Genomic DNA, 108,933 nt, shown 5'->3' on the forward strand with positions numbered 1-108,933 from the left:
CGAGGAGTCTGTGGTGTCTGAGGCAGGGTCAAATCCTTGATGCGATCCTTAGGGTTGAAGAAATTGCTGCCAATGGGAATCCGCCCATACGAGGTTTGCTTGCGAAGCTGGCAGCTATCATATATGAGTGTCACAGTAGACAATGATGATGTACATACAATGGAATTCGCCCAAACTTTCATTCTATTGGAGTTCAAGTCAAAATGCCAGCCTTGTGGTTCTTGAACATAGCAGCAGATTGAAGGGTGAGTTGCACAAGTACCAATCTCGTGCTCGTCGTTAAGTCTCTCCAGGATTGGTGTGATTTGATCATCAAATGAAAGCTGCGCATCATTTCAATGTCAGCAATTTCACTTGCTGTCACCATGAGCACTCACTTTTCTCCCATACAAGCTACCATCATCTTGACGTTTTTCAGGAATATCCAGAATCGGAACGGGTGTAGCTTGACATCCGTGTTTGGTAGGTCTTGGAGTTGCGAGTGCAACAATGATGATTGCGGAGTCTGGATCTCTCATTCCTCAAATCTGCTTCTTCATGGTTTCATAGCCAACAGCATCCTTCAAAGGAAGAGGATTTTTCTTCTGGAAGCTCTACTTTGTACTAGACATATCAATATTCTCCCTCTCGACATTGGCAAACACCACTATTTCATCAACAAACTGGTGCCAACTCATCTTCGGAGTGATGTTGAAAGGACCATCTGAAACAGGTGGCTGCTTCACGAATTTGTCACCCTTGGGAGTCTTGCCTCTCTCCAATACCAGTGGCTGGGCAACCTCAACATACACAGGTACGGAGAAGTCCTTTGGGCCTTCTTTGTGAGGTCGTCCACGTGAGCGAGGCTTGATAACATTCTTCGTACCAAGGTTATGAGCCTTTTTTGCACGCTTCGAAGCTTTAGAAGGCTTTGATTTCTTCCTTGCATTGGCTGAAGGATCTTCTGCCTCAGAGGTATCTGCGGCACAGTTGGAATCATATTTCCGCTTCGATAGCTTACTACCAGGGATCCGAATCTTCAGTGCAGGCTGCTTGGCATAAATTGCATCTGCCTAGGTGTCAGTTTATTCCCATCGAGTAACAAGGAGGTAGTCACAGTAACCTTTGATCGCTTGTAGCTCAGGAGCAAGCTCTAACTCCGAGTCATCGTCCCCATAGGTTTCATCACCATACTCGCCCGAGGAGTCTTCCATACCACCAAGATTACCATGTTCTTCGTCTAAAATGTTGCCAGATTCCATATGGATACCATCAACAGATTCATCATCAGAGTGTTGTGAATGAGAGGCATCCTCCTTGTCGGAGCATTCAGTTACTGTATTAGACATAATCTAATGTTCAAAAGAGTGACACTTATGCTTTTCTGCTCGACTTTGAAGGAGAGTGGTGCAAGTTTGCTGAATTTTCGATTTATTTGAATTTTCAACATTTCTACTATTTTTGAACCATTTCAAACACGTGAGTCAAGACTTTCCGGAAGGACTGTAGTGAGCCGTTCTTTGTGCAGTGGGAGTGGCTGGGCCCGGGTTATACAAAAGTGATCGTTGACAGTGTAAGTGACGAGCGGTGGGACATGAATGGAAAGAGATCCAAGAGCGTTGACAGCCGGTGCAAAGGCCTTATTTTAATGCTGGCCCTGGTGTGGTCATTTCTTCTTCATTATAACATCTGGTTTATGTTTCGTATCATCCCTAGACTAGGGTAGATATGTGTAGATCATGAAGCAATGAACGCTTCCGCTCCGAGTCGAACACGAATATCATGATTATGTAATATTAATGGTCGGGTACTACATGATCATGTTCACCCTCGTAACTGCGATGCGACGGCTCGCCGATATGAAAAACAGCACTCAAATTCGTACACGAAGTATCTGATGATTTTTGGGCTATGATATTACTAGGACGGCCCGATCTCGATGTGCCATATGGCGCTTAGTCACATCATCGTTGTGAATATTGGAGTGTCAGGGATGACAGTGCATGAGAATCTTCAACGCAGCGCCAAAATCAAATGCGTGTCCTTTCCGGCACGTAAAATCGCTACCTGTCCATCAATCAAGTGACTCCTCTCGAGTTTGAAATGCACATCTGGCTGAGGTACACCATTCAGATATAACCCATTTCCGAAGGCAAGTTGTCGTGCTGCCGCTGAAAAAGTGTTGGTCAACTTCAATAGAACCAGAGAAAGGCAGACGAACACTTTGATGAGGTAAGCCCAAATTTAGCAGCGATGTTTGGGAGCGTTATTCCGAGTAACTCGTCCTCCGTACAGAGAACGAACCGTGGGTCATTGGCAAGAGATTTCACAATATCTTTCGCGTGCAGGGTTGAGTAGTCTGTTCCAAAAAGGACGTCGGTTGCTACCCGTGCAGCCTCTAGGCCTTCCTCTGCAGGACGTGTCAGAGAGCGCAAGCGGACATCAGGCTGACCCTCACTTCCGTGTATCATCCGTGTTACTTCTTTGGCAAGAAGTTTCTGCGCCAATCGGCGTTCAGGGTGAATTTCATGGTCTCGCACAACAGCATCTATTTCTTCGGCAGGAAGCAGAGTAAACATATTGAGGTACTTCTCAACATCAGCGTCCGTTGTACGAAGGAAGAACTGTCGGCAGAATTGAGCTGATGACTAGTAATAATTAGCCTGCATACCTGATAGAAGTCTAAGTAGCTTGTGAGTTTTTCGTCAAGCCATACAGCATTCCCCGCGCTCTTTCCAAACTTCTCGCCTTGCGAGGTTGTTAGCAATGGTGTGGTCAGTGCAAAGCACCCCTCATTGTATCCAGCAGAATCTCCTTCAACTTTGTTTATGAGGTCGATGCCGGAAAGGATATTCCCCCACTGATCTGATCCACCCACTTGAATAGTACACCCCCTTGTGCGAAAGAGTTCGTAGAAGTCGTAACCCTGGAGAAGCTGGTACGTGAACTCGGTGAACGTGATGCCATTGTGTGCATTCATTCGCAATTTTACACTGTATCGTTGTCATGGACAAAGGAAATGTAGGAAGATGAAATGACGGACCTATCCCTTGCCAGCATATGATTTACGCGGAAATGAATCCCGGTACTCCGCAAGAAATCAAGAAGATTCAATTTCTTTAGCCAATCTATGTTATTGACAACTTGTACCTGAGAAAAAGCGGGCAGGGAGGAAGCCTTATCGAGGGCATACTCGGTCGCGCGAGAGAAAAATCGCTGAATAGAATCGGTAAGTTTGACAGTGTTGGATTCAATTTGAGCCTTTTCCGACAGTGAGCGTTCTATCAAACGGCCAGAGGGATCTCCAACAAGCCCCGTCGCTCCACCTATCTGAGTACATTCAGTGAACTTTCAACATAGAAACGCGCAGAATTACAAGTGCTAGCGTGTTATGCCCTCTGATGCGGAAATGCAACAGACAGAGAAGCGGGATGAGGTGGCCCGCATGTAAAGACTTTGCCGTTGGGTCAACCCCAACATAGATGGTTCGTGTTTTCTGCAAATGCTTAGTAAAATCATCTAGGCTGGAACGCGTCAATACATCCTCCCACTTTACAATATGGTAGTTCTCACCGCGTCACATCAGCAATGAGTTGGCGAGCACTCAACTCTGACAAAATGTCTCGTCCTGAATGTAAATTTCTAGTCCGGGAGATAACCCTCCAGCTGAGAGGCATTCGATGGGCTGTGTGAGGCCATCTACGAACAGGTGTAAGCATTATTTCGTGTGTTCACCGTTGAAGGAAACAGCATTCCGAAGGAAAAATAAAATCACGTGATTATAACTGTCTATCATTTTTCATTTAAAGTACTACAGCCTGAGACGTCTTAATACGAGCAACTTCTAGAATCTGTAGTACTTTCGGAATTTGCAGACATCGGCCTCTCTGGGTTTCTCCAGTCAGTGAAATATGCAATTCGAAGTTATTGCAGAATGCCACACAACTCGAGCGCGAGTTTGCAGGATGAAGCTTGCCCGTGAGTCCTGATGCAGTTTTTACCAGATACTACGGTCATTACAGCGGGATCGATTCAAGTTGCTATTCACAGATGGCGTTACAATGCTCCCTACATTCATGCCTGTAGCAACACAGGCAGCGATCAAAGGCTTGACCCCACAACAGGTTGAATCGCTCGGAATCACACTCATTCTGAACAACACATACCATTTGAATTTGCGACCTGGGATTAAAGTCCTTGATGAAGCGGGAGGGGCTCACAAATTTCAAGGTTGGAACCGTAACCTCCTCACTGTAAGTGCAACTTTCAGAAGCTTGTCGCGCTCAAGCTTAACTTTTCGAAGGACAGTGGAGGCTTCCAGCTGGTCTCCCTGAGCAAGTTCACCAAAATCACCGAGGATGGTGCTTTATTTGCTAGTCCATTCAATGGAGAGCCAACAATGCTGACGGTTCGTCTCTGATGGCTACTACTGCTTCTTCTGTTGATGTACGGTGCAGCCTGAAGAAAGTATCTCTATACAGCATTCAATCGGAGCAGATATTATCATGCAATTAGATGACGTGGGTAAGGCTGCTCATATCATATATATTTTAGGATTTAATTTTTGCTCAGTCAGTAGTTTGACTGTCGGACCTCGAGTCAGTGAGGCGATGCACCGTTCTGTTCGATGGCTCGATCGTTGCATCGAGCAGCATGAGAAATCCGGCCGAAAAGACAAACAGAACCTTTTTGCTATTGTTCAAGGAGGTTTGGATCCAGCCTTGCGAGATTTATGTCTTGATGCAATGATCGAGCGGAAGGATCGAGTCGCTGGATATGCTATCGGGGGTCTTAGCGGAGGAGAAGAAAAGGGTGGGTGCCTTAACTAATCTGGAGGCTTTGGCAACTGATGTACCTTCTTGAGACGTGTTCTGGAAGATGTAAGTCTCGTTTCGGGATGTCTTTGTGCACCTGATCTCGTATAGTATCAAGCAGTGTGCAGACCGGCTACCTTCAGATCGTGAGTATATCGATTTATTCTGCGAAGCCCCCTGCGAGCTTCTGCGCACTTAGGGCCCCGCTATTCCATGGGCGTAGGTTTTGCAGAAGGTGCCTAAACCGCTTGCTTCTCGCAGTTAATCTTGATCGCCACTCCAGATCTGCTGGTCTGCGTTGCATTAGGTGTTGACATGGTAAGCTCGAGATCCCTTGACGCAAAGTTCACTGACAGTTGCTCAGGCAGATTGCGTGTTCCCTACTCGGACTGCAAGATTTGGCGTGGCCTTAACTTTCAAAGGGCCCCTCAACCTCAGTGCGCTTATTTTTGCCAACGTCATGCGATGCGGACTCATTGTTTGATGAAATAGAGCTTGGAAAGCACGCGAAAAGCATGGAGCCAATAGACAAGAGCTGCCCTTGTCCGACATGTGCAAGCGGCGTGTCCCGAGCTGTGTTGCACCATATCGTGACAATAGAGACAGCTGGTGCCCACGGTAATTCGAATGCCGTTTCTTGCGGTATACTTGGTTGATCTTTGCTCCCAACAGCCCTCACAATTCACAACCTTGCTTTCCAGGCCCGGGTTATGGGCTGTGCAAGAGATGCTATTCTCGAAGGTCGATTCCCTGAGTACCTGAGGTCATTCTTCTTCGATTACTTCGGTGACATTGGATACCCCGAATGGTGTGTAAACGCCCTGCGCAGCGTTGGGGTAGACCTAATGCAGGACGTCGACGTGCCGTTAGTTCAAGGCTCGGGGGTGAAGTGGGAATACTCGGATGCGGCTTGACAATGACATGTCATATGCAAACGTAGGGGAACAGCAGATATTGGAAAATAGTGTAAAAATCAATTCCTTCCTTTGCGACTCGGCCGAGCATTCTTAGCCTTCTTCCGCTCTGCCACCATCCTGTTTTTGCGTATCTGATCGACTGTCTTGATCTCGGTCTTGACTCTGCCCACTGATTTCCCTCCGAAACGCCCGCCACTTCTGATCTTTTTCGCCTTACCAGGACTTTTTGGTCTTGCCTCCCCGACTTCCGCTGCAAAACCTTCTTCTTTCTTCTTGAGCTGTCTCGACTTGCGCTCGTAATCTTTGCTGAGCTTGTCCAATGGCTTAGCCTCTGTGACCTTGTTGTGTTTCCATCTCTTCCCTCCCGGCCTGACCGCACCAGTACCCCTCCTCTCCATCTCCCTTTCTCCGATCTTTGGCAACGACACCCTTGCTTTCTTCTTCCAGTCGTCAAACCGGCCACTTTTATATGTAGCAGGCAATTGAGTGCCATTCTCCGTTCGCAGAAGTTTCATGTTGTCGGAGCCAATTCCGCCCCCTTTGACAAATTTCTTCTTTTTCTTGTCCCATGACAGCTTGTTCTGGTGTCGTTGACGTGCACCGATAGTGTCCTCATCTCCTGCAAGGTCGAGGATAGCACCCTGAGCTTGAGCGGCAAAGGAAGAAGCTCCATCTGTGAGCGAGTAGCTAGGAAAATAACATATGTATTTCAGTGTGGACGATCAGGGGCAGATGGAAAATACAAACCCTTTTTCAGTTATGGCGTCCTTTTGATAGTGGGACATGTAATAATCCTCATCGCGGAAGTTATTGCTCTTCTTGTTAGAGACATGGAAAACAGCCTGCAAAGAATCAGTTTCGAACAACTCGAGTATTGAGGAGACGAACCGCAATGTCTTCCTCGTCCGCCATTTCCACGTCACCATCCTCACCTTCCCCAAGACCGTCGTCACCGCCCTGGTCTGTGTCGATAACAGCAGAAGAACTGGGCCCTGGATTTCCTGCCCGCTCCACGGCCTTTGCAAGCGCCTTCCTCCGTTCTTTCATAAGTGCAGCATTAGCAGTCGCCGCTTTTCCACGAGTACCAACCTCGAACACCGTCTCAGCAGGCTTAAACGAGTTAACCGCACGGACGATCGCGGCGCGCTTCTCCTCCATTTCCCTCGTGTCCTCTTTCCCGTCATCGCCGTCCTGCGTTAACGTGAGAACGGGGTGTATGACACCTTCCTGTCCGTTACGTCCAAGTTCTTTTGCACGTCGATAACTCGCTGGGCTGGCCTTTCCACGACTTCGTTCATACATTGCGTGTCCACGTCCCATGACTGCACGTAGGGTGGGCAGTGTATTCTGCGACTCATCTAGTGTGCGAACGTACTCGACTTCTGAATCCATTAGGTCTCGTGGAAATGGAGCAAATATTAGTGATTGAGTATAAGGCTCTTCTGACGTTGTAGCTGATGCAGGGATGGCCGAAGTAATTAACGGCCGACCAAGAAAGAGTTGCAGGTCGCAGAGATATGGTAACTCGCCATGAGCAACGAGATTCCATGCCCAACCTTTTCTTCCAGCTCTGGCCGTGCGACCCACGCGGTGAACGAATATCCTTGCACCGACAGGGAAATCGTAGTTTATCACGTTTTCGAGAACTGGTATATCAAGGCCACGGGCCGCAACGTCCGTGACCACCAATATGCTAGTCTTTTGCGCCAAGAACTGATTCATTTGGTATGTCCGAGCAGATTGAGTCAGCGAGCCATAAAGAGCAGAGACAGCGTAGCCAGCTGCGGTAAGGAGCGCAGAAAGGTATTCGACGTGGTGTTTCGTGGCTGCGAACACGAGTGTCTGGTGAGGCGCACTATGAGTTGGGTGTTTGGCCTTGAACTTCCCCTTTTTGTGTTTACCCGAGGATTCGGTATCATCTTCCTTGGATGACTCGGCACTTCCGTATGGAACTTTGATAACATCACGGAGGAGTACCAGTAGAGATGCATCTTTCTCCGCTTGTTTAACAGAGAAAAATGCCATTCGTAGATCAGAACTTATTTTGGACTCTGCGTCTAGTCGCACAAGTTTGGGGTCGGACAAACCTGCTTTGGCAAACTCGACGAGGGATTTCGGGAGGGTCGCCGAAAAAAGAAGGGTCTGACGAGACGTGGGAAGGCGAGCAAGGATCTCAGTAAGTGCAGTAGCAAAACCAAGTTCAAAAAGACGGTCTGCCTCATCGAAAACAACATATTGCACGGATGACAAAGAAAGTGACATCTCAACGATTAGGTGGAGGAGACGGCCAGGAGTTGCGATGATACTACGCCGCGAACGATATCAGACGATACGCGAATGAATGAAATGCACGTACATATCTGGATTATTGCTGATCATTTCAAACTGTTCATCCAGACCCTCGCCGCCCACGATCAGACTCCAGCGCAAGCTTTCGCCTTTTTTATTTGAAGAATCTTCCGCATCATCGCCTGCATGCTGTGCAGCATCGTTGGTCCAACCTCGCACAAGCGCCTTGCCAACTTTGACCACTTGAGTGGCGAGCTCTCGTGCTGGGACTAGGATAATTGCCCGAGCTCCAAAGGTATGTGCATGTCTGCCTCCAAGACGTTGTACTAAAGGTACCATGTACGCAAGAGTCTTTCCAGAACCAGTCCGGGCCATTCCGACTAGATCCCGTGGTGGAGATGCAAGAAGGGCAGGAATGGATGCACGTTGTATAGGTGTGGGTGTGCGATACCCCTGGAGCGTCAATGAACGCAGGAGTGATGGGTGCAGACCTAAAGTGGGCCATCAGCGCACGAAATTCATTGAATAGGAGCACATACCCATGCTTTGGAAGCTTCCCCCTCCGGTGTCACCCTTGCTTTTCCCTTTACTCTTGATCTTTTTCAGCATCTCAGTACCGCCTTTGATATTTCGCTTCGAAATAGAATCGTGAATGAACTCTTCGATGTCATCGTCATTATCCGGGTGACTTTCGATTAGACCGTCTTTTCTCGGTCTCTTGCCTGTGAGAGCACTAGATATGTCGACATCGAATTCGTCGTCTGAAGCAGGTTGAACTATTGAAAAGTCTGATTTTGTTTCTTCTTCTTCTTCCTCCTCTTCAATATCTCTGTTCCTTTTTCGAGATACCATGGTGTTTTTGTAACAAGTCAAGGTTCATGAATGTACACAGCCACCGACCACATGATTAGTCATAGTGTGAAATATTTCTTCTGATATTCCGTACACTTGAACCTGAGCTTCTAAGTGGGCCGTACATATAAAGATTCAGGGTTCTTATCACTTCTTCTTTATGATAACACTTGCAAGATATTGTTCCCATCATGTGCACATCACGCGTTTTACTGCATAATTCAATCGGCGAGCGCCGAGCTTCAACGGGCCCCCCTTGGGGCTGCTCATTATCGCCGCGATAGCCTGCCCCTTGTTGCTGGCGCCGGGTCCGACCCCCAGGACCACAGAAGCTCACCCGAAACATTTGAGGAATGATGCATGCCAGCGATACTGTAAGTCTATATGACATTAACCGGACCGTCGGCAGGCTATTCAAAAAGCCCGCCCTGTGCTTTCATTCTACCGGCCAAGTCGCGATCGAACGCAGTCCAGGCTACGCGGTCATGAAAGTAAGTAGTTCATTGACCGAGACGAGGCCCCAACCATGATCCGATATGATATCATGACGAGGCTGTACTCATCATGCACATTACCAACGTCACCGTCGGATCCAGCATAACCGACGCGTAGATGACAGTCGTGGATTTGCAAGTCTCATCAGAGTCAGTTTTTTCTACGATGTGTCTTCAGTTCTTGCTAATTAGGTTTGATCATTTTATAATCTGTTATGCAGATACAGATCAGTGAGGTTCGGGGGTCCTTGCGCGGCTATGGTCGCCTCAGGGCTTGGCCATTCGTTGCGAAGCCAGTACTTGCCAGCACTGGTATGTGGAGATTCGGCGGTCAATTTAGAAACAAGTGAACTTTTCAGCAAAGTCTCAAATAAACTAAATGGTGCTCACAGAAATTATCATGCATATATGCAGTCAGCTCTACGCTGGCAGTAGTATAAGTAAAGCCTGCAGAACTCAACAACTCAGGACAACTCAGGACATCCTCTGTTTTTTTTACGAATTCCTCGCGATTAATCATGCCTATCAATACCTCGCCCCGTGCTATTCTCACTTCATTCTTCGTGCTTCTCACGCTTCTCTCCTGCGCATTATGTGCTCCTGTTCCTGCCGTGATGCGCCGTGATGCATCGGATATCTGGATACCCAGAATCACCTCCCCTACAAGTCACACTAAATGGACTGTTGGAGGGACATTCCTTGTCACCTGGGATGGGTCCTCAGCACCTCCCCATGTGACCAACACTATTGGCGAGGTATACCTTCGCCATGGCGGTGGAACCCAAGATAATCCCATTGCATCTGGATTTTCACTTCATGATGGTAAAGTCTACGTCACGGTCCCTCATGATACTACACCTGGGAAGTACCAGGTCGTATGTGAGTATCTTGTGTTGCGCTATCTTGACCCAGAAAGTTAACAGTAAATTCAGTATTCGGTGACTCTGGGAATTGGAGTCCAGAGTTCTGGATTAAAGCAGCCAAATAAGCTGCTTGCAGAAATCTCAGACGAGAATGAAAGATTGGGAGGAAAGAGCGATACTATGATTTGATGCTCGGTGAACTTGACGATGAACTTAGGCCGTCGTGATGAACTGAACATGAAATGAACAATCGGTATCTCATTTAACTTTTTTGGTTTGAAAACTATTGTACTCTACATTCGCATTTTCTTGGCTGTACTTGCAACTTACAGTAGTTGATGTACAGGTTTCGGCGGCCAATTTAGGATTCGGAACAAAGTTTCGATCTTTTCGGCAAAGTCTCACGTAAACTAAATGACCCTAACAAAAACCATCACACATACATGCGGTCAGCTGCGCTGGCAGTATATAAGTCAAGCCCGCAGGACGGAACAACCCAGCTCATCCCTTGTTTTTTTACGAATTCCTCACGATTAATCATGTCTATCAACACCTCACCCCGTGCTCTTCTCACTTCATTCTTCGTGCTTCTTACACTTCTCTCATGCGCATTATGTGCTCCTGTTCCTGCCGTGATGCGTCGTGATGTCTGGGTACCCACAATCATCTGCCCTACATCTGACTCTACATGGACTGTTGGAGGGACATTCCTTGTCACCTGGGATACGTCCTCAGAACCTGCTGAGGTGACCAACCCTACTGGCAAGATATACCTTCGCCAGGGCGATGCAACCCAATCCAATCCCATTGCATCTGGATTCCCACTCACTGATGGTCAAGTCGACGTCACGATCCCTGACGATACCACACCTGGGACGTACATGATCGTATGTGAGTATCCTGTGTCGCTCTATCTTGATCCAGAAAGTTGACGATTAATCCAGTATTCGGTGACTCTGGGAACTGGAGTCAAGAGTTCTCGATTGACGCAGCCACATAAGCTGCTTGCAGAAGTTTTTGTCGATGTAACAAAATCTCAGACGAGATTGGCGTATGATTTGATGATTGGTGGACTCAACGATGGACTTAGGCGGTCATGATAAACTGGACTTGGACAATTGGCATTTCATTGAACTTTTTTTTTGATTTGAAAACACTACTGTACTCTACATTCGCATTTTCTTTCGTAAACGTCGTGCTTCTGATATCACTTACTAGTGTACTAGTACGTTAGCTGTACTTACAACTTACCGTAGTTGATGTAAAGGCTAAAACTTTTCTTTGTCCTCCCCATTTACTCTCTCATTTGAGGTTTCAGGCTTTCAGTTGAGTGTAAAAAGTGTAAGTGCGTTGCAAATGTCGATCGTGGGGATTTTGTGGGGTCGATGATAACTTCCACCAAAGCTTTTTGATCAGCCTGTCGACTGAACTCTTTCCAATGCAAGATGTCTTGGTCGCCTTCCACCCCATCAATGACGTCGCTTCCGAACGCTAGCGGTCCACAACTATTGTCAGGGACCCTGCCATCACCTGAACCATTTGACTCACTATCTTATACGGGCCCCGGGGGTGCCGATCTTTCCCTCTCAGAACTCTCGCTTTCAGACAAAGACACAGAACATTTTCGTTTTCATGATAGACCACGTTTTAGTCTGCTGGCACCGACTGCTCCGACATCACAGTCATTCTCGCCTGATCACAGCAGAATATTAGAGGACGACGAATATGAAGAAGGGAACGATGAGGGCTTCGAAAATGATGTTAATACTACTGTGATCGGAAGGGTCGCTGCTGCAAAGGCACGGGAAGTCAAACTTCAGAGCGATCTCTACGTTCTCAAGAAGCTGAACGCGTCTTTTGCGTTATTTAATGACGCGTTGCGGTCTACTCAGACTGCAACTGAGGTGTGTGTTACTGCTGAGCATGGAATCGGCTAATGATTATGGTGCCTTGTGTCTCTTTTACAGCAAGTGACAACTCAACTCGCACAGACGGATGCGCTTCTAGACAAATATGTCAATATGCTTGGGAAGTCAGAAGCTGTGGCTAAGCTAATCTTTGATGAACAATGGGAAGGCGCAGAAGCTGTAAGCTATTATTTCCTGATATCTCCCCATGCCATAACCTGGCTTGCGACGCGTTTTTCCTACATCTCTCTGTGAATTTTGGACTTCTTTGTGGCTGATAACGCTCAATTCAAGGATGAGGAGTTGCTTCAGCAAGAACGACAGCAGGCTCTTGAACAAGCTCGACTAGAAAAGGAACGCCTTGAGCGGGAAGAAGCAGAACGGAGGGAATCAGAACAGCGTGCGCGCGCAGCTGCGGAGGAAGCTGCTCGCCACGAGGCAGAAGAACGTACCCAACGCGAAGCTGCAGCCATGAAGGCGCCCCGTGGCCGCGGTACCGGCGTGTCGAGTGGGGTTCGGGGTATTCGTGGGACAAGAGCAACATCGGCAGCTGCAGCTGCAAGAGGCGCTAAGGGCATTCCCCGTGCAGGTATGGGAATATGAATATGTCAACCGAGCCACGACCACATTCTGATTTTTGCACCAGCCTCGACGAGTACTTTATCAGCGATCTCTCGCAGTCGCTCTACTAGCGCCACTGGAAACATCGGAAGCTCAGGCGGTGGAACGAGACCTGGATCATCTGCGAGTCGAGGAACAGGCTTGCCGCGAGGCGTACCTAGGAGAGGTTGAGCCATGTTCCTGTGCATAGGCAGGCTCTTCACGAAAACTCGCGGCTACTGCACAGTGCCAGGATTAATGACCGGCAAGAAGCACTGAACTCGCTATCACGATACTCTTCCGGCTGCCTTCCGCAAGGCTTCTTCATTAAAGAGTAGAAGGTCACAGCCATCTTGGCGCCCAGAAGTCGTGCATCCTAGCAGATCTGCAGAGCGATCATAACTCACGTCACATTGAAGAATCATACCCTTCGAGCTCCACTTACGTTTAGATATGATGCCTGGACATAGGAAGTTTCAATTTCATGAATACGAATTTGCAGAGTTAGGGGTCCGGTTCCTCTCGAGATTAATTATGTCTCACTGGTGTAATCGGTACCCCACACATTCACAAAATTCCTGCTACCGCACGTTAATTAGGGCCCGAGTACTAGTGGATTTGTTTTCACATGGTCGATCGTCAGGCCCTCGAGCTCGGGCCTATCCGAAGTCACCAGGATTTCCGTTGTAATAATTTAAGATTCTTCATTAGTACAAATCGCGAATTCGGCTGCAGGTTGCTAGCTCGGTCTTATGTAAAACGTCACCGATTCTCGAACATGCAGATAACATTGGCACAGCATCGCATATCTAATACGCGAGGGCCGTGCAGCGTGTTGAGCCGACGCCAGATAGGGTCGGGATCTGCCAACTCCAAGACTCGCCTATGTCGCCCCACAAAGACGCGTCTGTGGCGTGAGAAATCCCATGATCACTTCAACCATCATGTTGTAACAAGTAAACCTTGCACCCTTCTGCCTTTGACCGAGTACATATAGAGTGAAGCCGGGTGCTGTGAAGAAGCCTACTACTATGCCAGTCAAGCCGGCATCAGAAATCGAAATCCTCTAAGCCAGGTATCTCGAACAGAACAAGACCAATGTAAACAACAATCTACATCAACAAAACAACCATCACCTTCTGATGGACACGTAGCCTTGAACTGTTAGTCTGGTCCTCTTATCATGCTCGACTGATCACCACACTGTGGTGCCTGTCCCTCACTGGCAGTCCCTGCATCACAGGGGATGGTCGTCCGAATATTGACAGCCTAGACGAAGAATTGGTGAGCAATGAGCCCATTGATTAGAACAATGTTCCAAATGGGTGACAAGAAGAAGAAACAATCCATCGCAATAGCCGCGGGCACATGGTCGCGCCACGGCGAAAAGGTGATACCAGAGCGGCCACTTACTCGGACAGGCCTGACGGGATTCTTGTCCCTCGTGCAAATGGAGAACGGACATCCGATTCGATAGCGTAATTGTTATGCGAAACATGAGGCGTGGAGGAAAATCTTGGAAAAGAATGAAGTCCCTGCCCACTTGAGGCATCAGAGGCCCGCGCTCCGGGACCCTGTACATTGGATTTTGTGCGAGCCAAGCTCACACTTGATATTATAGGAGAGACTCCGACATCGGCGTAGCACGATTGAGTCCGCTTGTTCATGACTGTGCTACAAGCAGACACGCTTTCACAGTGTCTATGGCAGCATCCGTTGCCTGGTGGACAGTGCACGACAACAACACTGCGCTGTTCAGGCCTGTCAAGCGAGTAGACTTCTTGAACATGGTAAGGGTAAGGTGAGAACGAATGCTGATTGTCGGAGCAAACATAACCGGATGCGCGTGCTTCAGTTGCAGCATCTGCGGGTGCTCGACTCTTCTCTTTGTTGGCAACTCGGTGTCGTGGAAGAGAAGAAATGGATTGTCCGTCGTCTTCTGAATAATTGACGGCTGGCAGACGATTTCGCACAAGATGTGTTGTAGGATGATGAGGGCTCGTCGATTCTGCATCCGTCTGGCCATTCTTTCTGCGAGCGGAAACAGCCCCTGGACGAGGTTTGACATTTGCAGGATCAAATGTCCTTGAAGGCGGAATCATGACGCGAGGATCCAAGTTCTGACCTTTACATATCTCTTCGATAGTGGGGTACCGCGCTCCCATTTCGAATGACGCAGGAGCAGTTACTTGTCGACGTAGATCTCGAGGGCATGTTGTCTCCTCTATGGACATCACGGAAGAGGTGGGCGAAGCTTCGGCCTTTCTGATATGACCGGGGCGGGATCTTGTCAGTAAATGTGATGATTCATTTATGCAAGAACTTGAAGATGTGTAGGATGTATCCTCCAAGGTGACCTGGGGTGACAATCCTCTTTCTGGCTGAAGCCAAGGAACTTCCTGTAGGTCCACGTACTGGGCCACACCAGTTGGCGGTTCTGGTGACAACGCTTGACGTGGAAAATGAAGTAGGGACATATCATCCCATAGCGACTGGGGTGGCTGCATATTGACAGTACAAGCATCGGCAGCGCGATCCATTCTGCTCGGAGCCACTAGCTGGTACATGTCACCATCCATCTCATTCTTGATTCTAGTCGCGGAAGCTGACGCAGCGCCTGCATTTGGTCGGACTGCCTCCACTTCACCCCTTTGTAAGGCTCCCTGCCATACTGCAAAAGCTTCCTCGTATGTATCAAATCTTTGGTAAACAGCGCCTGGAACGTGTTTGATTTGTCCGTTGCATTCTATCCTGAAGAGCGCGTGAGCTTCACAAATCCATAAGGAATTAGCGCGACATATTGCGTCGACGCGTTGAATTTGCGAGGATAGGAACCTACCAATTCGGATATATACCTGGCTTCAAACCCACAACCACCACATACGATTTCCCCATCAAATGGGTTAGAAATGAACGCTGAAAAATGAGGACTCAAAGGCTTCAGGAGCTTTGAACACGCGACTAGCTAGTGAGGTCAGTCAATGACTTGGTAAAACGATTCGAACCTCGCGACAAGATGACGTACATATATTATGTAATAAATGCGTTTTTAAAAATTCTGAGGTACTAATGCATTTCTCGTACAATATTTGCCTGGGGAGCATAGGTTACGATTCTAGCGATGGAAATAGCCTATATAGCTATCGATAAGCAGACAGTCTGCGTAAAGACTCGGGTAAAGAAATTGGGAGAGCAGATCCTTACTAGGTTCAGGGGGGATTGCTTAATAAGGAGATGATACATTGATGACATAACTAAGTGAAAAATCCAGATCCGAGTCAGCACACAAGTTATCTACTTACTTTTGGCACACGCCATCTTGTGAAGATGGAATTTGTTCCAGGACCCGCTGTTCATCGTGTGCTCTGTGCTGATTGTGGCAAGTCTTTGATCTCGAAATACTTGCTCTGCTGACCCCCATCATCATCATCAGGAACATCGATTGTCCCAAATTCCGCCAATTTATGCGTGGCATGTCTTCGAAATACGTGAGTATCATTAGACGACGTAAGATCATGATCTGAGACTACTCACATGTGTATAGCGTAGACATAACCGAAGGCATCCCAAAGCAGTGTGTGTTGCTGTGAACTTTTTGAGCATCATGATACACGGTACTGATCACGATGATCAGCCTCGGTCTCATTTTGTAGAAATTGCGAGCGTTTTCTGTCGCCCCCTCAAACTTGGACCCTCGCTCGACCAGAATCACAAGAATTACTGGCGATCTGTCTGAAAAGGCTCAAGGGCTTGAATAAAGTCCGGTTGACGGAAGCTCACTTCATATGGACGGAGCCTCACTCGAAGCGATTACGAGTCTCATTGACGATTCAGAAGGAGGTATGCACGCCTTTTGAAGAATGTCATTGCATTGTCGCTCACATCCATCAGGTTCTAACTTCGACAATACTGGAGCAGGTCTTTGAGATCGAATATCTTGTCCAGCACGGACAATGCCCTGACTGCACTAAGCTTGCGGCGAAAAATACGTGGAAAGCACTTGTACAAGTCCGACAGAAAGTCTCCCACAAACGGACATTTTTATACCTCGAGCAGCTGATTTTGAAGCACGGGACACAAAAAGATACGATATCCGTCAAAGAGGTCAGAGATGGTCTCGACTTCTTCTACAGTCAACGAAGTCATGCGATCAAGATGGTCGAATTCTTAGCAGGGGTTGTTCCAGTGCGGTAAGCTGCGTCATGACGGCTCGTATTTTAATTCTCATCACACGTAGATCGAAAGGTTCCGAGCAGTTGCTCTCCACAGACACTCATTCGGGCACTGCAAACTATAAATTTACCTACTCTGTCGAGATTGTTCCAATTTGCAAGGATGACCTGGTCTGCATTCCTCCAAAACAGGCACGGCAGCTGAGCAACATAAGCCCGCTTACCATTTGTACTCGAGTCGGCAACTCCTTCCAGCTTTTAGACCCCGCAACACTGCAAACTTGTGAGATATCAGCACCAGTTTACTGGAGGGCGCCCTTCGTACCTCTCGCGACGGTGACAGATCTAGTTGAGTTTACGATTTTGGACATCGAACCCTCAGGCGCCGTCCGTGGCAAATGGGTCTCCGCCGACGCGCAGGTAGCAATGTCGGGTGCATTCAAGTCACATGGATCCTACGGTGACCAAGACGCGATCATGGATCACGAGAACTCTAGTGTGTCAACCCAGATCTTCCACACACGGACACATCTAGGAGCTATCCTGCAGCCCGGCGACACTGCGCTCGGATATCATCTCAGCAACGCCAACTTCAACTCAGACGACTTCTCATCCCTTCCTTCATCTCGCATCCCGGATATCATACTCGTGAAGAAGACGTACCCGAACCGCAGGAAGAAAAATAAGACGAGAAATTGGAAGCTGCGGAGTATTGCGAAGGAAGCCGGAGAGGAGGGCGAAACTGGGGCCGGACGAGGTGTTGTTGGACGTATGGGCGGACGAGATCAGAAGAAGGTGGAAGAGGATTATGAGCGGTTTTTGCAGGACCTTGAAGAAGATCCTGAGCTACGTGGCACGGTTAATCTCTATGCGGCCAAGGATACCAAGATGCGTGATGCCACTGATGGAGCACGGAAGAAGGGGGGCCAATATGGAATGGATGTTGATGAAGTGGACACGAGTGACACTACTGTGGTGAATGGAGACGAAGAGGATGCAGAGGAGGAACCCGACTTCCCCGCAGTGAAACTGGAGGAATTATTAGAGGAATTCGACGAGATGACGCTTGAAGATTCAGAGGGCTCGTGATTTCTGCGATTTAGGTATGATCTTGTCGAGCGCTCAAATATTAAAATATATGGATTTTCGGCTGCTCTTTTCTTCCCCGGGTTCTCTGATGTCCTTCTTTTTTTTTTTGAAAAAAAAGGCATACATATACCAGGGACTGGTGAGATGGTGTTAACTCCGTTAAGCATATGGACATAAATCATTGGAACAACATACACTCCCATGGTCGCTTTTAATTTGTGGGGAAGAAGTACAAGAACTCGATGCGGCGGCATCTCAAGGGAGACAAATTCAATTCAACCTCCTCGTTGACAGCTCCTGATTAAGTTGGTAAGAAAGCCCACAAGTTGCGATGAAATCGATCTCACTGTCGAACCATGTATTGAGGATAAAATAGTCAAGGCCTGCCAAAAACAGAGGGTATGATGCTGCGAGATTTATCACATTTACAGCGTCAACGGAGAAGAGCTGTACCATATGGATGGACCTCGTGATGATATAGTAACCTAGTCAGTTGCAAATAGGCACGCACATACGCCCTGATACCAGTGCGACAGAGAAAATGCGCAGATGAATGCAGCGACGGCAACCAGAGCAGAAGCTGATTTATCCCAGCCTAGCAGCGAGTATGAGTCCAACATACGAGATGTAGATGCTCCTGGCCACTCCGCCTTGTTAATCACCAGTGGGAGTCATGACCAAACTCGAAACGTGATGCAATGTTCCCCCATGGAGAACGCTTTCCTGCATACAAAAATAATACAGCCACATTCTTTGGCATGACAAGTGAGGGGGATGATGTCGTCGGTGTCGAATTTCTCATGTCTCAGAGTCGTGAGTTCGATAAATTCAACTGACTCGGTTGTGAACTTCAGCGACGTACCTTCAAGAAACTGGTCGTCATTACTAATGAATGACGCCCACGCTCGTTGAACCTTTGCGACTTTAAGTGCCTCCGTTCTGTCCCACCCATGAATTTTGCGCGTAGAATATTGGGGGCGCGCCCAACTTGGGTGTAATGCGGGTAAATGGGGCGAACTGCATTTACTATATTTGGTTCGGCCAACATTACACTCGACGCCCACGTACGCCACAACTAGCAGCTCACATGGTCGTCCGGTGCTGATCATTCTAGCATCTAGTGACACTCCAACTTGCATTTGATTGTTCGCGGCGGTACCTGAACTGAAGAAACCGCGGGAATTGAGAGCCACCGAGTATGGACGACTAGCGGAGTACGGTGGCGGGATGCGACGAGCTGAGGTGCGTCACATATGACCCACCTCCAAAACTGACACCTTGCTCGAATGCGAGGAAGATTACAACAGAGCACGTCTTCTAGGAAAGTAATCTTCGTTATCTTGAATGAATAGGATTTGAACATTACTGTGACACCTACTCTAGGTCCTGGAAATTCAGCTGGGATAGGGCCCGAGTTCCAACACACGCTTCATAGTACGCGCAATGATGAAGAATGGACGCTTGGGCTACACGCGAATCTCCTTCAATCTGTCCTAATCCAGAGGTATGAACTTTGTCTCTTTTGGCTACCCTTACTGCATCTATCTATGATGCTAGCGAGCAAGCAATTCCCAGATGCAGCAAACTCACTTTCACAACATTTGAAGATGTGCTAAGAATCATTTCCTAATCGCTCTTTTGAATTGGCCTATAAGCAAGCTGTCTAGGTCATTTCAAACACGTACATGCGCTCGCTGGCTCGGCACAAGCTAGAAGACGGCTAGAACTGGGTTTGTGTGAACTCATGGTGTTTCCATGGTGAACATATCATTCTCCTCCGACAGCCCTCGATGATTAATACTAGGTATCCGTCGGGTGAGGAACTCAAATACCCTCAGATGGAATACAAGGAACAAGGTACAAGGACTCTCGTGTTCCTGTCCCGCGGGACCTAATGGGATTTGTCTTCTTCAGAGACCTTGAAATTCCGAATACTGTCAAAGTTTGAAGCAGACTTCGTGAAACTTAATCTTGAAGCACATGTGTCATATGCAGCGCGCTACACATGAACTTCCGATCTGCCATGTCTGCGATAACTGATCTTACGAAATGCCATGTAATAGTGGCGGTCGCGATGCATCGTTTTTCGGCAACGCTCATGTCTTCGAATGCGTCGTGAGCACTGATCAGCTGCTTCTTGAAATTTCTTATCGCCGAAGGTTTTCCTCTGGACTGCACATCGCTCAGTGATCCTCACCTGTCGCACCGTATAGTCTACTCAGGGCTCAGTTGATATATATCTGAGCGGTGATCGCGCCCAATATAAGCCCCAAGCTGGCCCGAGTAGGACCGAGTTCGGTATTAGCGCGAGGAAATAAACCGGTGCTACCCTCTTTCTGCCTTTTCCCATCCTCGTCGGGGACTCGTGACCTCAAAAGAGTTTAAACACACGTGCCCTATCTTCCATTCCATAATTGCCTGATGCGTTTGGGAACCTTACGATTTTTTACGATTTACGAAAACATGTACAACCGATATGAAGGTCAGGTGTTGAATGCCGTCATTTCACCACAAGGTCCTCATGCGTCATAATCATTCAAATATTCAAGCTAGACTTGCAATTGCAGCAATCTATGAAAATTCTCTGTTGCGCTGGCGAAGAGAAGTGTGTTCTAAGTACATGTAGATAGGTATAACTATACACAAAGCCAAGGGTATGACGGAAGTATGTATCGCAAAATGAGATGAGAAGGGTTGATGAGTTGTTACAAGTTGTTACACTGAAAAGTTCCGTGTTTGTGAGTAAAAATACACCCGTTAGTTACTTTATGGGAACCAAGGAAAAATAGAGCACTTGTGATCAGAAGGCGGATAATGACGACATGAAAGCGGAAAATTCCATATCCACGCTGGCAAGCTCCAGTTTCCCCGGCTCGAACAAGGAAATTTGGTTTTTCGAGAAGAAATCCTCATTCGAGAATGACGATGGGTCCAGACTTTGGGAGTGACCAAATGCGTCGAAAGTGTCTGGGAAACCCCCATTGCAAGGAAGGGGATAGGAGTTATTGAAGGAAAATGAACCGGACATAAACGGATCTTCGTTTGCCGCGCACAATGTATCGAATGATGAAGAATTGAGGGGGAAATGAGGAGATACAGGAGAGTTACAATAGGGCGATGAAGCTTGCGACCAGTCAGAGCTGCCCTGTGTGGTGTCGATAACTAATGAAGGCGACTGAACCCGCGTCTCGCACGGTGAAGGAGAAAAGTCAGGGAAAGTTTGACTGGCGGAAGCTATCGAATTGCCGAACGCTACGTCGAACATGAAAGGATCAAATTCCTGCAAAAAAAATTGTTAGCGGTGTGGAGCCGAACAGTCCGGCACGGCTCACCAATGAAGGTTGTGGTTTCACAGGGAAAGAATAATCTGATGGAATAAATGGTGACGATGCTGAGATATCGAGACAGTGCTCTGATGCTAGACCATCGGATCTCCGCGGAAGATCATCATATTGAGACTTCCAAGTTGATGAGAGGGACGGATGGCTGCTTGTAGAACGTACGCGACGTGGCGCGGATGATGATGAAAGGAATGGCTTCTTCGTTTCCGGGTTGTCAATTGGAGCGGATGAAGATCGGCGATATGCCCTAGCAGTAATGGGAGCCTCGAAGCGTGTAACAACTTCTGGGACATGCGTACGGTCGAATTCTTGAATTGCATGTTCCAGCTCCTGGCCCTTTTTTCCCTCTACAAGGAGCTCAGCAATTTTCGCGCAGCGCTTCATATCCTTCGGCTCGACTTCCCGAACTTTGCGCTTCTCGGACCCACCCTTTGCTTTTGTATGGGAAGGACGGAAAGCATACTGCGGCCACTTCCGCCTATGATCCTCCAATGCCTTCTTTGCCTTTGCGTGCCAAATCTGACGCTCGTCATGGGGCATATTCTGCCACGTAAGACCAATTATCTTTGAAAGCGTGCTGTGGTTAGTTTCTACGCCTGTGGATACGTGCTGGCTTTTGATGAAGGATGAGCGGAAGAGGATGAAGGCGTTAGGGGGACGAGGGATATGATCATCTGGCCGCTTTTTGCTATGCGTAGGTCGACGAGACGAGCATTCGCCAGTAGGAGTGGGAAAGAGTACAGGTTCGAAGGTAGTGTCGACGGTGGTAGGTGGGTCATTGAAAGTTATGGGTGTTACGTTGGGTGCAAAGGCAATGCTCTGAGGAGACGCAGGCTCAAGGGGAAGGGTCCAAGTTAATTGGGCGCTTGCTAATTTAGAGTAAGCTAACATCAGCATCTACAAATATGTTTATGCGTTGAAGGGTATACATACCATCTGAAGACTCGCGCTTCAGTGAGCCACGGGATCTCTCAGCAGGCATTGTTTAAGGGCTCGGAGGGAGGTATCGCTGAAGGAAAAAAGATATTGTGGGAGTAAAGAGCGGGTGTACCGATAAAGAGGGCACGAGGCTGATACCTCGGATGGGAACTTTATATGTGAAAGATATACGTACACGGCAATTTTAGGGTAAAGCCCACGGGCGTTTCATGAAAGTCGGGATAACAGAGGCCATAGAAGGTTGAGTCTCCTTCTAACCAAGCGCGGGCACGGGAATCAATGTTTTAGGTAGCTGTAACCCGAACCAAGAGATCGTTTCATCAAAGGATCCCATCTTTGGACTGTCGGACATCCAATCATACTCTCACATTTTTTATTCACTTTGCCTGTCAGCCTAACGCTTCCTCTTCTCTATGCCCAACAGGAATAATTCGTTTTTTTCGAGGTGTGTCTTGACGCCGCCGACTTATTTTACTTAGTGGGTCCATATGCTGTCCTGGCTGAATCATCGCGTTTGATAATCGCAGAATGATCAGCGCAATCAGCCACATAGCGCTCGTTGTCACTGATCATCATATGTCGGTCCGATCTCATATCCACGTCCTTTTTCGTGCGAAGCAGCCTACTGTATCCGAAACTTTCATCCTCCTACAATTGCAAGGGCCAGGGGGCCCGGGACCAAAAAAAACCACACAATATCATTGTTTTGATCAAGTTCTGTCCGTGGACTCGCATTCTCAAGTTCGACATCGTTTACACACTAGCCTGAGTACGAACCTTTCCAATGACTTGAACCTAAATCACCTCGGTAACTTGCTTTCACTCACTGGTCCATGTGATTTATTGGCGGCATGGAACCCGTCGCCAAAACTTATTATATTGTTTCCACAGCTCTCTTATCTTTGTGTTGCAACCAACTTGAACAAGGATCCAAGGTTGATCTGATGAGTCCATCTCAACCATGTGTTGCATCGATGATCTTTGTACTGAGCCTACCGTCCGTCTAATCGCAAGTTTACCTAAAATTGACAACGAGCGCTAGTACTTACAAAGTTCTTACACTTTACAAAGACTGATAAGACAAAGTGGCGCGATGACTGGCACCCACACCCGCACACGTCGGTGTTTCCTGGACCTACATACTATCATCAGTTTGTGTCTGGTCAGTACGAATACAGTATAATACAAGGCGTGGCGGGCGCATCACGGTGAACTCACTTAAGATTTGAAACAGAGAAGCCTGCTAAGAAAAAGCTGTGTGGATTGAATTCTTGCACCGCGTGGCTTAGCCGTCCTCTAGAGATAGGTAGAAGCTGATCTGAAGACCCATCACTCCATCACATTACGATGAAAGTGGCAGTGGTCGAGATTTTCGCACTGCTTTCACGTAACTTCTGAGCTCGGATATGAAAGGGGGCGCTCCATACTACATCGCAGCTCAGATGAATATTATCATTACAATTGAATACGAATGCCTGGACTCTGCCATAGACCTCCGCTAAGACATCTCCTGGTAATAGGAGCTATTAATTATACGTGGAAGCGGACGATAGTAACTTCCCAAGAGTGAGGGAGGAGTAATATAACCATCATTCAATAATTTCTCGCTGTCGCTCTGTGAAGACTCATCTTCAGTTTGCAATTCATCGGCTGTGCTTGAACTTGCAGCGGATTCCTGGGACGATCCAGAGTCAGAAAGTTGATGAGGAGATTCTTGTTCATCAAGATGCGAAGTTGAAGCAACAGGCTCTGCTCCAGAGTGGATATCAGTCTGGGTAGGCTTATCATGACCTGCCATCTTAGCACTGATAATGTGTAAACCAGCATCTTTGCGGCGTTGTCGTGGCGGCTGAGCAACGATGTCATCATCACTGTCCTCGCCTTCATATTGATGACTTCTTTGGGGGCTGGGCGACGACACGACCTCCGCCTTTCTTTTCCCAGAAACCCGCTTCGCCCTGATCTTGTTGAACAATTCATCCAGAGGTGTATCGTCATCCGAATCTGAGTTCGGCTCCGAAGCTTGAGAGACACCCGCACTCGTGAGAGAAGGCCGCTCTGGACCTGATCCGTCTACTATGTCACCGGCTGTATTGACTTCAGAGTCATTATACACCTCTTCACCCTGAAAATCATCATCAAATCCGTGGTCCCCGCTGCTATTGTCGGATTTGGAACCACTACCCTCCTGGGAATCTTCGCCTTCATCTTCCCCCTCACTATCGTCGACTACAAAATCATCTCGCACATATTTATCACCTGGCTCCACAGACCCATGGTCGTCCCATGATCCCAGAAGTTCCCCTACGGGATTTTCCACATTCGCTGGTTTTCTTCTGCGATGTGGCCGTCTGTGGGTCGCGAGATGCGCTTTGTACCTCCGGACTAGGTCTTCGAACCTGTGATACTGAGAATAGGAGCGATTATCGAGTGTCAAGCGCCACTGGGGAAACCGCGACTCACCCACTTAAATTCGCTATGCTCTGGTTTCAGGCAAAATTTAATGAAATCAGGCCGCTTGTAGACCAAGCTGAGTGGGTAATCCAGGTACAACTTCCCAAACCAGATGTTAACTGAGCCTGGTGATTTGTTTCGGTATACATTGTCCAGGTAACGACGATGAGCTTTCACCAGGCTCTGGTACTGCGGCAACGATATATATAAGCGTAAGCCTGACAGGCAAGAGAATGGGACTTACCCAGGTATTATTACAAAATGAAGGGCGAATGACCGACCAAATGTAATCTTCTGGCACTTCATCAAGTCTTTTGTTTTTATGTTTCCCGAAGGACAAAGTGTAGGCTTCAGGAGTTTGAAGAAGTCGTTCTTCATATCGATCATTGGCCTCTTTGAAATCCGCATACTGCAATTATTCTCAGTGACAGCCATATCACTATACTGAGTTCTCACCCAGTGGAAACGTTGACAGTCGGCTCCTGTTGCCCACAACCTGTAGTCGGTGGGAATGGAATCGAGTCGTTTACCAGCGTGAACACCAAGCCTAATTACATATGCTCCTGGATCATCGTCACGTTCTTCGTCGTCTTCTGAACCTGCATTGAACCTATGCGCCATGGTGGTAGTTTGAATGAAGATGCGACATATTCGCGATGACCAGCACGTGATAAAGTACTCGTGAGTCCTGCAACCTTGCCAAGTCCCAGTCCAAACTGCCCGGATAAAACTTGGAACTAGAGTGTCCATCTTTCTAGAACCACAGGGTGATTGTCATGAGAGTTGTGGTGCGCTACACTGTGGAGCAGACACGGCTCGCAATGAGCAATCGAAGACAAACCGACATTACCTTCGAGTCCAAAGTGATCGTGCGCGCGCTGATACACTACAGCTCGAATTACGCTCTTAGATTCAGTAAAGTTTGAACCTTGATCACCCCTTAAAGCCTGAAGAGTTTGAAGGCACCAAAGCCTCGGGAAGGGATCTCCATTCGAAAACGGTAAACATGCATTCTCATAGACAGGTGATAGGTGCTATTCCTGGATACAGGACGCTGAAACGTACTACGCAGTCCTCTTTCTGTGGCAGTCGAATGTGGTACGCAGACCCAAAAGCTCGCAGAAGACTTTTATGGGTCGACTAAGGGCAAGAACACGAATAGAGTTTGGTGTGGACCATTGACAGGAGGGAACAAGATTATTGTGCAGTCCTTCGGTGCCGACTGCACTTGCGTGATCTGAATCATCTGATTCTGACTGGTCGACAGACGCTGGCGTCATAAAAATTCTCGGTGTAAAATAAGCTACATTACCGTATTGGCTAACGGTCCCGCTGCGCTTGCGCTATAGTGCCGTGAGTGGACCCGAGACTTCCAGAGGTCGAGAATTGGGTTGGGTTGCAACATGATAGCGGTACTAGAAAAAACCATCAGATAAGTCTGATAGTTTATGTAATTTACATGATTTAGTCAAGTCAGTCCAGGGTCGGCACCGAATCGCCATCTGAATCATCCCGACGCCTTCCTTATATGGTATAGTTCCTTGGCTAAGATCCCGCCCCTATCCATATTTGGAAACCCCGCCCAGCGTCAATCAAATGATTTAGCATGTAACCTTGTTTTCTGTCCATATATGATGGTGTTCGCTGTCCACTCCCGCCCATACCTTCCTTATCCATCGCCCTCCTACTCACGATGACAACCATAAGCGCTCAAGTAACTTCCCGACGACACTCCCTAGTACGTTATAAAAGACAGTACAACATGGTGGTCGAGTCACTGTGTTCCCCGCCCCTCTCCCTTTCTAACTTCCTCAATCTCCCTGGATAAACTCTACACCGATGCACTACCGCGTGGGTTCCTCAGGCTCTTCAAACAGCCACAAGTCTTGGGGGTCAGCATCCCCGGCATCCCCCCCGCCAATTCCAACCACGCCCTACCTACATCCAGTATCGCTCCCGGTACCAATTACAAATGCACCCCACCTCCATACAGTGTCCCTCCCGCACCCTAATGCACACCCACACCAACCCCCTATGTCATGTATGTGTTTCTTTTCATTCACATGGTGCCCAGATCTCAGATTTGTTGCTTTTTAGATCAACACTCTTCTACGACCCACTCTTCCATGATAGTCTTGCACCCCCTCTTGAGTCGTGGTCCAAATATGATGTTTAACATCACGCTAGACCTAGCACGTGTGCAACTGCGACCAGACTGTCCACCTACCAGGATTTGGGAGTTTGCAGTACAACCAACAGTCTCTCGTATGACCATTACTATTCCTGAGTTTCCCACTTGGATAATAGAGGTCGTGAACCCTCACGGGATCACCGTGAATGACGTCCTGCTCAACATTCGGGAAACCCTCAACCGAAGTGTTACATCACACGAGATGCAAATGCACGGACCCTCCCATGCAGCTAGTGTCGCTATCGATTCTTTTAGGGCTAGGTCCCGTGCAGACCCGCGCGAACATGCGCTGGGCGTAAAACGTTTTGACTTTTTGGGTCCGAAAATCTTCTTCGTTGGCCTCACTAGAGCTCGAGATGGCTCGGATAGCTGGAATATCCACTTCTCCCAGAATGTTTGATTCTCGCACTGCGAACTTGTCCCATTGGCTTGTCACACGCCATCTTTCAACGCATCGAACCTCAGTGTATCGGACTCGTCTCCAACGGACTACAATTGGACTTCATCACTTTTCGTTCACTTTGTATCATCGTTGCCACCGTGACTCAAACCTCCCCCACTGACGTGCTCATCATGGACTTCAATTTGTATCATCATCACAACTCACTAACCCCCTACTCACATTTTTATCTCTATCTTGCTATATTTCACACTGCAGTGTTTTTCATCTGCGGAACGGACTAGTCACGTATACCAGGATACCTTTACAACTTACACAATCCCTGACAATGCAATGTATTTTTATCATGTATGTAGTTAGTTTTTCAATCCGTACTTTTCGAAGCGCCCTCGTCATTCTTGAGTTGTTAGACCCAAATGCTTATCAGTCACAATCATGGCTGCACTAGAAAACGGTCCCATCAAGTGGTGAGCCTGAGCATGTTGCAAGGTTCAGAAGTGAGGCATAATAGCGGTCGCCAGCAGACATATTAACTGATGGCTTCCAGTGCCTGGTCAATAGCTCAAATCACAACAAATGCCTGCGGACTACGGGTACATGTCCGAGGGGCGGCTGTTGATGGGCCTCTAGCCCCCAAATTCAAATAGGCGCTCGAGCTATAACAGGCCTTAAAGTCAGTGGTGTTACAGCGAGGGGTAAATAAAAACCGATGGGCCATAGGAGCTACTCAGTGAGACAGCCGCTGCGTTGTTCCCAGCAACATTACTAAAATTTAACCGGACCTCGTGAATTCCATCTGAATCGATTTCAGAACGACATTACATCTCTAATCACCTCGCACCTCCATTCTGTTTCCAGCGTAGTTTCGCAGTAGTAAGGCGTTAGGGTAATTAAATCAAAATGCATGTACCATGTCTAAATCTGAAACACTCGAATAGAAAGATGTCCCAGAAAACAGAACGTGATCATCATACGGCAATATACCCTCCACGAGTCGACCGTTGTGGTCGAACCGTTGAACACAGATGAGATACAACGTCTTGCAACATGTATGGCACTTCGCGCCAGAAATCTCGATGTCTATGCAGGTATTAGGCCGTGATCCAAAAAAAGAATCATGATGTACTCACGGTATAAGATCCACGCCGCGAGCACCATATGTGGAATAGTTGTAGTATGCACCTAGTATGAAGTATGTTGCAAATGCTAGTAGGAGGCTGGAAGATAAGGACTCAGTCATGCTCCCTATGCATCAACATTATACCACTCACACAAGGAAGAAGAACCCAAGTCCACTGCCTCTCTTCGCTGGTTTCGCGTCGCTCTCTCCACCGCCTTCATCCGCAGGCGTGTCTTCGTCATCCTCATCTTCTGGTGGGGCTTGTGGAGGGGTTTGTGGAGGAGGTTGATCATCCGGTAAAGCACACGCTGCGGGTGAACTCCAATCGACACGTACTACTCCATTCTCATATGAGACGAATGTGGGGTCTGCTTTGGGGTCTGCATCGTCGGCACAAAAGAGAGAGAAATTGATGAATTGTAAAGCATCAGAGGAGGAGGGGTATCGGGATCCGCTAAATGTCAAAGAGAGACCTTTCGGCGCTGTTGCATTTGTTAAGCATGCATAAACAAAACATCAGATAGAAGCTCTACATACAATCAAGCTGTGAGAGTACTGGCTCAATGTCGGATGTCGACGCGACAGGTATGACAGCAATCACCCGGTCTGTAGACTCGGATTTCTTGTTTATCTTCCTCAAACATGCCCTTGTTCCAGTCGGGCACTGCGGTTCATGTTAACATCGCCAAGGTTGGGCATGACGAATTGGACTTGCCTGTTCATCATCTGACACACCATGCATTGGTTTCAAGTTCTTGCACAAATTGAATCTGAGTTCATCGACCATAGTTGTAGGCGGCGAGTCTCGTGTCCTGGACACTGTGTGCGAGCCCTTCAGCGGCGTCAGGTCCCATTTCGACCCTCCAGTCGACACATAATGACAATCAAAGTCTTCCGCTGTTACAAGAACTGTGGAAGATAATAAAACAAGTAAGGACAACAGGTTGGAAGGTAATGACTGAGGTATGAAGTGCTGGAAGATCATGGTGATATGTGCGGAACCAGAAGAGATGATGAACTAGGGTAAACGTTGAGCAAGTCGCAAGTAGTGCTGGAATTACGTAAGACACGCGTGCGCGTCCTTAAATGTCATTTCCAGTGTTCCACCTTGGGCAGCTACATCGGCCACCATCCACTGAACTAGCAAGTTTGTAGGACATCGAAATCGAATCAAGAATGGCAGGGCTTGAACCACTTGTGCATATGATATACCATGAGAGGCAGCAGGAGGGATCAAATCTTTGTGCGCAGCATGCGCTTAATTCACTACTCCGTATGTGCCCTATCACTTATTGCTCGATGCTAGTGTTCATCGACTTTTATTCGCCACTTCCAGAGGGAAACTATGTTAGTATCCTTCTTTCGATCGCAATTCGTATACCCATCTCTGTGATCGCCATAGTTTACAGCGCCCGATCTCTCTCAATTCGCTCGGAAGTTGGACATACTGGAGGAGTCATCGCGTTATGACGACGCCAATCGAGCACGCACTAGTACCAATATGGATGATACAGGCATCTTCTTTCAGATTCTTAGCTGTATGACGCGCTAATGATTACTCAGGATTTTTCTCGGTGCAAGTGTTGGAAGAGGCACTCAATGTCTGGAATCTCAGGTTTGTCAATTGTCATTTCATATCTGGTGCATTACCTTATAATATCTATTTTAGCCTCGTTCGATGGCGCTCTGAAGCTATGAAGCCTTATCAGAATGAGCCGCAGTACGTCCGTCCATCATGAGTTATCATCACTTGTTCCTCATCACATCGTCTTTCCACAAGTAACCAAGTCGCATTTGTGCTCAACCAGAATCAACACTGGTACACGTTGCGACGATTTGGAGATCTTACTGTTCCAGGTGACGGCCACTGGTTCAACCTCGATTCCACTAAGCGTCAGCCGCGATGGATCAGCAAACTCTACCTTGGCATGTTCTTGCAACAAGCTGAGAGCGACGGATACTCTATCTTTACAGTCACACAGATTGATCCAGATGTACCCTCTCAACTTCCCCACACAGATGCAGATGAAATCGCATCAACTTTCCCAGATCCTACCTCGGCTTCATCGTCACCTCGGGATGACGCGGAGCCTGGTCTCGAGAACGAAGATGTGGAGCTGCAAGCAGCCTTGCAAGCATCACTAGCTGGGGCTGGAGAATTCGGTGGTTCATTGGCTATGCGGGGTTCCTACCCTCCCGCGCAGAGTAGTCTATTCGCCTCTGATATTCGCGGATCGGGTTCAACTAGAGGAGTTGTGCCAAGCATTCCTCCCAACCAAGATCCGTACGGAAACGCTGATGTTGACCCAATTACTGCTTCCATGGAGCGTGATCGTATACTCATGGAGCGCATGCGACATGAGCAAGAATTGGGGTTTAGACAGCAGTACGAGGAGGAGGCTGCACGTTTTGGAAGTCGCCAGCCGCCCTACAGGTCACGAGCAGAAGATGAACATGAAGATGAGCATTTCCGTCGTGCAATTGCGGATTCTCTAGCCGAACGACACACCAGAGAACTTGATGATGATGATTCTGAAGACTCGGACTATGTACCTCCCCAAGAAAGGATACCATATGGCATGGACCGAGTTTATGATGACGATGATGCCGACTTCCAGGCTGCTCTAAGAGCATCATTGGAGAATGCATCATCTCAATTCACCCCTCTTCCAGTACAACCACTTCGGACACGACAAGCACCTTTACCTCCCGTCTCAGCAGCTGTTGAGGATAACGAGATTGAGGATCAATCTGAAACGGACACTAGTACGATTGTATCCGAAGCGGAAGCACCAAGGGAGTCTGTCAATGTGGAAGAGATGCGTAGAAGAAGGCTAGCAAGATTCGGTAGTTGACCGGGGACAAGTGAGTCGTGCTAAAAATTACAATTTCCCCAACATATGATACAGTATATGAGACACTCGCATGAAATGAATAAATTACTCCTTCTCCGCACCGCCCATGCCCATGGCATGCTTAGCCTTTCCCATCAAAGACTCCTACGACATTTTGTCGGTCACGAATTAATCAGATAACTGTTCGACCTCAACTCACCTGGTCTTCGTTGGAATTGCCGCTCACGGTGTCCCCTGCCTTCTGAGTGGTGGATTTCTCGCTCTAAAATCAGACCGTCAGCGTCAATCAGAACCTTAGGGGACGTGTTAGGGGCTAACCTGCGGTTGCAGAGTAGAAGCGACCGAGTCGGACATTCCTTTGGCCTTGTCAGCAGCCTGCTCGGTCATCGACTTCTGAGACTCGGGCTAAGACAAATGTTAGGTGCGAGAATAAATAAATTCAGAGGGGGAAAATGTTCGGACCTTCATAGAAGCAGCAGCCTTGTCGGTCATAGATTGACGTCCAGTGTCAGCCATTGTGATGATGATATTGAATATGAGTGTAAAGTTGTACGAGTGTTTGTCTTGTGTGTGTAGAGAGAGGGAATTGGGAAAAATAATCGAATATCCTCGACCTTATATACCCCTTGGAAGTGACCGGAAAGCTGTGCAAGCTTGACGCCAGTATGACGCTCGTCATGTGTTGGAATGAGACTTGGCCTCATTTGGCGAGTGTCAAGAATGACGCGGACGCGGGGTTGGAATTTCAATAGTGCAGCTCCTGATCAACATATAGTATCTTGGCATTCGGCCATGTATACAGCACATAAAACCAGGCAGTGAATTGCCAAACCTCAAGCTGACTGCGGTAGGACACGCATTGCTTGCCTGTGAAGGCAGAGTAACCGATTCAGTGACTGAGGGGTACATTGAAATCCCGCACTAGCTTTAGATTGCACGTAGGGTGTTAGATTCGTGACCAGTTAATTCTAAGGCATTCTTTGCCCAGTGTCGGCCAAGAGACATCCACCTCTGGATGTGCCGGTTGGAAGGTTGTGGCCAATCGCGAAGACGTACTGCAGCTGGCAATATAAATTCGGGAATGTAGTACAGGTTCGCCCACCTTACAAAGGCTCGTACGATACAGGGATCTATGCTATGTATACAACTTGATCTCGGTGAAAAATAAATACGGGTAAATATCTAAAGGGGTCATAGCGGATGGTCAACAGTTGTGGACATAGGCGGGTCTGTAGCATCATTTTCTCCACGTTCACGGTGTCGCCGTGCGGATCGTAAATAGCGTGAAAAGCGATTTTGTTGGGTCGAGGGCGCTTGGCTGGCACGCCGGTTGGAAGGAAACACAGAAGAAGCGTCACGATCACCCGTGTGCCCTGACAACATCGCTTCAAGAGCGTAAAAGTCTGTCATCCGTTAGTAAGAGGTATCTCAAGCTGGCAAGGCAAGGTTCACCTTGTCGACACAGTGGACAAGAACCAGAAAGCTCCAAAAGCCATGGGTCAACGCACGTCTGATGGAAACGATGTTTTCCCTCGCAAGGTAATACTCTTAGCTCATCACCCTCCTCAAAGTCAACGATGCAGATGGGACATGTCTCACGTCCGATTGCCTCTGGCATTAACGGATCGACATCCCGTGCTGAAGATGATGGCGCTTCGGAATTAGCGCGTAGTTGTAGAGGCGTCAACCGAGGTATAGCTCGTGCATCGGACTGCGCGTCCTCCCGACCATGTTCGCTTGTTGTGGCAACAGTAGTAGAAATGTCTCTCTCATAAGTCCTTCTCACTGATTGTGATGGTTGCTGGACTGCCTGACCAGAGATGGTGCCCATCTCCACTGCATCACTCGACTGTTGCGGTGTTGTATCAGCATCCACTGGAGGCGATTCAGCGTCTTTGAGAGGTGGATAAGTAGGATCCGGCACAGTGCCGAATGTCACGATAGGGAACGTGTCCAAAATGGCGCGTCCAAGGCCTCTGGCTCGACTCTGGCTCCCGCCGCGTGTAACCCCAAGGTCACCATTCGCAATCCGGGGACCGTATCTCTCGGGATGACGTATAGCCCTAATTGCCTGAACAATATTTGAATTAAGAATAATGAATAGTGCAAGGCAACATACCCCTGAGATGATGACGATGCAAAATAGAGTTGAAACGCAGCCTGTGATAGCATACAGGATGATCCTGTAACGTAATCAGAATTCGCCTATAAATCAAAATACGATTCTTACATTGTAAAACCTGTCCCTTTTTTACTGTCTTGATTCGTAGTCGAGCCAGTGGACCCATTGTTATTGCCACTTGTCCCCGTAGAGTTAGTTCCTGTCGCATTCCAAGCTTGCAAGGTTGCAAGCAGATAGCCGGGAACGGTAGCATAGCCCGAGTTTATAGACTGGTTGATACTTGCTTCGGACGCATTCAACGTAGCTGCATCGAAATTCCCATAAATAGATAGATTCGTGCCTCCGCCTTGTCCGAACTCGTATTGAATATTTCTAGGGACTCGTAAACCAGACACACAAAAGCATGCGCAATCAAACTCACCTCGAAACCGATGTCGACTGGGTTGAAAATATATCGAAGACTTGGTCAAAATTAGCGGGATCAGCGTACTCTGGATTGATGATGCAGGTGTTGGAATAAACAGAATACAGAAGCTGCGATGAAGGAATTGAAATTGCAATTATCAACATACAAGCAATCGAACGTTCTTACAGCAGATTGAGCGCCTGCGTTATTTGCCATTGTAAATATGTCGACCTCTTCAGAGAAGTTTGTCGAATTAGCATCACATGATACCAGGGCTATCCAAGGGGTAGTTGCTGTCTGTATGAGCATCTCATCGAGTGGATACAGAGTGCACGCTTACTGGTCTCGTTCATCGCTAAACTCTCAGTGAAGTGTACGAGGGCCCCCTGCTAAAAGAATGAGATTGCAGTCAGCTCATATGAATGCCTATGTACCTTAGTGGTACCATTGCTACCTGCGCCCACGAGCTGATAGGATACGTACTCCCAATCCGAGCTAAGAATGCAACCCAAGAAACCAAACGGAGCAGCTCAGAATGTAAAAATAAAGCGCGCTGGCGAATCTCACCCGTTCGGGTACCACTGAAGAATCAATCTCGATGCATTCATGCCATCTACCTGGCTCGTGACGTTGGAAGGCTGCGCTGGGATATACCCGTAGGCTGAACCCATCAGGTTCGAGAACACAAAGAGGAGGGCATGAAGTAACACAGCATGGAATAGCATGACGTCTAGTAAACAGAGACTGCGGAGAACGTCGACCTCGATTTTGAGCCACGGTTTGATGATGAGCTTGTCATTCACGCTCTTACTCGGAATAAATAGCGTTTGCCTCGGCGAGGGCGCGAGGCTTCTGTGATGCTTATGTCAGCGACCACTAGCACTAATTAGGGATAGAGCTGGCGCCCCTTCCAAATACAAACGCATTGCGTTCGACGAATGGCATTACAAAATTTGGTACAAAAGGACAACTATTTAACCTTCTCGGACAACCTCCTTGACTGATTCCGCAAATATATGACAACCTTTTTGCAAATCGTCCTGTGCGATATTAAGAGGCGGTATGAACCTGATCACTTCATATAATGAAGTTGTGAGAATCAAAAGCCCCTTCTCCATGCAGCGTTTCGCCACACGACTTGCGAGATTCTTCGGTGCAGATGAAACCAGCGCGGGATCTGTTGGAGAGTACGATGGGGATGCAAACTCGACAGCAATCATCAAACCCTGGCCCCGGACGTCGACGATCATGCTTCCTACTTCTGGGTCATCACGGAGGGACTTTAACGATGCCAAAAGTTCGCTCGAGCTAGAAACTGTGAGACTACAGAAGTGTGGACCGCTTATGTAGTGATCTTACCGAGCAGAGACATTGTCGAGCACCTTCTCTTCACGGAAGGCGTTAGCGACGGCCACCGCAGCGGCACATGATACAGCGTTGCCTGCATATGTACCTCCCTTGAAATGCGTTATCAACGGGACGAGAAAACGCGGGCTAGTAGAGATGAACTAACCATGGAACCCGGCACTAGCTTATCTGTAAGCTCCTTCCTGCTGACTACACCACTCAATGGGAATCCATTTGCAAGGCCCTACGTTCAATCAATGATTCAATGAACCATAACTCATCCAACAATCTACCGTACCTTTGCGATTATCAGAATATCGGGTCGGACACCACTATATTCAACGTTGAAGTACTTGCCCGTCCTACCGAATCCACTCTGCACTTCATCTACAATAAGGAGGATGCCATGTTTGTCGCAGACGGCACGTAATCCTTTGAGGAAGGATGCAGGTGCTGGTACATAACCACCCTCTCCAAGTACAGGCTCAATGAGGATTGCAGCTGTGTCCCTGGGAGCTGTTTGTTGTTTGAGAACAAGTTCTAGTTGATATAACGAGAGTCGGACTAGCTCTTCTTCACTCGTATTGATTGATAATCCCAGTTGGTGCCAGTACGGGAACGGTACGGCGAATGCCCCAGGCTACGATGATGTTAGTGCAGTCGCAGATGTCCTGAACATTAAAGTTACCATCAATGGAAAGAATCCTTCACTATAGACCGTCTTGCTCCTTGTAACGGCCATGGCGCCAAACGTTCGACCATGATAACCGCCTGTGATGGCAGAAGTTATTCATAAGCTCCTCGTTGCGCGAGTACTCGCCATCAACTTACCCTGCATGGAGATGATGTTCTGCCGACCAGTAATTTGCCGTGACATCTTGAGGGAGGCTTCAATGGCTTCAGAACCTGAGTTCCAAAAGAAGAACGAGTCAAGAGAGGGATCAGGCATGATCGGAAGGAGTTTCTCGATGAGACGCAAGTAAGGGCCATGGAATGAGATGCTGCACTAGAAAAGCACCAAGGATGAGTTTATCTCAAACAGCATTGGGAAGTTAGAACATACTTGAGTATGAACGATGTTCATACATTGATCTGCTGCAGCTTTGGAAACCTTGGGGTGACAATGACCTGGTGTTATTACGTATCATCACGGAAGTTCCAGCGAGTGATTTACTGTGGAGCGCGTGGCTACTTACCAAGGTTTGTCACACCGATACCACAGCTGAAATCTAACATCCTACGCCCATCCTCAAAGGTCACGTACGAACCCTCACCCTTCGTCATGACAGCTTCTGTGAGGCGGCCAAGGCCTCTGGTGACGTGTCGTTGTCCAAAGGCGACGAGGGAATCAGCAGAGGTAGTCATCGCTCGCGACTGTGGTATGCAACCTGCAGAGGCGATGCGCACACAAGATTGGGCATGGTCGTTTCTGTGGTGGTCGTGGCGTGGATTAGTAACGTAATAAAGCAAGCACAGAGGCGTGAAATGTCTACCGAATCACTGGAGGTACGGTGACAGAACATTTGGTGACGCCAGATTTGCCTATGGCCCTTGTGTGTGTAAACACTCTGTTAAGAACAGGCATGTTTGCTGTCCGTAGTAAAATCGTGGTGGCCCAAATTTAAGAGACGAAGTCGAGGACGCGACCCTGGGGTACTTACATATTACAATAACATGCTTAGGGGTTATAATTATACGCTCGGAGCTATATGATCAAAGAAAAGACGGCGCTCCGATATCGTATTTGGCATAACAAATTAATCATGGCTGTATCACAAGAGCTTGCCAATAGGAACAAGGCCATCAAAGCCGTTCTCCGTCCTATCATAGATCACCCGGCCACGTAAAATCGTCTGCTGCACAACTCCATTTAGCACCATCCCTTCGTACGCAGAGAATTTGTTCTTGAAGTGGAAATGTTCCTTTGACACCTGACGATAAGTTGACGTTAAAGAACGACTCGGCAAAATCGAAAGTGTCTAGAATATACCTTGAACTCGGCTGCAGAATCCCAGATCACGAGGTCGCCATCATGCCCCACTGATAACCGCCCTTTCGATGACGAAAGCCCGGCGTGTTTCGCAGTTTCTTCGCTTGTCCAGCGAATAATCTGACCGAGACTAACGCCTCTCTTTTGACCTTCGGTCCATAGAAGGCTAAGGCCGAAGCCGAGACTGTTTATGCCTCCCCAGGCGGTCATGATATTTCCCTCCTCGAACTTCTTCAACTCTGCTACACATGGACTGTGATCAGATACCACACAGTCGATGGTACCGTCTATCAATGCCTCCCACAGTGCATCTCTGTTCGATTCGGAACGAATAGGCGGGCAACACTTAAATTCAGGTCGGCCGTGTGGTATGTCATCCGCTGAGAGGCACAAATAATGGAAACATGTTTCCACCGTCAGATTCAACCCACGAGAACGCGCAGCACGAATAATAGGAAGAGCGGAAGACGCGGATAGGTGGACGATGTGGCAACGAAGGGAGCTGTATTTCTCTTGCAAGATGGTAATCAAAGAGATGGCGTTGACCTCAAGTTCTTGAGGGCGAGAGGAGAGGAAGGTTTGATATGCTGTTGGATCATGCTCTTCGTGATTTTGTACTGAGCAGGAGTCACTCTCAAGTTCTGCATGGAACAACAGCACAGTCGATTGATCCTATCAGACACAAAAGTTAGCTAGTAGCTCACTGGATCCTCATATGCAATTTGACCTGGAGCTCTTGCATGTGTGCATGGAGATCATGCTCTGAGACGCAAGGGAATTCCTGGAAAAACGTCATGGGTCATTGAATGATAGGACCCAATATCTCACCAACCTCGACACCGCTTTCAATCAAAAAGCACTTGAATCCTTTTACTCCAGCAGCCACCAATGGTTTCAGGTCCGCCTTTATTCCAGTATGAGCTGTTCTCCTCAGTCAGTCTCAAACGCGCAGCTTGCCTGGTTCCCTGGAATGACACCACCCCAAAATCCAACGTCGGCCCAGCACTGGCCTTGTGCACTTTGTCGCTTGATCTCAAGGTTCTCTAAAGTGGTCGTGGGCGGTATAGAGTTTAACGGCATGTCCACGACCGTGGTGATTCCTCCTGCTACAGCTGCTCGCGTGCCGGTCCAAAAGCCTTCCCAGTCCGTTCGACCAGGCTCGTTTAGATGAACGTGGGCACTAAAAATGCATTCAAATGACAGGCTCTCATGTGGATGGGGGACAAGACACTCACTCGACTAGTCCTGGAAGAACAAACTTTTCTCCTGCATCAATGAATGTTATCTCTCCACCCGGACTGTGTTCTGTGTACACTGTTTGGATGCCTGTGATCTTACCAGTGTCGATGTTTACCGTGATCGTTGCTGGCTGCAGCTCATCTGAACCGGGCAGCAGGACATTTCGGCTAGTCACAACTAGGGACTGGTTGCTCATGGTCTTATCGAAAGGTTCAACTGATAGCGACATGTGACCGACTGAAGATATGAATGTGCTTTGAAATATGTCAAATAAATGGTGAATGGACACTCACATCGTATGTACTGCAATGTGCATAGTAGTCAATGTTACTTCGTACTACTAGATGCCCAGCCCAGCTGGTTGGCAAATGTTCGATATGCTGGGCTCTAGTCTAATCAGTTATCGTCTTTCTTCTATTGGTCTGCTCGACCGGAAGTTCACCGTCATATATAGCCTGCACTCAGATAGTGTAATTCCAAGGACTTTCGACAATCACCAAACTAACACAAGTTGTCGCAAATTCGAGACTGCAAAGTTCTGCCCAGTCTACAACACATTGCACACAAGTAGGAGTTGTGGCGCAAGTACCTATAGCAGCTCTCCGGAAGGTTGAAGACCTGTACAACCATCTTGAAGTGCCGAATCGTAAGCCAATCTACCACGGACAAATGTTTTGTGCACGAGGCCTCTCAAAGTCATGCCTTCATATGGGGTGAGCTTGTTCTTGAAATACAAATGTTCTTTTGAGACCTATCACTCGATCAGCTATCGCCACGGGAACAGCAGCAGGACTAGAATTCACCTTGAATTCCGATTCCGGATCCAATATCACTAAATCGCCATCATGTCCCACTTTCAACTGGCCCTTTGTATCTGACAGTCCCGCTAACTCAGCAGTTTTGATGCTCATCCAACGGACGATCTGCCCAAGTGAGATGCCTCGCTTCCTTCCTTCCGTCCATAGAAGGCTTAGTCCAAGGCCTAGAGAACTGACACCACCCCAGGCTTCCATGAAATTGCCATGTTCAAGCCCCTTCATCTCAACGAGACAAGGACTGTGATCGGAGATTACACAATCAATGGTACCATCCACAAGAGCGTCCCAAAGGAGATTTCTGTTAGAGTCCTCGCGAATCGGAGGGGTACATTTGTACTCGGTTGCACCATCCGGGATGTCCTCTGCTGATAAACATAGATAGTGAAAACAAGTTTCAACGGAAAGCTTTGATCCGCGGTCCTTGGCAGCACGGATGATGGGTAAGGCGGCTGCGGCCGATAGATGGGCTACGTGACAGGAAACTGAGGGGTACGTTGCTTGAAGGCGAGCAATGAGAGTGATAGCATCTACCTCAAGCTCCTTAGGGCGCGAGGAGAGAAATTCCTGGTATGACCTTGGATTAAGCTGGCGTCGGGCTGGTGAAGAAGCGGTCTGCATTTCCGCGTGGAAAATCATGACAGAGTTCTTTGAAAAATGCTGTCAATTAGAGGATAGTCACTGTTTTTGTGCTCGACAACGCCCTACCTGGAGATGGGACATGTGCTTATGAAGGTCGCTCTCAGAAACGCAAGGGAATTCCTGTGTGAAGTGAGCATAAACATATTTATGCACAAAATCTTGGCTTTAAATTACCTCAATGCCCGTATCAATTAAAAAGCACTTGAAGCCTTTGACGCCAGCGGATAAGAGGGGCCCTAATTCGGTCTGTAGACGATGAACATCTGGCGCGCTGAGATCTGCTGGTGCACTTACTTCATTCTGAGGAATTGCTCCTCCCCAAAATCCAACATCTACCCAACACTGTCCACGAGCAGAACGACGTTTGATATGAAGATTCCTAGATGTGGTGGTGGGCGGACTTGAATCGACAGGCATATCAATTAGAGTGGTGACGCCTCCAGCAGCTGCGGCTTGTGTGCCGGTCCAAAAGCCTTCCCAGTCTTGGTTTCCGGGTTCCTCTAGATGAACATGAGCGCTGTCATTATGACAATCAGCAATCGTGCTTTGCAACGAGCAACGACACCCACTCGACCAGCCCAGGAAGAACAACTTTATCTCCAGCATCAACGAAGTGAAGATCCCCGTTTTTCCTGCACGCCCCATTGCCAATGTACTGCAGGCGGACCTCTATTATTTTGCCAGTCCTGATGTCAACATTGATCGTCGCAGGTCGTGGCAGATCAGAATCAGGAAGCAATACGTTACGACTGGTCACAGTGAGAAGCATGATAACCTGCCTAGCTGATGGGCTACAGATGCTGTCGTGTTTTTAGACGATTACATTAATAGACCGTTTCAGCTTGGGAAGTAACTGCGCGATGAAGTATGGGTTCATGACGGGAATTGAGGATGCTCGCGACTAAAGCATTGCGAGTGTCTTGAATTTATGGGGGTTGTAAGGCCTCGTCACATTGAATTTTGAAAGACGCACATGGCAGTACTAGTAGTTCTGATTGACTTTCGAACTTGTTTTGTCGCGAGAGTCACGTGACAACGCATATCAGAGAAGGCCGAAGACAATCTGGAACCGGATTTTGACCGGATTATTGGTTTACAAGCCTTGTACGTTCACTAAGTTTGATACCCATGTACCATCTGCTAGCATAATCTGTTCAAATGTCAGACGGAAGTACCGGACACGATGTTTCTGTTGCGGCAGCCTCAAAACCGGATCCACCTTCACCTCTCGATACCTTACTTTCCCCCAAGGGCCCAACACACGAGGAGCTTTCCCCAAGAGGATCTATCGCGGAGTCCGACTATAACGATGTAATCCTTGATGACGATCCAAGCTTCTCGACTGTTCCTCTCTCAGGAGATACAAGCCTTGTCACCGAGGCAACCACGGACGATACGCTTCCGACTCAGAAGCTAAATCGCAGGACGACTATTTCATCGACGTCCTCAAAAACCTTCTCTTCCTTACGTCATTTCTCACATAGAAAGTCTGCTTCGACAATAACAATACCATCTGCCCCCGGAAATAATATTCTTGCGCGTATCGGATCACAGGGTACCCGCGATGAAGGCAGTATAGAAGCATTGCGGAGTACTGGAGAAGGGCAGCAGAAACTCCACGAAGAGTTCTTGCGCCTTCATAACGAGCGACGTGCTGAGGCAACAGAATCTGAACAGGGAGGCATAGACTGGGGTAAGAGTGACTATGCACAAATTTTCAATTCTGACACCGGCACAAGCTTTCTGGGGAGCCGTCGTCTCAGGTGATGTGCCAAATTTTTAAGCGATCTTGTATTCGTTATTTATCCCGTCGCAGATTATCAGGGTTTCGCAGCCTCGAATCCTCAAAAGCTAGCCAAAGCGATCGAGAAAGGGATTCCAGATGCACTTCGTGGAATGATGTGGCAATTAATGTACGGTGCTTCATGATACTCAGCTCCACCACTGATAAGGCGCTTGAGGCAGGGCAGCGTCAAAGGACGCTGAGCTAGAGAATACATACCTTTCGCTCCTCAAGGAGTCCAGTCCTCATGAAAAAGCAATCACGCGAGATCTCGGAAGGCTCGATTTTTTTTGGATCTCCATCTTCTTGTCTTGACCTCCACTCTACAGAACCTTTCCTCACCACAATTTCTTTACCGATGGACAGGGCATCGGCCAAGAACATCTTTTCAACGTTCTGAAAGCATACTCATTGTACGACCCTCAGGTTGGCTATTGTCAAGGTCTTCCTTTCGTTGTAGCAGTACTTCTTCTCAATGTGAGGTTCTTGTTGCTCCAGTTCAATTTGATTTTACTTTTGACGACCTAGATGCCAGACGAAGAGGCTTTCTCACTCCTCGTGAGGTTGATGCACTCTTATGATCTCCGGGGTCATTTCCTCCCAGAGATGCCTAAACTGCAACTCCGGCTTGTATGTAGATATCCAATACAGCACCTGTTTTCACTCACATTCATTCTCTGATGTTAGTACCAGGTATGCTGCTCAGTTGATCTGCAGTCACTTGTCTCAAGCAACAACAGTTCGATCGACTGATAGAAGAACTACTACCTGTGCTCCACGTTCATTTCCTTAGACAAGGCATTAAATCTAGCATGTTCTGCTCGCAGTGGTTTCTAACGCTCTTCAGCTATCGGTAAGCTTGCAACTTTCATGACGTACGGCTTAACTCAGTATTGGGACTTCAGGTTTCCACTAGAAATTGTAGTCCGGATATACGACAATTGTTTGGCCAGTGGTATAGAAGCCATCTTTGCATTCAGCATCGTGCTGCTCCAGAAGAATGAAGACGAGCTACTTACCCTCAAATTTGATGACATCCTCGCGTTTCTGAAGAACAACATTTTTGATCGGTACAAGGTGGGTCGAGTCGTTTTATCATTCCACTCTACTTCACAGTGAAATTGATAGATCGAGTCTTTGGAGTCATCTGAAGACCATATCACGGGTCCCGATAAGAGCGTTAAGTATGATGTAGACGCGTTCGTGCTGGACGCTATCTCTGTGAAAATCACGCCATTCATGTTGGACACTTACTCACACGAGTATGAGAACCTTGTTCGGACCCGAGATGCACATGCCATCGAGATAGATAGGTTGCGAAATAACAATCGCACCCTGTCTGCGCAATTGTGAGTACTCGTTGACAAGTACAACTGACCATCTTTGAATGTGTGGACTGCAATCACAGGAAAGAACTTGATGCGAATATGGCGCAATTAAATGCAGACCATGTTGAAATCCTTGTAAGCCGTAAACCAAACTTTATCAGTTCATACATTGACCACGCGGTCGTTCAGAACCAGCTTGTAATGTCTCGGCTACGAAACGAAGAGCTTGAAGAAGAACTGGTTAAATACAAACTTCTGTATAGTACTTTCCTATTCCGTTGTGCTATGATTCTGAAATCCGCGACAGTTACGCCGAGGCCATGCACGAGAATCAAGACTCCTTGTCATCTCATCGATTGTCGTCTCCTCTGGCTAGAAGGGGAAGTCGCCCCTTATGATTCAGAAATTGGAATTCACAGGACATGCACACGAATTAAATTCCTCGGTACAAGTGTTGAAACAAAAATTCTGATACCACTACAGGGCAGACTCTGACAGGGTAGTAGTACAATTATGACGGCCGAAAAACATACTTCGATTTTTTTTTAAAGTCCTTGCGCAAGTTGAACCTGCAGACGAACATTAATCTAGGATCGACTCTTCACTCATGTGAAAACTGACCTCTTCTTTGCTGATGAAACCCGACTCTCCGGGAGCCGTTGCCTTGCCTGTGGCAGCGGCATAAGCCACTTCTGCTGAACGCACCGGAGAGGAGTGCTTCGTAATCCAGTACTTGATCTCATCCGGAACGACCTCGATCACGGCGACGCGTGGGTCAGTCTTGTCGCCCTTGTGGACACCATCTTTCAGGTCGCCGAAGTAGGCGGTGAGGCTGTACTCGGTTAAAATATGCCAATGCATAATACAATTAAACGCACATTGGGGACCAAAGCTTATTGATCAGATCCTGATCCTCGGTCACTCTGGCTCTACCGGAGTAGGATGCCCAGTCTGTGGAGGATGAATCACAGAAGCTAACATTGACATGCGCATCGTTTTCGATGTCATCGAACTTGTGAGTCACGTTGTTCGCGAGGAACACGAGGTTCAGCTGCGTGTCGCTGAATGCTAACAGGGGTATCATAATGAAGAATGGTATGCGGCGAGGATTGGATTCGTACGTTTAGCAGGGGTCATTGCTCGGGAATGCAGGTTTCCGTTTACGTCACGGGTGACGAGCATTCCAATCTTTGCTGTCTTTATGACAGTGTGCAAATCTAACGAGTCGTCAGTGGGATGAACCAGGTATTCGTGAAACGGGATGCGTACCTGCGATCTTCTGCTGAAGAGTGACATTCTTGCTCTCTGCAATGGTGGAGTAAGGGTCGAGACGGGCTTGTTCTTGGTTCGAATCAGACATGTTTGAGGTGAAGCGAAGGGGGACGGAAAGGATTGGGGTTTATGTAGGCAACAGTTGAGTCGGATGACGTCAGACTTCTGAACCACAGGGGTTAAACTAGACCCGAACTTTGCCCGAACTATCTGTAAGTTATTCGTCTTCGGATCCTACATACGTCACTTACGAGCATTGAAGACCCCGTGGAGCCGTCTTACTTTCTAACACTGCGCCCGTTGCTCACTCCTCCTATGTACAGTTCAATTTGAATGCCTCGTCCTAACTTACCCAAGCGTCCACATCACTCGGGCAATGTATCATTCATGCTACGCTACTCGACGGCTCCATGCAAGCTTGCTGAAGAGATATGCCAAATGGTCCGACAGCAACTTGGTCTTTATTACACCTCATTTTCTACTTCTGACACGAGGAACTTCTAACACTTGGTGTCTTTTTTCTTAGATGCACCTTTTTCCCCATCTGCCTGACATTGCACCCTACTTCAATGATTATCTCGGATCCCAGGTCTCGCTCTAGCTGATGTTTCGTCGGTACGTAACATCGTGACCTCACTGAATATTCGATTTATCGATTGACGTTGCACTTGTGAGTTGGGATACGCAATTGATCAATTAAAAGTATTTGCTCAGGGCACTGCTAATACAGAAAGATCAGCAAGTCATGGTGGACACCGACATGTGTCCATCCGTCCCTCCCTCGGACGATACAGGATGATGTCGATAAAATTTTGATCGTGCGTTGTCCGGCTGTCGTGATTCTCGTGAACTGTACACGCAGTTTAAACGTGCTCGTATCTTCGAGGAAGTGATTCATTTCCAGAGAACCGACAATCTTCGAACATGTAATGGAAGACACAGTACCTTCCATATCGGGTGTAAAAAAGGCCTGCTGTGGACTGTAGTAATCCTGCGCTTTAGCTAACAGCATCAGTATTCATATGCAGAAGCAATCAAAGATCACCGGCACAATGCGATTGGATTTTCTGATGGACTTGAACTCTGGTAATTAATGTTGTAGCAAATGCAGTTCCCGTTAGATTGTATAAGTACGGGTAATTCAAAACACACATCACAAGACACATACAGCTCTACAGACCCATCAATAACAATACAGAACGTTCTTGTGTGTAGCAAATTGCAAGTCCAAAAAGCATCATGATTGAACAACAAAATTCGTGCTAGTACTTCGACCAAGCGGGGGTCTGGGGTTCCGCCTGCAACGCTGGAAAGTCGGTCGCCTCCCACGTTCCCGGTATGAGGGCGATTGGAAGGAGCCAAGTGGCAGTGAGAACCACTCCGTACCCTAGATTTGATGGAACGTTGTGACAATGATCAGTTAGAATTCAGTGACGTCGATTAATAGCACGTACCTTTATCAAAAACTTTAACTGCTGACCAGCTCCAAGCAATGAAACCTCCGATGTAGCCGAGGTATGGTACAAGTCGGCGGAGAATACTCATCGAGGTGCGCAGCTGCGGCGGCATGAGCGAGATGGGTAAATGATCCAGTAGCCATTTCAGCGCGGTTGTGATCATGGCAGCGCGTTTCGCAGCTTCAAGTTGTTTATCGTTGAGAGCATCGAGCACAGGAGGCGGAAGGTAACTGAGATCACCCACATTAGCTTTGAAGGTATACGAGTATATCAGCAAAAAATGCCTACATTCGGAATCCCCACCACATCGCTTGAACAGATATTTTTGTAGGAGATGGGAGCCAGACACGATATTCAACTGGTTCGCTTACGGCAACAGTAGTCATGTCCTTTGGTTCGACACTGCTGCTGGATGGAACCTGCTCATGGCCCGCCCTTTGTTTCCCTGTGCCCGAACTCTCGCTCTGGGCGAGAACTTGTTCGATTGACTCTGATGGAAGGGGAACGAAAGTCAGCTGGGGTGTGCGGATCTCTTCTCCATCTCCATTGAGTGAGACAATTTCTGAGCGCGCGATCTCTATCTCCGAGTCCTCGGTGGGTTCTAAAGGCCCGTACATCATGACCGATCCATTGTCATCTTCATACTCCGCGCCAGTGCGCGGTTCCACTGCGTTCGACTCAGCGGAGCCATCCCTCTTTGTTATAGGGGATCGCAATCGGTCTAACACAGACCAGACCGACTCTCTCCCACGATCGATTGACCCATTCATGACGGAGAATGAAGTGAGGAATGTCGTCAACTTTGAGTCAGAAAATCCTGGGGAAGAGATGGGAGGGCTGTCATTGGGATCTATGACTGGGGTTCCAGAGGGTGTAGTATAGAACTGGGGGAAAGAAGTGGGTAGGCCAGATGGCACGGAGGGCAGCGATGCGATCATAGCTTGAATTCTTCGAGCGAGAGTGTCAGGCTCTGGTGGTTCGCTTTCAACTCCGACTTCTCCACCGCCATCAAATTGAATCGCATCAACAGTCGCACTGCTGCCTGCCTCCTGAATCTCATCATCAATAATGGGGGAAGCATGAAGGGATGCAGCAGTGGGAGTGATCGGTTGTTGAGCTTGATTGCCTTCCTCCACGAGCCAGGAGGATGGAGGAAAACCTGGCCTCTTCGCCTTGCGTGCATATTTCAATAACTTGTCTATGGTGTTTGACTTTGCTTGTAAAATTTGTGATGCGGAGGATGGTAAACTTGAAGCTCGAGGCTCGGCGCCTACATGAACGGTTGAGGGTGATTGCTCTGTTGTAGCGCTGGCCTTGCTTAAACTCCTGACAAAGCGAGGAACGATGCCAGGGGGCGGCTCTGATTTTGGAGACGACACATGTTCTTGCTCCATGGAGGCCAGATGGAAGCAGCTTTGGCCTGTGACCAGTGCGTGTCGCGTGCAGCATGAGTTATGTGCGGCTGTGCCCGATAGTCTCGTTTTGGTAATCGGGTTCTTGGCGGCCTGTCAGTTTCCTCGAGGTTTAAGTTGGTTGGGTTCGAGGATGGGCAGGGCTGCCGCAAACCTATCGATGTCCTTTTTGTACGAAGATGGTTGACGATAAGTACTATAAGGTAACCAGGTGCACAAAAGTCAGTTCAGTTTGTGAATTTTTGCAAGGTAACGTACGCGCTGACGTTACGGCCGAGTAAATTGCCCTTTGACCTAGAGATCTGAGACCCTTGGATTTAATATTGATGAGGCCTCTTAACACCAATCGCAGCATGTTGAGTTGATCAATATTATGATTCTTCCGATCTATGGATGGATGATTGAAAGTTTTGGTCCGATGGAGCTGATCATGATGAGGATTTGATAAGATTAGCGGTGAAACCCAAATAGTAGGTAGTCCTATGTCGCATAGGCATGGCAGTACTTTGAGAGGTCGTGGTGTGATTATCTTTTTGTGGGAATTAGCCGCCGCGTGTTTCTTGAGATGTAACTGAAATGGGAAAGATGTGCGAGGCGTGGAGTGCAGCCGGCGCGGTGAGCCAAGTAATAGCCCTGCATTCACTTTTACTTTCACTCTGACGTTAAATTGGCTTTGTAGCCTTTTGACTCTTGACACCATCCTTTCATCGCGTGTACTCAGCCCTCTTCAACATTTAAATCTAGTCTACCATCAGCTCTCACCGCTCCTGGTAATACCCATCAGTATGACAATGCCAGCTATAGTAGATTCTTCATGTCCTCACATTCAATCATTGTCCACTCGCCCTCAAACTTATCCTCGCCATCGCGAGGTCCTCGCTATAACAATGAACAATCTAGCAAATCCCATACATCTCGACTACTCAATCCATCCCTCTCGTTTCCCAATCTCCTCAATCCGTCCAGATGGCCCACAAAATACTCCATCCATACCACCTCGCACTCCTCCAAAGCCTGTATTTCCTCGGTATGACCCTCTCCATGTCCTCTCCAGAGATTCCACCCCACCTCCACCCACAAAGCAGTCATCTCTACATCCCCTACATGTGGCACCCGGCGTCCTCGCAAACGGCATCATTACTGTCATGCTGCCCGCCGTCCGCGAATTCCTCACCGCTACCACCATTGCACCTCCTGCCGCACCTGAGCTTCCAAGCGACAGTAGAGTATTAGCGCTTGCTGCTCTAGCCGTCTTCTATCGTCCGATGCACCCTGCACATTGGGTCTTCTGGAATAAGGAACAGAAGAAGAACACCGCAGCCATTGTACAGAGCGTACTAGGTGAGTCCACTTGACATGTTACCTTTCATCCGGTCCCGCTTTGATACCCATCGATTCTACTTTTCATTGCACTCAGTGTGACCCATACTAACATCTGCTTCAGATACCACCCCCACTCCCATTATCTCGCCCATCGGATGGATAGCCATCCAGGACAATCTATGGATTCTTGGTTCACTTCAACACGCCTATGCTAGTGCCCTATCTTCACAACCCTGGTACGCCGCATACGTCCCATCTGAAAGCGAAACCCGCATGAGTCTGCGCAAGCGCAAGCCCACCATGATCCAAGAACAAGTCATCGAAGATGATGACGATGATCTCCTCATCCCTCCTCCACCCAGGAAGCGTGCAAGGACGCGCAGAACTGTCACAACTACCAGGACTCCGAGGAAACTAGAAGAATTCTCCCATCCTGATAATCCGGAGACAGAGGACGTGCCTGATGAGGTCGAAACAGCCACTGAACTACCGGAACCGGAAATGGTACTTATGTTGACGCGCGCGGCCAAGCGCGAGCTCGTCGAGATGCCTGTGTCGGCACAGGATGCTGAGAAATCTGTCTCACCAGAGCCGCGTAGAAGTCAGCGGAAGAAAGGTGATTCACCGGCGTCTTCGGCGACTACTCTCACGCGCATTCACTCGCGGGAGTTGTCGGCAGAATCCGTGGAAGGCGCTCAAAGCGCTGGAAGTAGCACTGTTTGCGAGGAGGAGCCAGACAAGGAAAAAACAAAGAAGGGCCGTACAGAAAAGGCCGTGAAGCGTCTTGACAATACCGGCGAGGAGGAGGGAGACGAGGAAGAAGCTGAGGAGGAGAAACCTGCTCCCGCCAAGAGATCTCGCACTTCAGCTTCTCGTACAAAGCCGAGGTCCAGGGCCCCACCAAAGAGGACCAACTCGACCAATACCAATTCTGAGGAAGGCGGCGAGCACGTAGATGCTACTCCCCCACCTCCTGCGCCTAAACCAAAGTCACGTTCGCGCCCGAGGACGCGCAGGCGTTAGATTGGCGCAGATTCTTTTTTTCAACACATCAATGAACTTGTAACGCACTGGAGGACCGAATCATCATATCACGAATTGCATCGAGTTCCGGAGCACACCGCACAATCACATCATATCACATCACATTATATCGCACAAGTATCGCGCCTCGTCACAGGTCAAGATAATCTGGCCCATCGGATCAAGATTAACGAAAGGAAGGAAGGAAGGAAGGAAGGATCTGAATGAATGAATGTGTAGAATGTACTATCATCGATTTTCAGGACTGAGAAGTTGTTGCATCATCAGTTCTTTTCCTATTATCGTCATTTTCATTTTTCCTGTCTTCTCACCATCATCTCCCCGTTTTCTTTTCTTTTCATCTCCCTCTTTCTCTCTTTATTTCTGATCAATTTTCTTTTCTCTCGTTCAGTTACTGGATTTGTCAAGGGCAAGACCCCATCACTTGTTGTCGTACTGCTATCGTTTCTACTTTTTACCATTGTCACCTCCATCACTATCATCACTTTTTTTTTCATTCCTTTTTTCTCGCCTTGTTCTTTGTGTATCATCACATCACCAGCAGGTGTGTACTTGACGAGCTCGATCGCCCTTATGGTGACAGGGGGGATACTGGTGTATATGTACTATTACTACGACTGTTAGCTATAGATAGCCGGAGCTCAGGCTGCACACCTGCTGAACTGAGAGGGGTGTATATCATATTTTCTTGATTTTCATGTTGTGCCAAGATATAAACGAATCTGCTCATGAATCGTGCCTACGCGTCAATGTGACATACGCGGTGTGACGAGTCACGTGCGTGGAAGTTTGTTGTCACGTTTCACATGCCAAGCTCTCTCCTCCACCAATGTGCCTTCGTTGTCATGGACTGCGATCATCTGCAAGGATCTACACTGGACATGAATGTGCTAATGGCTCATTCACGTATGATTTATACTGCGACTTGACTGCCACCCGACGTGCTGCACTGCAACAGATAGCCACGATGACGATGATCCCGATCACAGCAGACACTCCCAGGTGTAAGCACGCCAGCTTACCTGATTTCCCATAATCAGTACCTATACCGTTGCTGATACTGAAATCTAGGCTTCCAGTATCTCACCTTTTGGTGTAACGGTTATGTGCGGGCGGCAGTCTGACCAAGTTACACCGAGCCCGGATGCACTACATCGATGCTCTCCCCTGACGATCATCAAATTCAATTGGCAATTGCAATAGTATCTTTTTATTGCTTCGTTCCAGGCCGCATTGAAATTAGCTTCCTCGGCGTTTGGACATCGATACTACCTTAGACTTGAATGTAAGTATGTGTCTGTCGTTTTGATCGGGGTCTGACATTTCATCACAGCAGGTTTGGAACGTAATCCATCTTTTTAACTCTGGGGTTGTTACGTTCTTTCAGCCAAGGAGTTTATTTTGGGCGGCTGTCCTGGACTATCCTTATGCTGCTAGCGATATCCGCCGGGATGGTCGATCGTCGATATTAATGCGGCGGTCCATGCCGCGCACGAAATATTACCAGCGGATTCTGTGCCCGACATATCCCCGGATCCCACACTGGGACTCTAAGTCTGATGGGTTTAAAGAGCTACCGTGGATTCCAGCTTTGCTGAGGTATATGCGCCTCGAGGTCGTGGTGTGCGGGTACAATACTGCATGCTCAATTCTTCCTCCTTGAGCCTGTCACGCTGCGGCGTTCCATTTCCCTGCTACCCCGAAGGAGAGCTCCATTTCAACGATACAGGATGTCTCTACATTCTGGACCTACGCGAATTTTGGTTATTTCCGAGTCCGTTTTAGCATTGCCTTGAAGGATATAGTCGTAGCCGGTGCTATCGCTACCTCATCAAGTCCCTGTGTTAGCCAAGATGCCTCGAACAAGAAATCACGTTCTCGGCACGCCATACAGCATGCGTATACTCAGGTTATCAGTATCGCGTTCCCTATCGTCACGATGAGGTCATGGTATTTGTTTTACCCTCAGATGGCCTAGTGGCATATTCTAACTACATGCAGGGCCACTCTCATTAGACCGTGAAGACAATGAGCTCGATCGTCAGATGGGCTCGTACAGAAACTTCTGGCCACCGCTATCTGGTTCTACGAGCGAGATCCTCTCCATTTTGATATACTCGATCGCTTACGGCATTTGTATTTTTTCAGGATAAGAGTATGGATTGGGAGTTATTAATTCATTATTACTCATCCCAACCACCGCCCGTCACAGTATCGTGCCGGGCATGAAATGCCATGGTGTCTCGAAGCCGTTCCACGAGTTCCTATTGCTGGGCTCGTCCTCATTATCACCTCCCGCTGACACAACCTTCCCTGGAACGTCGGCTACTCCGCAAACCCAGATACCCTTATGAACGTTCGTCCTTTCCTGCGCTAAAACATCGACTCTCACGATGTAATACTATCGCAACACCGGACTTTATAAGAAACGTTTCGCCAGGCCTTCCTATGGTTCGACAGAGTAGCGTTCAGACGGTCTATCATGCGACATATTGATTTACGGCAAAACTCCTAGTAATCAAGGTTAACATTCTTAGCGAGCTTGTCCCTATTCCAAGCTGGATTCACGATGACATCTGATTCTGACATATGTCTGCCCTGACATCCATATGTTGTTTCGCCCCTCATAAGCCGGCGGTGACATGCCGCTGTCGCGCCCCGGAGAAGAGCGAGTTACGTTTACTTCGAATTCCTGTCCTGGATCACGAGGCATGCGATTCTCTTTCTCGATTGGGTTGGTTTCAAATTCTCAAGTCTGTCTCTTTCAATACCTGCGTTACTACTGGCATGCGACTCTTCGCCTCGGTTTAGCACGCTTCGTAGAATGGAAGTCTGAGTGCTACGTATTCTCACTAGTCCGGAGTGGCGAAGGAACCAAATACCTTTTTATGTCGACGCTGATAAAGCCAGAAGATAAGAATATACGCCGTCAGCTTTGTGTTCGAACCGGGGAAACGAGGACCGAATCGTGGGTGATAATAATGATAAGTCCCCATTCCATTCACGCCACAGCTCCATTGGACTCATATCACGCAAACGTATACAGATATGACAATCCTCGTTGACTTCGTCAAGTTACATGCACAGATGTATGTAACCTCAACGTATGACGCTCGAGAATTTGATCGCCCGCGAAGCTCAGGGAGACATGTACATTGCTCGGCTTAGCGCGAGCGAATTGGCTAGGCGTTATGAACGGCAATGTCATCCGATGGGGCCAAACGCCGGGGTCCAAAATAACCTGACGCGATGGCCATTTTTATCCGCGGACCCCCTGAGAGTATTAAAATTCACCGACTCGATCTGATATATCAAACCATTTATTGGTCACAATTTCTGCACCCTGCATATGGCCATAGTATCAGTGCTCAAAGACGCAAGGGATGTTGTACGCAGACATTCATGCTCATCGATGGATGGTTGAGATTAACGACTGCATCGCCGACAAACCACGCGTGGTTTCCGGCACCGCGGATAAAACATCCCACGACTCTGCATAAATACGCCATGATCGCATTTACCAACTCTAGCGACCCAGTTCACCGTGGTTCTAACAGCTGTGCTTGGCGATCAAAGTCCATCAGGACTTCATTGGGGTTCAGGTATGGGAGGTATTTGAATACGCCGTTTTGCAGCAACTGAAAGAACTAGTATACCCCTAGGACGAAACCATGTGCTGCACTCTGGAGGATCGGTGCACCTGCCAATCCCCGGTCCGGAGAATGAACGTTGAGAAATACAAGAGCTCCTGGTACGACTGGTGGGCCAGCGGCGATAGTCCGGTTATTCATTGTGGCCCGCACTTGGTGCTAACTTACAGATTGTTCAAGGATTACCCGACGATGGTTTCAAGTATTTTCCCGAAAGCATTCTAAGGTGCATTTTGAAATGTGTTTGCAAGGTTAGACTCTCGGGAGCATTCATAATATGAAGTCACGAGTGAACTTCGATCAACCTACCGCCGCGGGAGAATAGCGAGGTTTGGATAGCCAATTGCCACTCCTTGGCGGCGTTAACACACACACCGTCGAGTGCAGGGACGAAGATGAGGCAGCTGCTAACCCCCTCTAGTTCGGAATTGGGGAAATTTATGTAACTTGAATGTTGTGGTGAAACTTGGGGAATTAAACTGTAATATAAATATCAGAGACCTTGTTCCTGAGCATAGTTTCAGTGAGGGGCGCGAAAGGCGTGGCATTCTGGCCAAGCATGGAACCTTAGTCCTCGCAAATTTGGCAAACTGGTCTCAGCCTTTCCTAAGCCGAAACTTGGGGTGAAGACTCGTCACATATGGAAGCCGGCTGAATCTGAATCAACGTGTGTTGGCTGTGGATATATAAACGTGCCGTCGATTTTGTTCTCTCGCTGACCCTATCGCCGTACAGAGCGGTATCACTAGTTGGATACGCCCTACGCTGTCCTCGGGAGAGTCGGTCAATGTCCATCCCGAATGGTGGTGTAGGCACATGGTTGATGGGACCGAGTGGCATATTAGACAATCCAACGGAGGCTATGCATGCCAGGCCCCATGCCAATGAGCACCACGGACGACAACCGTTCAACACGTCCACTGAATACTGAGTAGAAAAGTACTAGTAAACCTCCATTTACAACTACAAAACAGTAACGAAGAATGAATCAAAAAAAAAATCAAAAAAAAAGGCCAGGTTGGTTTGGATTTCGAATGAAGAATGAAAGCTATAAGCGCTGTGACCTGGCAAGGCATTACCAAATTCTGCTTCCGTCTTAGCGGGTCACCCAAACTTACCAGCCATTGTTGCGCTGGCCACTGCTTTCTCTCTTCCCACTAACACCATCACTCCCAATGCTCTCCCAATCGTCTTCCTCATCGTCTTCGTCCTCTACTTCCCTCCAAAAGATGAAGAAACGGTAATTCAACTTCTTTGCCTCATGCTCCTCAGTTCTCACCCTTCGTCATCCTATCTCTCCAGCAGATGGTCGAGAGAGCAACTCTTGAAGAATCTTGAGGTCATTCAACTTCTCAATTCACTAATTTATTCGAGATAATTAAACTCTTTCTTCGTACCATCGTAGATCTTGGGTCCTCTTGCAGCACCGCTGCCGCCAGACCTTCCTCCCTCACCCCCAGCATCCCGGTCAAACTCCCCTACCGCACCGGCTATCAAGAGAAAGCACGAATCCTCACAAGAACATGACGTCGTCAAACGTTCCAGAACTAACGGGCTGCCAGAGAAGCCCTCATCACATCACCATCATCACTACCACCCACCTCCTGCTCCTCCTTCGCAACCGCTCAGGTCCTCGAATGCAGTTCCCTCATTCAACTTGCGTTCAGAGCCATCTGAGGATGGAGAAGTACGAGAAGATACCACTGCCGTGACGCCCCGGGGTCCGGCGCCTGCGGTTCTATCAACCACTGTGCCTGTGCGGCGTCCGCGGCGCGGACGTCCAGCACTCACCTCCTTCGATGAAATGCACGATATATATCACAAGTATGGTAGAATGCTCAAGTATTCAGGCGATGCTCGCTTCTGGTCGACATATCCTGCTACGCACAAGGAGTACCGTCCACTGGCTAACCCCCCGCCTCCAAATTCTCCTTATCATAAGCATGGAGGGCTCATAGCCCGGCTCGAGCTCGTAGACGCACTTGTATGCTTCACCTACTCATTGTGGAGCAAGGATTTCAGCAGGAAATCGTGCTTCCGTGAGACTTGGGCTACCATCGAGGCATTCCTTGGGTGGTGTAAAAACAAATGGATCGCTGAGCTCGATACAATTGGCGATCGTGAAAAAGCCCTCTTGGGCTTGATGTAAGCACCCCCTTACTATGGTTTTCTGTTCTGCTTACGCATTTAACGCACACAGCTGGATGATTGAAGGATTCATCCACGGGCGAAAGTTCTTTTTTTCAGCAAAGACGGTCATAGAACCTGACATGGAACGCATATGGGCCAAAATGAAGGCTGAGATGATGATCCTCAGCAGTAATGCGGAGAAAGCGGATGGACAACCCACACCACCAATGCTTCCTTCCCCCGCAAGCATAGCTCCTATCAATAGTGCAAATTCTACGCCCATAAACAACAGTGCAAGCGGCACTCCGAGTGTGAACACATCCAGCGGTATCAATCTGGTCAATTCGCCTCTTCCCTCGCGCTCAGCACCTCCGATTTCTACCGCACTCCCACAGTATATGCATGGTCTTTTGCCTCAGACAGCCAAAGGACAAAGCGCGAGCTACAACATGGTCGAAGCAGCCTCCAAGGCAACAGCGACCATTAATCCCGCGCTCGCGTTTAACGTCAAGGAGCTATCCGGTGGCGTCATGGCCGCAGGGTACTGTATGGAGTTTGCTCAACGCACTCTGACCCTGCCCATACTGGCACGGCATTATCCCACGACATTTGCCCGGATGATGAGTTCGAGTCTGACTGCGCACGAAGAACACGAACCTGATATCGAGGATGAGGAAGGGGAACTGTTCTGGCCTGGCCAGTGTGTAACTGGAGAGGGCCTCGGCTGGGTTTGCCTGATGGGTAAAGCCATGATCAAGGAATTCGGCCGGGACATTGGCTATCTCGGACTTGCCGGTGTCGTTCCCAAACCCGCTCCTGGACCGATAACAGGCGACTCATCCCGACATGCGTCCGTGCACCGGTAGCAGGCCATAAGAGGCCATACCATTCCACGCGATTCTCATTTTTTGTCGGCATTATCATCTGGAGTCATGATTTTACTTGCAATCCACGGAAAATTTTGGATTGATTCTCTCGAATTTCATTGCGGAGAAGGTTTTCAAGCCTTCCGGATCTCTCGCCCTATCACGCCAGCTTTCCTCGAACTGACGTTGCCTACGCTCTAGCGACCTCATCCAACCTCTCGTAGCATCCTGCTGCAGCCCAGTGCATTTAGCGCTCCCAACTTAGATCAAACTTGTATTATTACTCATATCACTTGTCATGGATATCCTGGCCCAGTGGCCTGCCGAGATCCGTTCATTTCCGTACCGTCACTGCCTCGCTGGTCTGTCGACTCTTGTTCATCGGCATGAGAGGATGTGCTAATTGCATCGTCACCGCCATCATCCTACCGCATCTAGCACCTGGCCTCTCATTCCTTGTATTTATCCCGATCTATACGGCTCTCGTCCTCTCAACGCGGTTCTGTTTTCCTGTTTGTTGAAGGAGATAAAACGTACATATGTACTTCTACTTATTATACGAGTGCTGTCAAGGACAGGAGGACACTCGAGGCTGAGACGGTCTGGACCCCGCGCCCCATCAGATTGCATGGGGTGTATATCTCATTGGATCCTGGGGTTGAGAATTACTTTGTTTTTGTACACCTAATTCAATTTCCTGGATTTTGGTTGGAGCGCGCACAGAATAGTTCCGTGATCAGGCCCAAGGTCCGATCCATGTGAGATACCAGTTGTGACGGGTTCAAATGGAATTAGGCAGTGTTCAAACGCTGTTGCTGTGGGAACGTTCCTATAACATAACAGCCACCATTCTATGTGACATATGGTTGACTCATCAGGGATGCGGAATCATGTGCATGCATAATGTCATCGAGGTTAACATACACATACAGAAGCATGAGTGCAGCATGAGCGCAGCGTTGATAATGAAGCGGAAAAAGTGAATATCCAGAAAGCCCACAGCAGTCGCACTCGGATTGCACGAGTCCTCCCAGACCCAAGTACGCGAGCAGCAGTTTTCACCGGTTAGACTTGGCAACACGCTCGAGCTCATCCTTTTTCTGTTAATGGGCGGTAATGAGGTCGTGATCAATTGTCAAAGACATTTAATTTACCTTAATGGCGTACGAGTTGGAGGAACCCTTGGCAGCGTTGATGAGTTCATCAGCGAGACACTCGGCAATGGATTTTACGTTGCGGAAGGCAGACTCCCGCGTCTGATACCGAGGAAATTGAGTGAGGATAATTATAAAGGTCGTGGTATGCTTACGCCGATAGTTAGGAGGGAGATGGCCTGGTTGACTCTCCGCAGGGGTGAGACATCAACGGCTTGACGGCGGACAGTACCCTGAGAACCAATACGGGTGGAGTCTTCCCGAGGGCCGGTGTTGACAATGGCGTCAACGAGAACCTATGTATTGATTAACACCTTGAGTCGTGCAACAACAACTTTCGGCCGACAGACCTGTATGGGGTTCTGGTCGGTGAGGAGGTGGATGATCTCGAATGCATGTGCAACAATGCGGACAGCCATAAGCTTCTTGCCGTTGTTGCGGCCCTTCATCATCAAACTATAGCCATACTTTCAGCGTTCACATTTTCGTGGAAGGATCTATTTGGCGCACCTGTCAACCAATCGCTCGACGATGGGCATTTGTGCCTTCTTGAACTGCTTCTTGGCATAACGGCCAGCAGTGTGGGGCAAGTAGACAGCATGGCGGACTTGGATGTAGTCCGTGAGGGAAATGTCCTTTACTTCGACACTGGACCGAAATCACGTCAATATAAAGATTATGCACCGATAAATCCAAACATACTCCTGGGTGTCCCACTTTCCAAACAATTTAATTTCCTGACCGATTTTTGAGACGTCCTTGGGAAGGGTAGTGGCCATTTTGAGGTGCTTGAGGGATCTTGATGTAAGGTGGCCTTGGACCTTTTGCGACGATGAGCGGCTGTTTGCTCCTGTTGTGCCACTATAGAAGAATAAGGTTCACCAGCCCTCCGGCAAAGGCCGAGAACTGTACAGTTCCAACACCCCGTGTCATGTCGGGGATTATGATCATTGCGGGGATTCCAACCGAACCGTTCTGCCGATGCGTCTCATCTCCGAGTGGATCGTGGATTCATGTTATGACATCCTATGGTCATGCCATACTATTATGTCTACTTTCTGAACAAGGTGTTTATCGTATCCTGGCGCCGCAAGATATGATGACAAGGGTTGAAGGTTCAAGTCCAGCGCGAGGAATACCCATCTAATGTTGGAGCGTCGTAGCAGGACTTTGCTCCACTCAACATCATGTTCTCTTGTTGTACGTATATATACAACCTCGTGACGGTGCAGGCTGGGTGATTGCCTTTAAGTCTGATCTTGGCGCTTGTTGCAGGCTATGCCATATGGGCATTCGGTGTTCTATCTCTGACCGGGTTCGGTTGAGTCAAGTTGCATGCACTCAGCCAGTACTCTCGGGGATATGTTCTTGGAAGACTGATTCAGATATCAGGTCGGAAAAATGTTCTAAGGCCTTGGTCCATTATGAAATTTTGACCTGAGACAGCTGAGAGATTCGCTGGCATGCATACGGTCGCGAAGAACAAGCAAGGGTGGCCGTTGACCCTAATGATGGATTACGTCTTACTCGTGTGAAATTTCCATTTTGACGCAGGAGCTGCCTTTGCTTTCTATTAATTACTGACTTCGAGAAACATGATGTGACCTGATAAAAGTTGACCTGGCGTTCATGTGTCCAATCGAGCTCGTTTCTGACCTTTCCCCAGGACTACCAAAGTCTTCACTAGTTAGCAGACTTGGGTCCTTGACCTCATGGAGGTCCCCGCATATAACGAAGAGCAAGTTTATGCGAATGTCGCTTACACTGTCTGGGTTACTCGTATATGCCAGCGTGAGTATCGAACGTGCTTTAGTCGACATTCTGACTTACTTTTTGATATATTATAGTATGTCCTTGTATCATTTTCTGTTATGATTACTGTACGTCTTAGCGTGCTTATCAAGACCAGTCTGCGCTAACTTTTGGTTAGTGCTCACGCTCGATCGAGAGGTACAGTGATTTTCCTTATCCTGTGGATTCGACCGTCTCATTACTCATTAGGTTGAGTTCATATGGGTCTGTCCTCATCATACTTGTGCAGGATCTGGCTTGCTGAAGTCTATTATCATAGAGACGCCCAATGAGATCGTCCAACATATTATATATCATCGTAAGATTGCTCTCATGCCTGTAGAACGCCTTTGAATGTCATTTAGGTGAGATTCGGTGGCGGCGCACTCATATTGTGAGCCCTTACTCGCTAAAAACGAACAATACAGTCGCTGACTTTCTGTGCAGTGTCACTGCTTCAGGTAGTCGTCGTTTGTCTTGGCCTCGAATCATCGCTGATTGGTGTCCTTATCAGCATTTTTGAGCGAACACACTTCTAAAAAGGTATGCTTCTTATTACTTCATTTCTGAGAGCTGAACACCTTCTAGTTGTAAGTTGTATATTGTGATCATTATTGCATTAGCCGTTCACCCTACTTTAATACTGAAACAAAATTATTAGCTGTGAGCGGGAATTCTCAGCTATGATGCCAAGTCTGATAAGCCTATTTAGGTTCATTGTTCTTAAACATTCAAGGGTGGCCCAGTTTTTGCGTTCTTTGGGCAGTTCAGCGTGAGACATGTTTTATTTCTTCAGATGACACCGCTGACCTTCGCTCAGTCATACTGCAGCTCCGAGTGTACGCTCTATACCGTCGATCTCTAGCAGTCTTAATTGCGATGGCTGTCGGATTTACGATAGAGGTCATAACCATGTCTATCGTTTTAGGAATAGGCATGGCAGAAAATACCAGCGAGTATCCACTTATCCGCACAATTGCTCCGAATTTGACATTACTTTCTAGATACAAATACGCCATTGCCAGGTATCGGAATGTGTGCTGTCACGCACGCACCGCCTATCCTTGCTTACGTGTGGTTGCCCGATATTGTTTTTGGAACATTTCTGTTCGTGCTTGCTTGCAGGATCGGTTTCAAACGCGGTAGATTTGGCTTCAACATCTTCCGCATGGAGCGAAAAGACCTTGTTGATGCTCTCGTGTATGGCAACGTCCATTACTATTTCTGGTGGGTGAAGTCTTATGCCTGCAATCCATTGTCGTGACCTCGCCCGATAGCATACTCGTTGCCAACGTTGTAAATACGGGAATCTGGCAAGGGTTAGGGGTAGGCCTGATTCTGCTTCAAATTGATGTTCCTCTTGACTTATGACTCCAACAACAACAGTATAGCTGGTTCGAAGCTCCAGAGGGGTTCGCGGCTGTCATTGAAATCATCCTTGGATGTCGGATGGTGCTGGACCTTAATTCAGCAGTGTCTGATTCTGAGGGCTTGCGTCTATTAGACTCATTCCCACTTAAAGACTCTTTCGGTGTCAGAGAGGGTCCGACAACACTGTATTCTGCGGTTAGCACTTATGACCTCGAGGCTGTACAAGGTCAGCATCGGCTTACTCAAGAGATTGAGTTAGCTTCTCCAACTAGTCCTGAGTTTGGGGAATGTAGCAATCCGTTTCCTACTATTGTACACTAGTATACAACACTGTTTTTTTACAGAAGTTCATCACTCTCCATGAATACATAAAAAACCACATTGATTGTTCGGTTTATTGCAACTGCTAGCGAATTAACCATGCATGCATGAATGGCGCCTTAAAGAAGCAACTACGAAGGTTGCGTAATGTATGAGAAATTGATCTCTCGATAGTACCTTTCTTCTATTTATATATACCTTCCATCTAATAGGTGATAAGTATTCGTGATAACGTTTGAGGGGCGGAATATCAACAATGGTGAAATAACTTGAACCCGTCAAACTTGATGTCCAGGCTGCTGGCGGATGCCACCCATCAATTCGAGGATGTCTATAGAGACAGACTCAAAAGCCTGTCGTATTGTCGGTGACCAGACACGTACCTTGCAATCTAGCTTCTTTCTTTTGTCTCGGAGTTTCGGTACGCTTGGTTCCAGCAAATGCCTAAGCGTGCGATCAGTGAAGCATGCCATAACCAAGAAGCAGTCATCAACACTTGCCTGCTGAATCAGAAGCTTCTTTCTCTCTTGTATCTCGATGACCTGATAAAATTTTCAGCAAGATAGAACACCCAATTCGGCGAACGTACTTTGGACTCGACAGTGTTCTCAGCGATCAGCTGGTAAACGTGAACTGGTCGTTTTTGTCCAATACTTCTTCGAGTCAGTTCGGTTGACGGTGGAAGACACGTGCTGCAGCTCACCGATTACATCTGTCGATTGCTTGACTTTCAATACCCTCCTGTTATGTGTGTCAAGTTGTTGTCATGCAAGGGGAGACTAAAGAACTTGCCTGCCACCAGCTAATACGGGTGGGTCAAGGTCAGTTCGTTGGAAGTAACTATCATAGAGAAACGCACGGGTCCATCCTACGATACTAAGTAAATGTCACGTTGCAGCGACAAGAACACATCACTTACAAAATGACATTATTGGCGACAGTTAGGTTCAGACCTAATGATCCAGCCTTCAAAGAAATCAACATCACTCGGGGAATCTTGCTTCCAAAACAGGAGCCATCGTTCTTGCTAGTTGATGGGCCATATGTTGCCTTCGCTTTACCCTTATTTTTAGGCTTCGACTTTCCCTTGCCTTTCTTTGCCATGGTAGAGATGTCCTCTTCAAAGTCGTCGTCACCATCATCAGTATCATCTACGACGAAGCTGGAATCATCTTCCTCCAGAAGGACATCTTCTTCCACTAAAGTTTGTGTCGACGCACGTCTTCTGCGTAGCGGAACGGAAGTCTCGATGTCAACCGCCAGATCCTCTTCAGCTTCAAGTGGAATAGAGAACTGCTCGAGGACTTCTTTCCGTCGCTTTGCTGACAGCTGACCATCGAACCGCACATATGGAATACTACGACGCAATTAGCATTGTCTTGAAAAGTGATTAACAATAAGATCATACCCATGCTCCTCGAAGGCCTCGCTGATCTGAAAACAGTGACATGAGCATGATTGCAAAGCCTTGAGGCTTCAGGCACACCTTATCCAGGAATGAAGTAAACTGAGAAAAAACAAGGCTCTTCTGGTCGCCAGGGATGAGTTGGAGGAGGTGGATCAACTGATCAATCTTTGCAGACGATCCGGTTCGGAGTGTGCTATCACGAGTTTCGTTCTCGTCACGACAAACAGGCAGTTGAGTAAGTTCAGTGGGAGGTGGTGCTTCTATTAAATCACCCATTCCAATGGTACGGCGATCCTGGAGATATGTCAGCGAACTGAAGACAGCTATAGACATAGCCATACCATGGGACATTTCGGGTCTCTGGCTATCACTTCGGAAATGCTTTGGAAATCGAATCAGATTACTGTTGCAATCAAGCACTATAACAAACCCTGACCATGCGAGACAGAAATAATGAGAACAGGCTGTGATCCTCGGATCATTAAGGACGTCGAAGCAAATAGGACACTCTTCACTGTCTTCAATAGCTTTGGCGAGAAGACTCTGCAGAAGGCGCCTCTGATCTTGAGTAATCGGGAGAGCGACACGGGCAGTTTCTTCGTCATCCTCCGTAGCACGAAGTTGTTCCAAGTAGTTCGGAGGAAGAAGGCCTGGATGCAGGGCTACCTGCCGTAGTCGTGTTAGCATACTAAGAACGTTTGTCGTGAACTATAAGGAGAACACAGGTTAATACAGTTGTCTTTGCGATCTGAGATTACTTACCGCAGTAGTAATTCCTCCTTGTTGGTTCATGTACTTCTCCACTCGTTGCTGAGAGACTGACCCAATAGCATCATAGAGAGCCTATATGACATTGAGTGTGGCCGATATTACAGCAGTGAACAAACCTTACTCGTGCTTCATCTCCCAATGGAACTGGAATGACAGTCATGTCGACCTAACAGAGAAATTAGAGGAACTGTACATTTGGAGTAAACGACAGTCAGCATTACCGGAGGTAAAGGTACAAGTGGCTTCCCAGATTTGTCTTGCATCTACAAAACCCAGGTTCAATCAGAACTGTCCGTCTGTAATCTACAGTACCTTACCTCCTTTGTGCGACGAATACAGGCATGACTCATCAGAGCCTACAGTCGTAGTAAACAGTATGATTCGACTTAGGGTGGTAAACTACTCACTCTCAGTAACTCTGCACCGGAGGGATCTCCATCCTTCAAAGGACGTAGGAGCAGGCGCTTATAAAAGTCCTCCTTGTCGAGTGGACGACAAATCTGAAGGAAGGTCAAGAGAGACCCAAGATCCTGCAGGTATTTGTGGTTTAGTCGTGTTTCTTCTACTATGTCTTCGGAAAACACACCCTTGGAGAATTGATCTGAAAACACGGAATTGTAGATGAAACATTTGACATCAAAAATTTGTACACTCACGATGGGGGTGCCAGACAACACCCATCTGCGTTGGGCCGCGAGTCTGCAGACCGCTTTGGCCATCTTTGTCTTCGGATTACGAATCGTGTGTCCTTCGTCAAGAATGACTCGCTGATTGAACGACAGAGTTAGATAGGCTATAGCTCATGTTCATACCATGATTCACTCACCTTCCACTTCACGTCGAACAGCGCCTTCTCAACCTTCTTTTTCTTCTTAGATGGTCCATTACCAACCGTGGCTGCAGAAATGTCGGATTCTCCAGTGACTGTCTGATATGTAGTGATGACGACATCATGCTGCGAGAGTTGTTGAGGTGTCATATCGCGTGTTGCACCATAATAGGTGCAACACGAAATTGCACCCCTGACACAATGTTCTTCAATCTGTTTCTCCCAGTTGGATATGACCGAAAGTGGAGCAACTGGTATCCTTAATCAGCAGAAAGACCCTCGAATAAATAAATAAAAAAGACGTCACCAATAAGTGTGCTCTTCGAATGATCAGTGGGAACGTCCTTCTTAGTTGCAAGAATGAGAGCTAGCATGGAAAGCGTTTTTCCCTGCATACAAGGTTAATATCACCTCCAAGTGTTTAAGTTGTACTGACCAGCCCCATGCTATCCGCAAGGATGGCGCCGCGGCCGAGCAGAGGAGGTGATGATATCTCTTGAGGAGTTTTCGTTGCAACTACCCGCACCGATGAACAAAGTACAGCAAGCGATGTCACATACTCAACTGTTGAAGTAATGGGGCTGATATGAATGAATGAATGAATGAATGAATGACTGAAAGTTTAGAAGAAGCATAAATAACTCACCTTCGAGCCAATCTTTCTGTACTGCCAAAATTGAACCGGCTTGTCAGACTCCTTAGTCGGTAAAGACGGGTATTCATGATCGATACACCACTGCAACGCTTGGCTCTGCATACAATAATGAAGTACATGAAAACTACACAAGCGACTTCACCTACCTGGTGCTTGAGTAAATCAACAACCAAATCACCACTGGCGATGCCAGGGGGGGCGGGATGGACAGGAAGATTGAGAATGTCGTCAACAGAACATAACGCATCTAGGAGAGAAGCACGTCTTCCCTCATTGTCTACTTTCTCTAGACCGCTCAACATCTGTTTGAGCTCAGTTGCATTCTGCAGAGCTTCTTGCTCCTTTCTAAAGGACTCTTGCTGCTTTTTAATAGCTTGCTGCTGGGACTTTGATTTCGTTGCTGTAGCTTCATACCTTTGGCTTGACGAGGGCTGAGATGTGGATGAACTTGCTACTGGAGGCCCAGCTGCAGCTGCATATGCAGTAGATGATACTTGTCCAGTCGCGCCTCTCACTCCACGAGGTGGAAACCCGCGTTGACGAGGAGTAGCCCAAATTAACTGGGGCTCTAGCTGGTCCCTCTTGTCAGACGGTCCATAGATCTTCAGTGCCCTGTGAATAGTGAGCATTCTTCCGATACATGCAATGTAATAAACAACTCTTACATTGAGAGTGAGTAGCTAAATCCAGACACTAGGTATCTCATTGTTTCAGGGAATCTTGCCTGTATTGTATGTGCATTAGACTTACAGTTTCCTTCGTGCATCACACCTTCAACAGTAATCGCGCCGCGATCCAATAGAGGGGCAAGCTTCGCAGCCGCCGCCTTGGGTACATGCCCGACCTTGGTACCTCCGATATTCCTGACCTCAATCGCATTCCTGGAGCAGTATTAGTTTTTAGTTCAATATCGATTATTTTTACAGATACCTGTCGTATTGGTTTTGCGGCTCTCTAACCAGCCTGACTTCCTCCCCAGGACCAACGAGACCTTGGAACGCCACATCAACGAATGCAAATGTGAAGAAAGTCTGCGGAAAAACTCACCTTTGTAATATTGAACACCGACAATACTGGAATTCAAGGTGCAATACAAAACATCTACAGGGTCAGCTTCGATAATAGTGACTTCATCGTCCTCATCATATATGATGGGACGCATGGTGGTTCGTATAGTCGGCTTTACAGAGCTCGGCTGAGAGTTTGTCGATACTGCCTGCTCAGATGGAGCTTTGCGCTTTTTCTGACTTGGAGCAGGGGCTTGGGAGGTGGAAGGTGTAACACGAGCAGCAGCAGCAGCAGCAGAGGTAGCTACTTTTGCAGTTAGGGGAACGTCCGCTGAATCCACACGTTGGTTCGCGATTGCTCGCCGGATTTTGGCCTGATCCTCCGGACTGAAGGAGTTAATGCAAACTCAACGTGCCCATCGTAGAGAACTTCTCACCGAATGTTTCCAAAACCAATTATTGTGCTTTGATCCACTATTGCAAGGCTTCTCAAGATATCCGGAGTGACACATCCCCTGTGAATTTTTATAGTTAACATAAACATTCGATAATATCAATAATATACAGTAAATAGAAGCATTACTTACCAGTGACGCCAGGCGACTGTTTCACCATATTCTCCTGGAACAAGTTGACCGTATCTCAAGCTTCCGACCGGAATTGGGGAGCCATTGCAAGGAGCGGGGCCCTTGCAGACCGACCGGGTGCTTCTACTATACTAAGCTCCTATAAGCCCCACGTTGGCAGCACAATGAACAACGTTAATGCTCACATCGATAGAATGTTTTGGTGATACCATCGACAAAAACCCACGTAGGTGCCTTGCGAATGTGTTGTGTTAGTTTCTAACTTCTCAGTGGCGTTCCAGTGGCAGAACACGAATAGAGTCTATTTGCAGGGCTTTGGCGGAATATTCGCCGCGACGCGACGCGCCATTGATTACGTGATACGCGCCTCTTGTCTTCTACCACGAGTAAATACTAATCGGCAGAAACTCCACAGAAATGGTTCATTTCGATCCGAACGTGCGCATGGGCAGTCCAAGCAGTCTCCCATATGATCCAGACCAGGATGCCGCTGAAAAACGCGACATCCGGAAAAAATATCGCGCTCTTGAAAAGAGGACAGGAGGTCCGTGGTCGGCGCTACTCCACATGAGCTAGAAGCTTATTGTCATGGTCTTTCCGTAAAAGAACAACTTCGCCCACAAGATATAAGGGCTGCTGAACTCGTTGAACATGTCGAAGAAGCTGATGAATTGTTTCAAAAAGGTGTGTTTTCTTTTTGTTTCCCTGGTTCGTATAACGAAAGACATTTTCAGTGAAAAATCCGACCGAAGCCACCCTCGACTCTACTGTACTTCGGAATGTGTCAAGTATTAGTGCGCAGAAAGCCCGTGCAATGAAGCTTGGCTCTGCTGCCTTCGACGTCGATGACTTTGTCTCCAAACTTGCTATATTTATGGGCAGCAGGCACGAGCTTGCAGACGATGCTTCGGAACTAGATGACATCGGTGACTCTGTGATGGACTGGGAGAAAATTGGTCGAAGGGCACTAGCAAAGAGTAGAAGGGTCCCGGTAATGGGATTCATGTCGGTTGTTTCCCAAAAATTCAGACTTCGTACTCAGCCCACTACAGGCTTGGACCTCTTTCAGTAGAACAAAAGAAACGCGCTCCGGTCAAACGTGCCAAACTTGAGAAGAGCAAAGAACAAGAACGCAGACCTCAGGAGATCAGAGAAGAAGACATTCAACGATCAGAGAACGAAACCACGAAGAACGTAATCAAGGTAGGTTTTTAGGAGCCCCCTTAGTTCATCGGACAAAACCTCCACATAGATCAGAGAAATCCTTGAAGATTCTGGTGCTGTGAACCTGTTCCGCTTTGTAGTCAACCCCAACGACTTTGCACAATCGGTAGAAAACATATTTTACCTCTCTTTCCTCATCCGAGACGGTCTTTGCGCCCTCGAAATCGACGATCACGGAGAACCGATCATATGTGAGCGTTGACTCTTTGAGTTTATCAGCCGTATACTCAACATTTGTAGTCTTATGCGAAGCACCTAGTGCACAAGACCGCGCGGACGGGGTAACATGCCACCAAATAGTTATGGAGTTTGACATGGCCACATGGAGGGTAAGAAACCTCCATTTGTATCGATTCAAATTCAATTTATCTGGCAAACAGCGTGCCATAGAAGTTTTCGAGATCACGGAGTCTATGATACCTCAGAGACCGGCAGCTAAGACGAGATTGGGAGGCAAGTGGTATGGCTGATATATGATCTAGGTTCTGCTGGAGATATTGTTACATCGAATAATCTTCCATCGTACTGTAAAGTTGTATTTCTGACGAGTTCCATTGCAATGGGTATAATTATGATAATGCTACAGGATATATATCTATGAGAATTTAGGTAGAGTGTATTGAGTAGATCTGCTGTTCCCTTTCAATCATGTAACTGAATAAACGATGCCTTGTGCCATATAATGAACGAATGAATGAGTAAATGAATGTCCAGATATATATAAGTCGAGACGATATCATGTCTAACAAGACGTGCGAGGCTTGAAGGGAAATTTCTTGTTTCCCTTATCGTCGTAGATGCCATAGCCAGGCTCTTGTTCGTCGCTATAAATATGAGCAAACCAACCGATACCGCCCTGAGGACCAAGTTTGAGATCTTCGCAATGGCTATCGAGCATAGAAAAGTAGGCCTGCGTCAAGTTCATTAGACTACCAAAGATGTTAAATTTCATAAAGCGACTGACCTCCTCGTTGGCTACCGAGCACTGGGCAAGAATGCTGTTAGCCTGAACGCCAGGGGATGTGACAGAGGGCCAGCCATTCTGGGGCACCTTAGCTAAAGAAAAAAGTTCCACTTGACCATGACAGACACACCTCATCAAAGTACATCTTCTTGCCATTGCCATGTTCGATAAACCAGTTCATGTCAATCTCAAGGAGGGGCCATGCAGCAGCACCAAACGTTGCAAGGGCCGAGAAAAAAGGGAGCATATGGATATTGATAAAGTCAATAGCATCGAGGACATCTTGAGCCCCGCCACGCTCCTGGTATCCGTATGCGAGTTCGCTGACAGTAACAGGGATGCCGACGTCACGGAGCTTGGATTTCAAAGATATGACCTGCGCTGCAAGCTGCTCATGCGGTAGTACGTTATCGAACAGAGGCTCAGAACCAAATTGGACGCCTCGAGTGACGAACTTGGCCTTGGGGTTGCTAGTGAGCGAAGAAACCAGCGAATCACGGCGAGCCATCCACTGATCGCCTCCATCGAACCCAAACTATGTAGAACAAAAATTGTCACAACCACAGCCGCCATTTTCACATAAAAAGTCTCACCCAAATCAGAGCGTGAACGCCTAGACCTGAGGCCCATGCAGCGTCAACGATATCATCGCTAAAATAAAAACTAATCAGCTCTGGAACAATTGGAACTGAAAATGCATTACTAGAAACCGGCTCTATCACAAGCACCGTAAAGGCGGACGTATCTCGATCCAAAGGTGTGCTTGATGTCAGCAAAATCGCTGTTAAGTTTGCTTGCAGACTGGCCTAAAGTTACATCAGCTCATGAATGTTAGGAGAAACGATGGTCGCACAAGCAGATACTTCATAACTGAATCCAAGGAAGGCATATTCGGTATTTGGAGAACACCACCAACCATTGGTCGAGCTGGGAACACTAGACGGCATAACAAAACCCGCAGACGGGAAACACGAAGAGCCGCCGTTGGTGCTTGTTGCGGGTGCAGGAGGAGGTGCACTACCCACAGAAATGACCCCAGACAACGGATGGGCACTGGAGTTACCACTAGACCTGCTACTGTGAGGATGGCAGCTTCGAGTGACGTGGCGGGCAGAAATGAGATCCAGAGACAGAAGGAGTAGAAACCCGAGGACGCAGAGAGTATGTGTCATGTTGTAAAGAGCGTGTTGTTAGAATGTGTGGTTGAACGTTCAACGCTGAACCTTGGACCTGGAGAGCTGAGCTCAAGGGTATAAAGAACTGCACGCTGGAAGTGCAAGTAAATCATTGTTGCAGTTATATACTGATGGAGACAAAAGAATTTGAAGCAAAAACAAAGCTTACCACGGTCTACAAAGGTTCCACGAGAAATGTAATGGTTCTTAAGCATTGTTCCTAATTAGCGGGCGCTTAAATGCTTCAGCGCTAAGATTACGAAATATGCCGCGGAACCAGTTTGAAATTCGGAGTCCGACGTAACTTGCCGGCTGGACGCAACAGATGTTCCACTGTTAAAAACACTCCCGACACTTGGTATGGTCATCGACAAGATCACGATGTTTGACTGGGAAGGTGATTTCAGAGCGCGAATGCAGCCATGTGTAAAAACTACTTTACAATATAGATCATTCTGTTGGTTTATATCTAGCGTCAGAAAAATACTAAGATGATAGTATAGATTCTGCGTCAAGACCCAAAGGAAGCATATTCTGATCTCGCAGTGCTGCTTTCTCCCATGACGAAGTGCGCAGCTGTTCCATAAAGTAGTCAGTGGGCAACGTTGAAGAACTAGCCACATTCATAAAAGGACACTGACATGCTCAATCGCCTCAGTAGTTGAAAGGATATTCATGTGATCAGGGACGAAGCCCCCATTCTAGTACAAAAGATCAGCGCGGGCCAGATGCTCGAAGGGAGAAAAAAGTACCACTTGAGACTCATCAAGATCGCGGAAGGCATGCCGCATGTCCAGAGGGAGTCGCGTAGGTATTACAAGTACATGGATGGTCGGAGAAAACGGTTTAGATATTGCCACTCTTTTTGCCATGGCCTAACATACGAAATAATATTAGAGATTTTTTCATAGGAGGGACATGATGCTTACCATAACGGTTTGAATTGCTAGAGAGATATCAGAACGTTTAGAACGTGCGTGTTTTCCAACCAAGACAAAGAATTCTAAAGAGCAGTCGATAATGTACACTGATTGCTGGTGTATAGTCTCCGCCGATATCAATGCAACAGCACGAATCTAAATCCATGTCAGGTACAAGCCAGCCGCATGTCATCAAACAGCATACCGGGTCGTTTTCAACCATGACATCCACGATCCAGCATCGGGGGTCACTGGAAGCAGAGGTGTTTCTGAATCTCCAATAGTCTGCCTTGGCGTAATCCCCAGAGTCGCCGAGGACCATCCAGAACATCTCATCATGTACATCATTGTCACCCTCTCGAAGTTCCGTGATAGAAGTCCCTCTTACGGCGGAGACCTGTGCGTAATCTCGGGCAGCATTGCGTTCATTCGGAGTTGACCCACAACCATGCCAAACAAAGATCTGGTCAAGGATAGAGACACAATAGCTATAGCCTGAACATAGGTTTCGGATGTTCTGTAATCAGAAGTTCAACGTTGTTCCAGGTCTGTTCATGCGAGCAGCATACCAAATTCACTTGGTCAATCAAGATGTGTTCCCCGCTCGAGCGCACCACGTGCATTGCTGTATTTTCCGAAGTCCAGTGTGCGCGAGTGCCCTAAGGTGGGTATTAACGTAAAAGCATAGCAACAACATCATGATGTACCGACCTGCCGGATCGCAAGCTTTCCTCCCAGAACATGAACAAGTTCAGGAGGTTCGTGTCGTTGGAACACTGATTCCTGAAAGCCATTCCTGTGTTCGATATCTAATTCCTCCCTTAAAAACATATCCTTACCAGAGTTGATCCATACCGTCTTGCAAGCTCATCTGCCTTTTTCTTCTCTCTTTCACCAAACCGGCATTGTTTCCCATGCCAGCACCAAACCTTCGTAGTGACAAGCCCACTGTCACGGACCTTTCCGCGGTGTACAATCACCAAAGCCTCCGTATCGTAGAATATATGGATATCGCGCAGGATAGGGATCGCGGTGCCGTTATTGATGGATAAAGTTTCAACAGAGATGGTGTGAATATTTGGGTCGGCGCTAAACGCTGGAGGAACAAATTTCAAAAGAGCATCCACATCGACGTTTGGCAGGGACTCGTTCGCGTGATCTGTCAAAAGAATTAATTACTTGATGCTCAACAATGTGGCTTGACTCACCCATGTGCGATGAACTCGAGGTAGTGCGCTGAATGGTCTGCTTGACTCCTAGACTACTTTTGGGGCTTTCACCGAGTTTGAAATCCAGTAACGCCTCTCCAGACGATTTTGCCAATGTTCCTGCTGGAGACGACACAGGTGTCTTCTCCTCTTTCAGCGGAGGCATCATGAAAGAGACGTATTTCTCGCCGCTCGACTTTCCCTTCTCAGCCTGAGAACTCAGAGGTAAAATGCTATGAGCAGGTGGACTCAGCGCGCGATCGTTTCCTTCCTGGGCCTCACTCAAAGTTTGCGCAATGTCCATGACGGTGGCACGATTTCCTGTGTTAGGAATGCGGCCAGGTGAAGGCGAGACCGCGCGCTCCTTTCCAAGAGGGGGTTTTACTTTCACTTTCTCCACAGTTTCTGGTGTAGCCGCTAGGCCTGGTAGCGCCAGTCTGCCCACCATATCCTGCGGTTTCTGACTCGGGGGAGGCTGGCCTGCAGCAGAATTTGAGGATCTAATAGGCTTTACACCAATCAGTGTCGGCTCTGTCCAGCGGTCTGTGACGCGACCAGTGGTGTCGGACGGTGCGATCGTTAGTGGAAGCTGTGGCTGAGGTTCCAATTGAGATCGCATCATTAGCTGAGGGGGAGAAATCGATAATTGAGTGTTCGTTGCTGAAGGGATCGATTCTGGCGCGATTGGCTGGAGTGAGGTGGCTTTTGCATCAGGAAGCTGTCCTTCAGGAGAGGCAACATGTGTAGAACCACCGGTTTTGCGAGGTTTCTTCGCTCTGTCCTTGGTTGGCTGGTAATTCAGAAGCCGGGAAACAGAGACAAATCGAATCACGGCAAAAGAGCGCGCATTCCGATTAAAAGCCATCATATACCATACATGAAACCAAGATATTAAGAAATGTGGATGTAAAGGAAAAAATTCCGTCAATCATCAATGCAATGAGCATTGTCGGAGAGCACGCACATGACTCAATGATTTGTTAGGAGACGAAGATACACGCGTCCTCGCCTCACTCCCATCCGCTGTCACACCGAGTTCGCCAACATTACGAACGACTGGATCGTCAACAGTCTTGGTTGGCTCGATATATGTAATGATTGTGGTGGAGGACCCCAACTTATGGTCCGCACTCTCAGAAAGAGCACTTGTCTTCCCAGATGGTCTTTTCAAAAGGGTGGGAGTGGATACAGCGCTCTTCAAAGGAAATTCCGTGTCGTGCGTTTTCACGTCTGGTTGCCTGGCTTCTGGTGTCTTCCCGCGGTTTGCCGGGAATGGGGATTGTGGGGCCGACGATGATGTCCCAGCATTACTCATCGCCGGCTGCCAACGGTCTAAGACTGCTCTTCTAGCATTCTTCTCTCGCATTTCACTGGCGGCTTGATTTGGTGACCCAAACGTGCTCTCTTTCTTCACGGTTCCTGCTACTGATTCGAGGCGTCCACTGGCTTGAACAACACTCTGCACGAAGCCACGACCCTGCAGCCGGCTGATACTTGGCGTTGGATCCTTGGTAGATGAAGTGACAGTCGGATGCAGAAAGGCAGGGGAAACCCCACGCGATGGCTGTGGAGAGTAAGTCTGCCGCACAGGGGACGTCGGAGTAATAGTTGGGATTTGAGCAGACTGTTGTCCAGGTGTCAAAGAAGAAGAGTTTGAACGTGTATAAATTGGGCCCTTCGTGTGACCAGAATCTGCATCAGGTGTTTTTGCACAATTGGGCTCAGGGTTGGGGGTCTTCGCCCGAGTATGATCAGGATTAGACGTCTTGGAGTATGGAGATTCTGTCGCAGTCTTAGCACGGACAGACTCAGGATTGGGAGTCTTCACACGAGTTTCAGTAACAGGTGTCTTGGGGCGCTTCTCTGCAGTGATGATGGGTTTCGGCCGAGATTCAACGAGGGAACTTGGTGGAACTACAGCAGATTTGACGCCATAGTTCTGAGACAGACGGTAAGAAGGCGAGTGTGGCGTATCTGCTTTCAGCTGTGCTGAAATGCTGCCCGCAGGAGTACTTATCCTGCGCTCCCGAATGCTTGGCCCTACAAGTCCCGGGTTCAGAGACTGCGGCTGGCTTTCAAGTTGCTCTACATATCGACGGGCGACTGAGGAAGTACTCGTAGTACGAGATCTCACGATATCTGGCGTAGAAGGGGGAAATGGAAGAACGGGTGTGGCAGCTGCAGGAGGTTGTGTACCCCCTTTGACCATCCCTGGCATAGCGATTCCATTTTTTCCGAATATTGGATGTATGGGACCGTGGTCCTTACGCCCATCATGTACAATAGTGGGGTCCTGTTGTGGCTCGTGGCGTTTTAATCGAGGTCCAGCAGCAGTTGATCCACCCATAAAAGCAGCCAATGACATGGGGGCTCTCTTAGCCGTGGCATTAGATGATACTGCTGGTTTATGTGAAGGCATAGCTCGGGGTGGCTTCTCTGAGGCAGATGCAATAGTGTTGCCGGCAAGCGGATCATTTGGCGGAATGGCACTAGATGATGACTCCTGTAACTTGCCTATGCAATCATCTACAAGTTAGAGGTTACGGGAGTGTCTGTGCTAAGAGATACCGACCCAGATCAATCCCATGCATGCCAATGCCAAAATCACCGCTTATGCCTGATGTATTTCGTCTCATCCTCGCAAGTCGCGCCCGCACAATTTCTTCCTCTAGACGACGTTGCTCTGCCTCATCATCCGCATCAACCTGTCGTTGCATTGCCTTGATCTTGCTCGTCCACTCCGCAAGGCCGTTGTCAGTTGTATTGGAAGTGGTATAGACAGGTGCTGGCGGAAGGTCAAATCGCGGCGAGCGAGGTGTGCTTGCCTGCATCGCGGACATCGACTGACTATGTGCCAGTCAGAGAGACTGCTCGTTGGCTCAGTGAGCAAGGCCTTGGATTGCAGCGTATGGGAACAACTCTCTAAACCCTTGCCGAGTCACGGCATTAACGAACTTCTCTCTGTGTGGTCGCTGACGTAATTCCTCTGTTTTCTATTTTCTCTCATGCGCATTGCGAACCACCAAACTGGATCACCGTGAGTCCGTGACTACACATTCAAGCGTGTACCATCAAGTATGTACTGCCTCTTCATCATATCTTTTGTTCCTGTTACATCCAATCCTGTCCATGCCACTTCCTTGTCGATCATTCTTCCTTTGGAAATGACGCACATATGTACTTTTGGTCGCATAACATTTGCACCAATTAGCGTGTACATGAATCGGAAGAACGGTTTTGCTCGTATGTAGAGCGGATTTCTCTCAAGGTCAAAAAACACTTGACTGATCTTGAGAGAAATGTCTGTTACGAGGGCAATTCACCATTTGGGTACTGTTTATAGCTGTGTCAGAGCAAGGAAATGGTATCATTGACAGCCTGGGTCTGCCTCGAAGATCACACTGGCAGTTAGAACTTCTGCGGCATTCAGACATTCCGCGTGAGTCACTGCTGTAGAATTTCATAACATCTACTTTGAACTCATCGATATGTTCCTGGATGTCCGTACTTCGAGCAACCAGATGTTGCCCCTCAAATCCCACTTCGGTTAAATGTTGGATAGTGGCATGTCAAGCACGAATGTGATTGTTATATTTGCTAAGTTCCCTTGCTCGCTCACTCCCGTCCTCTAATAGTATTGTGACCATCAATGCGAATTTTATTGGCAGCTATTTTTTCTGGGTTTGTTCAGAGACAGCCGCATGATGACCGTGATGAACCATTAATATTCACTACGGTTTCGCAGTTACCGCCTGTGCCGCGGTAATATACGATTGGGTGAACAATATTAAGTATGAAAGACCACTGACATCATGGGGTTTCTAGAACTAGCGTTCGGACAAGAGGTAGGTCAACACCATTATAAGAGCAGCCATCTCGCTGACAACAGTTTTATACATCAGGTTGTAGGCAGTGCCCTTTGATATTGACTTCACTGATGCATCATGCAAGTTGTTATAATCACTCGGTTACATGTATCAGCGGTCCAGAAAGGTGCTGATATTTCTCGTCGTCACATTTCTGGCCATCACAACCGTAGTAATGGTCGCAATAACGATGATGCAGATTTCAGGGTGTAAGCTTTAATTATGTATGGAAGATCCAATTGCATCGCGCTCATTGACAAATACTAGAGGGATTCGTTCCCTCTGTGCAACATTGGCTATGCAGAAGATGTTCTACTTTTGACTTTTATGGCTTGGATACTTCGCTCTGTATGGAAGGTCCTTGCTGTGTGTCTCGTGGTCTGGGTTGCTGTGAAGCACTTCCGTGAACTACGAAGACACTAAACAAGGAGTGTTATCGGGCTGTTTCACGATGTTCATGCAAACTCACATTGGTCTTGTCGCAAGGCGAGCTCATAATGTGAACGCGGCTCTTTTGTTCCGCTGCAGTTTTGCATGCGCTAGTTTTGTGGCTATCTCTTGATTCCAGCTTTGTCTTTTTATTTCCGACGTTCTCAGCGGTAAGACGGACGGAAGGACCGGACTTTCGAAAAACTAGGTGCTCCTGACCATTTACCGTTTCGCTGCTGCAACTGCGAAAGATTGGTGCATTGACAGTGTACTCTACGAGCACAAAAAGTCATATAGCGTCCATATTCGTAACTAATCGAGTCGCTGAACAGTCCAAATAAGTCCATAAATTCATTATGAATCCTAAGCAAAGATTGCGAAGGCGGCTGAAACGGCTGCAACAGCAGCAACACCCACGTTGAGACTACTAACGGAAAGCGAAATAGCACCACTACTGCTCGTCGTTGACGAGCTTGCTGCCTCCTGAATACCAGAAGGCATCTGACCATCTGCCGGAGGATGTGAGCACCTCGACGAAATAAAATGACACAAAAATTACTTGTGTAGTTAGCACCACATTGCGATGAAAACGAACTTTGAACAGTGCTAGCAATTCCAGGAAGACCTTGACTAAGGACGGTATATGCAGCCTTGGTGCAGTTGGTGCAGATGGTACTCGAGGGGATTCCAGTGCTCTGACCGGACAGCGATTTTGTGACAAGTGCGACTATGCTATTCAGCGAAAGAGTCGACGTGGAAGACTCAATATTCGTCAGCAGCTCAGGAACACAAAGAGTGCTCGTCGAGGTGCTACAAAATTGATTAGACAAGGGGGAAAAGCAAACGATAGTTGCCAAACTGACTCCTTCAAACACAAAAGCTGTCGAAAAGTAGAGTAGGAGGCCTGAATGGATGTGACAATAGTAGTTGTGTCGGTAGTAGTCACTCCAATACTCGAAAGATCAGAAGAACATCCTGAAATGACGTCTGTTACGACAGTTTGGAGGGTCGAGTTACTGCAGGCGGCTTGAGAGCACATGCCAGAAATCCAGGTGTTGACACCAGGAATGATCGAACTTGAGTTTGAGTTCGTGATAGCGAGCGAGATAAGTCCTGATGGGTTCAAACATGCGGTGGTAGATGAGGCTGAAATGTTAAGTAGTGCGCTCTGGCACTGCGAAGAGAGTCCCCTGAACACAAAATGTCAGCTCAGTCTCCAAAAAAAAAACTTTGGTCTAACGTACGATTGAGCAACGGCGAAACCAGCGCCAGCTAAAAGAAGAATTGTAAAGTTGAAGAACATTGTAGATTTACAAGTTTTCAAGGAATAAGTTAACAGACGAAGGGCAAAATTTGGAGAAGAATAAGTAAAAGATTAAGGGGAGAATTTAAAAAGTGTAAGTGCCTACTGCGCAGTTCACTGAAGCCCATCTGTGCTTTATATTGTCCACGGTGGAATGACGACCGGGATATCACTTTTTTTTCGGATGCAATAGATCCTGTGCAAGCATAGGCGCATGTTGGGAAGACTGTGCGATCTTTGTTTCCAACGCTATTGTCAATGTCTTGTCCGTGAGCAGGTCAAAATTCTTTCCCCTTGTATGCACTAGCTATGGAACAGTGACCACTGTTTTGTCATGGAGAAACAATTCCAACTGTCTCGACTCTCCATTCTGTAAGGTCTGCCCAGAGGTGATTATTTTTTTTGATTCGCTCCTATATAAATAGGCGGAACACTCACAGCAGTGTTACCACATCTGTTGGCATGGATGTATTCTTATTGTATGTTTTGGAAATACACTCATCCGTTTTGCCTAGTGCCAGATAGTGCAAGTTGACCTGAGTGCCCAAAGGTGGAGGAACAGGCGCTCATCATAGTACGGCTAGGTGTCGATCTACGGCATGAAAATAATTATGTAATTTCAAAACCTATACTTATCTTATGTATATAAATAGTATGGATGTCCTGACTAGGTCGTCATCGTTGAGAATAAGGTCGAGCCATAAAGCGAAGAGATATGCGCAAATGCACGCTGAATCTGATCTTCTGGTTGCAACATTGCGGACTGAATAAGGTCGAGGAATGGTTTGCTCTCTGGCAACAGAGATGAGCCTCGAATGTCTGGCTGAGGACAGCCGCATGCAATCTCACCAAGCGAAAGTCGATTTACATAAAAAACCCCGATGTGTGAGTAATACTCATATGAAGTTCGAAGCTGTGCTGCGCCTTTGTGACTAATTACTCCAAAGGTCGAATCTGGCCTATCACTAGGTTTTTCCTCTTCTTACCGTTCTCCTAAAACTACCATTTTCACTAATAATCGACAAGATCGGCCCCATGGTACAGCAGGCAGGACAATCTGCAGGGTCACAGAATCTCCGTGTGATACCCCTACCGTTCACACAAACACAACGTGATGAGCTTGATCAAACTATACACAATGCGCTGGCAAATTCTTCTATCGTGGAGTCAATTCGAGACTCGGACGAGAACTTGAGTTATTCAAATTATTCCATGGTCCTCGCTATGGCTTTTTATTCGACCTGCGCCGCACTCCGCAAGTTAGGCCTGGATAATGTGCTTGACATGAAGAATTTTGTCGAGATAATGCTACAACTTGAATCTCATCAACAACTACAACTACAGAAAATGATCAAGGAGGCCTGCATGACAGGTATTTTTTCCCGCATTTGTGACGCAGGTAAGTGTTTGAGCCAGCTATATAGATGTACCTCCGCTGACGGTTACTGGCGACCCAGAGATATTGCATTTACGGAATGCCGACTCCCCCATGTTGACCGACTCGGAGTCGGCTGGAGGTCAGCAGAGGCATTTATCCACATGTTTATCTAATGTCAATGGTATTCTAGACGAGAGAAATGTCGACGAATCCCTTTACAAGACATTCGTCAGCCCTTCAAATCAGTGAATTGATGAGTCCTCGATATTGTAGCCATGGGAAGTGTAATACGATTTAATTCTGCTACCGCCAAATATTAGGTTTTATAGTGCGAGCAATTTGAGATGACAACGCTACATTCCGCCACTGCAGCCAATGAGTAGAGGTAGTAAATTGTAGCGGCGCGTGCGCCAATCCCCTACTCGGCCGACAGACACCATTACTCAGCACTCAGTGAGTGTTGGTTTCCCTTTCTTTGTTGACACCGTAATATTGGAGGACCAGCGCCTGGTGAACGTTCAAACCATAAGGTGTTGATCCGTGCTATTATGTAATTTCGAAACTTATCTTAATAGTATGGATGTAGTCCCGATTTTGGGTCAGACCTCAAAAGTTTCGTGCATCGAAAGACCTCCAATTGTGATGCTTGAATCGTTCTGTTCGTTGTATTCGATGCTAGCGTGGTCCGAATCTTCAAATGTCTCGAGGTTGCAGTTAGCGTGCCTTAAAGCTTAAAGCCGCGGAAGATTCCATGAAAGAAGGTTGCGCTTCTCTTCAAATACATCGAATGCAATTGCGATTCCTTATCCTTTCACAATCCAATTCTCTCAGTGGCCATAAAGATCGACAGAATCATTCATTCTCTTTGCTCTCTCTCTCTCCCTCTCATTTTTATAGAACTGCTTGTATCATAGTACTGGAACCTTCCTCAAGTCCCGCGTAGTAGGCCACCCTTGTCCCAAGATCTGCAAGGATTGTACGTGTCTATCTTATCATTGCCACAATAATCCTAATGTTCTTGACGCGTCAAAAGACGCGTCGAAAATTTAAATATCTCCAGTGTCCGAAACTGTGATGGCTAAAAATCGCGTCGCCAGCCCCACATCGCCTTCCCCTTTAGAGCGTTCATCATCGCGACTCGCCGCGGACCACCTTCCACAAAGGCCCTCTAGAAGCCTGGTAAAAAAGCTGACATCCCGAGCGGAAGGAGCGGTCTGTAAAAAGCGCAAGCGGTCCACAGAAGTACTGTGAACGCAAGGATTCCAATGATGGAGACAGGATGTGTCTTGCTCAGAGACTGCGTCATGATGACAATGCATTCATCGCTGACCGCCATGCACGGTCTGGCCTTTGGAGCTCGCCTTCCTATCGTAAGGAGCAACGCCGTAGTAGCTCCCCTCCACCCAACAACCACAAGGACAGCAAAGGGCCCTCGCTCCATATTGTCAAATCTTCTGATCGCCGCAGTTCTAGCGACAAAGGCAAAGAAACAACGTCTTTACCCTCCCTGAATAATAGATGTTCTGGAACTGTAAATTCCCGTCATGATGCACGGCACTCTGTATCGCAAGGCGTGCCCTCTTTACACTCTGTGGATAGATTTTTGGACAGCATCGATTTGAGCATCACTCCTCCATGCAATCCGGTCCTTGCCAAGAGCAAGGTTCTCGCGACACCGATTCAACAAGTACTTCCCCCAACTCCTGTATCCATCGCACCAGTTTCCCTGCCTTTGCCAGAATCTTCTATAGTTGAGCTTCAACCAATCCCCTTCACTTTCGGACCAGAGAGACTCTCTCTCTTGCACCACGGGCACCCCTTCAGTTACGACTTGAATCTACTTCCTGATGACCCTGCTGGTCCTATCACATTGCTTGGAGCAACTCAGAGCGGACCCGGCGCATATCTCGTTGCCGCAGCACACTATAGGCGAACTGGCCGTTCTCGTGCAGCATGCAAAGTAGTTAGGGCTTTGCTTGGCAAGCATGCTCCTACTACTAGTGCGGGCGGTATTTCGACTGGGAAAAACAAAGAAAACGGTAAATTTATATGTCATTGTCACTAATCATGTTGGGCACTGACGGATCTCAAAGGTCCCTTCTATCAGGCTTCGTCATCACCAGTGAAATCTTCCGCACCTTTCGTGTTTGCACCCATAGACGTCAACACCCCAGCTCACGATGCCTCTCTCTTGCGATCTGCCATTCTCATTCTTGCAGCCTGTCAGCTGGATATAAGCCGCGATTCTCCATCCCCCGAAGAGAAGATCGCACATGCAACCGCTGCTCAAGAACTTTTCCGCACAATATACGGAACGAAAAATAACTTTGTTTCTTCTGAGTCAGGAAATACTAGTACAAATGCAAACGCCCTGGGATTGGCTTTTGCAAACAACGCCCGAGTTCCTTCCACTACCAACAACCTACCGACTTCTACTATGTCCAAGCAAACATCAGGCATCCCCACTGCGCCTGCTTCTACTCGTATTCTAGCTCTGGAGGATGAGCTCCGTCTCACGCGCACAGCCAAGTCCATTATTGAAGCTGACCTTGCTGCTGCAAAGAAGCGCCAGGAACGCACCGACCTATCTGTCAGAGAAGCTGAGACTCGTTCTCGCGATGCCCTCCGATTACTTGAGACCGAGAGGGATGAAGTCCACTCCTTGAAGCGTCGACTCGTGGAGACGGAACAGAAGGTGTCGGAAATGGAGCAGTCAGCTGCTGGTGTCGAGTCACGGGTGTGGGTGAGGCTGCGGGACATGATTTATGACCAGTTTGGAAGCACAAATGCGTAAGCGAAGTGTGCTTACGTTCGTCTTTTCATCTTTTTTTCAGAACATTGCGGGGTTTTTAGCATCTGATAGGAACCATCATGTGGTGCATCTCACCACAACCCCATCAGCATCATCATTGCCACTTGTACACTACCATTTCCTGCAGCATTCGAAATACCGTCCACAAGAGTGTATGTCCTCGTATGGATTTTAGAACTTGTAATTACCCTCCGTGTAGCACAATGAGAGAACAGGAGGAGACGTACCCATGTGCGTGATTTGAGGAAGCTGAACGCCTATTCTCTTGCTTGTGCCTAAGTCTTGATATCTCCAGCTTGTAAAGACCCCTATAACGTAGCCGGGCCCTTACGGCAGAACGGTAGTACCTTGGATGCTCAAGGTACTACATTTATTTCCCAGGCCAGCTGGCCATCACCGTTTTTTTCCTTGTCTGACTTTATTTCTGCACGCCCACCTGCTACTCGCTTGACCTACTGTTTTCTCGTACCTAGTGCCTCGCCTCTCCCGGCCTCTTTGCTTGGCTGGCACATAATAATCTGCGTTATCCGAACGGGACATGCACGATAATATGTAAGTACCCTTATTCACTGCTATTCTGACAATAACTGTGTGGTGAAGAGTTTTATGTCTCTAGTACCCCTACATTTTCTTCCCAGGTCTTGCCCATGTGATGATCGATGATGATCTGCCATAGTAACCTATTCACTGGACTTGCTCGTGGAACTTTGCCAGACGCTTATCTGAATCACACGATTTATGCTCCAAGCGAATGTACACGAGTCGTCCTCTCCACTTAGAAGATTGTCCAAAAGCGGTGTGGACTGCCCCGGCGGCATTCAAACATTTGAACCCGCGGATAGATTGTGCCTCGACCAATGATCAGCCAAAAGTGTTTTACCCCCATCAATCTTCTAGTCTCTTGGAGCTTGACGAGCACGCTGGTCTCCTAGCTTCTTGCGTCTTGGCGGCCACCATACATTGCACAGGATTAGGATTCGTGCGAGGAAAACCGGGGGATCTGTGGGTATGAACAGGACAGCCTGCCCGCAGCTCGGTAACCTGCATGTTGGTCATTTCCCATGACCCATCTCATATATGATATTAGTACTAGTACCAAGTTCCCCTACCAGTACGGATCAGTAGTAGGCTAGTCTGCGTTGATTATATAGTTTAATGATAGCAGCCACTGCCAGGTGAACGGACAGGGCCGGCCGTCGGTCCAGGGACCCATGGGAAATGGATCGTGGTATATTGCCGCAACATTACCGTTCGAATTTCATCGCCTCATTTCCTGCCTCAAACTTTACAAGTACTGTGTCCCTGTTCTTTCATTTCACTATACGCCCTCCTCTGAGCTGGCAGTGCATCGGCTTGTCATCGGTTGTCGACGACGGTGCCAAGCTTTGCTCTCTATTTGCGTCGACGGCCACCCTACGTGACATAGTCCAGCTGAGGAGCCTTTATTGTTCACTGGACTCTCACCGTCAATTTTGGTCCGGTTATTTCAAGCGCTATGGCTGCGGTCTCGACCATCATTCAACCTTCACGACCTGATTGTACTTCTGTTCCGTCAACTCTTCCTCCGAATCTTCATGTCAATATCTTTCAACGTAGCCTAGCAATTTCTGATCTCGATTTCAAGGACAACCGATACCCCACTCTCTCCCTCGACAAGAGCTTCCATAAAACTAGTCCCATGATTATTGGGTCCGCAGGTCCCCAGACTTGGGGAGCAACCGAACAACAACATCTTTCATCTCGTTCAGACCCAATGGCACAAGCGCCACAGGACAAAGAAGATTTCAACGCTGATGACCGACTTCCCCTACAGCTCAACGGAATCTCAAGCTCCTTCTCCCAGGGAACAGCCCACCGTATCGGCGAACGTTATAGTCTTGACGATAACGTCCCGACATCCGGCAGCGTAGGGTTGATGAATTCACATCTTTTCGATGACTCATTCAAGTCTGCTGGGGAGTCCTTTACAACTTTACCTTCCCCTCCACAACAATTTCGCGATGTTCCGACTTCCCTCAAACCTGCCAGCAATCGGCAGCCCTCTTATCCCCAACTCGATGCTCCTGGTCCATCCAGATTACCACCCCAAAATGGGTTATCCTCGTCACGATCCTACAGTCCCACTATGGGCATCACCATCCCCATTTCTCCCAATCCACGTGCATTTGCGCAACATCCCACTTACATTACCCCTGCCGCTGCCCCAGATCCGATCAATCCCATCCTCTCCCCAAATCCCCCCATCCCTCCCGAGGAGATATGTGTAGAGTGTGCAATGCGTGACCAGGACATGGCAGACGTTATCGTAGTCGGTCCTGGTATGTGGGAGCGTGAAAGTGATGTACTCTATGAGGAGTTACTTCGCAGAGAACAGGAGGACGAGGCAGCTGGAGTCTTATCATCCGAATGCTCTTCGAAACCTAGAGCACGAGGCGGACGCTTAACTGAACAAAATATCAAAATATGGCATACGATGGTAAGCGAATCTGGCCGGTTCATTATCGGTGATTCTAATCATTCGGACTAGACTCCTCGAGAACCAACGTCGAAGCAACAGACTTTGGAACAGTACGTGAAGGCACAGCGGAGTCTCCTCGAGGCTGAGGCACTTGCACATGCGCGTGCTATGCAAGAATCGATGCAACTGGAGCACAAGATGCGAGACACGTACTCACAATTCCGTCGTTCAGCCTATGATTTGAACGGCGGAGTAAATGACGCCGCTTTTCGCCTCAAGCCACCCCAAGCATCCATTGGCCCGAACGGGGCCCTCGGCCACCACATCCAGAGTCCTTCACGTGACTTCACTGTTCTGGAGAATGGTCTCATCGTTGAGCATGTCGACATTCGCAAGGAAGAAAAAGAAGAAGAGCGCCGCCGTAGGAATGAGAAGCGGGATCGTCGTGGTCGGAAGTCTTCTAAAAGTTCTGCAGTGGATGTCACCTCCCTTTATTCCGTCCACAGTCTAGGCCCACATACCGACAGTGGTCTTGGACCAATGCAGAGCTCACGGTACTCTGCTATAAGCTCCATCAGGCCAGTTAGCTCTCTGACCGCGCCAACGGACAGGCAGCCAAGTTTAGGTCAAGTTTATTCGCAAGCATCATTCTCAGATGCGCACAGCCGAGGATCTGCTTCTCCTCGGCGCTCGCGTTTCTTTGGCTTCAAGAATTTGAGTACTACATGGCGTAGCCAGGATAGCCTCGCTCCCTCGGGGATGTCGGGCAGCATGGTTGATATGCAGTATGTGTTTTTATTGATAAAAATGGTCATTTTCATGAAATATTTGTAGCGTGGCCCTGCAGCATGAAAGCAACGGACTTCGCGTACGATCGCCCGTCGGCGATCGGAGTATGTTATCTACTCCCAGACATAGTCAACTGTGGCCACGAGCGGAGCCCCAGGAACCCCCTAATATGCTAGTCGACGAGAAGGACAAATCGAAGAAGAAGCACAAGGGCATTGCGAAGATATGGAAGCTCGTCAGGGGAAGCAAACAGAATCCGCTCAACCACGCAAGCGGTCGTGACTCGGCTCGGTCCCAAGATACAGAGCGGAATGAGGACGACTTACCTCTAGCGCCTCCACCACCTTTGTCATATCTGGTAGATAGAGGACCAGGAGAACATCTGGGAAGCAGTGGGCGCCACGTGTCCACTCCCTCGCTTCCTTCAACATCTTCACCGCGCAACCAATTTTCTTCTTCAGGCATGTCCCCTTCGACAGCGCCGTCTAGCCTCCTTCCCTCACCTACTTCTTCACGTCCATCAGGCATAGATCGTGATGCTGACCGCAAAAGCAGCGCGCAAATTGACGAGAAAGAGAATTATGCCGTTGTTGCTGACGAAAGCGGCAGACTAAAGTTACTTCATCCTGTCACCTCCGAGCCTGATATCCGTCAGAAGCTCCAGCAGAATACTTTTGCCTCCACCAACGGTATGACACTTCCCAGATCGACCAAGCCACAAGTTATGCTCTCTCGGGAGAAATCTTTGCCACCCCTTCCCGGTGAGGTTAAACTTCGACCAAACAGTACTGCTGCGGAATCACGGCCGCAGACATTATACACCTATGATCCTCGTCAGGTCGGTCAGGAACCCAATGATTTCACTCTACCGCATGCCCCATTCCGCACAGAACCTAGACGACAGTCTTTCAGTGGTCCCATCTCTCGTCCAAACCTGGGTATTCAGACCATGATGCCCTTAGGTGCACACGATCCTTCAAAAGGTTCTGGTGGTATGTACAATGAGTTTGGAATCTCTAGGCGCTCGCTTGGCCGCTTGGAGCATATCGATGAAAATCCTCAGCCATTCACACCCACTAAGCGGAGGAGCAAGTTTGGATTTGCGTCCTTGCTGGGCAGGAAATCTACACAGCCAGAGCCAGCCAATGGCAGCAACTCGCATGAATTTCCACGGTTGACGGCGTCACTCTTCGAGGGTGAAGATAACCTCACGACAGCATATACCCCTTCTGCGTCTCGCCAAAGTGCAGGTCCGCGTATGTCTACTATCTCCCGCAAGGCGCTGGAGGAGCGAGTTGAGCAAGACCGAGAATTTATTGCATATCGCTACCCTTCTCACGACCAGCGTCTTGACATTCTGCGGTAACGCAAAACCATCGTTCACATCCCCTTTCATGCTCCTTGCTGTTTCCTCGCATGACAATCTTATCTTGTTTAGTGTCTGTACATCATCCTGCGTCACATCCTCCACCTCTGCATTTTACTTAGCTTTCCACATCCACGTTACCAGGGATAAATGCTCGCCTTCCCGCTCCACAGGACTTTGACTGCATGTTTTTCGTATGTAATCATCACGGTCATTTCTGCTTACTTCCACATTGCTTCCACATGTAAATGAATGCATTCACCGCTTGCAACTTGGCTCAAACCGTTTGTAATTTCCGATCAGGTGACACGTGACCTATACTGGCTTCGTCGCGCGACGCGTTTCACTCCTTGAGCAACTTGATACCCCTCTACGTTTCCTCTGTAAACTACACAACTCAGAACACTATCTCGGTTTGAACAATGGTATGGAATCTTTTGTCGTTATTGGTAGGTCATGCAACGTTTTCAGGCACCACGAGGTTTGTCTTTGGAAGAGAAACGCACTAAGCTAATGGAGATATTCCACGAGTCGGTGAGTTATTACCCGGGCCTCTGCATCTGACCTTTGAAAATGACGAGAATACGGATTGTTAGAAAGACTTCTATCAGGTGTGACCTATCTTATCTCTCAGTAAACATACTCTGACCTTTGATTGTTCTATAGTTAAAGGAGCTTGAGAAACTCGGTCCCAAGCTCAAGGGAATTGGTATGACTATTTGTTACACTAATCAGATAACACTCAAAGAATCCCAAGTTTCTCAGACGGTTAAAGAAGTCTTACAGTCCCTCGTCGACGATGGCCTTGTGCAGGGTGATAAAATCGGTGCTTCAAACTGTATGCCTCCAAACCTGGATATATGCGCGTGATATGCGCAAGAACCCCGAATGCTAACTAGGTTTTAAAGTTTTCTGGAGCTTCCCTTCGCAAAGAGGAACTATTGTTGAACTGTTCGCTTCTCAAAGAGCCGTAGCTATACTGACCCTGCGCACGCTTTAGGTTCAAAACCGCCTGGACAGCGCAAAAGAGACGAGGGCCAGCCATGAGGCTCAGCTAGCTGAGCTAAAAGCAGCTATCGAGCACGAGAGAACTCTCAGACCCCTAAGTGTTGGTTTCAATTTCATCCGAAGAATAATGGATAATCCGGGAGAACTTAGGACTCTCGAGCGGCAGCGTTGGAACAACTTACTTCCATGAAAAAGCAGCTCGCTGTTCTGCAGGAAGAAATCGATGCTTATGGCGCTTGCGATCCCGTGAAAGTGGAGGAGAAAAGGAGAGCTGTCACTCTGGCACATGAGGCGGCAGTACGGTGGACAGGTCAGTAAATGCCCGTCACACCATTTGTCATTTGACAACCTCTTCAGACAACTATTCCATCCTTCTTTCATATTTCACTCGCCAAACTGGGATGGACGCGCAAGATATCAGGAGGTATCTGGAGATCGGCGATGATTTTGAGGATATCTTCTGAAGTTCTGTCCATTCGTAACAATTACACTATTTCCTGAAGTCTTGTCCGTTCGTAATAATTACACCAAATCCGAATCATTCTCACACAAGCTTTCTCTGTCATCACTAAAATTGCTATCGCGTCCCCTCTCCATTGATATAATGACCGGTCGCGATGCAGCTTTGAATGTTGACAATTCTCTGATCGATCCTGCACACCCACTATCTCGTGAATTGAGGCTCGCAAGGAGGGTATTGCAGTATAACGAGCAAAGAGGTAAGTCGAACAAGACGTGCACCGCGGTATTTGGAAAGCCAAGATACTGAAAAGCGACCTGAGCACGAGAAACATCTGAATTGTTAGTGACTCACTGTGATCATGTCGAGTAGAGCGAATAAAGCGGTCCAAATTCCACTCAACATTGAGAAGATGATCAAGCGCTCGATCATCTCGCTCAATCTGTTCACAAGAACAAGGTGTTTAGCAAGAGTCAGGCTTCTTCCAGAAGAGAACTTACGCAAACGTCATGGCTTGTCTGTGCAACATACGCAAATATTTGGCCAAAAAAAATGCGATCGCAATATCAACAAAGGCCATGACGGCGAGATAAGAAGCCACGACTCCCTTTCAATGAAGGTGAGGTTGCATTAAATGAGATAGAATTGGCCTTTAATTATCACCTTCAGCGATGCGGTAAAGAAAAGATTGTCCCCTCCTTGAAAACTGCGACGCGTTCCTGACAGTAGATCTGATGTTTAAGTGAAACCCTCACCTCTTAGCCATGCAATCTGTGAATCATGTTTAGTCACGAAAACATCGAGGAGCCACAAACGCACAAATTGCAGCCCCGAGTTCAAAAAGAGCCAAAGGGATCTGTTTAGAGAACCATCTTAAGTATAGACTTTGGTATACAGCTGAACTGATCCTGACCCAGAGCGAGGGGAGTACCTTTGATCTCGTCTCACTGACTTCACCACCAAGACATTAGGTAAGTATATCAGTCTACAAACCGCGTAGACCTACGTCTATGTGCTTTGACGACAAATATTCCTTGTACACAAACAGAAACAATGGCCTAGTCATCTCAGCAGTGAGTACACACGACGTAAGGTTCTGATTAGGATCTCACCGAGAGGAGAAACCCGGTCTGTACTACATTAGTGCAAGACATAATCGTGATGCTAAACGACTCACTGAGGAGACCCTATAATAATGTTAACGTTATACGAAAAAGTGACATGACATGCAGGGTACTTACGGAAGGACCATTTCAAAAAATAAAAAATCTCCAGAATAAATGACTAGGTAAGCGTACGCTGTACTCATGTTTGGAGATGATCGGAATCAGAGACTAACGTCGTGCTTACCTCCATGCACTATCAGCGCTGTCTGTACGGCGCTCATCGTACTAAAACCACAACTATATTAGCAGCAGGCAGTGAAAGACTTGCGGGTGGCAAACAATATAACAGCAACCTTCGGTAAAATCAGGAATGTTCATGGGACAGGGACGACAAGGAGAGACTCACCACAGTTTTCAGCCATCGATCGTCTCTGACATAACTGCAAATTGGGTCAAGCAATCACTTACACCACTCGTACAATTTACCAACCGGGTGAAATACGAAAAGCTAGAGAAGGTGCCGTGAGGATGCGATTCAACATATGTGTGACTGCTCACGTTTGCACGCAAGACACTCCCCAGAGCATAGCGCAGAGAATTGTTGAGAAGAAATAAGCTCCATATGTTATTCCGGTAGGAAATGGCAGCATCGCGATCAACGCGCCAGAGAATGAGGATCTCGGGGCACCAAAAGACAGGGAAAAAGGTAGTATCATTTCGGGACACGCCTTTTGAGGGTGGGGGATCTGCCGCAGTGGGGGCACTAGCGTCGCTTGACGTTAACGTCACTATAAAATTAGAGCCCTGATAAGACTTGTTCCTTACGGACACCCAACAAGAAAGGCTATGGACACTCAGAAAGAAAAGCTGTGGACACCTCGTCGGGAAAGTGGATTGACAAGTTGTTAATCGCATCACCGCTGCAAGAAAGTTTCGAGGCAAAGCAGTGGATATTGTCACCCGGTTAGTAATTCGCAACCACGTTATCTCGGCGGGCTTTTGGGTTATATCCCTTATCCCTGAAGCAGACCAAATTGAGGAAGGTCCCTCCATAGCAATGGAGCACTCGACACAACACAGGCAGGGTGCGAGCTCGTATTTTGCCGTACTTCAAGACGCACGTGCTGTCAGGGATCATGGGAGCGAAGCACCGGCAAGGGCCAGTCGAACACGGTCAACCGTCACGGTAACATGTTATGTGGCGGCAGAATTCTAGAAACCTTTAATTTGACTTGTTTACCTGAATTATTACAGAGGGAAAGCGAAAATTTCTGAATAGAACACTCACAATTTGCTCACAATTAATCTCAACTTAAGCAGTGCGACATAAAATTGAGCTTGGATGCGAGATTGTGCATGCATTACCACTGGTCTAGGCAGCACTCTGGGTATCATCATGATGCATTGACAATGACCCGTGCGCGTGACCTTTTGCATCACATGAAACCAACCCAAAACCAGCGACCTGAGGGAAATTTTCGACATACGCGAGATACGCCGCGCAAGACGTTATACTACTAGTAGTATAATTTTCGCTTGTCAAAACGATTACGAAGCTTATGACACTGGGCCTGGCACGTGATGCCCAGGGTTGTCGGAAATTTCCGAAGAAGGTTGCAATCACGTACCTTTACTGAGTCGAGATATTTATATCGTAGCGGCGCCAGCGCCAGTCCCCGACTCGCTTATATCATCCACTCCAATAGTTTCTCTCCTAAATTGATTCGTTTGCGGCCTTGCACCTCTTCCTTTCTGTCACTTATTACATGCATGCATGTATGTATTCTCTCATGGCATCAAGTCCAGAAATCGCTCAACAATACTGTGCTAATCCGGCCAAAATATCAATTCCTTTTTCCACTGTGTTTGGTCCAAGCAGACCCACCTGATTATAATCTGGTTGATGTATCTAATGTCATCTTTGTTGCAATTGTGAACGGCACATTTGTTTCCACAATTATGCTTGATCACCAACACATTTCCATTCATGTCACCATCAACCCAATTCAAACCCGCAAGACCTCGAATCAGTGAGTTTGGAGGGGAAAACACTGTTTCATTCTCGTGAAAGTAAGTGTAGCCATACTTGTTCTCCATCTTGTCCCCATGATAGACTAGATTGTAAGTCTTTCTACCACGGCTAGTGAAGGTGATGAACTTGTTAGTCCCCAGGCAGTTTACCCAGTGTATAATTTCAAGGTGTGAGAGGTCTTCACATTCTATGCCATACATGTGTGCAGGCATGGCCACAAGATAAGGTTGGGTGGCCTTTGTCCTGTAGAAAACGCCCCTATATGATGCGCTATACGCCTATGTGGTGTCCTTCTGTGAGTATCCATTCATTAACTGCGTGTATGACACACTTATGGCTCTACTGTGTTTGATCAGGCCTTCTTGTATGTGGACACTGAGTAAGTTGGCTGGCATAGGCTGTGATGGGAGCCATACTGTCCACTTCCTATTTGCATGGTATAAGGGACAGAGGGCACACAGATCTATCCAATGAGATCGCATAAATTGGCCCAATATATTGATATCCATTTGTTCATGTCTCACTCTTGACCCACAGGGCCCAACCTCAGCAGTCTTTCTCATTCATCATTATTGCCTCTGCACTGACACTGTAACCCATATGTTGCACATTAACAGTGAACTTCCTGGGCTCTATCTAGTTCTATGTGAGTTTTCCTACGACGAACCTCTCTTCTCGCTGATGACAGAGAATACAGAATGAAGTAAGATAGCATCTTCCTGCTTTTCCACATACCACAACTGCACCTGTGTTTGGATAAGCACTACAGAATATCCCATTGTAGACTTGTCTGATATTCTTCGCAATGTACCCAATCGTCAGAGGTTCAAAGGTACGTATTCACATGTGTTGCACTGATTGAATCTGAGAGTACTCTTACTTACATAGACTTTGTTGCCTTCCTCATTCGAGAGGGCATCTTTATGTTTTTTCTTGACGATACTGTGGAAGGGTATGCACTGGCAGATGCATTTAATGATGAATAGCCCTTGTGTACAATGGATGTGCTTGCTCATGTATTTAGATAATGTAGGCCTATTAGAGTATTGCTCAATCCTGATTTCTTGGTTTCCCATACATAGCACATCGCGATAGAACTTATATCAAATCACACACATTGCTCCTGTGGTCTTTGAAACATGGGATTGGGGTCCCAGATCATTTTCCCCCTACTCAGGAAAATAAGTCTCACAGATGTGCTATTGCAAGATCCAATGCTATGTTTTGGTCTATGGTTTAACGACTCTGTCTTGCCTCCCTGCTGTCCTTCATCTACACAACCACCATGTCTGTAGTGTTGTTGTAGCTCTTGGATGTCTTTCATGGCGACACTGCCTTCATACTGAGTCAGTCATCTTTCTTGTGCCAATCTGTCCTAACCCCTCAATTTTATAAGTATCATGCACTGGCAGGGACTCTCTCAATTTTCATGTTTTGTCAGGCAGTGACATCCAGGCCTCACCATCTTGTCCAGCTTTTCATGAGCCTGCACTCTTCATGTTATTTGTCACTCAGCACTTGTTTTCCCATCAACCTCTTTTTACCAGTAAGCACATGTATCACACACAATACAATTTGTTCACAATTTCAGGCACAGTATGGACCATCGCATACAATCATGCAGTGCACACTGTTTGCACTCAGGGTCTTGACCTAGCTGAAGTCCTAGCCTATAATACCTGGTTGCTTCTTGATTTTGATTAAGGTGAAGGAGTTCAATGAGTGCTGAGGCACTGACAGCCGCCCACCCCTTGGCAAGCATCAGTCTAACTACTTATACAATGAGCAATACATTATGTCGCTTACTACTGATATACTACTTTGTGCACATTCAGCATCACTCGGCATTCATGGTGCTGTCTTACCTGGAGGTCGCAGCTTCTGACTAAGTTTTTGGGCTGTTCACGCATGTACTTAAGTCCCAGAAAACTTGATTAGCTACAGACATACACCAAAAATGATTACAAGCAACCGTAATGCAATGCATTCTGTTCTTCATCAGTTATATACAGACACTCATGTAGCTTGCCACTTACCTGTTAATTATAATATTGGACACCAGCATGTCGTCCTTAGTCATGTCCATAATTTGGCCATTCACTCATGAGCTCTGCTTTACCATTAGAATACTTCCTTTCACTACAGCAGACCTGCCTGTCATCCATGCCATCTGATGCAACAGATGGTTCGGCATAGTATTATCCTCTATCTTTTCAAAAACACTGTGTAGATTCCATCCAGAGCCATCATGGTGTTTGGAACGTCATAGAATGTGTGTTGTAGGTGTTGTTGTGTGCATGTGACAGTGTTGAGTTCTCGCTGTCATACCCAGTAGTTAACATATAGGTTGTTGAGCCTCAGTGCCCTCCTCATGCCGTCAATCATTGGAATTGGGACTGAAAATGGCCTGTGGCATGCCATACTGTAGAAAACACCCTTGAACCACTTTAAGAATCTCTGCATGGTCACATCAGTGACTATGGATATGAACTGCCATCCCTCTCCTACCGGTTGTCGACAGCATATTTCTCTTGGAATGAATTTCACTGTCTAACCCTATTTGGCAGTGATAGTGACACACATTGATTGAATTTATAGTTGCACATATGGTGGGATGCACCCACCCCTTCCATGTTCCTCAACATGATAGTGAAGCTGTAGTGACAGATATTATTTGTGCAGTACCAGTTCAGATGCCATTTAATGTCAATGTTGTGGAATGTGTTTATCACTGAGTCGTCTGTGTCCCAGTTGATAGATTTGCACATTTGTCTCTCCTGGACATGATGCCATAGCATGGGGCATCAGTTCCAGCACTCCTCTCCGATGAAGTCTATCCCAGTCTCCACTCTCAGATTTTCATTCAGATCACCGGCACAACCAAGTTTGTGGTCCCATCCAACCAAATTGCTTGTGTGGGTGCAAATTGCCACTCTCTGTTCCAGCAATTGTGGATAAAAGCATGTCACACCCCCGTTGTCATGTATATCATGCCAGCAGTAGTGAGAGCATTGAAAATTAGATGCAGAACATGGTCTTTGTTGACAGGAGAGGCGAGTGTGATGATGTGGGTGTCCCAGCTATATTTGCAGAAATGGCCTATGCTGGTAGCTATTGCAGGGTGACTGATATAAGATATTGTGCTGTAACCCATGTTGTTGACTATGAAATCGTCCAGATTTTGGAAGCCTTCAACTGGCACTACCATGTTTAAGTCTCGCATAACCTGCTCGAATTCTCCTATGAGCATGCATCGTGCACTTGATCCCGTTATCAGGCCTTTGGATTGATGTAGTACTCTCTTGAAATTGTGGAAATCTTGACCCACAAATGGTTCCAACAGCCTCCTGAAGCATCTCAGAATGACACTTTTCCCCACTTTGCGCAAACTCTGAGTTGTGCGACTTGTGGATGTGACATCAGATATCGCCATTTTATCAAGGACTTCTGTGATGATATCTTCGTTCAAATTACAAGCGACTGTCAGCCAGGTCAGCATATGTTTATGCAGATGGACAGGGTCTTACAGTTCATGTTTGATCGTGATGAAGGCGAGCCCTTGGATATGCAACTCTATTCCACAAGGAACTCAATGGGTTTAGGGCCATCTTTATGTGGCTTTTTCTGATGTAACAAGTTGTATTTCTCCTCCATTTGTGACATCTCACTTTCAACAAGTCGAGACACAAACATATATTTCGAGTACAATCCTTACAATCTAGACACATCTATACAAACATTCGAGTGATTACCATTTGACTTTGCCAACCACACTTTTAGTCTCTATTCTTCAGTGAGCTCCATTGCTTGTTCACCATAAAGGTCATCATCATTCTCCACACCATTGTCGGCCTTACAAGATTCACCCTCATGGTCAGTGTTGTCTGCTGCAAACATTTTCTTCACACAACCCTCGTCAGCGATGTCAACTGCCTTGCATTTCCCTTTTGCGTCAGTCAAGTAGCTTGCAAACATCTGAGAACTGACACCAGCATTGGGCATCAACTTCATGGACTTGAGCATAACCTGGTAACACCTAGATCCATTCTTGTCCTCATGAGCACTATTTTCCCATTTGCTTTGGGAGATAGTCCATCTATGGCTCTATCAGATGTTTGACAATGACAAGCTCAAGGTTAGACTTACAATTTAAGCTGGCACTCTAATAAGACAACGTCACCAGTTTTGATCTTTGAGCGGTATTCATGAGGTCCGATGAGAACTCCATGGCCATCTCAGATGTTGGGCATGATGATAGTGCATTCCTGCAAGTGATATTGCACAATGATAGCCACATAATGGCCCAATGGGTTGGGTAAATCAGATAGTCTTTACATTCCTGCTGTAGTAGTGTAAATTTCAATGAACATTCCTTCACAGGATATCACTCATAGTATAAGGTTGCAGCTGGGGGAGACCCTCCCCCTGGAGGGCCACCTGCCAATGCAGCAGCTTTTGCCTTAGCTAGAGTTATTACTGATGAGTGGCAACATAAGGGCAGAGAGAGAAGTGCAACATACAAGGACTTTGCATAGTATCCCCTTCTACAAGGACAAACAGTGTCAATTCAAATGTGCTTGCATGGACTCAACAAGCAATATACATACTGCTGATATCTCCATGTCTTAAATGCAGAACCAAAGCCTGTGCAGGATCTGGAATGTTTCCTACCAAAAGGTCAATAGTAACCACAATCAAGAAACATTCGTTCTCATCTGACCCAGTACTATGCCAGAAAGGGACATATCTAGGATATGCTGCCCTGGAACTGATTACTGGAGAAGTCATGGTTGTTAATCAGACACATGCTCTAAGACAAAGCTACTTACATGTGTTCCTAGAATCTTCTGCTTCCTCATGAAGCACGTTCAACATGTCCAAGGTGAGCCCCTTCAGTGACAAATTCCATATTATATGGGTCACCCGACCTACATAATATCCCGTATAAGATGGGCCAGCAGACTATGGGCCGTATCACAACACATTCTCCGTATGTGTTTCATTTTACATACTATATCACTCACTCTATATGTTGCTTTTTTGTTCTCCATCTCAACGACGTCTTTTTATTCCTCTTCCCTTAGAAGCGTCTCCCCTCAGTCCTTCAATCGAAGACTGAGGTGAGTTGTTTTATTTACGAGTCTACAATACAGTCTCTAATAACTACATAGTTCCTCCTTTGTTCCTAGGTATGCACTATGTCGTAGCTTGTTAGTCCTTCAATTGAAGACTGAGTTCCTCCTTCGTTCCTAGGTCTAAGCCTCTTCACTCTAAGAGGTTATGAGCCCTGGCTCAGACTAGGCCCCCACATTTGTTACACTATAACATTCATTTTTCCGTAATCGTCCGAGCTGGCCCATTTGGCCCAACCTTCCTCGCTGCTTGATCCTTGGATCCTTTCTATTCCCTTGCCGCCGTCACCACCTGCTGATGCCTGTTCTATTATCTTGTTCATTACCCACATGTTCTATCATACCATCGCCATTCGCCGACACACTCTTCGTTACCACTCAAGATGTCCAATATTCGGATCCCTTCTTCATTTCCTCATTCCCCGCTAGATGCAAATGGATCCAATTATTCATCGTGGGTTACCTCTATGGACCTCTGGCTATCTTTATTCAATCTCTGGCGCCTTCTCATTGGTGATGAGAAAGAGCCGCAGCCCTCAACCAAACTTGCTACTGAGTCTGATGCGACATTTGCGCAATGAGTCGCCACTCATGATGCAAGTGCAGACGTTGTATCCTTCCGTGAACGACAGAGCATTACAAAGGGTCTCCTTGGCATGGCTGTGCACTCCAGTGATCTAATCCACTTTACGGGCATTTTGAACCCTGCCCTTGTTTGGAAGGCACTCGAAAACAAGTACCAGGCCACTATCGGTATTCGTTTTACCTGCCTCATGGGTCGCATTTTTGATCTTCCGAAAGCATTGGACAGTGATTCACTTGCGCAATCAATCAAGGAGATTACAGATATTAAAGCTCAGTTCAAAGCTATCGATTCAGGTAGAGTGGAAGTGCAATGAGTACATTCTAGTACAGGCATTACTCCGTGCATTACCAGACTTCTATGCCCCGCTTTTGCAGCTTATCCTCCATAGTGCTGATGCAAATGCAGGAAAATTGATGCTTGAAGGTGTCATTAATCAGATCCGAAACTCTGAACAATACTACGCGAGTTTTGGATCAGACAATCCACATGCACATCACACTGCCATGGCAGCCAGGACTGTCAAATCAAGCAAGTCTGCTGAACGCCCAAAGCCAAAGGAACTCGACACATCCAAGAGAGATAAGTGGGAGTTATCGTGGCGCTCCACATGCGGATCTTGCAAATGCACAGGCCACATCTGGCATAACTGTCGCACTCACCTAGCAAAATCAGACTTGCCAAACACGTCATCAAATATTCCTCCATCATCTTTGCAGAGCACTAATCCATCGACTCTCGTACTAGGACAACCTGATATCATTCCACATTTCCTTCACCTCTCCGCGCACTCTGCAAGCTTTTCTAATACAGGCATTAGTTCCTTCTTGTTCCATGTAGATTCTGCTGCCACCGCACATATGGAATCAGACTATTCTCACTTTACTCGTTATTCTGCCTATAATCCACCCATAATGGTAAAACTTGCAAATGATGATGTCGTTTTTGCTCCTGGATGGGGGATTATAAAACTGGCCATGAACAATGGCATGATCTGGGAACCTGTCGAGCTTCCTTTCCTGCATGTTCCCGATCTCCAATGCACATTGATATCAGTCTTGGCTCTCGCATCAGAAGGCATTTTCTTTGCAACAAACGCCAAGGGAGGTTCAATGGAACGTGCAGATGGCACTCTGGTTGCACAAGTTGACTGCACGTCAGGTCTTTATTATCTCCAGGCCAAATACAATGAAAACCACACTGCCTTTGCAGTAAAGTCCGTCTCGAGCACAGCATTGCCAATGACTGTGTGGCATGCACGGATGGGCCATGCAGCTAATTCTACCTTGTGCAAAGCTGAGAAAGTTGTCAAAGGACTTGTCCTTGATGATAACAGACCTGTTGAACATGCTGATTATATTGATTGTGTGTCGTGTGTAATGGGAAAGCAGAAACATTTTCCATTTCCGTCCTGCGCTCGTCATCATGCCACTCACATTGCCGAGTTGATTCATTCTGACGTTTGGGGACCTATCGACACTGCTACCACATCCAGAGAGACCTATTTTGTCGCATTCACCAATGACTTCTCTCGCTATACAACGATTTACCTCATCAAAAACAAGAGTGATGTTTACTCTCGCCTGCAGCAATATGTGACTTGGATTGAAAATCAGTCAGGGCAGCGGGTAAAACATTTTTGCAGTGATAATGGTGGAGAATATACCTCTGGTATTGTCACTGGTTTCCTACAGAGCAAAGGTATCAAGCATGAACTTACCATGCCATATACGGCAGAACAAAATGGTGTTGCTGAACGTGGACACCAGACAATTGTGACTCGTGCATTAAGTGCACACCATCAGAGTGGCTATGCTCGTTCGTTTTGGGGGTATGCTATCTTGAACTCTGCATACATCAAGAATCTGCTCCCATCATCGGCTACAGAGGACAAAACACCATTTGAACTCTTTCATGGTTATCCACCCGATGTTTCGCACTTGCAGCCTTTTGGCTGCCTCGCATATGCACATATTCCTAATGACACACATCACAAATATGATTATGTGTCACGATGGTGTTTCCTGTTAGGACATGCTAAGGACGTTGGTTATTTGCTATGGGACTCAACAGCTCGACAAGTTGTGTGGTCTTGCAATGTTCTTTTTGATGAGAATGTCTTCTATGGAACCCCCAACTCCATAATTTCACCACTCGTCGAATTATACAACCAACATATCCAAGCATCGAAGGTATTGCAAACATCAGAAGACCTGGGACCTATGCCATGAACTTATGACTTGGATGAATCCTCCGAAATAATTCTCAAGAGAGCAACACCCATGTCCACCGTTTCAGTGGGAGCAACTCCAATCCTTGCATCTACCACTTGTGACGTGTCACTGCCCCCCACACAACTTGAACCAAGTAATGCTATTCCTGTGCCCACAGTCAATTTTCCAACAGATTCAGAAACCCTACCACCTTCTGTCCCACGACGTTCAACTCGTCAGCGTGTTGCAGCCAAGCCTGCATTGCCACGTTCCGTTGCAATTCCAACAAAAGTCGTTCCGACAGAACAGCGCTGGACATATGTGCCAATGGATACCAGTCACGCAGACAAAAATCTTGCAGTCAATATGTCATCTGATATTGACATTGAGCATTCTGTAATGCGTGCAACTGTAGATGGGCGGAAGCAGCCTCCGAAGAATCTCACTCAAGCTCGCACATCCACAGAATCTGCAAACTGGGAGAGTGCAATGATAGAAGAATTGGCATCACTTCGTGAAAAAGGAACCAGAGTCCTCACACCACTTCCACCTGGCTGAAAAGCAGTTGGTTCCCGCTGGGTTTATGCCTACAAGTATGATGAAGGTGGTCAGATAACTCATCACAAAGCTCAACTCGTTGCACAAGGATTCTCGCAGATTGAGGGCTTAGACTATACTGAAACTTTCGCGCCAGTTGCCAAGTACGACACAGCACGTGCTTTGCTCTCCATGGTAGCAAAACACGACCTTGAGCTCGATCAGATGGATATGAAAATGGCTTTTCTCAATGGTGATCTTGACGAAGATATCTACATGAAGCAACCACCTGGGTTTGAAGATGCAGAATATCCAGACTGGGTATGGAAACTCCTCAAGGCAATTTATGGGTTAAAGCAATCTGGACGCCAGTGGAACAAGACTCTCGATGAATTTTTGCGAAAAGAAGGTTTCAACTTTGTTCACAGTGAAGCCGATTATAGTTTGTACGTGTTGCGCAAGGATGACAAAGTCATATGGCTTCTCATCTATGTGGATGATATGCTTCTTGCATCCAACTGCCGAAAATTCCTTGATGGTTTCAAGGGTGAAATGAGCAAGCACTTTGAAATGAAGGATCTTGGCGAGGCACGCCACTTCCTGGGGATGCATATCAAATGAGATCGTATGAAGCAGCTCCTCACCATTGACCAAACTTCATTCATCGAGCAAATTCTTACTGAAGCCAAGATGTCAGACTGCCGCCCAGTCGGTACTCCCATGGTACCAGGAGTCTCACTGTCAAAAGCCACTGCACCTCTGACGAAAACTGAAGCACAGCAATTTGCTCACATTCCATATGCTCGTGTTATTGGCGAACTCAACTTTGCGATGCGCGTCAGTCGACCTGACATTGCATATGCAGTCTCCACATTATCCAAGTTCCTGAGCAACCCTGGTGTTGAGCATTACCAACAGCTTCACCATTTGATTCACTACATTCGCAGAACTGTGCATCTATCCCTTAACTTCGGCTTATCAGATGAAGGACTCATCGGATACTCTGACTTGGACTTTGCTTCGGACAAAGATGACAGTCGTTCCATTGGTGGCTATGTCTACTACCTCTTTGGATCTCCCATTAGCTGGCGCTCTCAGAAACAACCCATTGTTGCAACATCCTCCACGGAAGCCGAGTACATTGCCCTCTCCAATGCCACTCGAGAACAAATTCACCTTAGTCAACTCTTGCATGATTTTGGACTCGACCCATCACTCATCACACCTACTGTCCTGTATGGGGACAACAATGGGAGCTGAGCATTGACAAAGAACCCCCATTTTCACGACCACACAAAACACATACACGTCCACTATCATTTCATCTGCGACCTTGTTAACGATGGAATCATTGTCATCCATTACATACCCACACATGACATGATAGCTGATATTTTCATGAAGTCATTACCTCGAAAGATTTTCCATGGTCACTGTTACTCTCTCGCACTCCGCTCGTCCTCAAATGATAGTATTGTTGGACAAGACACAGATGACGCGTAGATCGAGTGATATGCGTCTGAGTGGGAGTATCACAACACGTTCTCCATACATGTTTCATTTTACATACAATATCACTCACCCTACACGTCGCTTTTTTGTTCTCCGTCTCAACAACATCTTTTTATTCCTCTTCCCTTGGAAGCATCTCCTCTCAGTCCTTTAATCGAAGACTGAGGTGAGTTGTTTTATTTACAAGTCTACAATACAGTCTCTAATAACTACATAGTTCCTCCTTCGTTCCTAGGTATGCACTATGTCGTAGCTTGTTAGTCCTTCAATTGAAGACTGAGTTCCTCCTTCATTCCTAGGTCTGAGCCTCTTCACTCTAAGAGGCTGATGTTATGTATATCCCCGATATTGATGGATGGGCCGGGAGGGATATTATTTCCGATGGAGACGGGTGGGCCCATCGATGCTGATATTATATATATCCTCGAAGATGTCAGGTGGGCCGATGTAATGGTTTATTGTATAGATGGGTGGGCCGACATACAGGAATTATTTTGTACACAGGTGGGCCGAGGGCGTGGTGGAATATGTATTATATAGATGGGTGGGCCGATGTAAGGGTTTATTGTATAGACGGGTGGGCCTACATACTGGAATTATTTTGTAGACGGATGGGCTGAGGGAGTGGTGGAATATTCATTATATAGATGGGTGGGCCGATGGAGGGGGATGTTATATAGACGGGTGGGCTGAGGTAATGAGATATCTGTCTGACATTCACAGATTACTGAGTCCCAGATGCCCAAAAACTGAATCCCATTGTGAAACATCCATTCCAGCCACCTGAACACCTGAAGCTTGAGACTGGAAACTGGAAACTCATGAAAATGTGTGAAATTTCTATTTCCTTACACCAAACACATGAACACCTGAACACCCAAAGCCTGAAGCTTAAAAGTCCATTTATCAAATCACCGAGTGCCAAGTGCTGATAAACCCGAAGCCTGAGACCCAAAATCCAAAGCCCGGAACCCAAAAACATGTATGCAACATGTCCATTTTTCATTCATTGCACAAATCACTGTGTGTCAAGTGCCAAAACCCAAAACTCGAGACCCAGTACACAAATCACCAAGTACCGAGTGCCGAGGGCCAAACCCCAAAGTGCGAGGCCCAAAACCCAAAGTCCAAAACCTAAAAACATGTATATAACATATCCATTTTTCAGTCATTGCACAAATCACCAAGTGTCGCGTGCCAAAACCCAAAACTTGAAACCTGGTATGCAACATGCCCATTTTTTATTTACATTAAACAAATCATCAAATGCTGAATGCCAAGGCCCGAACCCCGATGTCCGAAGCCCGAAACCCAAAAATATGTATACAACATATCCATATTTCCCTCACTGCACAAATCACCGAGTGTCGAGTACCAAAACCCAAAACTCAACACCTGGTACACAAATGGCCAAGTGCCGAGTGCTGAGGCCTGAGCCCCAATGTCCGAAGCCCGAAACCCAAAGCCTGAAACCCAAAAATATGTATATAACATATCAATATTTCACTCATTGCACACATCACCGAGTATCGAGTGTGAAAACATGAAACTTGAGACCCAGTACACCAATCACCAAGTGCTGAGTGCTGAGTGCCAAGGCCCGACATTGAAAGCCTGAAACCCAAAGCCTGAAACCCAAACATATGTATACAACATATCCATATTTCCCTCACTGCACAAATCACTGAGTGTCGAGTACCGAAACCTGAAACTCAACACCGAGTACACATGACTACAACTGGACATGAATTCTGTATTTGTATGTATTATCCATTGATGTAGGGTTCAAATAACTTGGGAATTGTATTGACTACCGAGTGTTGGGACTCAGGACTCGCTAGTCAATATAGGAAAATGATGATGAAAAAATGAAAATTATTATTATGCTTAACTTTCTTAATGAAGGTTGTAGTCCGAGTCTATGTGAGTGTATTGGTACTCAGTGTAGTGATGGTCGTGGTGCTGGACTCGGAACCACTGATTTTCATACTCACATCATTCTTGTCAATTGGGGATTATTTGAAGACTATGTTAAATGTCAGTCAGTGTCGAGTATGATAATGAATGTATAGTCATACCTCAGTCTGAGAACAAATAGACTGAGGTAGGATGATGCAGGTATGAGGATTATATATTTGTCTGGCATGTTAGCAATGATGTAAAGATGAGGCATGCATTTGTACATGTGTGCAGTAAGTGAGCATAAAGATAAAAGAATGAATATTAATAGCGAGACTTGCACATTATGTTGAGATATCCAACATGACAAGCCTGTGATGGGATCAGAGACCTGGAATAACACCCATATATGTCCATTATAATAGCCCTAATAGTTTAGAAAGATCCATGAAGGATTGATGTAATGACAGGCATAGGTGTGAAATGTGACAATAGACATATTTTTACAAAGTCACATTTATAGATGATTCAGGCCAAAGATTTCATTAAAAATATGTAGGATAGATTGTAAACTACCTAAGGAACTCATACTGCCTACTGCCTTGAGGGTAGGGGGTGGGTGGAAGGGATATAGTGAAAACATGAGTTGACTCAGCATTAAAGTCCTATTATTGCTTCACTGACCATTTTCAATGCTTTGGGTCTTTGAAGTTTCCCACACTCCATTTCTTATCTATTTCACTTCCTCAGTACTCAATTCTTGGTGGATTTGTCTGTAAATTTATGTCTATGATACTTAATATATTTTAAATGTACTCCAGGTTTCTGATCATGAAGATTCAATGTTTTGAAGGTATGGGTCCCTTATCAGGAGAAATGGCAAGTATGCACACTAGCTCACAAACTCCAGCCTATTGTGAGCTGATCTTGGTCATAAGAGGCAATAATATAAGCTATGCTCATTATATATTAAAAGGTTGGATCATGGATGCAAGGGCAAGATACTTGTTACAAGAACATGTAGATGCTTGGGCCCCTACCATTTTTCTCCTTATCCTCCTCGTCTCTGCCCTTGCATCACACCCTCACCCTGACTTTGCTCTTGTTATCCTTGTCATCCTTGCATTCCCTTTTGCCCTCTACCTGTTGCTCCAGCAGAGTCAGTACATCTGGCTGGACCCTTTCTCTGACGAAGCATACCCATGCTCCGTTCCACCCGTTGACTGATCCTGTGGACAGTCCCCTTTGCCCTTACCGTCCGGATGGTAACCTATGATACAATGCACGCTGCATCCCCTTTACCCTGTTTCCTTTCTTGATCTATGACTCAGTGCGCAGTCGCACATTTGTATTTATATTTAGATCCGCAGTTGCACGATCATGCCCCTGCGCGTTTCACTTCCTGTTTCTGTTCTTTGACTCATTTCTATTTGCATGTTCTGGTTCACCTATGACTCACCTCAAATGTGCCTTCCTTTTCTAGTGTTACCATTTGACCAGTTCCCTTTCCGGTAGTATGAAGTTATCATCCACTAATACGCGTCCTCTCCTCTATATAAACTCGCTACCATGTATCTAATTCCTTAACTTGAATCTACTTGGTTCTTAACCTCATACTCCTAACAAGGGTGATTCCTTCTGCCTAGCCAGCAGTCTATATTCTACCTTCTTATCTGCTCATCACAGATAAGTCTCTAGTCTCAATCTTTACTCATCGACTTCATCAACAAGCAAAGCCCCTGTTAACTAGCTGGACTTCTGTCCTTCTATTAACGTAGATCTTACAATTAACCTTTGGGTATTGTAAACCTTGGCAGATATGCTTATCGTCGAGCCCCGCTTGACATAAGCTACCTGATTTGGACATAGGCATCAAATCTTACTTGCTGAAGCCTCACCAAGTAAGACCCCTAACCTTGGGCTAGCCCAAGGACATCCTCGACCATTGACGACACACGCTCTGTTTGAGCATCGCCAACAGATACTATCCAAGTCGTAACAATACTGAAAATTGTGAAAAATGTCAAAGTTGCAATGGTCTATGCTTACATGTAATAACACTGTCTGTAATATTCAATAATGCGAAAATGAGTAAATATGCACCAGTGGGGATAGATACAACTAGACAGGACATAGGAAGGATGAGTCTGATGCAAAAATGTTGGGTCCGAAACTTTCGGGTCGGGGTCAGGCTTCAGGATCAGGATTGGAATGTCAGGGATGCATTGGACAAATACTGTTTAATGTGAGTATCAAAAACATGGGTTTTGAGCCCAGAGCCGCAACTATCATTACACCAGGTACCGAGTATCAGAACCAAGTACTGAGTACTGATTTCTAAGTACCGAGTACCGAGTAATGAAATAACCAATTGACAAGAAAAGACTACCAATACACTCACCTTGACTTGGACTACAACTTTCATTTTTCATTCTCACCGATGTTTCGGATTTCTTTAGCTTATATCTTGGTCAAATGATAACCGATGGACAAGAAAAGACTACCAATACACTCACCTAGACTCAGACAACAACTTCCATTTTTTCATTATCTTTGCCTATATTGGCTAGTGAGTCCCGAGTCTGAAGTACTGACACTCGGTAGTCAATACAATCCCAAAGTTGTTTGAACCCTACATCAATGGATAATACATACAAATACAGAATTTATGTCCATTTGTAGCACCAGGTATTGTGTTTCAGCACTCGACACTCAGTGATTTGTGCCATAAATGAAAAATGGACATGTTGCATACATATTTTTGGGTTTCGGGCCTTGGCACTCAGCACTCAATGATTTGTTTAATGTGAATGAAAAATGGGCATGTTGCACACCAGGTTTTGAGTTTCAGGTTTCAGCATTTGACACTTGGTGTTTTATGCAATGAGTGAAAAATGGACATGTTGCACACCGGGTTTTGAGTTTCGGGTTTTGGCACTCAACACTCAGTGATTTGTGCAATGAGTAAAAAATGGAAATATTGCATACATGTTTTCGGGTTTCGGGCTTCAGAATTTGGGCTTCAGATGTCAGGTTTCAGGCCTTGGCACTTGGCACTCTGCACTTGGTGATTTGTGTACCGGGTCTCAAGTTTTGGGTTTTGGTACTCAACACTCAGTGAGTTGTGCAATGAGGGAAAAATGGATATGTTGCATACATATTATCAGGTTTCAGGCTTCGGGTTTTGGGCTTTGGATGTTGGGTTTCGGGCCTCGGACATCAGAGCTCAGGCCTCAGCACTCAGCACTTGGTGATTTGTATACTGGGTGTTGAGTTTTGGGTTTCAGTACTCAACACTCCATGATTTGTGCAATGAGGGAAATATGGATATGTTGTATACATATTTTTGGGTTTCAGGCTTTGGGTTTTGGGCTTCAGATGTTGGGTTTTGGGCCTCGACACTTAGCACTCAGCACTTGGTGATTTGTGTACCATGCTTTGAGTTTCGGGTTTTGGCACTCGACACTCGGTGATTTGTGCAATGAGTGAAATATGGATATGTTGTACACATATTTTCAGGTTTCAGGCTTCGGGTTTCGGGCTTCGGACGTCGGGCTTCGTGCCTCGTGCCTCGGCACTCAGCACTCAGCACTTGGTGATTTGTGTACTGGGTGTTGAGTTTCGGGTTTCAGTACTCGACACTTGGTGATTGGTGCAGTGAGGGAAATATGGATATGTTGTATACATATTTTTGAGTTTCAGGCTTTGGGTTTTGGGCTTCGGACATCAGGTTTTGGGCCTCGGCACTCAGCACTCAGCACTTGGTGATTTTTGTACCATTGTAACGATCGTTGTGGCGCTGGGCTTGGAACCAGCTATTTTAATACTGATGTCAAACAGTATTTGTCTGACACACTTCCAACTACCCTGACCTGATGCACTTTCCGACAGTCTGACACATGTCTGATCCCGACCCGACATTCCTGCGCATTGGACCAGTCCTCCCTATGTCCTGTTTAGTCGCATCTATCCCCACTAGGTGCACATTTACTCCTTTTGACTTGCTAAGCATTGTATACAGTGTCATTACATGTTTTCTCATGGTCTGCAGTACCACATGCCCTATTACATAGGATTTTGGACCCGAAATATTGCTACTACTCTCGCCTATAGCACTCTGAATTTTACATAGTCACTATATAATATCTAGTACTTCCTACCTATTAAATTACTTACTTTTCCCTACTCAGTAGTAGGATGGAAGTCATTAGATATTAGTAGTACTTCATTGTATTGCGAAATATCTATCCACTCTTTTTTCTCCGAAACATTCCGACACATTCAACACTCATTTGACCGACAATCCAACATACTTCCAACACATTCCTTCACTGTCCGACACATTCCCGACAGTCCGACACCTGACCCGACTCCGATATTTTCGGACCTGACAGTCTCCCTTCAGACAAGTAGTTCTTAGCTTTGGATTATCTTCCTATTATTGATAACTAACTATCTAAACTAATAGCAAACAGCTACCCCTATAGGATCGAATGCACTTGCTCTGCAAGTATAGGAGACTAGGTTGTGCTAAGATCTACCTAAATATTTGTTGTCTAGGTAGTACAATTTCTGCTGAGCCCAGCAGGAATCAGCTTTCTACACTGTGCTTCGAGTTTCGGGTTTTGGCACTCGACACTTGGTGATTTGTGCAATGAGTGAAATATTGATATGTTGTATACATATTTTCGGGTTTCAGGCTTCGGGTTTTGGTCTTCGGACATCAGGGCTCGGGCCTCGGCACTCAGCACTTGGTGATTTGTGTACCAGGTGTCGAGTTTTGGGTTTGGTACTTGACACTTGGTGATTGGTGCAGTGAGGGAAATATAGATATGTTGTATACATATTTTCGGGTTTCAGGCTTCGGGTTTCGGGCTTCGGACATTGGGGTGCAGGCCTCGGCACTTGGCACTTGATGATTTGTGCAGTGAGGGAAATATGGATATGTTGTATACATATTTTCGGGTTTTGGGTTTTGGACATCAGGGTTCGGGCCTCAGCACTCGGCATTCAATGATTTGTTTAATGTAAATGAAAAATGGGCATGTTGCATACCAGGTTTCAAGTTTTGGGTTTTGGCACTCAACACTCGGTGATTTGTGCAATGACTGAAAAATGGATATGTTATATACATGTTTTTGGGTTTCGGACTTCAGGTTTTGGGCCTCGCACTTTGGGGTTTGGCCCTCAGCACTCGGTACTTGGTGATTTGTGTACTGGGTCTCGAGTTTCAGATTTTGGCACTTGACACTCGGTGATTTGTGCAATGAATGAAAAATGGACATGTTGCATACATGTTTTTGGGTTCCGGGCTTCGGATTTTGGGTCTCAGGCTTCAGGTTTATCAGCACTTGGCACTTGGTGATCTGATAAATGGACTTTCAAGCTTCAGGCTTTGGGTGTTCAGGTGTTCATGTGTTTGGTGTAAGGAAATAGAAATTTCACATATTTTCACGAGTTTCCAGTTTCCAGTCTCAAGCTTCGGGTGTTTGGGTGTCTGGAATGGATGTTGCACAATGGGATTCAGTTTTTGGGCATCTGGGACTCAGTAATCTGTGAATGTCAGACAGATATCTCACTACCTCGGCCCACCCATCTATATAACATCCCCCTCCATCGGCCCACCCATCTATATAATGAATATTCCACCACTCCCTCAGCCCATCCATCTACAAAATAATTCCAGTATGTAGGCCCACCCGTCTACACAATAAACCCTTACATCGGCCCACCTGTCTATATAATACATATTCCACCGCTCCCTCGGCCCACCCGTGTACAAAATAATTCCTGTACATCGGCCCACCCATCTATACAATAAACCATTACATCGGCCCACCCGACATCTTTATATATAATATTAGTATAGATGGGCCCACCCATCTCCATTGGAAATAATATCCCTCCTGGCCCATCTGTCAACATCAGGGATATACATAACATCGGTCCATAGTCTGCTGGCCCGTATCAATGGCAGAACTTTGAGTTGTATGCAGTCGAGTTTGTACTCCATTGGCCTTTGTTATCACTCACACCTTATGGGATTGACTTGAGAGATTATGCAATTTCAAGCAGATTTGATTTTCATTGCAAGTTATATAGTTTCTAATTTATAAGGCTGCACTTTGACACAAGAACCACAATTACATGTCTTCGGCAAATCTAGTCAACTGGATCCATCAATGTGCACACATGGCACACTTGCACACATAAGTCACATGCACTTTGGTGGCCAAGTATTCTTCCAACTCGATACTTTCAATGTATGCAGTATGCATCCCATGGTCGCGTGCCAACAACAAAACTACATCTGTGACAGTTCAGTCGCTGCAGATGATGACATGGGCACCAACATACCACTGAGTAGATTTGGGTGTGTACACACTGGCTCAGTGATGATGCGGACTGGCCATGCTGGCCTGTGATGCATTGGGCATGGCCCATCACTTTGGAAGTGTGATGCTGCAAGGATATGGAAGAAGGGACACCCCCTCTCTTGACGTTCGACTGTCATAGATCAGGACAGTGCTAGAGTTCTACGGCCACATACTTACTGAGTATGA

The 108,933-nt window shown here is 47.1% G+C and overlaps 39 protein-coding genes across 39 annotated transcripts; 16 read left to right on the forward strand and 23 right to left on the reverse strand.

Moving 5' to 3' along the window:
- Positions 1 to 48: 48 nt before the first annotated feature.
- On the reverse strand, positions 49 to 518 carry EDB93DRAFT_1108552 (uncharacterized protein; the record flags this gene model as incomplete). Its single annotated transcript, XM_041447852.1, has 3 exons — positions 49 to 114; positions 159 to 323; positions 378 to 518. 3 exons carry the CDS (start codon positions 516 to 518, stop codon positions 49 to 51), a joined length of 372 nt encoding a protein of 123 aa, XP_041301873.1.
- A 1,233-nt stretch (positions 519 to 1,751) lies between these two features.
- On the reverse strand, positions 1,752 to 3,745 carry EDB93DRAFT_1181464 (uncharacterized protein). The gene is made up of 7 exons (XM_041450660.1): positions 3,553 to 3,745; positions 3,356 to 3,503; positions 3,023 to 3,309; positions 2,651 to 2,972; positions 2,438 to 2,603; positions 2,201 to 2,389; positions 1,752 to 2,150 (listed from the first exon to the last, which is right to left on the reverse strand). Exons 1-7 carry the CDS (start codon positions 3,696 to 3,698, stop codon positions 1,993 to 1,995), a joined length of 1,416 nt encoding a protein of 471 aa, XP_041301874.1. The 5' UTR covers positions 3,699 to 3,745; the 3' UTR covers positions 1,752 to 1,992.
- A 70-nt stretch (positions 3,746 to 3,815) lies between these two features.
- Positions 3,816 to 5,707, forward strand: EDB93DRAFT_1265258 (tRNA-guanine(15) transglycosylase-like protein; the record flags this gene model as incomplete). Its single annotated transcript, XM_041454229.1, has 12 exons — positions 3,816 to 3,957; positions 4,030 to 4,232; positions 4,283 to 4,387; positions 4,437 to 4,503; positions 4,552 to 4,791; positions 4,844 to 4,859; positions 4,905 to 4,939; positions 4,993 to 5,028; positions 5,077 to 5,111; positions 5,158 to 5,230; positions 5,286 to 5,411; positions 5,466 to 5,707. Exons 1-12 carry the CDS (start codon positions 3,891 to 3,893, stop codon positions 5,705 to 5,707), a joined length of 1,245 nt encoding a protein of 414 aa, XP_041301875.1. The 5' UTR covers positions 3,816 to 3,890.
- A 59-nt stretch (positions 5,708 to 5,766) lies between these two features.
- EDB93DRAFT_1095240 (P-loop containing nucleoside triphosphate hydrolase protein) lies at positions 5,767 to 8,851 on the reverse strand (the record flags this gene model as incomplete). Its single annotated transcript, XM_041446676.1, has 5 exons — positions 5,767 to 6,397; positions 6,458 to 6,552; positions 6,599 to 8,015; positions 8,067 to 8,490; positions 8,539 to 8,851. 5 exons carry the CDS (start codon positions 8,849 to 8,851, stop codon positions 5,767 to 5,769), a joined length of 2,880 nt encoding a protein of 959 aa, XP_041301876.1.
- An 894-nt stretch (positions 8,852 to 9,745) lies between these two features.
- Positions 9,746 to 10,265, forward strand: EDB93DRAFT_1181492 (uncharacterized protein; the record flags this gene model as incomplete). Its single annotated transcript, XM_041450661.1, has 2 exons — positions 9,746 to 9,758; positions 9,787 to 10,265. The coding sequence occupies 2 exons, from the start codon at positions 9,746 to 9,748 to the stop codon at positions 10,263 to 10,265; spliced, it is 492 nt and encodes a 163-aa protein (XP_041301877.1).
- Positions 10,266 to 10,630: 365 nt separating this feature from the next.
- On the forward strand, positions 10,631 to 11,506 carry EDB93DRAFT_1181494 (uncharacterized protein). Its single transcript, XM_041450662.1, has 2 exons — positions 10,631 to 11,099; positions 11,153 to 11,506. The coding sequence occupies exons 1-2, from the start codon at positions 10,652 to 10,654 to the stop codon at positions 11,206 to 11,208; spliced, it is 504 nt and encodes a 167-aa protein (XP_041301878.1). The 5' UTR covers positions 10,631 to 10,651; the 3' UTR covers positions 11,209 to 11,506.
- Positions 11,396 to 13,125, forward strand: EDB93DRAFT_107304 (uncharacterized protein). The gene is made up of 5 exons (XM_041445001.1): positions 11,396 to 11,553; positions 11,625 to 12,112; positions 12,176 to 12,295; positions 12,410 to 12,704; positions 12,762 to 13,125. Exons 2-5 carry the CDS (start codon positions 11,654 to 11,656, stop codon positions 12,905 to 12,907), a joined length of 1,020 nt encoding a protein of 339 aa, XP_041301879.1. The 5' UTR covers positions 11,396 to 11,553; positions 11,625 to 11,653; the 3' UTR covers positions 12,908 to 13,125.
- Positions 13,126 to 13,446: 321 nt separating this feature from the next.
- EDB93DRAFT_1181501 (uncharacterized protein) lies at positions 13,447 to 15,711 on the reverse strand. The gene is made up of 3 exons (XM_041450663.1): positions 15,555 to 15,711; positions 14,129 to 15,466; positions 13,447 to 13,984 (listed from the first exon to the last, which is right to left on the reverse strand). The coding sequence occupies exons 1-3, from the start codon at positions 15,608 to 15,610 to the stop codon at positions 13,897 to 13,899; spliced, it is 1,482 nt and encodes a 493-aa protein (XP_041301880.1). The 5' UTR covers positions 15,611 to 15,711; the 3' UTR covers positions 13,447 to 13,896.
- A 331-nt stretch (positions 15,712 to 16,042) lies between these two features.
- On the forward strand, positions 16,043 to 17,976 carry EDB93DRAFT_1243358 (NMD3 family-domain-containing protein; the record flags this gene model as incomplete). The annotated part of the gene is made up of 5 exons (XM_041452130.1): positions 16,043 to 16,098; positions 16,291 to 16,329; positions 16,369 to 16,555; positions 16,607 to 16,905; positions 16,953 to 17,976. 5 exons carry the CDS (start codon positions 16,043 to 16,045, stop codon positions 17,974 to 17,976), a joined length of 1,605 nt encoding a protein of 534 aa, XP_041301881.1.
- Positions 17,977 to 20,490: 2,514 nt separating this feature from the next.
- Positions 20,491 to 22,551, reverse strand: EDB93DRAFT_1181538 (uncharacterized protein). The gene is made up of 3 exons (XM_041450664.1): positions 22,251 to 22,551; positions 21,309 to 22,186; positions 20,491 to 21,256 (listed from the first exon to the last, which is right to left on the reverse strand). Exons 1-3 carry the CDS (start codon positions 22,297 to 22,299, stop codon positions 20,777 to 20,779), a joined length of 1,407 nt encoding a protein of 468 aa, XP_041301882.1. The 5' UTR covers positions 22,300 to 22,551; the 3' UTR covers positions 20,491 to 20,776.
- A 1,092-nt stretch (positions 22,552 to 23,643) lies between these two features.
- On the reverse strand, positions 23,644 to 25,357 carry EDB93DRAFT_1181547 (uncharacterized protein). Its single transcript, XM_041450665.1, has 4 exons — positions 25,167 to 25,357; positions 24,955 to 25,119; positions 24,720 to 24,899; positions 23,644 to 24,663 (listed from the first exon to the last, which is right to left on the reverse strand). Exons 1-4 carry the CDS (start codon positions 25,329 to 25,331, stop codon positions 23,755 to 23,757), a joined length of 1,419 nt encoding a protein of 472 aa, XP_041301883.1. The 5' UTR covers positions 25,332 to 25,357; the 3' UTR covers positions 23,644 to 23,754.
- A 986-nt stretch (positions 25,358 to 26,343) lies between these two features.
- Positions 26,344 to 27,762, forward strand: EDB93DRAFT_1234339 (uncharacterized protein). Its single transcript, XM_041451330.1, has 2 exons — positions 26,344 to 26,751; positions 26,808 to 27,762. The coding sequence occupies exons 1-2, from the start codon at positions 26,550 to 26,552 to the stop codon at positions 27,299 to 27,301; spliced, it is 696 nt and encodes a 231-aa protein (XP_041301884.1). The 5' UTR covers positions 26,344 to 26,549; the 3' UTR covers positions 27,302 to 27,762.
- Positions 27,763 to 27,854: 92 nt separating this feature from the next.
- Positions 27,855 to 29,460, reverse strand: EDB93DRAFT_1323393 (putative autophagy protein Atg27). The gene is made up of 5 exons (XM_041454988.1): positions 29,137 to 29,460; positions 28,959 to 29,085; positions 28,573 to 28,903; positions 28,432 to 28,518; positions 27,855 to 28,381 (listed from the first exon to the last, which is right to left on the reverse strand). The coding sequence occupies exons 1-5, from the start codon at positions 29,404 to 29,406 to the stop codon at positions 28,270 to 28,272; spliced, it is 927 nt and encodes a 308-aa protein (XP_041301885.1). The 5' UTR covers positions 29,407 to 29,460; the 3' UTR covers positions 27,855 to 28,269.
- Positions 29,461 to 29,509: 49 nt separating this feature from the next.
- On the forward strand, positions 29,510 to 31,276 carry EDB93DRAFT_1323394 (Josephin-domain-containing protein; the record flags this gene model as incomplete). Its single annotated transcript, XM_041454989.1, has 6 exons — positions 29,510 to 29,694; positions 29,758 to 29,768; positions 29,824 to 29,935; positions 29,985 to 30,036; positions 30,091 to 30,141; positions 30,202 to 31,276. The coding sequence occupies exons 1-6, from the start codon at positions 29,598 to 29,600 to the stop codon at positions 31,274 to 31,276; spliced, it is 1,398 nt and encodes a 465-aa protein (XP_041301886.1). The 5' UTR covers positions 29,510 to 29,597.
- A 42-nt stretch (positions 31,277 to 31,318) lies between these two features.
- Positions 31,319 to 31,950, reverse strand: EDB93DRAFT_107723 (heat shock protein 9/12-domain-containing protein). The gene is made up of 4 exons (XM_041445297.1): positions 31,739 to 31,950; positions 31,595 to 31,681; positions 31,476 to 31,538; positions 31,319 to 31,420 (listed from the first exon to the last, which is right to left on the reverse strand). Exons 1-4 carry the CDS (start codon positions 31,790 to 31,792, stop codon positions 31,361 to 31,363), a joined length of 264 nt encoding a protein of 87 aa, XP_041301887.1. The 5' UTR covers positions 31,793 to 31,950; the 3' UTR covers positions 31,319 to 31,360.
- Positions 31,951 to 32,263: 313 nt separating this feature from the next.
- EDB93DRAFT_1181563 (uncharacterized protein) lies at positions 32,264 to 34,608 on the reverse strand. Its single transcript, XM_041450666.1, has 9 exons — positions 34,372 to 34,608; positions 34,239 to 34,299; positions 34,145 to 34,190; positions 33,991 to 34,097; positions 33,820 to 33,932; positions 33,507 to 33,770; positions 33,396 to 33,459; positions 32,729 to 33,347; positions 32,264 to 32,679 (listed from the first exon to the last, which is right to left on the reverse strand). The coding sequence occupies exons 1-9, from the start codon at positions 34,527 to 34,529 to the stop codon at positions 32,468 to 32,470; spliced, it is 1,644 nt and encodes a 547-aa protein (XP_041301888.1). The 5' UTR covers positions 34,530 to 34,608; the 3' UTR covers positions 32,264 to 32,467.
- Positions 34,609 to 34,690: 82 nt separating this feature from the next.
- EDB93DRAFT_1181566 (pyridoxal phosphate-dependent transferase) lies at positions 34,691 to 36,812 on the reverse strand. The gene is made up of 8 exons (XM_041450667.1): positions 36,348 to 36,812; positions 36,215 to 36,279; positions 35,983 to 36,157; positions 35,840 to 35,922; positions 35,450 to 35,791; positions 35,318 to 35,395; positions 35,164 to 35,261; positions 34,691 to 35,112 (listed from the first exon to the last, which is right to left on the reverse strand). The coding sequence occupies exons 1-8, from the start codon at positions 36,514 to 36,516 to the stop codon at positions 34,779 to 34,781; spliced, it is 1,344 nt and encodes a 447-aa protein (XP_041301889.1). The 5' UTR covers positions 36,517 to 36,812; the 3' UTR covers positions 34,691 to 34,778.
- A 111-nt stretch (positions 36,813 to 36,923) lies between these two features.
- EDB93DRAFT_1243364 (uncharacterized protein) lies at positions 36,924 to 38,576 on the reverse strand (the record flags this gene model as incomplete). The annotated part of the gene is made up of 6 exons (XM_041452131.1): positions 36,924 to 37,082; positions 37,142 to 37,813; positions 37,869 to 37,922; positions 37,974 to 38,045; positions 38,099 to 38,321; positions 38,377 to 38,576. The coding sequence occupies 6 exons, from the start codon at positions 38,574 to 38,576 to the stop codon at positions 36,924 to 36,926; spliced, it is 1,380 nt and encodes a 459-aa protein (XP_041301890.1).
- A 393-nt stretch (positions 38,577 to 38,969) lies between these two features.
- On the reverse strand, positions 38,970 to 40,606 carry EDB93DRAFT_1243365 (allantoinase; the record flags this gene model as incomplete). The annotated part of the gene is made up of 6 exons (XM_041452132.1): positions 38,970 to 39,131; positions 39,184 to 39,855; positions 39,904 to 39,957; positions 40,012 to 40,083; positions 40,132 to 40,354; positions 40,407 to 40,606. The coding sequence occupies 6 exons, from the start codon at positions 40,604 to 40,606 to the stop codon at positions 38,970 to 38,972; spliced, it is 1,383 nt and encodes a 460-aa protein (XP_041301891.1).
- Positions 40,607 to 40,995: 389 nt separating this feature from the next.
- Positions 40,996 to 43,346, forward strand: EDB93DRAFT_1243366 (rab-GTPase-TBC domain-containing protein; the record flags this gene model as incomplete). Its single annotated transcript, XM_041452133.1, has 12 exons — positions 40,996 to 41,530; positions 41,577 to 41,600; positions 41,654 to 41,750; positions 41,803 to 41,928; positions 41,950 to 42,097; positions 42,149 to 42,250; positions 42,361 to 42,473; positions 42,526 to 42,697; positions 42,749 to 42,969; positions 43,029 to 43,083; positions 43,138 to 43,205; positions 43,256 to 43,346. 12 exons carry the CDS (start codon positions 40,996 to 40,998, stop codon positions 43,344 to 43,346), a joined length of 1,752 nt encoding a protein of 583 aa, XP_041301892.1.
- A 147-nt stretch (positions 43,347 to 43,493) lies between these two features.
- EDB93DRAFT_1108568 (uncharacterized protein) lies at positions 43,494 to 44,308 on the reverse strand (the record flags this gene model as incomplete). Its single annotated transcript, XM_041447853.1, has 5 exons — positions 43,494 to 43,517; positions 43,570 to 43,780; positions 43,827 to 44,016; positions 44,070 to 44,165; positions 44,218 to 44,308. 5 exons carry the CDS (start codon positions 44,306 to 44,308, stop codon positions 43,494 to 43,496), a joined length of 612 nt encoding a protein of 203 aa, XP_041301893.1.
- Positions 44,309 to 45,482: 1,174 nt separating this feature from the next.
- Positions 45,483 to 47,071, reverse strand: EDB93DRAFT_1256106 (uncharacterized protein; the record flags this gene model as incomplete). Its single annotated transcript, XM_041453890.1, has 3 exons — positions 45,483 to 45,607; positions 45,675 to 45,907; positions 45,966 to 47,071. The coding sequence occupies 3 exons, from the start codon at positions 47,069 to 47,071 to the stop codon at positions 45,483 to 45,485; spliced, it is 1,464 nt and encodes a 487-aa protein (XP_041301894.1).
- A 953-nt stretch (positions 47,072 to 48,024) lies between these two features.
- Positions 48,025 to 49,252, forward strand: EDB93DRAFT_1051266 (uncharacterized protein; the record flags this gene model as incomplete). The annotated part of the gene is made up of 2 exons (XM_041444686.1): positions 48,025 to 48,430; positions 48,534 to 49,252. Coding segments are annotated over 2 exons (1,125 nt in total), but the record flags the coding sequence as incomplete, so codon positions are not given.
- Positions 49,253 to 54,086: 4,834 nt separating this feature from the next.
- Positions 54,087 to 56,333, forward strand: EDB93DRAFT_108400 (uncharacterized protein). The gene is made up of 5 exons (XM_041445804.1): positions 54,087 to 54,123; positions 54,179 to 54,346; positions 54,409 to 54,445; positions 54,512 to 55,251; positions 55,307 to 56,333. The coding sequence occupies exons 2-5, from the start codon at positions 54,282 to 54,284 to the stop codon at positions 56,100 to 56,102; spliced, it is 1,638 nt and encodes a 545-aa protein (XP_041301896.1). The 5' UTR covers positions 54,087 to 54,123; positions 54,179 to 54,281; the 3' UTR covers positions 56,103 to 56,333.
- Positions 56,334 to 57,122: 789 nt separating this feature from the next.
- On the reverse strand, positions 57,123 to 58,111 carry EDB93DRAFT_108453 (ribosomal protein S7 domain-containing protein). Its single transcript, XM_041445843.1, has 6 exons — positions 57,959 to 58,111; positions 57,767 to 57,904; positions 57,607 to 57,712; positions 57,412 to 57,552; positions 57,257 to 57,358; positions 57,123 to 57,202 (listed from the first exon to the last, which is right to left on the reverse strand). Exons 1-6 carry the CDS (start codon positions 58,033 to 58,035, stop codon positions 57,161 to 57,163), a joined length of 606 nt encoding a protein of 201 aa, XP_041301897.1. The 5' UTR covers positions 58,036 to 58,111; the 3' UTR covers positions 57,123 to 57,160.
- Positions 58,112 to 58,854: 743 nt separating this feature from the next.
- EDB93DRAFT_1332202 (uncharacterized protein) lies at positions 58,855 to 60,798 on the forward strand. Its single transcript, XM_041455239.1, has 13 exons — positions 58,855 to 59,047; positions 59,104 to 59,136; positions 59,187 to 59,206; positions 59,258 to 59,272; positions 59,328 to 59,366; positions 59,413 to 59,441; positions 59,495 to 59,508; positions 59,562 to 59,600; positions 59,760 to 59,819; positions 59,868 to 59,999; positions 60,052 to 60,274; positions 60,325 to 60,373; positions 60,434 to 60,798. Exons 1-13 carry the CDS (start codon positions 58,969 to 58,971, stop codon positions 60,737 to 60,739), a joined length of 1,038 nt encoding a protein of 345 aa, XP_041301898.1. The 5' UTR covers positions 58,855 to 58,968; the 3' UTR covers positions 60,740 to 60,798.
- Position 60,799: 1 nt separating this feature from the next.
- Positions 60,800 to 66,289, reverse strand: EDB93DRAFT_1234364 (SNF2 family N-terminal domain-containing protein). The gene is made up of 30 exons (XM_041451331.1): positions 66,182 to 66,289; positions 65,997 to 66,127; positions 65,847 to 65,924; positions 65,450 to 65,796; positions 65,333 to 65,393; positions 65,153 to 65,283; positions 65,068 to 65,095; positions 64,549 to 65,014; positions 64,394 to 64,498; positions 64,313 to 64,328; positions 64,184 to 64,263; positions 64,055 to 64,136; positions 63,745 to 63,998; positions 63,575 to 63,685; positions 63,505 to 63,519; positions 63,326 to 63,448; positions 63,236 to 63,274; positions 63,140 to 63,181; positions 63,040 to 63,084; positions 62,910 to 62,990; positions 62,584 to 62,855; positions 62,489 to 62,528; positions 62,226 to 62,441; positions 62,148 to 62,173; positions 61,659 to 62,096; positions 61,520 to 61,541; positions 61,443 to 61,480; positions 61,329 to 61,392; positions 61,123 to 61,281; positions 60,800 to 61,070 (listed from the first exon to the last, which is right to left on the reverse strand). The coding sequence occupies exons 1-30, from the start codon at positions 66,206 to 66,208 to the stop codon at positions 61,056 to 61,058; spliced, it is 3,552 nt and encodes a 1,183-aa protein (XP_041301899.1). The 5' UTR covers positions 66,209 to 66,289; the 3' UTR covers positions 60,800 to 61,055.
- Positions 66,290 to 66,413: 124 nt separating this feature from the next.
- On the forward strand, positions 66,414 to 67,690 carry EDB93DRAFT_1256112 (Nse4 C-terminal-domain-containing protein; the record flags this gene model as incomplete). Its single annotated transcript, XM_041453891.1, has 7 exons — positions 66,414 to 66,540; positions 66,603 to 66,680; positions 66,731 to 67,001; positions 67,049 to 67,199; positions 67,249 to 67,411; positions 67,461 to 67,549; positions 67,601 to 67,690. 7 exons carry the CDS (start codon positions 66,414 to 66,416, stop codon positions 67,688 to 67,690), a joined length of 969 nt encoding a protein of 322 aa, XP_041301900.1.
- Positions 67,691 to 67,962: 272 nt separating this feature from the next.
- EDB93DRAFT_1095231 (glycoside hydrolase superfamily) lies at positions 67,963 to 69,356 on the reverse strand (the record flags this gene model as incomplete). The annotated part of the gene is made up of 6 exons (XM_041446675.1): positions 67,963 to 68,130; positions 68,185 to 68,262; positions 68,315 to 68,719; positions 68,778 to 68,835; positions 68,888 to 68,990; positions 69,038 to 69,356. 6 exons carry the CDS (start codon positions 69,354 to 69,356, stop codon positions 67,963 to 67,965), a joined length of 1,131 nt encoding a protein of 376 aa, XP_041301901.1.
- Positions 69,357 to 69,845: 489 nt separating this feature from the next.
- EDB93DRAFT_1095220 (uncharacterized protein) lies at positions 69,846 to 73,165 on the reverse strand (the record flags this gene model as incomplete). Its single annotated transcript, XM_041446673.1, has 10 exons — positions 69,846 to 69,935; positions 70,001 to 70,060; positions 70,112 to 70,234; positions 70,289 to 70,435; positions 70,500 to 70,796; positions 70,849 to 70,938; positions 70,991 to 71,055; positions 71,109 to 71,438; positions 71,545 to 72,277; positions 72,452 to 73,165. Coding segments are annotated over 10 exons (2,649 nt in total), but the record flags the coding sequence as incomplete, so codon positions are not given.
- Positions 73,166 to 74,027: 862 nt separating this feature from the next.
- EDB93DRAFT_1095226 (uncharacterized protein) lies at positions 74,028 to 74,318 on the reverse strand (the record flags this gene model as incomplete). The annotated part of the gene is made up of 1 exon (XM_041446674.1): positions 74,028 to 74,318. One exon carries the CDS (start codon positions 74,316 to 74,318, stop codon positions 74,028 to 74,030), a length of 291 nt encoding a protein of 96 aa, XP_041301903.1.
- Positions 74,319 to 76,022: 1,704 nt separating this feature from the next.
- On the reverse strand, positions 76,023 to 77,677 carry EDB93DRAFT_1181653 (uncharacterized protein). Its single transcript, XM_041450668.1, has 6 exons — positions 77,524 to 77,677; positions 77,192 to 77,464; positions 77,027 to 77,054; positions 76,646 to 76,972; positions 76,342 to 76,592; positions 76,023 to 76,291 (listed from the first exon to the last, which is right to left on the reverse strand). The coding sequence occupies exons 2-6, from the start codon at positions 77,211 to 77,213 to the stop codon at positions 76,146 to 76,148; spliced, it is 774 nt and encodes a 257-aa protein (XP_041301904.1). The 5' UTR covers positions 77,214 to 77,464; positions 77,524 to 77,677; the 3' UTR covers positions 76,023 to 76,145.
- Positions 77,678 to 77,996: 319 nt separating this feature from the next.
- Positions 77,997 to 78,674, forward strand: EDB93DRAFT_1181658 (uncharacterized protein). The gene has a single exon (XM_041450669.1). It carries the CDS (start codon positions 78,121 to 78,123, stop codon positions 78,634 to 78,636), a length of 516 nt encoding a protein of 171 aa, XP_041301905.1. The 5' UTR covers positions 77,997 to 78,120; the 3' UTR covers positions 78,637 to 78,674.
- A 929-nt stretch (positions 78,675 to 79,603) lies between these two features.
- Positions 79,604 to 81,650, forward strand: EDB93DRAFT_109432 (uncharacterized protein). Its single transcript, XM_041446586.1, has 3 exons — positions 79,604 to 80,502; positions 80,557 to 81,506; positions 81,571 to 81,650. The coding sequence occupies exons 1-2, from the start codon at positions 79,743 to 79,745 to the stop codon at positions 81,255 to 81,257; spliced, it is 1,461 nt and encodes a 486-aa protein (XP_041301906.1). The 5' UTR covers positions 79,604 to 79,742; the 3' UTR covers positions 81,258 to 81,506; positions 81,571 to 81,650.
- An 867-nt stretch (positions 81,651 to 82,517) lies between these two features.
- On the forward strand, positions 82,518 to 86,099 carry EDB93DRAFT_109349 (uncharacterized protein). Its single transcript, XM_041446519.1, has 3 exons — positions 82,518 to 83,751; positions 83,803 to 84,518; positions 84,568 to 86,099. Exons 1-3 carry the CDS (start codon positions 82,771 to 82,773, stop codon positions 85,886 to 85,888), a joined length of 3,018 nt encoding a protein of 1,005 aa, XP_041301907.1. The 5' UTR covers positions 82,518 to 82,770; the 3' UTR covers positions 85,889 to 86,099.
- A 245-nt stretch (positions 86,100 to 86,344) lies between these two features.
- EDB93DRAFT_1095204 (meiotic nuclear division protein 1) lies at positions 86,345 to 87,360 on the forward strand (the record flags this gene model as incomplete). Its single annotated transcript, XM_041446672.1, has 8 exons — positions 86,345 to 86,422; positions 86,485 to 86,499; positions 86,555 to 86,597; positions 86,646 to 86,726; positions 86,797 to 86,831; positions 86,889 to 86,996; positions 87,047 to 87,206; positions 87,254 to 87,360. The coding sequence occupies 8 exons, from the start codon at positions 86,345 to 86,347 to the stop codon at positions 87,358 to 87,360; spliced, it is 627 nt and encodes a 208-aa protein (XP_041301908.1).
- Positions 87,349 to 88,198, reverse strand: EDB93DRAFT_1181676 (uncharacterized protein). The gene is made up of 3 exons (XM_041450670.1): positions 87,857 to 88,198; positions 87,711 to 87,798; positions 87,349 to 87,661 (listed from the first exon to the last, which is right to left on the reverse strand). Exons 1-3 carry the CDS (start codon positions 87,934 to 87,936, stop codon positions 87,419 to 87,421), a joined length of 411 nt encoding a protein of 136 aa, XP_041301909.1. The 5' UTR covers positions 87,937 to 88,198; the 3' UTR covers positions 87,349 to 87,418.
- Positions 87,803 to 89,440, reverse strand: EDB93DRAFT_1181690 (uncharacterized protein). Its single transcript, XM_041450671.1, has 13 exons — positions 89,021 to 89,440; positions 88,953 to 88,970; positions 88,869 to 88,902; positions 88,802 to 88,815; positions 88,707 to 88,747; positions 88,598 to 88,655; positions 88,534 to 88,543; positions 88,469 to 88,486; positions 88,363 to 88,414; positions 88,270 to 88,307; positions 88,176 to 88,212; positions 88,112 to 88,127; positions 87,803 to 88,062 (listed from the first exon to the last, which is right to left on the reverse strand). The coding sequence occupies exons 1-13, from the start codon at positions 89,176 to 89,178 to the stop codon at positions 87,987 to 87,989; spliced, it is 570 nt and encodes a 189-aa protein (XP_041301910.1). The 5' UTR covers positions 89,179 to 89,440; the 3' UTR covers positions 87,803 to 87,986.
- A 3,858-nt stretch (positions 89,441 to 93,298) lies between these two features.
- Positions 93,299 to 95,369, reverse strand: EDB93DRAFT_1108582 (uncharacterized protein; the record flags this gene model as incomplete). Its single annotated transcript, XM_041447854.1, has 6 exons — positions 93,299 to 93,430; positions 93,466 to 93,974; positions 94,310 to 94,530; positions 94,641 to 94,656; positions 95,102 to 95,269; positions 95,324 to 95,369. The coding sequence occupies 6 exons, from the start codon at positions 95,367 to 95,369 to the stop codon at positions 93,299 to 93,301; spliced, it is 1,092 nt and encodes a 363-aa protein (XP_041301911.1).
- Positions 95,370 to 108,933: the final 13,564 nt, after the last annotated feature.

Source organism: Suillus bovinus, assembly GCF_016758785.1.
Source record: "Suillus bovinus strain UH-Sbo-P2 chromosome Unknown EDB93scaffold_111, whole genome shotgun sequence".
NCBI lineage: Eukaryota > Fungi > Basidiomycota > Agaricomycetes > Boletales > Suillaceae > Suillus > Suillus bovinus.

Bases quoted from the DNA above. Each gene is read 5' to 3' on its own strand.
- EDB93DRAFT_1181676 (XM_041450670.1), bottom strand. From the start codon at position 87,936: ATGGCCTTTGTTGATATTGCGATCGCATTTTTTTTGGCCAAATATTTG. The intron at 87,799-87,856 runs GTAAGTTCTCTT...TCTTGTGAACAG, and splicing joins AGACAAGCCATGACGTTTGC to ATTGAGCGAGATGATCGAGC. The intron at 87,662-87,710 runs GTGAGTCACTAA...GTCGCTTTTCAG, and splicing joins CTCTACTCGACATGATCACA to TATCTTGGCTTTCCAAATAC.
- EDB93DRAFT_1181494 (XM_041450662.1), top strand. From the start codon at position 10,652: ATGCGGTCAGCTGCGCTGGCAGTATATAAGTCAAGCCCGCAGGACGGA. The intron at 11,100-11,152 runs GTGAGTATCCTG...CGATTAATCCAG, and splicing joins TGGGACGTACATGATCGTAT to TATTCGGTGACTCTGGGAAC.
- EDB93DRAFT_1181547 (XM_041450665.1), bottom strand. From the start codon at position 25,331: ATGGCGCATAGGTTCAATGCAGGTTCAGAAGACGACGAAGAACGTGAC. The intron at 24,900-24,954 runs GTAAGTCCCATT...TCGTTGCCGCAG, and splicing joins CATTTTGTAATAATACCTGG to TACCAGAGCCTGGTGAAAGC. The intron at 24,664-24,719 runs GTGAGTCGCGGT...TCCTATTCTCAG, and splicing joins AGCATAGCGAATTTAAGTGG to TATCACAGGTTCGAAGACCT.
- EDB93DRAFT_1332202 (XM_041455239.1), top strand. From the start codon at position 58,969: ATGGAGGTCCCCGCATATAACGAAGAGCAAGTTTATGCGAATGTCGCT. The intron at 59,601-59,759 runs TATTACTTCATT...AAGCCTATTTAG, and splicing joins TTCTAAAAAGGTATGCTTCT to GTTCATTGTTCTTAAACATT. The intron at 60,275-60,324 runs GTGGGTGAAGTC...CTCGCCCGATAG, and splicing joins AACGTCCATTACTATTTCTG to CATACTCGTTGCCAACGTTG.
- EDB93DRAFT_1181464 (XM_041450660.1), bottom strand. From the start codon at position 3,698: ATGCTTACACCTGTTCGTAGATGGCCTCACACAGCCCATCGAATGCCT. The intron at 2,390-2,437 runs GTGAGGGTCAGC...CACGTCCTGCAG, and splicing joins AACACGGATGATACACGGAA to AGGAAGGCCTAGAGGCTGCA. The intron at 2,151-2,200 runs GTTCGTCTGCCT...ACACTTTTTCAG, and splicing joins TGGGCTTACCTCATCAAAGT to CGGCAGCACGACAACTTGCC.
- EDB93DRAFT_108400 (XM_041445804.1), top strand. From the start codon at position 54,282: ATGCTCTCCCAATCGTCTTCCTCATCGTCTTCGTCCTCTACTTCCCTC. The intron at 54,446-54,511 runs GTCATTCAACTT...GTACCATCGTAG, and splicing joins AACTCTTGAAGAATCTTGAG to ATCTTGGGTCCTCTTGCAGC. The intron at 55,252-55,306 runs GTAAGCACCCCC...TAACGCACACAG, and splicing joins AAAGCCCTCTTGGGCTTGAT to CTGGATGATTGAAGGATTCA.
- EDB93DRAFT_107304 (XM_041445001.1), top strand. From the start codon at position 11,654: ATGTCTTGGTCGCCTTCCACCCCATCAATGACGTCGCTTCCGAACGCT. The intron at 12,296-12,409 runs GTAAGCTATTAT...GCTCAATTCAAG, and splicing joins AATGGGAAGGCGCAGAAGCT to GATGAGGAGTTGCTTCAGCA. The intron at 12,705-12,761 runs GTATGGGAATAT...TTTTTGCACCAG, and splicing joins TAAGGGCATTCCCCGTGCAG to CCTCGACGAGTACTTTATCA.
- EDB93DRAFT_1181538 (XM_041450664.1), bottom strand. From the start codon at position 22,299: ATGCCTGCTGAGAGATCCCGTGGCTCACTGAAGCGCGAGTCTTCAGAT. The intron at 22,187-22,250 runs GTATGTATACCC...ACTCTAAATTAG, and splicing joins GAAGCGCGAGTCTTCAGATG to CAAGCGCCCAATTAACTTGG. The intron at 21,257-21,308 runs GTGAGCCGTGCC...TTTTTTTTGCAG, and splicing joins TGAAACCACAACCTTCATTG to GAATTTGATCCTTTCATGTT.
- EDB93DRAFT_1323393 (XM_041454988.1), bottom strand. From the start codon at position 29,406: ATGATCTTCCAGCACTTCATACCTCAGTCATTACCTTCCAACCTGTTG. The intron at 29,086-29,136 runs GCAAGTCCAATT...CATGAACCGCAG, and splicing joins GTGTGTCAGATGATGAACAG to TGCCCGACTGGAACAAGGGC. The intron at 28,382-28,431 runs GTGAGTACATCA...ATACCTGCATAG, and splicing joins CGCGGCGTGGATCTTATACC to ACATCGAGATTTCTGGCGCG.
- EDB93DRAFT_1234339 (XM_041451330.1), top strand. From the start codon at position 26,550: ATGCACTACCGCGTGGGTTCCTCAGGCTCTTCAAACAGCCACAAGTCT. The intron at 26,752-26,807 runs GTATGTGTTTCT...GTTGCTTTTTAG, and splicing joins ACACCAACCCCCTATGTCAT to ATCAACACTCTTCTACGACC.
- EDB93DRAFT_1181563 (XM_041450666.1), bottom strand. From the start codon at position 34,529: ATGCTATTCCATGCTGTGTTACTTCATGCCCTCCTCTTTGTGTTCTCG. The intron at 33,933-33,990 runs GTAAGAACGTTC...CCTTCATCGCAG, and splicing joins ACGCAGGCGCTCAATCTGCT to CTTCTGTATTCTGTTTATTC. The intron at 33,460-33,506 runs GTAAGAATCGTA...ATTACGTTACAG, and splicing joins AAAGGGACAGGTTTTACAAT to GATCATCCTGTATGCTATCA.
- EDB93DRAFT_1181566 (XM_041450667.1), bottom strand. From the start codon at position 36,516: ATGACTACCTCTGCTGATTCCCTCGTCGCCTTTGGACAACGACACGTC. The intron at 36,280-36,347 runs GTAAGTAGCCAC...TAATAACACCAG, and splicing joins TATCGGTGTGACAAACCTTG to GTCATTGTCACCCCAAGGTT. The intron at 36,158-36,214 runs GTATGTTCTAAC...GTGCTTTTCTAG, and splicing joins TGAACATCGTTCATACTCAA to TGCAGCATCTCATTCCATGG.
- EDB93DRAFT_1234364 (XM_041451331.1), bottom strand. From the start codon at position 66,208: ATGGTATCACCAAAACATTCTATCGAT. The intron at 63,182-63,235 runs GTAAGGTACTGT...TGGGTTTTGTAG, and splicing joins GTATTCGTCGCACAAAGGAG to ATGCAAGACAAATCTGGGAA. The intron at 63,085-63,139 runs GTAATGCTGACT...TTTCTCTGTTAG, and splicing joins CACTTGTACCTTTACCTCCG to GTCGACATGACTGTCATTCC.
- EDB93DRAFT_107723 (XM_041445297.1), bottom strand. From the start codon at position 31,792: ATGGCTGACACTGGACGTCAATCTATGACCGACAAGGCTGCTGCTTCT. The intron at 31,539-31,594 runs GTTAGCCCCTAA...GTCTGATTTTAG, and splicing joins CTTCTACTCTGCAACCGCAG to AGCGAGAAATCCACCACTCA. The intron at 31,421-31,475 runs GTGAGTTGAGGT...AAAATGTCGTAG, and splicing joins GCAATTCCAACGAAGACCAG to GAGTCTTTGATGGGAAAGGC.
- EDB93DRAFT_109349 (XM_041446519.1), top strand. From the start codon at position 82,771: ATGGCTGCGGTCTCGACCATCATTCAACCTTCACGACCTGATTGTACT. The intron at 83,752-83,802 runs GTAAGCGAATCT...CATTCGGACTAG, and splicing joins TCAAAATATGGCATACGATG to ACTCCTCGAGAACCAACGTC. The intron at 84,519-84,567 runs GTATGTGTTTTT...AAATATTTGTAG, and splicing joins GGCAGCATGGTTGATATGCA to CGTGGCCCTGCAGCATGAAA.
- EDB93DRAFT_1181658 (XM_041450669.1), top strand. From the start codon at position 78,121: ATGGTACAGCAGGCAGGACAATCTGCAGGGTCACAGAATCTCCGTGTG.
- EDB93DRAFT_1181690 (XM_041450671.1), bottom strand. From the start codon at position 89,178: ATGATACTACCTTTTTCCCTGTCTTTTGGTGCCCCGAGATCCTCATTC. The intron at 88,656-88,706 runs GTAAGCACGACG...ACATGAGTACAG, and splicing joins AGCGCTGATAGTGCATGGAG to CGTACGCTTACCTAGTCATT. The intron at 88,308-88,362 runs GTAGGTCTACGC...TTGGTGGTGAAG, and splicing joins TGTCGTCAAAGCACATAGAC to TCAGTGAGACGAGATCAAAG.
- EDB93DRAFT_108453 (XM_041445843.1), bottom strand. From the start codon at position 58,035: ATGGCCACTACCCTTCCCAAGGACGTCTCAAAAATCGGTCAGGAAATT. The intron at 57,553-57,606 runs GTCTGTCGGCCG...ATCAATACATAG, and splicing joins CCGACCAGAACCCCATACAG to GTTCTCGTTGACGCCATTGT. The intron at 57,203-57,256 runs GTAAATTAAATG...GCCCATTAACAG, and splicing joins CCAACTCGTACGCCATTAAG to AAAAAGGATGAGCTCGAGCG.
- EDB93DRAFT_1181501 (XM_041450663.1), bottom strand. From the start codon at position 15,610: ATGGGGAAATCGTATGTGGTGGTTGTGGGTTTGAAGCCAGGTATATAT. The intron at 15,467-15,554 runs GTAGGTTCCTAT...CGCGCTCTTCAG, and splicing joins CCAGGTATATATCCGAATTG to GATAGAATGCAACGGACAAA. The intron at 13,985-14,128 runs GTAAGTGGCCGC...TTCTTCGTCTAG, and splicing joins ATCCCGTCAGGCCTGTCCGA to GCTGTCAATATTCGGACGAC.
- EDB93DRAFT_1181653 (XM_041450668.1), bottom strand. From the start codon at position 77,213: ATGGGCTTCAGTGAACTGCGCA. The intron at 76,593-76,645 runs GTCAGTTTGGCA...TCAATTTTGTAG, and splicing joins CAGCTTTTGTGTTTGAAGGA to CACCTCGACGAGCACTCTTT. The intron at 76,292-76,341 runs GTAATTTTTGTG...ATCCTCCGGCAG, and splicing joins ATGTGGTGCTAACTACACAA to ATGGTCAGATGCCTTCTGGT.
- EDB93DRAFT_109432 (XM_041446586.1), top strand. From the start codon at position 79,743: ATGTGTCTTGCTCAGAGACTGCGTCATGATGACAATGCATTCATCGCT. The intron at 80,503-80,556 runs GTAAATTTATAT...CGGATCTCAAAG, and splicing joins TGGGAAAAACAAAGAAAACG to GTCCCTTCTATCAGGCTTCG.